The sequence below is a fragment of the Apodemus sylvaticus genome, chromosome 22, assembly GCF_947179515.1.
Source record: "Apodemus sylvaticus chromosome 22, mApoSyl1.1, whole genome shotgun sequence".
NCBI classification, from domain to species: Eukaryota; Metazoa; Chordata; class Mammalia; order Rodentia; family Muridae; genus Apodemus; species Apodemus sylvaticus.
Window position 1 is genome coordinate 700422 of NC_067493.1, and position 144179 is coordinate 844600.

The 144179-nt window shown below is 42.1% G+C and overlaps 1 protein-coding gene and 1 pseudogene across 1 annotated transcript; one reads left to right on the top strand and one right to left on the bottom strand.

The window, feature by feature from the left end:
- Positions 1 to 1682: 1682 nt before the first annotated feature.
- Positions 1683 to 24329, bottom strand: LOC127673363 (inositol monophosphatase 1-like; annotated as a pseudogene).
- Positions 24330 to 36137: 11808 nt separating this feature from the next.
- LOC127673186 (uncharacterized) lies at positions 36138 to 118690 on the top strand. The gene is made up of 7 exons (XM_052168796.1): positions 36138 to 36240; positions 50379 to 50766; positions 86087 to 86249; positions 114472 to 114598; positions 114813 to 114873; positions 115619 to 115839; positions 118623 to 118690. Exons 1-7 carry the CDS (start codon positions 36138 to 36140, stop codon positions 118688 to 118690), a joined length of 1131 nt encoding a protein of 376 aa, XP_052024756.1.
- The last annotated feature ends 25489 nt before the right edge of the window (positions 118691 to 144179 follow it).

Consider the following 144179-nt stretch of genomic DNA (forward strand, 5'->3'; position numbering starts at 1 on the left):
GGCACTGTGGTAGAAATATATTTCAGAAGGAAAATCAGAGACAGAAATTCAAAAGTAGGGCTTGCTCCTTCATAACTATTCCCATTTGAGGGAATTAAGTTCCATGAGAACATGTTTATCCCTTCCAAGCGTAGTGCCCCCCCCCTTTCCACTAGGTTTCACTTCTTAATGGCCACACCACCTCCTATCATATGAGTGCCGAAGCCACTAGCATGCAAACCTCTGGAGATACTTGGCATCCAGACCATTGCAATTGGCGGTGACTTTCTAGTACACATAGGTTCCATCAGCTGGAGAGGAGAGAGGCAAGACCTGATGGGATTTGGTTCATTTAGAACACTTTGCTTGATCTCAGCCTCCGACTGAGTCTGGCTATGGGCAAAGGTGGCCACCAACCAGGTGACCACGCCACAGAGCATGTTGAAGGTCTGTTGCCAAAGCGCCATGTAGGGAAGGGCACATTTCCATGACACCTGGCTATACCAGGACAAAAGGCCTATCAAGAGAAGTTTCTGGGTTAGGGCGGTTGGTTCAGGGGAAGAATAAATACCAGCTGCACGGCCCCCTCTCCTGGGAATATTAGCTTGTGATGAGTCCTTAATGTCATCCTCATTTAGAAGCAGCTTAGAAAATGTTTTCTTTTTTAAAGTTTGTGAAATTTAAAAGAACACATGACAGTGAAGAAAGAATCTGAATCCCAGGAACACCAAAATCAGGGCCAAGAAAAGCAAGGGTAAAAGGGTGTGGCCCCCACAGAACCCCTCTAGGTCAGTGTCCATATAGCCGGCCATGTGGAATGCTTGTTCTCTGAGCTCCACTATAATTCCCAGGTCATATTCCAGGGTGTCTCATGAGGACAGCCATGGAGGATGGTAGTGGCTGTGAATCTGTCTCCCTGTGATAGGCTCCTTGGTGTCTTCTTAGTCAGTTCATTGTTAGCACGTGTTTGTGATTCTGCGGATGTAACTAAAACAAATCTGTGGAGAGTGAGAGCTCTTTTCTGATGCCACATCTAGAGCCAGAGTAAGTGATGAATGCTGGGCTGCCCCTCAGGTTAGAGCTGCCATCTGAATCACCCAGTGGCTTCAGTTAGTATCCCTGTGGGGAGTCACTGACTGCCACCAAGGACTCAGTCAGTCAGTGCCAGGAGACCTGTGCTAGAAATGCAGAAGGACAGGGCTGGTTGGGGAAAGCAGGTCTCCGAAGTAGGAAGGAAACTGCTGATAAGGCAAGGAATGTAGGGTCGGGGGCACCTGGAATCTGGACAGCTGTAGCAGAATGCTGATACTGTGGAGGAGGAGGAAGCTCTGGCACCAGACTCACCCAGCCTACAGTTTTGCCCTAAGCCAGGCCTGTGTCAAGTTTCAAAAAGGAGCCTGTCAGCATATTAGAGAAGGACTGTGTGATACTTGCTGGCCTTCGGAGGCCCAGGTAGATGGGGCCTGAACCTTCCCCCTTCCTGTTACTTGCCATCAGCTGTGAGCATGATGACAGTTTCACATGCCCTCATGGAAGGATGTGGTAAGCTAAGGCAGAGCTGTAGGTAGGGCAACTTTATTTATTTTTTTTTTAGGCAAACGATGTAATTGCCTTCTTTTTTATTAGTTAATTTATTTACATTTCAAAAGGTATCCCCCTTCCCTGTTTCCCCTCTACAAATCCCCTATCCCTCCCCCCCTGCCTCTATGAGGGTGTTCCTCAACCTGCCCACCCACTCCTGCCTCAGAGTGCTAGCATTCCCCTATGCTATTCTTTACTACCCAGCCTAACATTTCTTATTTCTCTTAAGAGAAATTAAATCGTTCTTAGAAATGGGTTGAGATTTTTCCACAAAATAGCAAATATAAGGAGATATCTTTCAAAATGAGCAAAGATGCTTTGCACATTGAATAATAATATGAGAAAGCATGCTACATGCAAATGGAACAGTAATCCATCTCTTCACTCTCTTATGATTGGGAAAGAGGATATACTATGTACAGAATACACACACACACACACAGAGACACACGCGCACGCACGCATGCACGCATGCAGAATACCATCTACAGATACCAATCCCAGACACTATGTCTGGTAAACATATACATTCCCCTGTGTATCGAACTTTCACAAGACCAAGGGCCTTTCCTCCCATTGATACAAGATAAAACCATTTTCTGCTACACATGCTGCTGGAGCCATGGGTTTCCGCATGTGTACTCTGGTTGGTGATTTAGTCCCTGGGAGCCTTGGGGGGGTCTGGTTGGTTGACATTGTTGATCTCCCCATGGGGTTGCAAACCCCTTCAGCCCTAACTTCTTCATTGGGATCTCTGCACCACGTCCTATGGTTGGCTGCATGCATCCACATCTATATTGGTCAGGCTCTTGCAGAACCTCTTAGGAGACAGCAATACCAACGTCCTGTCAGCAAGTGCTTCTTGGAATCAGCAATAATGTCTGGGATTGGTATTTGCAGATATTATTCTGCATATATATACATATACACACACACACACACACACACACACACACACACACACACAACCCATCCACTCCTGCTTCTCTGTCTTGGCATTCCCTTATACTGGTGCATCGAGCCTTCTCAGGACCAAGGACCTCTCCTCCCTTTAATGTCCAACAAGGCCATCCTCTGCTACATAAGCAGTTGGAGCCATGGATCCCTCCATGTGTACTCTTTGGTTGGTGGTTTAGTGGTAGGGCAACTTTATGGAAAGACAGTTTCAGATGTGATACCTTCTTGGTAAAAACTTCAGTAGATGATCCTTTAGGACTTGCTCAAACCCCAAAGAGCCTTCTTGCATAGATTATTATTTACTTCATGATCTTCTTATTCAACCCTATTTAAAAAAGGAAGAGAGGAAACCATCTGTCAATGCCTGATACACACCCCACACACCCTCAAGTCAAGAAGCAGATTTTTTCTGCCTTCTTATTCTCTACAGTAGAACCTCCAGTCTCCCTGCTGGGGCTCTCCCTAACTCTACTCACTCTTAAAGACTTTCCCTCCAGGAAGGCTCCAGAAGCTAAAACAAAACAGAAATAACCCCACACAAAGTATGGAGTGGCCTACTTGAGCTTGGAGCCTAATGATCTCAATTCTCCCCTGTCTGCCTGCCTGCATGTATGCAGCTTTCTCCTATGAGAAATGAATAACATATATAATGAAGTAAAATGAGATTTAAAAAAATAGCATGACAGATTCACCAAGGTAACCTATTATGATTTAAAAAAAAAACAATCAAACATTGTGTGTGTGTGTGTGTGTGGTGTATAAATTTTGCTCGATATAACTGCACTCATTTATGGAATAGCATGTGATGTTTTAGTACAGATAAGGGTTATATATGGTAAACATATTATCCTAGTTTGGGTTTTATTGCTGTGAATAGATACCATGACCAAAGCAATTCTTAGAAAGGCAAACATTTAATTGAGATTGGCTTACAGTTTCAGAGTTTCAGTTCATTGTCATCATGAGAGGAAGCATGGCAAACTGTGGGCAGACATGGTGTTGGAGAACAATCTGAAAGTTCTACAGCTTGATCTGAAGGCAGACAGAAGATTGTCTTCCACAGGCAGCCAAGAGAGTCTCTTCCAGACTAACCAGACTTGAGAATACATATGAGACCGAAAATCTCTGCCTCTGCAGTGACACTTCCTTCTAACAAGGGTACACTTTCGCCAATAAAGCCACACATCTTAATGGTGCTACTTCTGTGGGCCAATAATATTCAAACCACTACATGTATCTCTCTCTCCCTTATACCCATCTCTTTGTGGAAAAAAAAACAAAAACCAAAAAACTATTCTCAGCCAGATTTTTCGGTGCAAACTTGGGAGATTAATGAGGGAGAATTAAAAGTTCTAAACTACAATGGGTGACTCAATGGGTACAAGTATTAAGATAAAGACTAAAAGGAGAGTAAAGTGTGTGGCTCAACAGTAAAGTACTTGCTTAGGATGTATGAGGCACTGGGATCAATCATTAACACTACACATATACATATTCTGCTTACTTCTTGAATATAAACAATACCTCGTGCTTACCTACTGGCACCTTATGGTGTAATAGAGCACTAGGATTTGTTTCTTCTTTCAGCTACAACTCCATAGTCATTAGTCAGTCTTTCCTATGCTTCTATCCCTGTTACTGGCCCCTGACAACTGTTCAGTCTCAACTTCTAGAAGGTCAGTGATGTCGGTAGACTCCACACAGAAGTAAATTTATGCTGAATTGTCTTTCTTACTTCACTTAAGAGAATAAAGTTTGATTTTGCTATTATAAATTATTTAGAATACAACTGTTAAAGATCACTAACCATCACAAACCCCTTACAAATAGTTGATGATTCCAGTCTCAGACAGATCTGTCTTCAATTCACCAATAAGGTCTGCTACAACCATATTGTTCCTTCGGTTCAAATCAAGATGACCCCTGGAATATTTAAAACAGTATACAGTTAGTCCAATGTGAAAGTCTAAAATACAATAACTGCCAGGTATTATAATTATACACCCCTTTAAATACAGCACTTGGGATACAGAGGCACGCGGATCTCTGTGAGTTTCAGGTCCATTTGATCAAGTTTCTCTGGAACACACTTGCAAGGCTGAGATGTAAAGCATTTCCACATCGTTTTAAAAAGTGCCTTTCCAGTCCTGTGTTTAGAGGTGAGGTTACCATCTTTGCTCCTGTGACTGAGCAGACAGATGCAGCCAGGTACTCAGGAAACACCAGACTGTAAGATCCGCTTGGGACACTGTGTTCCAGGGCACCACCTGCACCCAGGAGCTCGGCAGCCCACCACAGCCCTCTGTGCACCTAGTCTGCCAGGGGACATCTGCCCTGTAGGGAGTCCCTCGTTAAGAAGTGAGGCCACCATCTTCATTCCTGCAACTGAGCAGGCTGTTATAGCCAGGAAAGCAGAGAACAAGCAGAAAGTAAGATCATTTGGGACTTGGTCTGCCAGGGACCCACCTGCACCCAAGGGGTAGTGAGATAGGCTAGCAGGCACACAGGAGGGACAAGCATCAGCCAGTGACAGCAGGACCAACTAACAGCAGAGATAACATGATGGTAAAATGTTGTATTTCATAGCTGCCTGCAGCTATTACCAACAGGGTTGCTGTAACAGAAGCTGAGGGATGGATGATGAAGGGGCGAAAAGAAAGGAGGGCCAGGACAATGTTTCAGTGGTCAAGGCCAAAACTTTAATGGCAGTCAGACCTTTTAACAGTTTGGGCAAACCCTTCCCTCCAGACTCCAGGTTGAGTTCCGGTTGGAAGTAGTCTAGCTTCTCCTGGAGGTTCTTGTCTCAACTGCTCCAGCAGCTGGGTGGGTCACCTGCTTAATTCAGGAATTCCTAGATCTGGAGGAACAATGAGCTTAACCTTCACTGAGCTTCTCGACCCTAGGATAAAAATTCCTGCTTTAACCTACTTCCCTATTATGCCTTAAAGGCAGATTCCTGCCTGAAGCCAGGGATTGTCCTTGACCATTGTCAAAGCATGTGCTAGACTGCCTCAATAAGGCTCTGTACCATAAAATTCAAACATAGGAACTTTACTAACAGAAATCAAAGCAATATGGCACCATCCGAACCCAACTCTCCCACAACAGTAAGTCCTGGATAGCCCAACACACCAGAAAAGCAAGATTTGGATTTAAAAATCACAGCTCATGATGCTGTTAGAAGGCTTGACGAAGAACACAAATCACTCCTTTAAAGAAATACAGGAGAACACAAGTAAACAGGGAGAAGCCCATAAAGAACTATAGGAAAACATAATAAAAACACGTGAAGGAATTGAAGAAAACCATCCACGATCTAAAAATGGAGGTAGAAACAATAAATAAATCACAAAGAGAAACAACTCTGGATGTAGAAAACCTAGGAAAAAAGTCAGGAGTCATGGATCCAAGCATCAACAACAGAATACAAGAGATAGAAGAGAGAATCTCAGATGCAGAAGATACCATAGAAAGCATTGACACAACAATCAAAGAAAATGTAAAATGCAAAAAGCTCCTGACAAAAAACCTCCAGGAAATCCAAGACAAAATGAGAAGACCAAACCTAAGGATTATAGGTATAGAAGAGAGTGAAGATTTCCAACTTAAAGGGCCAGTAAATGCCTTCAACAAAATTATAGAAGCAAACTTCCATAACCCAAAGAAAGAGATATCCATGAGCATACAAGAAGCCTACAGAACTCCAAATAGATTTGACCAGAAAAGAAATTCCTCCCAGCACATAATAATTAAAATGTTAAATGTACTAAGCAAAGAAAGAATATTAAAAGCAGTAAAAGAAAAAGGTTAAGTAACTTATAAACGTAGTCCTATCAGAATTACACCAGACTTCTCTGCAGAGACTATGAAAGCCAGAAGAGCCTGGGCAGATGTCATGCAGACCCTAAGGAACACAAATGCCAACCCAGACTGCTATATCCAGCAAATCTCTCAATTACCATAGATGGAGAAAGCAAGATATTCCATTTCAAAAATAAATTTACAATTTCTTTTCACAAATGCAGCCCTTCAAAGGGTAATGAATGAAAAACACCAACAAAAGGTGTAGAAAAAACAAGAAATTAATCTTCTTTTAACAAACCCAAAAAAAGATAACCACACAAACATAAAAATTACCAGGAAGTAACAATCACAATACCTTAATATCTCTTAACATCAAGGGACTCAATTCCACAATAAAAAAAAAAATAGACTAATAGACTGTTCATAAACAAGACCCAACATTTTGCTGCATAGAGAAAAATGCAACTCAGAGTTAAAGACAAACACTACCTCAAAGTAAAAGGTTGGAAAACAGTTTTCCAAGCAAATGGTCCCAGAAAACAAGCTGGAGTAGACATTCTAATATCCAATGAAATAGACTTTCAACCTAAAGTCATCAAAAAAGACACAGAAGGACACTTTATACTCATCAAAGGAAAAAATCTATCAAGAAGAACTCTCAATCTAAACATCTATGCTCCAAATACAAGGGCACCCTCATTCATAAAAGAAACTTTACTAAAGCTTAAAGCACACATTGCACCACACACAATAATTGTGGGTGACTTCAACACCCCACTCCCCTCAATGGACAGATCAGGGAAACACAAATTAAAGAGACAACACTGTAAAACTAACAGAAGTTTTGAGCCAAAGGGATTCAATAGATATCTATAGAACATTTCATTATAAATCAAAAGAATATACCTTCTTCTCAACACCTCAATGTACCTTCTCCAAAACTGACCATATGATTGGCCACAAAACAGACCTCAACATTTTAAGAAGATTGAATTATTTCAATGCCTCCTATCAGATCACTATGGAGTAAGAGTGGTCTTCAATAGCAACAAAAACAACAGAAAGCCCACATACACATGGAAGCTGAACAATGCTCTACTCAGTGATACCTTGGTCAAAGAAGAAATAAGGAAAGAAATCAAAGACTTTTTAGAATTTAATGAAAATGAAGGTACAACATACCCAAATTTTTGGAGCACAATGAATGCAGTGCTCTGAGTGCCTCCAAAAAAAAAACAAACAAACAAACAAAAAAAGCTGGATAGAGCATACACTAGCAGTTAAGCAGCACACCTGAAAGCTTCAGAATAGAAAGAAATTAGAAGGCAAGAAATCATCAGACTCAGGGCTGAAATCAACCAAGTAGAAACAAAAAGAACTATATAAAGAATCGACAAAACCAGGAGATGGTTCTTTGAGAAATTCACCAAGATAGATAAACCTTTAGCCAGACTAACCAGTGGGCACAGAGTCAGTATCCAAATTAACAAAATCAGAAATGAAAGTGGAGAAATAATAACAGAAACTGAGGAAATTCAAAACTTACCATATCCTACTACAAAAGCCTATATTCAACACAACTGGAAAATCTGGATGAAATGGATAATTTCCTAAACAGATACCAAATACCAAAGTTAAATCAGTATCATATAGACTATCTAAATGGTCCCATAACCCCTAATGAAATAGAAGTGGTCATTGACAGTCTCCACCACCACCCCCCCCCCCCCAAAAAAAACCAGTACCAGATGGTTTTAGTGCAGAATTCTGTCAGACCTTCAAAGAAAACCTAACACCAATATGCTTCAAACTATTCCACAAAATAGAAACAGAAGGAACACTACCCAACTCGTTCTATGAAGCCACAATTTTGCGGATACCAAAACCACACAAAGATCCAACAAAGAAGAGAACATCAGACCAATGGTTATCGTTGCAAAAACACTCAATAAAATTCTTGCCAACCAAATCCAAGAACACATCAAAATGATCATTCACAATGATCAAGTAGGTCACAGGGATGCAGGGATGGTTCAATCCATCAATCCATCAATGTAATTCTTCTACATAAACAAACTCAAAGAAAAAAAGCACATGATCATTTCATTAGATGCTGAAAAAGCATTTGACAAAATTTAGGAGCCTTTCATGTTAAGAGTCTTGGAAAGAACAGGAATTCAAGGCCCATACCTAAACATAGTAAAAGCAATATACACCAAACCAGTATCCACTATCAAACTAAATGGAGAGGAACTTGAAGCAATCCCACTAAAATCAGGGACCAATCAAGGCTGCCCTCTCTCTCCATATTTATTCAATATAGTACTTGAAGTTCTAACTAGAGCAATTAGACAACAAAAGAAGGTCAAAAGGATACAAATTGGAAAGAAAGAAATCAAATTATCACTATTTGCAAATGATGTGATAGTATACTTAGACAACACAAAAACCTCCACTAGAGAACTACAGCTGATAAACAACTTCAGCAAAGTGACTGGTTATAAAATCAACCCAAGCAAATCAGTAGCCTTCCTATACTCAAAGGATAAGCAGGCTGAGAAAGAAATTAGGGAAATCACACCCTTGACAATAGCCACAAACAATATAAAGTATCTTGGTGTGACTCTAATCAAACAAGTGAAAGATCTGCATGATAAGAACTTCAGGTCTCAGAAGAAGGAAATTGAAGAAGGCCTCAGAAAATGGAAAAATCTTCCATGCTCTTGGATTGGCAGGATTAATATAGTTAAAATAGCCATCTTGCCAAAAGCAATATACAGATTCAATGCAATCCCCATCAAAATCCCAACTCAGTTCTTCATAGAGTTAGAAAAAGCAATTCTCAAATTCATCTGGTATAACAAAAAACCCAGGATAATGAAACTATTCTCAACAGTAAAAGAACTTCTTGGGGAATCAGTATCCCAGTCCTCAAGCAGTACTACAGAGCAATAGTGTTAAAAACTGCATGGTATTGGTACAATGACAGGCAAGTGGATCAATGAAATAGAATTGAAGACCCAGAATGAACCCACACACCTATGGTCACTTGACCTTTGACAAAGGAGTTATAACCATTCAGTGGAAAAAAGATAGCCTTTTCAACTAATGGTTCTGGTTCAACTGGAGGTCAGCATGCAGAAGAATGCAAATTGATCCATTCTTATCCCCTTGTACTAAACTCAAGTCCAAGTGGATCAATGACCTCCACATAAAACCAGACACACTGAAACTACTAGAAAAAATATTGGGGAAGAACCTTGATCACATGGGCATAAGGGAAAATTTCCTGAACAGAATACCAATAGCTTATGCTCTAAAATCAAGAACTGACAAAGGGAACCTCATAAAATTCCAATGTTTCTGTAAGGCAAAGGACATTGTCAAAAGGACAAAATGGCAACCAACAAATTGGGAAAAGATATTTACCAACTCTACATCTGACAGAGGGCTAATATCCAATATATACAAAGAATTCAAGAAGTTAGACTCCAGAGAGCCAAATAACCCTATTAAAAATGGGGTTCAGAAATAAAAAATTTTCACCTGAAGAATTTTCAATGGCTGAACGAAATTGTTCAACCTAAAGAAATGTTCAACATTCTTAGTCATCAGGGAAATGCAAATCAAAACAAATCTTGCCATTTCATTTCACACCAGTCAGAATGACTAAGATCAAAAACTCAGGAGACAGCAGGTGCTGGTGACAATGTGGAGAAAGAGGAACACTCCTCCACTGCTGGCGGGATTGCAAGCTGATAAAACCACTCTGGAAATCAGTCTGGTGGTTCCTCAGAAAACTGGGCATGATACTACTGCAGGACCCAGTTATACCAATCCTGGGCATATACCCAGAGGATTCCTCAGCATGTAATAAGGACTCATGCTCCACTATGATCATAGCAGCCATATTTATAATAGTCAGAAGCTGGAAAGAACCCACTAGTTCCTCAACAGAGGAATGGATACAGAAAATGTGGTATATTTACACTATGGAATACTACTCAGCTATTATGAACAACAAATTCATGACATTCTTAGGCAAATGGGTGGAACTGGAAAATATCATCCTAAGTGAGGTAACCCGATCACAAAAGAATACACATGGCATGCACTCACTGATATGTGGATATTAGCCCAGAAGCTTAGAAAATCCAAGATACAATTCACATATCAAAGATGCCCAAGAAGGGAGGAGAGGTCCTTGGTCCTGGAAAGGCTTGATGCAGCAATGTAGGGGAAAACCAGGACAGGGAAGCAGAAGGGGGTTGATTGTGGAACAGGGGGAAGTGGCAGGGCTTATGGGACTTTTGGGGAGGGGGGAATCAGAAAAGGGAAAATCATTTGAACTATAAATAAAATATATATAATAAAAAAATTTTTAAATGTACCTTTCCAAAAATAAATATATTTGTTTGTATATTGTATGTATTGATGCATGCATGCATTTAGTAAGCATGTGTGCACATACATGCCAAGCCTTACAAGCAGGGGTCAAATAACCCTTCAATATTATACTAACCCCCCTGCATCACACAGTGAAATGTATAGTGTCATATTGGAGGCTTATCTTTTCTTCAGGCAGCCTCTACACTTCTTATCTAGACATAGAACAGGAATAAATTATGAGAGAGGCATCATTAGTTAATAACATCATTGTGAGAGTATCCCTATTGTGGACCACAAATGTTTAGCCATGACTTTAATTGTAAATATTTGCTATAAAAGATTTCTTGAAATCTGTTTTTCTTCCAGGAAGAGTTGATTAAGTCAGAGAAAACCAAAAGTGGATCTCACCTCTTTCAGAATTTCACAGATAAAGGAGAAGTTCTGCGGACAAATCTAAATGGTTCCATATGCAACTGTAACAAAATAAAGATCCCCATTGTCTTCATGATAATCGGGTTTGCTTATCATCATCCCTGTACATGGACATCTCAAAGGGATTTTCTCTCTAAACTTATTTCATATCTTGAGAGTGACTTTATTAATTTCTAGTAGTGTGACCAAATGGCCTAAGGAGCAGAATCTGAGGCCCCATCTCACTCTTTCCTTAATATTTTGGATTTGGAAATTGGTCATGATTTAAAAATCTTTACAATAAAGGAAATTCTTCAGATAAAGTCTAATTCATCAAACAGAAAAGCATAGAACTTGTGAGTGAAGGGGAATAGAGGGGTGAGTGGTACTGGGCTTCCTGGGCTACTACTGCAACCCCCAAAAGTGTACATAAGTTTGACATCCGATGACTAGAGAAATCTTCCCATGATGCTTTGGAGGGAGCAAACAGGTAACATGGGAATGGTTCAACTTTGGGAAAAAAACCAATGACATGCTGTCTATTTTTATTCGATAGTTTTACAAAAAAATGTACACAGACATACAAAAGTACAGTACCAGTACTTTAAAGACTCTGTAGACACTCCAAAGGCAGAGCTCAGTTTCCATTGCCATTTGAAGGAAAGACTTTAATATAGCAGTGTGACAGTGGCCAGTAAGAGCTGTTGTTAAATTTCTAGGAATTTCCCAAGAACATTTTAACCACAGATTAAATTATATCACACACTTTACTATTCATTCAAAGTACTTAAAAACTTATGCCTGCACAAAAACCTGTGCATGGTGTTTATAGCAGCCTTCTTCATAGAAGACAAAACCTGGAAGCAATCAAAATGGCCTTGCAAGAGCAACTAATGGATAGCTAATGGAATTTAATACATCCAAAAATCAAGATATTATACAGTAGCAATGAGAAATTTTGTTATCAAGCCATTAAAATATAACTGACGAAATCTTAGCCACATCACTAAGTGAAAGACGCCAATAGGAAAAGGCTACAAACTCACAATTACATAGCACTCTGAAAAAAAAAAAGAAAGGAAAATTATAGAAGTAGTAGAATAAGTGGTTGCCAGGGGCAGAGAAGGGAAAGTGGGGAATAGTCAGAGCACAGGTGTCTTTTAGGATGTGAACATACTCTGATACTCAAATGGTACAAACACATCGCAACATCGTTATAAGACCTGTGTAAGTCCTAACATAAGCTATGCAGTGCGCAGTCTGGGTGCATCTTCCAAAGATCCAGTGTAAGCACAGTTTTCCCTCAATGCAGCATGTTGGAAGTGGAGGTTTACTGCAAGTTTTAGGGTCATAAGGTTGAGCCTACATGAATAATGGAATGGGTAAACTATCTGTCACAGGAGTTCAGCAACCTAGTTTCTGGCAATTTAGTGCCCTCTCCCATTTGAATTGCCCCAGCACAAGGCAACTGGGCACCCTCACCAGAAGCTGAGTTGATGCTGACCAGGGTTGTAGAATTTCACTTTCCAGATACATGAATCAAAATAAACCTATGATTAGACATTACCTGGGATCTGGTACTCTTGTTTCAAGAATAGAAAATAGGGAGCACCTGAGACGGAAGTTCCTGCTGAAATTTGCACCAGAGAGCCAGGAGACTCCACAGCTTTCTTCTGAATAGCCCACCATGAGGGAGTCATCTCCCAGCAGGCTTTCACTTCTGAGTGCAGACGTGAGATCTCCACTTTCTCTCTGGAGGGGGCCAAGCTAGGAGCACACAGGCCCTAAGATCAGTGGAGCAGCTGGGATGGAAGTCTTCTTGCCCACCACCATTTGCATCAGGAAACCTGGAAACTCCACAGTCTTCTGTGGGTAGCCTGCCAGGAGAGAGAGATCCCCAAGCAATGCTTTCACTTTTGAGCTCAGAGGAGTAAGGACACAGGCTTACAGGCCCACAGGAAGAACAAACTCCAGCCAGAGACAACAATACCAACTAGCACCAGATAGAAAAAGGCAAGCACAAGAACCATACCAACAGAAACCAAGACCTCATGGCAACATCAGAACCCAGTTCTCCCACCGCAGCAAGTCCCAGATATCCCAACACACTGGAAAAGCAAGAGTTGGATTTAAAATCGTATATCATGATGCTGATAGAGGGCTTCAAGAAAGACTTAAATAACTCCCTTAAAGAAACACAGGAGAACATTGGAAAACAGGTAAAAGCCCTTAAAGAGGAAACACAAAAATCCCTTAAAGAAATACAGGAGATCATGGGTCAACAGGCAGAAGCCCTTAAATAAGAAACACAAAAAAATCCTTTAAAAACTACAGGAAAACACAAACAATCAAGTGAAGGAACTGAACAAAACCACCCAGGATCTAAAAGCGGAAGTAGAAACAAAGAAATCACAAAGTGAGATATCTCTGGAGATAGAAAACCTTGAAAAGAATTCAGGAGTCATAGAAGGAAGCATCAACAACAGAATACAAGAGATAGACGAAAGAACCTCAGGTGTTCAAGATACCATAGAAAACATTGACTCAACAGTCAAAGAAAATGCAAAATGCATAAAGCTTGTAACCCAAAACATCCAGGAACTCCAGGACACAATGAGAAGACCAAACCTAAGGATTATAGGCATAGATGAGAGCAAGGATTTATATCTTAAAGGCCCAGTAAATATCTTCAACAAAATTGTAGAAGAAAACGTCCCTAACCTAGAGAAAGAGATGCCCATGAACATACAAGAAGCCTTCAGAAATCCAAACAGACTGGACCAGAACAGAAAATCCTCCCAGCACATAATAATCAAAACACCAAATTCACTAAATAAAGAACGAATATTAAAAGCAGTAAGGGGAAAAGCGCAAGTAACATATAAAGGAAGGTCTATCAGAATCATATCAGACTTCTCATCAAAGATGATGAAAGCTAGAAGATCCTGGACAGACCTCATACAGACCCTAAGAGAACACAAATGCCAGCCCAAGGTACTGTACCCAGCAAAACTCTCCATCTTCATAGTTGGAGAAGCCAAGATATTCCATGATAAAACCAAATTTACACAATATCTGTCTACAAATCCAGCCCTACAAAGGACAATTGATATAAAATACCAATACAAGAAGGGAAACTACACCCTAGAAAAAGCAAGAAAGTAATCTTCCAACAAACCCAAAAGAAGATACCCACACAAACATATAAATAACATCAAAAATAACAGGAAGCAACAACACTATTCCCTAATATCTCTTAACAACAATAGACTCAACTCCCCAATAAAAAGACATAGACAAAATATTTCTCATGGAAATCTTCAATCTTATCAGAAAATGTTTGTAATTCCCTTTTAATTAATTTAGTAATTCCTTTTATGTCTACCATTTTATCTGCATTATTTTTCATGATAATCTTCAGTTTTAATACATCTTTCTATATACTTCCTCTATTTTATTAGAAATGTTTTCAATGTAAATCTTTGATTTTATCACAAATGTTTCTAATTCCTCCTTCAATTAATTTTAAAAGAGTTTTAATATCAACCATTTTTATGTAAAATTTTCCATGAAATAGTAAAAAAAAAAAAAAATAGAAAACAGACAGTGACATGCATCCATTTTAACAGATATACCACATAATGTAGGGTGGTCAGTACACTGTGTAATGCATAACAAAGTGAAACGTGGGAACTCGGTATTTGCAGCCAAAGGGAACTCAAAACTTTTCTTAAAAGTGAGGCTTGTTGGAGCTGGAGAGGTGGCTTAGCAGTTAAGAGCCCTGTTCCTCTGAAGGTCCTGAGTTCAAATCCCAGCAACCACATGGTGGCTCACAACCATCTGTATGAGATCTGACACCCTCTTCTGGTGTGTCTGAAGGCAGCTACAGTGTACTTACATATAGTAATAAATAAATCATTGGGCTGGAGCAAGCAGATGTCCTAAGTTCAATTCCCAGTTACCACATGATGTCTCACAACCATCGTACAACAGCTACAGTGTACTCATATACATAAAATACATAAATAAATAAATCCTAAAAAAGTGAGGCTTGTTGAAAACTAAATGTATAACTCTAAGTTAAATAATCATAATAAAAGCAGAGGTTATTCATAGTCAAAATTTACCATCTCTTATTTCTACCTGTACTCTGTGCATTCATAAATAGGAATACAAGGAGTTGTGTTATGAACCTCAGTTTGGTAGCTGAAGTCACGTTATCTATGGAGGGAATGTTCTGCAAGCACCATGGCCCAGGATTTTGTTCCCACCAGAAAATGATTATCAGACATCTACAGTCCCTTCTATGTTAGGTAAAATTTTCTGCTCTGAGTGATATATCTGAGATAAACAGCTCACCAGATAAAGCCTTATTTTGGCTCATAAAGGTTTCAAGGCAAAGTTGCAAGTCTCTATCATTTACAAAATATGGTACAGCACATCAAGAGAGCAACATGTGGTAGAGGGGTATGTTTACTTCGTGGTGACCCCAAAATAAAATAGAGTGTAGAGGAAAGCTTCCTATATCCTCTCCAAGGGTGCAGTCTCTAGTATCTGACTTACTTCCACTAGGCCACACCTCTCAAAGAATTCACTACCTTCTGTTAGTGCCACAACACTGGCACTAAGCCTTTAGCATATAGTCTTTAGGAGATACTCCAGATCTCATGAAGACCACCAACAGGGAATATAGCTACTAAATTTAGAGTTTTGGATGTGACCAAGACTCGGAGTAAAGTATGGCTTCTGGGAAAAGAATACAGAAGCATGAATCTTCACACGTAGTCAAATTAACTCATCTCAAGACCTCATTACAATGGTTCCAAGCATTCTCTCTTCTGGAATCCAGGAACTTTCAAACAATTTAAAGAATTAGTTGTTCAATTTTTGAAGAGGAAAAGTTTGCTTCTAAAATAGCTCTCCTGCCATCAAATCTGTACACACTGTGTGTTTGGCAATAGATTTTAATTGTCAAACAGTTTTAATTAAAGCTATCACCACAGTTTTCTCCTGGTGGACATAAAGTTTAGTGTATTACAACATTGCACAAGGATGATTCTCATCTCTCTAAAACTGTAAGAGTTTTAGAACAAGTGTTCTCCTTAGAATGTACCTTCTCAAAGATGTAAAGGAACATAATCAATCAATAGTCCCACCAAGAGAGAAGCTGGTTGTTGAGCCTCGTGCCACTCAGACACTACTGTCTCCTGCTATATCGTCTCCTCAAGGAAGTATGAATGTATCAGAAAAGTGTCCACTTCTCACCAACTTTTGCTTCCAGCAATAAACTTCATAGGTTCCAGGGAGTCCGTGCCTCTTTCCTGTCAGGATTCTGGGCTTACCGAGTGATCTAGAGCTGGAGAGAGATGTTGACGTGGAGGCAATCTCACTTCTGCTTGGGGGCAGCTCATGTGCCTCCTTTCATCGCCATGTCTGTCAGCACTGCCTGTCTGGAGGGTGGCATTGCACAGAACAAGGAGGGCTCAGAAGATCAAATGCTCAGGCTGGATTCCAGAGATTCTGACTTAGTTGGTTTTAGGAGAGTAGGCAGTATTGCTAAGTTTTGAAAGCTTCACAGGTGATATACTACTGTACTGTTAAAATGAAGAATGTGCTCTTTCAATCCACAGAAAACCCACTTGATACAGTTAGTGTAAATGTGCTACTTGCCCATTTGAGATATGATCAAGTCAAAACAAATATCCTATATTGACCAGCCTCTCAGTGTTTACATGTCAAAACATTGTGTTTGTTCAGTAATTTCTGATGTCAAAAGGTTCATAAAGCCATTCCAGGTTTATTTGATGAGGGCCCATTTTATGTACATAAATAAGAAGGAAAAGGTAAGAGTAGCTCCTAGGCTGTTCCTGACTGTGTTTCGTGCTCTTTGGTCTCTCAGTACTACCTTGTGTCTAGCCTTAGCCTTGTGGCAAACCTCTGCACTCTATCCAGACTGCTCATTCCGTTAGCCTACATTGTCCTGAACTCTTTTTGTTCCTCACCAGGAAGATTTCTGTTTCCTTAAAAAAAAAATAAGACACTGGCAATAATGATTCACTTTCATTAACATTTTGGATCCTATGAACAACAGCAACAACAATAAAATTCAAGAAGAAAATTTTGGATGATGTTCTGCAAAAACAATGGTATTTTCAGGAAGAGGAAGACAGCAGAGGACACTTACTTACTGAGGATAGTAATCTTCAGGGAGAGCAGATATTCTCTGAGGGCATGCTGTCCAAAAGGCACTGGAATTTTAGTGGCAACCAAAGAATGACAATTTTAGAAAGTGTAACAATGTTCTAGTGAGTGTTCCTGTTGCTGTGATAAATAACTCTGACAAAAACAGCTTGGGGAGGAAAGGGTACATTTTATTTTACAGACTGTACTTCCTCACTGAAGGAAGCAGATTAAGATAGTCAAGGCAGTGGCTCAGAACAGACACTGTGAAGGAATGTTGCTTACTGGCTTGCTCTTGGCTTCAGATTCTTATATATATTTCTTATATAGCCCGAGCCCCTACCTAAGGATAGCACTGCCCTCAGTGAAGGGTACAAACTCATGAAGACTGAAAGATATGTATACCATTGAATGAAGAAAATCAGGAGGAAATTTTTTAAAATCTATAATCAAATGAAAAATGAAAACACAAGATACAAAGTCCTGCAGCTTATAATGAAAGGAATTACAAGAAGAAAGTTTATAGCTACAAATGTCTATGTTTAAAATATCAGAGAGAACTTAAATAAATAATGATGCACCTAAAAGTCTTAGATAAACAAGAGTAAGCCAAACCAAAAAAAATCAGTGGATGAATATAAGTAATGAAGATCAGGGCAGAAGGTAATTAAATTGAATGAAAAGAAGATAAGAATCAATGAAAGGGTTTGTTCTTTAAGACAATAAATGAGGTTAACAAACCTATAACCAAAAGAAGGTCAGAACTGACCAGAATTAACAAAAATTGGAGATGAATTCCTAACTATAAAACTCTGAGGATCATTAGTGCATACTTTGAAAAAATCTATATTCTAATAAATTTTTAAAAACTTAAAAGAAATTAGTAGATTTCTGCACATGTATGATCTATGAAATGAACAGATCTATTACAAGTAGTGATATTGGAGCAGTAATGAACTGTATCTCACATGTAAAATGCCCAGGGTCAGAGTGTGTTCTCTGATATATTTTCTATGACTGTTAAAGAAAAATTGTTCAGCTATCTTCAAACTAATTCTCCAGTGGAAATTGAAGAAAAGCTGAGGCACCTAATCTTGATTGACATCTTAGGATTTAGAATCTCCATGAAGCAAACCTTTGGACATATCTGTGAGGGAGTTTCTAGATTTGGTCACTTGAGCTGAAAGGACCCATCCTAAGTACGGGTGGCAATTTCCATGGCCAAAGTCCTAGCATAACGGAATAACTGATTATCATTGTTCATTACTCTCTGATGTAGCTATCAAGACAATGTGAACAACTGTCTCAATTTCTGCTCCAGGAAGGACTTTAAGTTCTTTTTTCAGATACTTTGTCATAGCAGTGAGACAAGTTAGTAATATACCTACCAAACTCATTTTACAAAAGCAGAATTTACTCCAATACAAATTCAGGATACAAACACAACAAAGAAACAAAATCACAGGACAATCTCCCTAATGACCATAATGCAAAAATGCACAATAAATAATTATATCAATAGATAATGCAATGGCCTTTAACAAAATTCAGCATCCCTTAAAAATGAAAACCTTGGATCTGCACCCGGTAGCTAAGGCTGTTCTACAGGCCTCTGTACACAAGTCCCTCCAGGAGAGAGCTGGTCTCCTAGGAGTGCTCTCATTCCATTTCATCTAGATTTTCCAGTTTTGTTTAGCATAGGCTTTTATTGTAGGATCTGATGCTTTTTTGAATTTCTTCCGTTTCTGTTGTTATGACTCCCTTTTTATTTCTGATTTTGCTAATTTGGATACTGCTTCTTGGCCCTTTAGTTAGTTGGGCTAGGAGTTTATCTTCTTGATTCTCTCAAAGAACCAGCTTCTGGTTTTGTTGATTCTTTGTATTGTTTTACAGTCGGAGCCACTGTATCCGCTTTAGACTCCTCCAGTAACAGTATTTAAACCTCTGGAAATAAGGCAGAGATTCACTCCCCTGAAAACATATTTGTCAAAAGTATAGGAAAACTAATGAATTGTATATTTTGTCCTTGTATCTAAAAAACAAAGACTGCACACCATCTTCCACAAAGCCAACTTTATAAAAGGAAAGGAGTGACACTATTCACTATTCACTTCTGAGCCAAGGTCACGCTCATTCCTCAGTCTACTTCTTTTCTCTCCGTTCAGGACTCCTCCACATACCCTCGGCTCCTCGTATCAACAACAGAACCCTTAACAATACAAGGGCGAGGTCAAGCTAGCACTATCTTCACTCCCCGCCCCCGCTGCCGCCCAAATAAAACATCTTTGATTGAGAGTGGGTTTTACAACTTGTATTTTTGTTTCTTATCAAATGTATGGAAGAGCTAGCAAGAACAGTCCATCGAATTAACTCCACAGGACAAGTCTTAGCTTATGAAGAAAGGTGTGGAGAGCAGGACAGTAATGCTCCAAATCCCAGAATTCAGCAGGCTCAGGCTACACAGTAAGACCCTGCCTGAAAGGAAGCAAACTGAAACCAAAACCCAAGAAGGGCCAGCTCCTGCCTCTTAGGCGGGATACAGGACGCGGGGTACTTGAGTGGTGGTCACTCAGAGCCCTTCAAATGGGCATCTCTACAGGGGAACTTCTGATGGCCACTGGGGAGCATCCAGAGCGCTGAGGCAGGGGGTCACCATCAGTAAGAGCTTGTTCTAGAAACAAACCCCAAAGGATTACTCAAAGCACGACTCTGCTAGCAAGCCATGAAGGCAGGGACCCGGATTCTGAACTGGATCTTCATCGGATCCCACCAGTGTCCAAGTGTCCCTGAGAGCGAGGGAAGCTTGCACTGCAGAAAAGACCTGGGTTTGCTCTCACGCTCAGCCGGATCCGGCTTTCTTCCTACTTTCCCACTGAAGAAAGGGCAGGGCTGCCTTACGTTAAACCACAATGAGTAGTAAAAAGTACCATGCTTATTATAAATCTGCTCTTTATGAGGTCTGTCCGATTTGAATTTACACAAAACTATAGACACTTAAGGAAAACATTATGAGACTACATGTGATTATTTTGTAACTTGGGTGTGCAGTTCTCAAGTATGAACCAAGAAGGTTCAATCTCAGAACGTTGGACATCTCTGCATTAATTCCCCGAAATTATGCAACTGGTTCATTATTATGACACCGCAAGCATGAGACAAAGTCAGTAATAATGAACCAGTTCTACAGCCATTTTACCGGCCATGGTTAAAGTCCAAACTTTAAGCAGTGCACTGCGACTGCAGCAGCAGCTTTTAAGAAGCGCCTTGCTCTTGCCTGGAGGTCATCATTCCTTGGGCCTCAGGAGCTCCGCGTTGTGGGAGGTTCAGCGACTGGTGACAGAACCTCCTGTCCACCTTACTCACTACTGTACAGACCACAGATTCACAAATCAGTTTGTGCCATGGTCAAGTGCTCTTGGTAGGGAAGTTAAATGTTAAAGGAAACATATCTGAGAAGAGGAAATCTCAGTTGAGGAATTGGCTTGTGGGAATGTCTGCAGGGCATTGTCTTAATTAGCAACTGAGGTAAGAAAGGCCAGCGCCCTCTGGGTGGTGCCGTCCAGGGCGGGCAGGCCTGGGCTGAGACCCGGAGCAGAGCGGAGCCAGCGGAAGGTGAGCCAGTGAGCCGGGCTCCACGGCTTGCGCATCAGCTCGGCCTGAGCTCCCGCCTCGGCCTCCCTCAGTGGCGAGCTGTGAAGACTGAGGTCGAATCAGCCCTCTCCGCCCAAGCTGCTTGTGCTCATCGTTTTATCACAGCCACCGAAAGAAACTAGAACATCTGGACCTCACACATTCTCTTAACCTTTATTTTCCTTCATGTGTATGCACTGTGCTCATGCAGTGTCTGTGGAGGTCAGAAGAGGGCGTTGCACCCGCTGGGCCTGGAGTTACAAACAGCTGTGAGAGGTCACATGTGTGCTGGGAATCGAACCTGGGTCCCGTGGAAGAGCAGCAGGTACTATTAACCCCTGAGCCAGCTCTCCAGCCCTGGCTGGCCATAGTATTTTCAAAACCGAGGCTTTGAAAGAGTAGCTTGTCCAGCATCACAAAGCCAATAAACAAGTTGTGGGATTCAAATCTCAGACCCTAATGCCCCACCCTTTTAGCACCCCTGTTTCTCTCTGAGAGTGAACTCACTGCACACAGAGAGGACCCCATCAGTGGACTTAGCAACTCCTTTACTGGTCTAAAGGGTCCATGCTACTCCGTCATTTCCAGAGTCTTCACAGGCCGAACAGCGGTGACCAGGCACGGCACAGCACAGGCCCACACTGTACCATTTGCTCCCTGGCTCACACCTTAGAAAAGCTCTGCAGAAACCCACCCATCTCAGCCACAGCGTCTTCAAATAAAGAAGCATCAATGACTTCTACGATTTCCTCAAGTCTGTGTCGCCTTGAAGAGTGAACACACAACGGCAAGTACACTAAAATTAAATGCATACCGATGCACAAAGTTAGTCGCTCCATCAATAGGGTCAATGATCCACGTGGGCTGCTCTGTCAAGACTGTCTTTTCCCCAGCTGCCACAGATTCTTCACCAATGAAACTGAGAGAAGGAAGGAAGGAAGGAAGGAGAGAGAGAGAGAGAGAGAGAGAGAGAGAGAGAGAGAGAGAGAGAGAGAGAGAGAAATAATATAATAAACATGGTGAAACAGTACAGAGTCCTAAATTCTAAATGGTATAAATACAGGGAAAGTATACACATCTGAAAAGGACATCCTTAACATGAGAAATTAAGAAAACACAGCAATCTTAAAAGTAAGTACGGGGCGGGTGTGGCAGTGCGCACCATGATCTCAGCACTCAGGAGGCACAGGGGACAACAGACAGGCCAGCCTAGGCGAGAGTGACACAGCCTCTCAAGTCAAGCAAACTGAACTGAGGGAGCTGGAGTTGCCAGCAACTACAGGTGTAACGGGTCCATCCGTCCTCCTGGGACTCAGACTTAACTCTCTCACGATAAAGCGAAAAAGCGGTAGAAGAAATACCCGTGATATGAGTACTTTTCCTTTATAGACGACATGAGCATTTTCTCAACTTTTTGGTCAATAACTGTCACCAGGTCGGCGGGAGAACTTTAATCATGACGTTCATCTCAGTTTTCAGAGCTTCACGAATCACCTAAAAAAGAACAAGTAAAAAAAGATGGAAATAATTTAAAACCAAACAAGAAAGTAAAGCACAAAAATAACTTCTAGCATTCAACCACTCTTAACATGTTCTTAAATGTTTTCTTTCAAACATGTCTATGAAACAAGACACTTTAGAGAAATATTATGTAATTTCATATCTTATTTTAGATTCATGACTGCTGCTGCAAAGGGTAACATCACAAAGTGAAAAATTCAGCTGGAAATGCCATGCCCATGATGCCTAACGTTAACCCAGGCCTAGGCTCCACCCCCAACCCACACCTCCCACAAAATCAATCAACTTTCACTGTATTTACAGTTTAGTGAAACTGCATGTGTAGACACCACTCAAAAAACATGCTTTGTTGAACAAGACCACACTGTAACATGGATACCCCACACACTCTGGCGTACATACTGTAGTGCATACCTCTCCAGCTTGTCTTGCGAGGACTACTGCATAATCCGTGCACTCCTGCCAAGGGTCTCCCATTATCTAAACATAGTCAACACAGGTCAGCACAAAACAGTTACAAACTGTGCAGGCACTCACTTACACAAGCATCTCAATTAGCAACACTTTGATTTACCCCTTCCCTGGTTTATAGTTCAATTTTCCTCCACAAATAGTCCCAGTAAACATCATTTTGAAATATTACATAGTTCAGCTCATAGTAAAAACATTTTGTTATTGGTGCTGTTTTGAGTCAATGTCTCACAGTCCAGGCTAGTCTTAGAGCGAAGGATGACACTGAACTCCGGATCCTCTGCCTGTGTTTTCCAAGTACTGTGATCACAGGCATGAGATATTATACCCACCTTAACAGAGGTATTATCAAAGCAAACGAGGTTCTATCAAGTCGTCTCCCAAGGGTCCACATTTTGGGTTGTAGCTGTACCATATCATATTGTGGGGGTGCTGGGGAACAGAGGAGGTCAACACAGACGTTAAGGGATATTATGTGTAGGAGTGGGTGGGGAATACGACAAAGAACACAGGGAAGGCTGAAATAGAAGCACTTTTAAAGACAAAGGAACAAAGGCTGTCTGTGTTACCTCAACTCTAGGGAGTTGAGTGCTTCACAGATGGAATTTTAAAAAGGCACTTTTTTAGCCTTGTTGCTGGTAGTTTACAAAATGTGCCCCAAGTCTTGGTCCTTTTCCTAGCTGGTATATATAAATTCCTCAATAAACCCTTTTATTTCAGAGACCTTTGCTTCAAGACTTGTCTACACGGGGGTTATATTCTACATTCCTGACTTTGGGAACAAAGTCATACAGACTTAAAACTTTCTATCCTGTACAGCCGAGCTACCCGCGTCACTTGTCCCCGCTCCTGATGCAGGGCATCCCCAACCCTGTGAATCCGTGAGCCTGGAACTTGCCGTGTAGAGCCCCTAGGGCTTGGGCAGAGCGGGGCTCATTCTGCTACTCACAACCTCCGAGACCAAGGACTTCTGCGCGAAGCCGCTCGGCTGCGGCGAGCACGGCCGGGAGGAGGGCCCGGCCGCCGCCCCGGCCCAGCATGGGGAGAGCTCGTCTGCGGCCCGCCGGGAGCCCATGCCTCGGCCACCGAATAACGCTGCGCAGGACGCAGGGACAGAACCGACTCACCTCGCACGAGCGCACCGCGATCGATGCTCAACCGCCAGCGTCCGAGGACTCGGTTCCTAGGCTCTTCCGGAGGTAACGGGGATTGCTCCGACAGGAAGTCCCGCCCCACTGAAACCTGAGAGCGAGGATGGACGTCTCGAAACCCCGCCTTCCCGTCGTTGCTCAGCTTGGTGCTGATGGCCTGGCCGAGCTTGTCCTTGCAAGGCTGGACGGTTGAAGTTACCGTGCTCGGGCGCTCTCTTGCATCCCCTTTCTCCTCTAAGAGTCCCCCGTTTGCAAATCTCCATGCAGAGTACTGCGCATGCGCGGAGTCCGGCGCGCGACGCGCATGCGCGGAGTCCGGCGCGCGACGCGCATGCGCGGAGTCCGGCGCGCGACGCGCATGCGCGGAGTCCGGCGCGCGACGCGCATGCGCGGAGTCCGGCGCGCGACGCGCATGCGCGGAGTCCGGCGCGCGACGCGCATGCGCGGAGTCCGGCGCGCGACGCGCATGCGCGGAGTCCGGCGCGCGACGCGCATGCGCGGAGTCCGGCGCGCGACGCGCATGCGCGGAGTCCGGCGCGCGACGCGCATGCGCGGAGTACGGCGCGCGACGCGCATGCGCGGAGTACGGCGCGCGACGCGCATGCGCGGAGTACGGCGCGCAACGCGCATGCGCGGAGTACGGCGCGCAACGCGCATGCGCGGAGTACGGCGCGCAACGCGCATGCGCGGAGTACGGCGCGCAACGCGCATGCGCGGAGTACGGCGCGCAACGCGCATGCGCGGAGTACGGCGCGCAACGCGCATGCGCGGAGTACGGCGCGCAACGCGCATGCGCGGAGTACGGCGCGCAACGCGCATGCTTGGACACCATTGAGGAGTAAATGTTATCAAGATACAAAAAAGATTACTTCTAAAAATAAGAAACTCAAACCTGATAAATTTCTATCATTCTCAATAAAAAAGTCTTAATTAATGATGGTGGATCTGAGGGTCATCTAAAGGGCAGCGGAACGCGGAGCATAGAGGAACATCGACTCATGGAGCAGCCCGGACTACACAAGAACCTATCTCAAACAAAGAGAAAACAATCCAACACCACAGTGGCCATAAGCGGGAACAGAATCAACATTCATCGATAGGAAAATGGCGAATAGTCACATGTTCCATGGAATATGATGCTTTAAAGGCTGTCAGCATTGCAGCACATGTGAGGTCTTTTCTACTAGGCAGCAGAACTTAAATCAGAGAGAGGAGATGGCATAGTCTATCTGAAACCCATCTCACTTCATTTGTAGCCCTTACCACTATACATTTATAAATATATATATATGGATGCACATACACATATATAATATAGGGAGAGCATATAACATATTGTGCTGGTTAATTTTTGTTGACTTTACATAAGCTAGAGACACCTGGAAAAAAAGCCTCAACTTGGGAATTGAACTGAAGAGCTACTTCCATTCTTTAAGATGCAAGTTTTCTTCAACACAGAAACCTTTATGGCCTCTAGTTGTAGCATACATTGGAAGGTGCTGTGTTTGAAATGGTCAGGTTTGTCGGCAATTACTTCTGAGATGAAGGTCAAAGTCATTGACAGTGAAAGACAAGTTCACAGTGCTACAGATTTCCAGATGTCACATCATTTCTCAGTTAAAGGGGAGTAATAAATGATAATATATCTGCATTGTGTTACCCATAAGCTCAAATTTATTAATTTATTTAGGCTTGATCATTCTCATATAGAATCTCTTACTATGCAGAATATAACATTTGTTTTCAATGCCTGTATTTTTTGCCTGTGTGACTTCCCACTAGTTCTATATTGTTCCAAATTGTTATATACTCACACACACTATCCATTGAGGTACAACTTTTATTTGACTACAAAGAACCTTCTCTGATCATTATATCAGTTTCCACAAAAAGTCTTGTTATCGCTACTTTTTGCTCTACTAGATGTATTTATTTTATTTTTCCAATTTATTAATATTTCCATTAGCATATTACCATGAAATCACCCAAATTAAATCACCAGAGTATCGAGGAGAGAATATTTACTTTTCATAGATGCATAAACAAAACTAAAACATGGAAAAAAAACTTCACCTGTCCTGTCAAAAAACATTAATCATTTATGTTTAATGTTCCTCTCTTTAAGACTTAGTGAGGCCACAACATCTGCCCTAACACCTGGAGTAACAGGGACCAGCAGGATCCAGGCACACAGGAACCCCCCACCTGGCCAATGGCACAGGTTCCTTCTGGTCTGAGCTAGTGCCCTGAGCAGACCTTAGGCACTAGCTCCGTACTCAGTTCTACAATACCCAGAGGAAGCTTGACTCTCAGGTGCTCTAAGGCCCAGGATCATAGGATCAAAGATGCTCTAACATGCCTAGGATTGCAGAATGTCAGGATCTTGGTCATAACAGGATTTCAGGATCCAAGAGGCAGCTTGACTCCTAGAAACTCTAACATGCCTAGGATCTCAGGATCCCAGGATCACAGAATCACAGAATCACAGGATCACAGAGACAGCTGGACTCTGAGGTGTTCTGACACAACCAGGATCACTGGAGGGACAGGCTCCAGTCAGATATAGTGAGGGCAGTTAGCAGTAGAGATAACCAGATAGCAAGAGACAAACAACAGAAACCAAGGTTACTTGGTACCCTCCCAATATGTTGTCATTTACTTCTTTCTAAAATCGTTGTCTATCTTTCTCAACTAAAATAGAACTTCCAATAGGGGATGAACAGTGTTTGCCTTGTTCACCCTTATATCCTCACCACCTCACAGATCTTGGAACATTAAAATTTTGTTGAATATAAATTTGTTGAATATAAAGACACACAAAAATAATATGATGCTGTAACAGTTCTAAGACTTATCTGAATCCTTATATATATCTTATAAATTCACATTTGATGAATCAGGTTGTTTGTAAACAGATAAGAACTTCTGCAAGTAAACACAGATAACAGGACTCTGCACTAAATATATAAAAATATATGTATCAATGTGTTAATATCTACCAATACCTGTCTCTATTTTAATTTATGCACTTGTTTGTCAACTTCACTAGAACATACATTCTATATGGGCATGGACTATCTAAGTTATCTATTGCTGGGTAATAAAGAAGTAAAGTGATTTAGTAAATTAAAACAAAAGACGTGGAGAAAAACTCTATATGTTTGCTAAATCAGTGTGAGGAAAATTAGAGGTGTCATTTCCCTCTGTACTGAAAATACTATCAAGAAAATAATAAGGATAGACAAAATTTGGAATATCCATCCCAAAGGTGATAATTTTTTTTTAAAGAGTAGAAAGTAAAGTTGTGAAGGTGATAATAGGCAAGCACTTACATCTGGAGTACAAGAGTCACTTCTGATGCTCTGTAGCTTAGCCGGGGAGTGATGGTGGATAACAATCAAGTATGTTTTTCAAAACACAAGAAAGGATTTGAGTACACCTGACAGACACCGGATTTGAATACACCTAACAGACACAAAGTAATGATCACTGTCTGCAGTGATGGATACGCCAGACATCCTTACCGCAGCATCATACACTGATTGAAATATTCACTCTACCTAGCGAATATCCACAATGGCTATGTTGCAGATAAAATAAGAATGATTTCCTTTTAAAAAACAAAGTTGTGTTTATCCTGAGATCCTGGGACTCAGATCTATCTCTAAAAAGAATTCTGGTGTAACTCACAGAGAACTGTGCCTTCTTGGTCCTGGGAGCAAGGAAGGGACACACAAGTGGGAACTCATTAAATACCCATACATGGGGTGACATGGCGGAGCTCATTAAATACCCATACATGGGATGACGTGGCCGCTGGGCTCTGAGCTTTGAAAGGGAACAGAAACATTTCCTGGACTAAGTTGGAAAAAGTTTGCATGTAACCTTGTGACCTTCTCTCCACGTTCAGTTCATCATGATTGTCTTTCATGTCTTTGGTGTGTGTGGACGTTCAGCTTTAGATGCCCTAAAGTCACTCCTTTTAGAATGGCTTGAGATATCATCTAATTTGACTGGCTTTCCTGGGGCAGGATAGTAATTAAACTCTCAGAGAAATGAGAATATAAGCTTTGTTTTAAAAAAAAATCTCTCAGAAAAGAATAGTTTATAAGGACTGATGGTGGTCTCACTTAAAGACCTATGAAGTTCTGAGAGGAATGAGACACAGGTGGGAAACAGCTAATGGGTAAGTTCTCCCCACCAAGTTCTCACTCACCACTCAGGAAGAGTCCCTGGCTGTATCTATCCCTTCCTCAGCTGATGGAATGATCCTCTCAGCTGTAGAGTCAGAAGACAAGCTCCAGACATAACATCTAACATTTACTCTTTCTGCATCCACAGCACCCACCCCCTCCTAAAGTATAAAAATTCCCAGTGCTACCCCATGGTCTATGGTTGACTCTGTCAGACTATTCCGGTGTTTTCTAGCACAGCTAGACCAACATGAGTGACTCTTATAGAAAGCTGAAGGAAAACCGAGCCAGGGTGTGGTCAAAGGATGGTTTCCCCACAGTCTTTCTCTTTCTTTACTAGCAACAAAAGATAAAAAACAAAACAAACAAACAAAAAAAAACCCAAAAGGTCTAGCCTCTGCTCAAAGCAGCCAATGATGTGCAGGGAGAGGCTCATGAATGAGTGGTGACTAGCCAATGAGGGTTGGGAGTAGGGTGTCCAAATAAGTTTGGTAAAAAAGAATATGCTTTCATTCACTTTAGACCTTGGAATTCTAGAGAATGGAAAGATCTACACACAGAATTTTAGATAATAAACATGATACCTAAATTTGGAGGGAAGATAATTTCCTTAGCATAGAAAAATCATCAAAGGAATCATTACATGAACACAAGCACTATCATGTAAAAGACAAGAAAAGACCAAAGTGAATTTAATAGAAAATGCTCAATGCATTTGTTACATCAGGGGGTCATATATACAATAATGTTATGACCCAAAATCTATGTGCAAAGAATCACAAATGGAATTATCCACGGACAGCATGTGCATTTGCTTTTTGCCCTGTGACAAATGCAGAGATCAACTTGAATGAAAAAAGCCTTGTAGGTGCTCCTGGCTTCAGAGCCTTCAGTCCATGGTCACTTAACACCATTACTTGGCTCAGAGGAGATGGTCCTAATGGTGGGGAACGCATGGCCAAGGAACTGCTTCCCTCATGCTGGCTGGGAAGTGGGATGGGATATTTAGATACAAACTAGAACAGGAATCTAATTCATAACAGGGTGTGGGAAAAGCCGGTCACTGACTTGTCATCAAACCAGAGAAATAAAAACAACATAGCAGTTTTCTATTTACATATTTGACTAAGGAATTTACCCATTACACAGCTCTACTCAGTCCCAAAGTCCAGTGAAACGAATACATCCATTTTATTTTAAAGTTAAAAGACACTTTTTTTATTTTTTATTTTTTATTTTTTTATTCGATATATTTTTTATCTACATTTCAAATGATTTCCCCTTTTCTAGCCCCCCACTCCCCGAAAGTCCCATAAGCCCCCTTCTCTCCCCCTGTCCTCCCACCCACCCCTTCCCACTTCCCCGTTCTGGTTTTGCCGAATACTGCTTCACTGAGTCTTTCCAGAACCAGGGGCCACTCCTCCTTTCTTCTTGTACCTCATTTGATGTGTGGATTATGTTTGGGGTATTCCAGTTTTCTAGGTTAATATCCACTTATTAGTGAGTGCATACCATGAGTCTTCTTTTGAGTCTGGGTTACCTCACTTAGTATGATATTCTCTAGCTCCATCCATTTGCCTAAGAATTTCATGAATTCATTGTTTCTAATGTGTTGAGGGATACCTGGGTTCTTTCCAGCATCTGGCAATTATAAATAGGGCTGCTATGAACATAGTAGAGCATGCATCCTTATTATATGGTGGGGAATCCTCTGGGTATATGCCCAGGAGTGGTATAGCAGGATCTTCTGGAAGTGAGGTGCCCAGTTTTCTGAGGAACCGCCAGACTGATTTCCAGAGTGGTTGTACCAATTTGCAACCCCACCAGCAGTGGAGGAGTGTTCCTTTTTCTCCACACCCTCTCCAACACCTGCTGTCTCCTGAATTTTTAATCTTAGCCATTCAGACTGGTGTAAGATGAAATCTCAGAGTTGTTTTGATTTGCATTTCCCTGATGACTAATGAAGTTGAACATTTTTTAAGATGCTTCTCCGCCATCCGAAGTTCTTCAGGTAAGAATTCTTTGTTTAACTCTGTACCCCATTTTTTAATAGGGTTGTTTGGTTTTCTGGAGTCTAACTTCTTGAGTTGTTTATATATATTGGATATTAGCCCTCTATCTGATGTAGGATTGGTGAAGATCTTTTCCCAATTTGTTGGTTGCCGATTTGTCCTTTTGATGGTGTCCTTTACCGTACAGAAACTTTGTAATTTTATGAGGTCCCATTTGTCAATTCTTGATCTTAGAGCATACGCTATTGGTGTTCTGTTCAGAAACTTTCTCCCTGTACCGATGTCCTCAAGGGTCTTCCCCAGTTTCTTTTCTATTAGCTTCAGAGTGTCTGGCTTTATGTGGAGGTCTTGATCCACTTGGATTTGAGCTTACAAGGAGACAAGGATGGATCAATTCACATTCTTCTGCATGCTGACCTCCAGTAAGACACTTTTATTAGGATTTAAAAAGAAAAGCTGCAGAGTGACAAGCTATAAACCTGTGCAGCAGCTCAGAGTAGAAGGAGGGAAAGAAGAACGCGGCTGAGTTAAGCCGGGGTGCAAGTCAGCCACAACTGCAGAGCAGACGCTTGGCAGGAAGAGGAGCTTCAGAGAGATAGGAAGGAAGCTCAGAGAGCCAGAGAGGGCATAGCTGGGCTCTAGCAGCGCCCAAGGGAAAGAGAAAAGTGGAAAAAAAAAGCAAAAGACCCAAGTTACACCTTTCCTGAGTCATGACAAGAAGCTCAGGCTCTGTAGCAACTGCTCTAGGGGTTGGGGATTCTGGGAACTAAATGTAAGTTATCTCACTAAGGGGATAATTAGCATTCTTATCTTTTTAGCATGGCCTAGGGTGAACTTGCCTTCCCTAAGGGCAGTTCCTTAACCCATTGATTGACTTGCCCAACTGGAATGTTAGGTCTATTCCCAGAACCTGGGCTATACTGTTTGGACTTTGGACTTCCACCAGTGAGAATTAGTTAGCTGATAAGTTAGCCAGCTGTGGTATTTTGCTATAGTTGCTCAGTTCACAAAATGAACTGACACATGTACTAATTTTGCTCAAGAGATCTTCACAACTTCATCACTTTTTAAAGGACACCTCTGAATGTCTGTTCTAGTTTGCTTTTCTATTGTTGGATAAAATACAGACCTAGCCATACACCTTTAATGCCAACACTCAGGGGGCAGAGTCAGGTAGATCTCTGTGAATTCCAGGTCAGCCAGAATTACATAAAATAACTAATCTGAACAAAAAGGAAAGGAAGAAAAAAACAAAGGAAGGAAAGAAGGAAGGAAGGAAGGAAGGAAGGAAGGAAGGAAGGAAGGAAGGAAGGAAGGAAGGAAAGAACTTAAGACAGTCTCAGAAACAGGGACCAGAAGAGAAACACTGCTTACTGGCTTGATCCCTCTGGTTTGCTCTGTCTGTTTTCTTATTCGGCCTTAGTAAATCTACCTGCCCAGAGATGGTACTGCCTACAGTGGATTGGGCTGCCTTTCAACTGTTAGAAGAACAATGCCCCACAAACATCCATGAACCAATCTGATAAGAGGTAGTTCCTCAGTTGAGGTTCTTTCTTCCCCTGTGTGTCAAGTTGACAATTGAAGTTAACAAGGACAATAGTTACAATAATTATGATTAGTTTTCAACATGTGACTTGTGGCATACACATTCAGACCACGGTGTGTCACCAAACACAAAAATTATTTGAGGGAAAATATAATAGAAGGGAAGGAATCTAGGATGGTAGTGATAGCTGAGCCAATCTGGGATCATTTCTTCAAAAAAATTTTAGTGTAAAGCATATAAACATAAAAATCAAATTGATGTAGTTAATTCCTTAGAAGATGGGACTTGGGAAATGTTTTTCCATCCAGTGGTAGTGTTTTGGACTGAAAGGGACCATCCACATTTGGTTGAAAGTGTCAAGGGATCCTAATCCATATCTTTGGTCCATTCCAGTTTTAGATTCTATTGCTTCATATGAGTCAAAAGATATCTTTATTGAGTTTCCTTGTATGTTACCCAAAAAGCTGTCAATTTTGTGTTTTCAAACAGTGTTGTATGTATCCTAACAGTTCTAAGAAAGGCCAAAAGTGGAAGAAAGTTTTACAGGGTTTAAAACCATCCTGTGTGGCTAGCTGTGATGGGATACACATTTAATCATAGCACTAAAGAGGCAGATTTCTGTGAGTTTGAGGCCAATCTGGTCTACTCAGACCAGTGCGTCTCAACTGGCCTAATGCTGAGACCCTTTAATACAGTTCCTGGTGTTGTGGTAATCCCAAACCATAAAATTACTTTTGTCTGCAATATCATAATTAGCATTTGCTACTGTTATAAATCATAATGTAAATATCTGTGTTTTCTGATTGTGTTAGGCAACCCCTGTGAAAGAGTTATGGGTCAATCGCCAAAAGGATTTTGACCCACAGGTTGAGAACCACTGACCTAAACAGTTCCAATCTAACAATGGCTCCTTAGAAAGACCCTGTCTTAAATAAAACAAAACAAACAAGAAAACCCAAACAAATAAATGAACAACATGATAACATTCTGTGAGTGAGCTAAGTTCTTTCTGCAGGCTTGAGAGGAGAGGTCATTCCTCTGGCTTTTCAGACATTTTTCCCAGCATCCCTTTGTCCCTGGTCTCTTCTTCCACCTTCTAGCCAGTTGATCACCCCAGCCCCACTCTTGGCTTCCTCTGTTTCCAAGGATCTCATGTCTTCTCTTCTGCCTGGGGTCAAATCTCCTCCTTTAAAGACACATGTGATCACACTTAGGGGTCATTTGGGTAATCCAAGATAATGCCCATCTCTAGACCCTAAATCATATGTGTTTGTTCTCCATGAAGTAAGAGTCACAGGTTCTAGGCAGAGTCTCATCACCCTGTTCTTCTCTGCTGTTTTATTGTGAATGTGATGTGACCAGCTGCTTAAACACTTTCTCCCTTAAGCTGTTTCTGTCAGGACATTTTATTATAGCAATGGGAAAAGAAACTAAGACATTTGTCTCCTTGCTGGGAAAAGGAAGCTATTCTAGAAAATTCTAGATATGTTGGAATTACCCAGAATTCCCTCCAATTTCTTTACTTTGCCCTGCGTGTTATCATTTTACCATCCTTCCCACTTGTTGTGAATATGGGATGCTCTGTCTTCCAGAATTTGGAGCATAAGGGAAGGACGGGGATTCTGGTTAGCACCCGTGTGCACATGCTTGCCCATGCCTCTTCCTATGCTATGGAACAGACCATCAACTGTAATACCCCTTGATCTCTCCTAGGGCTTTCTGTGGGAAGACCATCTTCATCATACTGAGTGGAGAATTTAGTAAAAGAGGCATTAGCTACAAATACATCATATACTGCAACTCAGGAATGAGTTTGATCATCAGAAGACAACACAAACTTAATTTTCTATTTTATCAGTACTAACAGAACTTTTATCACATTGAGTTAAGGGGAGTATAGTAAGCTCACTAAGTAAAAAAAAAAAAAAATACTTGTTATATTTTGTGGTTGAAAAACAGAACCAAGTTTCTCCTACATTCTACCTCTGATCTCAGTCCTTGCCATTGGATCTTCCAGACTACATTTGAAGTGGAATGATTCATCCCAGGAGCTTATAGAGGGAGACTAGGAAACCAGGTGTTGCCAGTATCCCGAAACCATTTGAGAAGTCAGGAAAAATACATGTGTAAGGAGCTCCTAGGAAAGGAAATCTCACATCTCTTTGGCTTCAAGGATCTGACTTCTGATTCACTGTTATCTGTTTGCAGAATAAACATCTATTTACTGTCTTTCAGAATTCGTCCTGTTCTGTGTCGAGTGTGATTTCTAAAGCCTGGGAGGGACTCCTCAGAAGGAAGGGAAGGACCCAGTATCTTACTCTGCTCTTCAGCCATGGGTTTAGCATAATAGAAGCTTGTACACTTGAGCTAAGAATAGTCTTGCTTTTTTACTTAATGTGCACAGCCTCAAAATAGCTTGGCAGAACTCCCCATCAGAATCCATGTGAGGAGAGACGGCAGCTCCAATCTCACTGTGAGTTGATTGCTCCTGCCACTCAATCACCAACATCTACTCAGGTCTCAGGAGAGCTGGCTGAAATCCCACTTTAACTTTTTTTGTGGGGGGGGGGGGAGGGGAGGGAGTAGGGCTTTCCTTTGTAATGCGTCTGAAACACATACATATTTCAAGTGATAATGTTCAGCATCTCTGTATGGGTAATTCTTAAAAGCCTCCCACCAACCCCATCCCCCAGAATTGTGACTGTTATTTCCTTCTATGCATTCTGCACACTGGGACCTATTCACACATGAGACTCACTTTTTCATGTCAATGAACATTTTGACACATGTATATCCAGTGCTTTGTTTGACTCCAGCCAGCAGCTGTTGTTTTAATTAGCAGTGATGACTGACAGGTGATCAAGCTTCACCCAAGTGGCTTTTCTTGAAGCTGTTGCTTATAGGTAAAGTGGAGACTTGGACCTTTCTGGTGGGCAGCTCAGTAGCAGCTGAGGTGACAGGTCTGGAAGCCAAGGCATAACAGTTAATCATCTTGGAAACAACCCAGGTGGTGAAGCCAGTGGGGAAAGGTCCAGGGAAAAATGACCTGCTATAGCTAACTTCAATATGGGGAAGACACTCTCTTGCCCTTCAAGATCATTTCATATGCAGTGTGACCTGGTAAGAAACTGATAGCCAAGGGCAAGAACTGATTATAGAAGAGTTCAGCAACTCTTGTATATTACACTGAGTAAATAGGGCTCATCATTTCCAGGTATGGTGAGGCACATTTTTAGCCTACCCCTAGACCCCAAGAAAGCACCAGACCCTCAGTCACTGCCATTGCTACCTATGCTTGACTTGAATGGCTACAAAATGCCAGCCAGCAAGACATTTCCTCTTTTCATTTTGGTAACAGGTAAGATCTATCATCCACTTTTGTGTTTTAATCTGTTTTCTGTTGTAGAGGTTTATTTATCTAATGATCTGGAGAAAAGAGGTCTGGCAGTAGCTCAACATCTAGTAAGGAACCACTGTTGGGTCATGGCATAGCAGAGAAGACAGAGTATGTCTTCCAGGAAGAGATGTTGTAATTATCCTCGTAATCCATCTATCTATCCATCAGGGCTGAATCCATGCACTAGTGCAGAACTCTCCTGGCCCAGTCTTCTCCCAAAGGCCCTGTCTGCTTCCATCTCAACATCATCAGCATGAATCTGGAAAGGTGTTGGGGTAAATAATTAACAAAGAGTACTACCCCACCACGCATGCCTCTGCACCAAGTCCCGGTGGGTCTCGCTCAGGTCAGCTCTCACTGTCACCGCCAAGCCAATCTTTCCCAGCTGCATTTCCTTTCCACCATAGACTCTGTAAACAGTGGGAGTCCCATGCTTTTGCCCAGCATCCACTCCTTCCAAGTATCAGGTGAAGCATGACTCTTAAACTTGAATAGTTAACCAAATATATTTATGTATATAAAACTCCCAATTACATAATGCCAATTTACAGTGATAAAGTCTTATCCCAATATTTCTAACCTCTCCAAAACACCAGAAATCCGTCTGAAGCCATCTGGATATCCGTGTCTCCCTTCCCCTCCTCTGGACTCGTCCACTAAGCCTATTTCTCTGCCTCTCTCTCCGCCCCTCACTTCTCTTAGCTCCTTCTCCCCTCCAATCACTGGCCTCTCACTGCCTCGATGTAAATGAATAGGAAATATCTTGCAACAGAAAGGAACTAACAAACTATAGCAGCCTACTGTTTGAGTCAATGTCTTGCTATCTGCTGGATAGAAAGTTATATAGATCAGGAAAATTTGGATTATAGAAGCATGAGTGTTCTTTATAAAAAGCTCCAGTAAGCAGTTTCCCTGATGACGTCAGTGACCCACATCCTCCAGGATCAAGGCCCCTTACTTGAGATCCTTCTCCTGATCAGGAGTTATAACTTGTATCTGCAAACAGAATACGGGAAAGGTAAGTTATAGAAAATGTTTGCTTTAGTCTGAAATCATTTAACTTACCCATGTAAAGGAACACTTAAGAGGAACACAGAGGAACACTTGCATGAGAGGCTTTTCCAGAGAAGATGCAACCCCCACCCTGCCATGACAGACAAAGTATGAATAACACCAAAATCCAATTTGGTGAACCAGTGTGGTTTATTTGAGGTTACTTACAGGAGTATGTGTGAGGGGCTACTTACAAAAGCATAAATGACTCAAAGACAGCTGTCACCAAAGCCCACCTCAGCATGCGTGACAGCTCACAAAGGCTGGGAAACTGAAGAACGTCTCTCAGCCTGCAGGTGGCTTGGCAGGCTGGAGAGTGGCCTTTCCTAGTGGCTCAGTTCATTTTTGCCTCTTCCTGGCATCTGGCCTTTTCAGAGAGTCTCTGAAGCTTGCCTAGTTTGAGAGTGGCCTCAGAGGTCTTTAGTGTTTATTCTTGGAGAGGGAGAGGCCTAGTGAATCTGGTTAGTTGCAGGAACTTCCTAAAATTATCGACTTGTTGGTTTCCTGTCTCAGCTTTTCTAGCACATGAAATGTTTCAACATGATTGGAAACAGTTAAACAATAGTAATCTGTAACAAACAGCTAATCATCAGTCCACCAGCCCAAGTGAGCCCCAGTCCTGCAAACAAGTTCATGCTAATCACAGAGCTGGTCTCAAAAACCTATGAGGTTCTTTGGTCATTCCCTTTACCGTGGATCCATGAACACAGATATACACTCATGGAGATCTGTGTCCAGAGGCCCCTGCGAGACTGTGCTTGGCATTAAGGTCATGCATGTATCTTGCTTTCAGAACGAAATTCTGGGGTCATTTATTACATAGCAATTTGTGCAAATGTGAGGGTATAATATTATGATCAGGAATATAGAAAATTTAAAGTGTATGAAATAAGGATTCTTCAGAATATTTTTATCTTGCAGATACTTTCATATAGCACCAGAAAAGACTAAAATATTATTTTGGCAATAATTCTAAATGTTTACTTCACTAAAAACATTTCGGTGGATGTTCTAATTAGCTTTAACTTTCAACTAAACACATTAAAGATTTTGGAGAAGAGATTTCCATTTAATGGAAATGTATTTTCACTATGCCTTTCAGGATGGTCCTGAACTTGCTTCATGATTCACAGTGGCCTCAAACTCCCAATCCTCCTGTCTCAGATTCTTCGGTGCTGAGACTACAAGTATATACCACTGTACATAGACTAACTAAAAAACTTGATACAAAAAGAGGAAAACACGTTTTATTTGACAATATCATAATGAACATCAAGCTTTAGCGGATGACTGCTAAATACCTTAGTTTTAATTACCACCGGGAAGGAGATACTTTCCAAACAATATGAAATATGTTTGAACAATATGAAATATTGAACAATATGAAATATAAGAGCCATTACCTTTTAACAATCAGATAGGGTAATGTGCAGTGTGTGGCCAGAGCATGTGATGTTTTGACACAGTCTGGCTTCCTTGGCTTTGCATGCTGACAGCAGACCTTCTGTTGCTTAGCTGACATTTCAGTGGTAGCTTTAATCCGAGTCACACCGGAAACTTACATTGCCAAGCTTAGTTCTTCAAAACTGTCTCTAAGACATGAAAACAGTGTAGCCTTGCTGAATTTGTGAGTTTTTCTAAAAATTATTCTACCACACAATAATAATTTCATCTTGTCTAAAGTAGCAATGTGGATTGTGACCTCAGTGTAACCACCTTCACTTTTAAAAGTACAGTCTGCAATTCACATTTTCTGTGAACGGCTGAAGTCTCACAATATGAAGAAGGCTCTTATAAAGTTAGTTTGCATGACATCATCCGACATTTTAAAAACATTTGTGGTTTTTGTTTTTGGTATGGTAGCTCTTGGTTATCATGCAAATGTGTTGCTTGTGCACATGCTGGCTATCAACTTTATGGGAATGGTGGTTATGTCTTTTTTTTAAAAGTCCACATCTGTCATTCACTGTATAGACAGTGTTCCATTTCAGGACAATGGTTTGTGATGTTGTATTCCAAACACTGAATTTTCCTGCTTCTAATAGGTCTATGGTGAGTACTTTGTACAGTGATGCACATCTTATATTCCCCTAGGACTTATATAAAGGCAGAAGTAGGGTGTGGTGGGGCTGTAATCCTAACACTTGGGGGCCCAAGGCAGTTAAAGGTTAAACTGGATTCATAGAAGCTCTGTCAAGCTGGGTGGTGGTAGTACACGCCTTTAATCCCAGCATTTGGGAGGCAGGGGCAGGTGGATTTCTGAGTTCAAGGCCAGCCTTGTCTACAGAGTGAGTTCCAGGGCAGCCAGGACTACACAGAGAAACCCTGTCTCAAAAAAAAAAAAAGAAAGAAAGAAAGAAAGAAAGAAAGAAAGAAAGAAAGAAAGAAAGGAAGAAAGAAAGAAAGAAAGAAAAGAAAAGAAAAGAAAAAAGGAAACTGTCAAAAGAGAGGAGGGGGAGAAGAAATAAGAAATAATAACAAACAAAAATAAGCAGTCCCTAGATCCTTTTCTGTTTAAAATATGAACATTTGACTAATCTCAAGGTTCATAGCTTGGATCTGGGTCTTTAAAGTCTACTATAGTTCATGTCCCTGTTCAGTAGAAAACACTGTACAGTGAGTGTCCTCTCATTTTATTTGTAATACCAATGACACGACATCCAATACATTTTCCCAGTATTAAATACCAACATCTCACCTGGTTTGTGAGCTACAAAGAGAACTTCAACGATTCCATGCATTTTGTGTGTGTGTGGGGGGGGACACAACATGATACAGCCTTTAGGGCTCACAGTGAGAGTCACGTTGGCTTTAGTTTTTGGCCATCTGGCCTCCTGAGTCCCATAGGTAATACAGAATGACCCAGGTAGATTTCATGCACCCAGAGTCTCCATGCCCACAGAGGAATTCAGAGTTCAGGGAACTTGATTATTACTGTGGGCTGAAGCAAATAAGCTTGGGCAACTATTGTACTGGAAAGAGTCCTCATCATCATTACATTAGACAGTAAATAAAGCCTCCTTGGTCCTCTGGGAAACTCTCTTAAGTGTTGTCCAAGACTCTGCTGAACAGCATTTTTAGAAGGCAGCTAAAGAAGTAAGGGTGCCAGTGCCTTTACTCATAAAATATGCAGGATGAGAGTGTTCTGTGGAGAACCATATAACAGGAACAGCGCCTTCTCCATTGCCCATAGCCTCACAATGTAAATGAGATTATAAACATCTTCTCCTTTTCACAGCACAGATTTGTTTGGAGAATCCACAGGGATACTGTATCATGAAAATTTGCTTTAACACAAACCTTTCTCATACAATAGAGCAGTGGTTCTCAATCTTCTTTAAGGCTGTGATCCTTTAATATAGTTCCTTGTGCTGTGGTCACCCTTAACCATTAAATTATTTTCATTGCTACTTCAAACTGTAAATTTGCTACTATTATGAATCATAATGCAAATTTCTGTGGTTTTGGATGGTCTTAGATAACCAGTGTCAAGGGTTGTTTGACACTCAAAGGTGGTCACAGCCCACAGGTTGGGAACTACTGAAATAGAGGCACAAAGGAGTGACCTGTCTGAGCTATCTCAGTGTCAACTGCAAGCCATGGAATTACAAATTTAAGAGGTCCTGTACAATTGCTAAACTGTCCTTTCCAATTCAGATGCTTTTAGTCTTCTTAGAGCGTCTTCATGTGGGTTCCTCCATAAGCACCACACAAAGCTTAGAGTGTAAGTCCATTTGAGAAAGGGATCCCAGGAAGCATGGGCAGTGGGCGAGAGGAGAGAAAGGAAGAACATGGGTGGCAATCAAAGGTATGTTATCAAGCAGGTTACTGCAGGCAACACCTGGACTGTAACACACTGGAGAAATCTGGAGTGCCTGGAAGGTGAATGGAGCTGGACTATTCATCAAACATTGAGCCTCATCGTCCCTAGCTTAAGGCAATTCTGAGAACCGCTTGAGTCCTACCCTTGTGCCTGGGGGGTCACAGGGAGGTAAACATGTGGGGAATTCTGCTATGTGAAGGGTTGAGTAGCAGCTGCATTTGCCCACGCACTGGACCCTATGTCAAGGATCAGCACTCCTTTGAATTTGTAGACTCTTAGACACCTTTGCATCAAGGGGAGTCCTGCAAGGCTGCGGGGGATGCACACAATGTATTTAGTTTATATACAATGTATATAATGTCGTTTAAATGGTTTTGTTTTTGTTTATTTTGGTATAGTTTAGTTGGGTTTCTTTTGTGTGAGTGTGGTGTATGTATACAGGTATTTTCACATATTCAGAGGCCAGAGGAGGACTGCAGACACTCTGATCTCTAACCCTCAGCTTTCTTCCCTTGAGTTTCTGACTGAACCTACACCAAGGCTAGTAGCCAGCAAGCTCCAGAGATCCTCATGTATCCTATCCCCCAACACACATACACACACACACACACACACACACACACACATCACAGTTCTCTGATTATAGGTTACAGGCATGCATATGACCACATCCAGAATTTTATATGCTGCTAGTATCTGAACCCAAGTTCTTATGTTTATACACAAGGGCTTTTCCCAACTAAGACATTTCTCCAGCTCCTCAGATTTTTTTAAAAAATGAAGCAACATTACAAAAACAGGGTAAAGAATCCAGCAAGAGGTAATGAAGAAGCTGAGTCAGAGAAAACCTTCCTGAATAGAATAAAAAAACACTGGCTGAAGAAAAGAGCAGAACAGAAAAAAGACAGCAGGGAGACAGCTGAACTAAAGGAGCCGTGGGCAGCGGGGTTCACCAAAGGAAGTCATCAGGCCTCACAGGAGAGAGATTGCAGTTTCTGTGAGGAGGTCAAAGGAGCCTAAACTGAGGTAGATGTGGCTCTTGGCTAAAGCATAGAACAGTGACTTCAAAGCCTTCGCATAAACAATGGGTTTTGTAGCTCCTTTAGTGGCTGTAGTTCAAATGTCTTCTGATTTAAAACAAATGGCTACAATGCATTCAGCCCAGCAAGATGAAATTTTTGTTTTAGTCACCACTATGACATTGCACACATGTCTCCTAATTTTCAACAACAGAACTTTAGGCACATAAAAAAATGTTGATTTGCTCCAGCTTGGGAGTTGGGAAGTGCACTGGTGTGGGGCCAGCATGAGGGCAGAGATGCTCACATGGAAGGGACCTGAGAGCATTCCTGTGAACTGCTTTAAACACAGTCCACGAAAACACGACAGGAGGCTTCTCAGAGGCCCTTGGGTGATCTGATCGTCTCTTGAATTTCCCCCTACGATTCAAGGAGTCTCACACCCAACTAGCTGCTTTTGAGTAGAGCAGAGGTATTAGAGAGGCAGAAAAAAGGGGACATAGAGAAAGTGAGGTGCTGCCTCCCTTCCTTTCTTTAAGGAGAAAGCGCTATCTCTTTCACAGCTATATTCTTACATGGTGTTATTTGAGACTGCCCAGACTGTGACTTGGCAGGTGCAGCAGTGCTTTGGGGTGTGCAAAATCCCTGCTCTGCAAAACCAGGTGAGTGTGAATGTGTATGTGTGAATGTTATCTCTGTATTAACTTTGGATTTTGGTGTAGCTGTCTTCATTTGAGTTCTAATGCTGAGGAAGGCGTGACAGGGGTGGGGGTGGTCCATCCAGGACTGTGAGCAAGGCTGGATCCTGTAGCCTGGGTTGTTCACATTTTGGCAAGTGAGGAAGCAGCTCTGGCAGGAAAAGGTATCACCCTCAAGGTCCAAGCCATCACTCTAGTTCATAGTTCTTGACGTCCTGTAACTTCCCAAACTAGCTCTGCTGGCCAAAGATTAAAGCTCACACATGTGGTTCTCTGGGAAGTACTTTATATTCAGTCGCACACCTGATCAGATAGATGAGCTTCTTGGAGCACTAACCTCTGGTGTGACCGCGGTTGGAGACAGAGCACGTTAAAGAGGTGACAAGCATGCAATGATGGCCTTGAAGACAGAACTCTACTCCAATGGGACTGATGTACAAAGACAAAGAGATTCCGGGAGTGTGTGTTTGGAGGAAGAGCCGTATTAGGGCACAGTGGGAAGGACAGAGGCCTTGAATAGAGCAAGCCTAAGGATACCTTGACCTTGGACTTGTAGCCACCAGAATGACACAGCAATATGTTGCCAATCTCTCTGACCTGTTCTATATTGACTATCAAGTACATAAGGGAAGAGTAATAGTAAAGAAAGAAAGGCATACAACCAAGAGGGCCCAGCAAGGGGCAACTGAGATTCAGTCCTGCTGGAGAACCTTGAGAGATATAGAACATCCTATAGAATGTTCTATACACAGAGCATGAAAAGGCTGAGGCAGCTGTCTATAGGTATGCTTTTAGGTTCATGGGGACTTAACTCCCTAGTGCCACTGTCCTGCTTTCTGGGGGTCAGATACCTTCTTTGTTTTGTTTTGTTTTGTTTTTAACATTAAAGCATGGGTTTTTAATCTATTTGAAACTGAAATGAGAAACTTATAAAGCAGTAACATCCAAAGCCTTTGAATAAAATTTGAGATTAAAGTAACTAAATTCAAAACAAAAAGACACTATGCATCATATAATTAAAAGGGAAGATGCAAATATGTATAATACATCCATTATACACATATATACTAAATTAATACTATAACAAGGTTCTTAGGACACATAACATTAACGACATAATTCATATTTAGAGTAGAAAAAGCACCTAAGAATGAGCCTGGAGAGATGACTCTGCAATTAAGGGCACTGGCTGTTCTTCTAGAAGACTCCAGTTTTATTCCAATTATGTAAATGGTGTTTTACAACTATCTAAAATGCCAATCCCAGGGGATTCGATGCTGTCTTCCAGCTCCTGTGGGTACCAGACACTTGAGTGGTGCTCAGACATATATGCAGGCACAGTGCTCATGTATATAAAATAATTTTTAAAATAGATGATAACAGCATAAAATAGCTTTTAGATGGTATTTCAGTTTACTTTTTTATTGGATTTTTTTATTTACATTTCAAATGTTTTCCCCCTTTCCAGGTTTCCCCTCTGAAAACACCCTATCCCATCCCCTTCTCCCCCTGCTCACTAACCCACCCAGTTCCCCTTCCGTGTCCTGGTATTCCCCTATACTGGGGCATGAAGCCTTCTCAGGACCAAGGGCTTCTCCTCCCTTTGATGTCCTTCTTATAGAGAAGAGAAGCCACAACAGTGGCGAGCAAGGCTTGGGAAGCAGGACTATGGCATATAAGGAAATGAGCAGCCTAGCTAATGTCACCGGCTGAGAACCCATAGGGAGAGCCTGAGAGCTGCTCACAGATCCCACAGGAATCTGAATTAAAGAGCAACACTGTCTTCTTTGAAGCTACTCTGATGTTTATAAATTAGCACAGGTTTTAGACCAGAAATTCATCAACAGCATCACATTTGTGCCCTCTGCTCATATTGACTGGATGAGAACTGGTATGTTCCCTGCTAGTTTGTGTTATTTTGGGAATCCCTCTATAATAACATAGGCATCTGGAAGTTTCAGGGTTTAAGTCATATCACAGCCTGTATGTGTGTGAAGCAGGTTTTTATGAAGCCAAGGGTTGCTTTGAAGAGAAATTGTACAGGGCTATGCATAGAGACATCATGGCAGGCCTGATGAAGGTCACACAATGACCTTCATCACAGTGAAGGGCCTGAGGGCCCTGGCCTCAAGGTGCCTCAGCAGCACCCTAAGCTTTGATATTAGTCTCCAGTAACTTCTGGTTTTCAGTGTCTCTCTGTTGAGTGTTGGCAGCTGAGGTCACTCAGACATGGTGTGAGTACCCAGGTGGTTCCAGGGCAGCAGCTTCAGATGTCCCCTACACGCCACCTTTCCCAAGATCACTATATCTCTTGTCAATAATTCTTACTACTCATATGTTTGTCTCCAGATTTGACGGTTGACATTGTGCTGTTTCCCCGAGTGGAAGAGGAATTGATTTTTTTTTCTCTTCTGACTCAACATAGGGTGTTTCTAGACATATGTATAGCCCAATGAGAACAATGGGGGAAATACAAGAAAGAAAGCAACAAACAAAGACAAAAAACAACCCCACCAGAGCTTCTGTCTGCAGGATAAGCACCCTGATGTGGCTCATCTGTGGTCTAAGTTTGTCTTCTCAGGTTACTGTATTTAAATTAAATCTCCAGTTTTAGGATTGGAGAACTAATCTGATCATGGTATTCAGAGGCAAGGCTATTGGACATTAATTAACGTTGGATAATCAGAGTAGAGCCATCAGTGAATGCTATATGGCTTTATTATAATCGGCAGAGACCAGAAGACACAGCATATCCTCTATCTTTTTTGCCATGTAATATTTTATGACACCTTAAGATTCTGCCAGCAAGAATGTTAATGTCACCATGGCCCCTCAACAGTGAACCAAAGCTACAAGCCAAAATAAACCTCATTACTCAGCCTTCTTTAGAAATAGCAATAAAAATAGACTACTATACATCTTTATAGCCAAAGCCATTGTCTGGAGTCTCAAAAGTCTTTAAAACTACATCATCTTCCTGTACCCCTTTGGAGAGAGCACTTTGGAAAGAGTTCTTTGTTTTGGTTATGATGGATACTTTACTGTCGTCTGTATTTCCTATAATTTTGTGGTTATGGCCCAAATATCTTTTTAATTGTGTCACTTCTTTTGTTAGAAATCCATGGGCCTACTTGACCTCCTCCAAGAGGTTCTGGGATTGAAGGTTTAATCCATCGATGGAAATGGGCTTCTTCTAAATTATGAAGGAAAGTGTCCTCTCTTGCCCTAGCTCATGATGCGATGGGGGACGGCGCTGCAGCAAGTACCCCACTAAGGCATCTTGTTTCCCTTCATATTCCTAAGCCAGCACACCTCACCTTCTTCCTCTCACCGTGCCACGGGGCATCCTCGTTTTACCTCAGCCCCTCTCAGAAGTTTCTGCAACGTTAGCCTGCCCCATGAGGAATGTTCTAATCATAACCCCTCAAAGAGTACCCCTCCCTTAATTTCAGGAACTTGTGACTGTGTTACACTTTGCAAAAGGACTTTACAGGAGTGAGTTAGAAACAAGCCTTGAGAAGGAAAATGATGATGAATTCTCCAGAGGCCCCCGCTATAATTATATGAGTCCTGAGGGAGGATGACTGTCCAATTTATTATTCTATTGCTGTGAAGGGATCCCATGACCAAGGCAGCTTATAAAAGAAAGCATTTAATTGGGGGCTTGCTTAAAGTTTCAGAGGGTTAGTCCATAATCATCATGCCAAGACAGGAAGCATGGAAGTAGGCAAGTAGGTATGGTACTGGATTTAATAGTGGAGAGTTCCAATCTAATCCCCAAATTGCAGATGTTTATCAGGGAACTGGCCTGATCGTGGGTATTTGAATCCTCAAAGCCTCCTTCCTACCTGGGAACCAAGCCTTCAAGAATAGGAGCTTATGGGGCTATTCTCATTCAAAGGATTGAAGTCACCTTTCCTGGCTGGAGGAAGGGAAACTATCAGAAACAACAACCTTTTGCTGACTTTGAAGAAGGTGGAGTCACTTTGCCAAGGAATGTTCCTCAACTTTGGGCTTCCAGATCAGTGATGATCTAATTAGTTCATATGTAAACATGTGGGTGCTTAAATTTAACATTTTTATTGAGTGTATGGTACATGCCCATAACCCAGACACTCAGGCAGCTGAGGAAGAGGATAAGTTTGAGGTCAATCTAGGCTACATAGCAATGTCTTTTGTTTTTCATTTGTTGTTAATTTTTAAAGGGCAACAACAGTAAACAGGGAAGAAAAAACTATTTCTAGTTGTCCTTTGTTCCTGTCAATGAGACACTTCAGTGATCCAAGGAGATCATCTTTACCTCTTTAATCAGTTCATGGTGTTAGAATATCATACAGAGCATGTATAGCCTAGACAGCAAGGCAATATTAGCTACATGACCACATGTAGGTTCATAGAGTAAGGGAAACCCCAAAGAAAGATAGCTCTTTGCATCTTGGACAGTGCTATCTAGTCAGAGGGCCCAGACCATCAGTTATTAAATTACACAGGCTTGTTCTTCAAACACGACTCATCTGTAGTGTGAAGACTTTCAACAGACTTGACATTGTTACTCTGAGCAGTGTCCTGGAAACAGCAAAGTCTAGGCTGGTACTCTTAAAGCAAACTTCCCAAGGACTTACTTGCTTTTTAATGAAGAGTGGGATTAAAAAGGCACAGGGTGGCCAGTGCTTTGACTGAAATCTTATATTTTAAAAATCTTTCTTGTTAAAATATATATACAAGTGAGGGCTAAACAGACTTTGGTTAATTAGAACTCTCATTCAATGGAAATCTCTCTCAACACGTTTGGGTAAAATGCAGAAAAATGTGACTACTGTTAATTTGTTTTTTTGATTTTGCAGAAAGGGTTTTACTATGTGACCTAGGATGGCCTTGTAGTCTAGTCTGACCTGGAGATCACAATGCTCCTGCCTCAGCCTTCCAAATGCTGAGGTCACAGACGTGAGCCACCATTCCTGGATAGTTTCATTATTCCTTTTAAAAAGCATTTTTAGCAGATAGCTTTGATTTCACAAACATCCCGCTTACTCTGCTACCCACTCAGCATTGCAGAATGTGGGTGCATGTTGGAATGGTGACTCTGAGGGGCAGAGGACCCCAGTATCAGGGAAGGACCTGTCTCCTTACTATACTGTGCTTTCTAAGGTGATTTATCAGCTTGCAGTGTATCCATTTTATAGATTTCAACTTACATTCCTTACATTCCTACTTAATCTTCAACTAACATGGAAATACAATTTTGCAGAATAGCCCTTTCTAGGATGTTCTGATTAATTGAGGACTGATTGTAGCTAACAGAAATGTCACACATGTGATGATCACTTGAAGGTGGAATTCTAAGTGGAGATCTTAGCTTTCCCTCTTCAAATTGCTCTTATCCAAAATGAATTCTGCCCTGCTGCTAACGATTCCAAACAATGTGAAGTCTAAGCATTTTTATGTTTTGGAGCAAGCTAGCCTTCGAGGTTTAAATTTTCTTTGTAGTATTACCACTATTCTGAATGGCTTTTTTTTTTTTTTCAAAATGCACACTAGTGTGCTGAGCTCACTTAGTCTTAAGTTATATTCAACTCTGCATGGCTGCCTTGTCTCCACCTGTAATTTAAACTGTTAGATGTTTCCAGAAGCCCAGATCACATTTCATTTAGAAGTAGGAGAGCCATATTGCTCCTGTATAGGTGAGGTCTCATATGAGCATGACCTTGTTTGAATTTAATGTTTTATAGCAGTGTTATTTGTTTTTAGTGTTATGGGTAAAACCTGGACCTCATGCATGCTAGACAAAAGCTCTCCCACTGAAACGAAGTTCTACACTCCATCCAAGAGATTGACTTTCACAATGTTCATTCTGCCAGTCACTGAGAACGTGTCAGGCCTTTAACATTGTTTGTTCCATTTTGAGTCTGAAGAGGAAATGAGACAGAGCATGTTGGGTAAGAAATCAGCACATAATCTTAAGAGCCATCAACTGTCCTTTTATACATGCCCAGAAAATCTTTTGGCCCATTATACTGCTCCTTGCCAATAGTTGCAACCTTTGCTCTCTTTGACAATCTCTTAGTAATGTGGGACTTCCATCTGTCAGGACAAACAAACTGTCTGGTCTGGGGTTGTGCAGGAAAACCAGTCTCCATCATTGCCCTCGGGGTGTTTGGATTCATCCAAGATGGATGGCACAATTAAAGAGGAACAAGGCTCATTACTTTAGATGACTATTTAAGGCAGCAAGAGATAATTTTCTAGCTAAAAAGTCACTTGAGGGCAGGAACAGTCACTTGATCACTTGTAAGCCTCCTGGAGAGTCCTTGCTTTCAGTAAGTTGGCCGTAAATTAAATTCATTAAATTGAACAGGATATATAGATAGATATAGACAAACATGAACATAGACAGACATAACCATAGCTGTAGCCATAGCCATAGCCAAAGACACAGACACAGACACAGTCAGAGACACAGACACAGACACAGTCACAGTCAGAGACACAGACACAGATGCAGACACAGACACAGACACAGTCAGAGACACAGACACAGACAGAGACACAGACACAGTCAGAGACACAGACACAGTCACAGTCAGAGACACAGATGCAGACACAGACACAGACACAGTCAGAGACACAGACACAGACACAGACACAGACATACATAGACAGACACAGACACAGACGCAGACACAGACACAGACACAGACATACATAGACACAGACACAGACACAGACACAGTCATGCATAGACAAACACAGATAGTTATAGATATAATGTGAGATAATACAAAGCACAGTTTTTTCTTTCCACACTCTGATGTTCATAATGTCCTCAAAGTCTCCAGAGAACACCCCTTTCTTACCTCTTCTGGCTGCTCATGGCTCTAACATTCTTTTACATGCCTCACAATGCCAACTCTCTACTTTGAATACCGGTATCATCAGCCGTAGAGTGAGCTACCTCTGGCTACTCAGGTGAGGTTTGATGCCTATTCATGTTTTCTTTGAGCACTCACATCCAAATAGCTGCCGGAATCTCTAGAGCCCTTCCTCTCAATTCTCTTAAATAATTTCCCCATTAATGTCCTATACTCTATTGGAGCTGTTACCTCTCTGAGTGATGGTAATTTATGCCCATTCTAACAAGTCACTCTTGGGTATATATGCCAAAGAAGTTTGCTGATATTCGCTTTTGACTGCATCATCTCCTGACCTCACCTTGGGATCCTCATCCAGTATTCTTTACTTCCCTGGGGCAAGAAGACCATTCATACTCCTCCCACTACCCTACATCCTTACATAAAATCCTCCTCTCAGTTGAGTCCTAAAGTCCTCCCATGAGTCCTCCCTGTGTTCACCCTTCAAAATCCTACAGTTAATGCTACTCAGGGATGTCAGTTGTAAGAGGAGAAAGTGGCTCTAACCACCATGAGCAGGATAAGCAAATTTTTTAGAAGGATCCCAAGTAGTATTAAGTAAGACAAGACTCAGAACCAAGCAGGTTAGCAGCTGCTGGAGGGAACTTTCCACCTTGCCTTTCCCTTTCCTAAGGGCACTGTTTACCACAGCAACTATTTACACAACATGTATATGGTATCAGGAAGTGCACCTCATTTACTGATTATTCAAAGGCAGTAAAAGACTGTGTGGAGGCTACATGAGAACTCCATGCCATTTGGTATAGGATACATGAGAATCTGTGGGTTTTGGTACCCCAGTGTGTGAAGAGGTCATGGAAGTAATGATCCATAAATATGTGGGGCAATTATGCTGTGTCCCACAGAATGTCAGTGACCTCAAGTTACAGGCCTGTCAGCAGACCCTGAGGCTCTGAAATCTGACTGGAGGGACATCTACAACGTTACCTTACCAAGGTGGAGGTTGGAGCTAGGTTAGAATCTCATTAACATAAATGTGAGTTGCCAGACCTGAAAACTGAATTCATTTGAATATCAGGGCTTCCTTTGGGGAAAAATGAGTGAAGGACCTTGGAGAAGAAACATCTGGATTCCGGACTTCCCATCGATCTAGAGTTCTAGCTTTCTAAGTTTGCTTACAGGTTGGCTGCTACTCAAAAGCTGGGAGAGCAAGGTTTCCTTTTAAAGCTTTCTCAGCCTTCTGTACTAAAGAATTCCTGGGCTCTAATAAGCTGCCCGGGGCGCTGAGGAGGCACGGAGGAGGTCGGGTTTCCTCTCCTCCCCCACTAGGAAGTGGTCCCGCCTGGGGGTGGGGGGTGGAGTAAAAAAGTGTCTGGATGGGAAAGTAAATAAATGCTAGGCAAATAAATAAAGAAAATGCCCACAAGCAATTACTGGGAGGAAGTGACATTTTCATGTAAGTCACTTTTCTGACAGAAACCAGGCCTGTTTGGCTGAGAGTGCTGTGGGAAAGCTTGGGGGCGGGGTAGGGAGGTCGCTGTAAGAATCCAATGCACAGCGGGGTGAGGAGACTGCCCGGTCGGTCTCGAGGGCTGGAAGTGGCACCTCATTCTCCCTCGCAGCCCCTCCCATATGCCCCCAACTCTAATTTAGAGCGGTTCTGGCTTGAAGCCCACGGGCAGGGCTTTCCCTAGGCCTGGCCGGGACTCCCAGGTGTGTCCCCGGCCCCGCCTGCGCCGGGCTGGGCCAGCCCCTGGGCGGCGCCAGGGCAGTCGGGGAGGAGCGCGGGCGGGGAGCGCGCGGAGGCGGGCGCTGCGCTGGAGGGTCGCTGCCGCGGAACGCAGGCCGGTGCGCGCGGCCGAGCGGGCGGCGGCTGCGGCCACGGTGGTGGTGGGGAGGGCTCGGCTGCAGGCAGGCTCGGGGCTCCCGGGCCGGCGGGGTCCGCCGGCTCCAATTGCGTCCGCTTGGTGGCGGGAGGAGGGAGCGGTGCAGACAAAGAGCGGCATCTGGTGGGCGCAGCTCGGCCGCAGCCCCGGGACTTGCGCTGCTGCCCTCCGGCCTCGGCGTGCACTGTGCAGCGAGGTAAGGCGATGGCGGGGGCTGCAAACTTGGGCTGGTCCGTAGAGTTGGAAGAGAGGGGCGGGCGGGTCGCGGCTGCCCGGGGAGGGCCAGGGAGCGCGTACCCCTGCGCACCCGACTGGTGCCCTCGGCCCCGCCGCGGCCTGGCGTCCCCGGGCACCAGCACCTCGGATACACACCTTCCTGTGAGCCGTCGCCAGGTTCAGCCTCCGGCTGGCGTGGGGGGTGGGGCGCCCTCCGCGGGCGGACACCGGGGACCAAGGACCGACAGCCCTGGAGAACGCTAGCAGCCCTGGCTTGCGAGCGGGCGTGGGACCGAACCGCGGCCAGGTCGCTGGGCCGGCGTGCCTAGGAAGAATAGCTTGGGATCTGAAGGCCACAGCGCTAGGAAGCGGGAGGCTGCGATGGCCGGGAAGAACTTCCAGTATTTAGAACTATTTGTGATCCGGCACAAAGCTGCTGTCACGTTCCATAAAGGAGGTCCTTGCCTCGGCGGCGCCGGGCGCTTTTGTGCCTCGTTCTAGTTGCTGCACCTGGTCTCGCATTTCCAGGACTTAAGCCTCCTCAGCCAAAGTTTTCCCCAGTTGCTCTGCCCCCTCAGTTTATTCAGGGTGATTTAAGCATGTGGTTCTGCAAGAATTTGCTGTGTGACTTTTAATGCCCCGATGGCACCTCCCTTTTGAGCACTGTTAGCTTGGCATTGTGTGGAGAGGTTTGGTTTGCAAAACGCTGATATTTATACACAACAACGACTTTCCCAGAAGGTGTGCGCGGGTGGTGGTTAATGGATTGCAGACGTGACGAACAGTAGTATTGCGAACAGCTTGGGGACACAGCTGGGCGCCAAGTGGAGTGGGCCCTGATACCCTAGCACATTCAGGCCGGCAGTTTCCTCCTTAGTTGGCTTTTCTTATTTTGCTAACAGGTTTAAGGCCAACCAGGCCAAGTTTGCGTCTGTGTGTGGGATGAACCTGTCCGAGTTTGGGCTGGAGGTGCACAGGCCTGATCCTTGGTTGACCCAAAAATAAACAGCTCATTGGTCAGTGGTCATTTATTTAGTTCACCTTCTGTCTTTTATATGGTGTTATTTTAACTAAGCATATTTTATATGTGTTAGAAACGAAAGCATACTTTAAGTTTCTGGTTGCAAGATAAATATAGAAGAGTAATTATTATAGACTGTTTGAATAACCTTTAAAGTGAAAATTTCAATATTAAGGTCTTTGCTTTTTAGATACTACATTTACTTGGGTCCTAAGAGTTATAAATATTCAGATTTTCTCATATGCCCGTTTCCTCATAACTTTTGTACATGGAAACCTTCATAATGGAACCAAATGAAATACACCTTCCCTTTTCTTTCAATTAGTACGTATTAACTATTCAGAATGGTGGGTTTTTGCTTTTTGTTTTGTTTTGTTTTGTTTTGTTTTTTAAGACAGGGTTTCTCTGTGTAGCCCTGGCTATCCTGGAACTTGCTCTGTAGACCAGGCTGGCCTTGAACTCTGAGATCTATCTGCTTCTGCCTCCCCAGTACTGGGATTAACATCTTGTGTCCTGTGCCTGTCTTAGAATGGTAGGTTTTATTGTGACAGTTTCAAAAATGCTGTTTTACTTTGGAGTTTGGATTTAAGTTTTGACGTTTATCCTCATTCTTCATGGCCTCTGTCATGTTGAAATGGATGTTGAATAATATGAATTCCATAGTTTCTGTGCCTGAAAGCCATTGACTATGGAGAAAAACTGTTGCCAGGTAGTGTGATCACTGTGTGGCTGAGAGTTTGTCTCTGCAGTCCAGATGTTGGGAGTCTAGTTGCAGGGTGATGGTGTTAGAGGAGAACCTTTAGGAGTTGTTTAGAGTTTGAGTGTGGAGTCCCAGCAAATGGATTTATTCTCTCACGCCTTTGTCCGTTGTGTTATATAATACAGAGAGAGGATGCTGGTTTGTGAACTAGGATGTGGCCACCAGACATGGACTTGTCTTGTGCTTTCAGCCTCTGAACTGAGAAACAACCCAGTCTGCCAGATGGACAGAAAAGGCAGTGGTGAACCTCTGATCATCAGTGGCTCTGGTGCTGATGGTGGTGGCAGGGTTGTAGTTTTGGAAATGATGCCTTGTGGAGACTTGCAAGCAAGTTAGAGACTTACAGAAAATGACAGCTCTGCAGTATGGTTACCACAGCCTCCTGAGGTCCCCTTGCTCTCTGTCTCTCTGCCTAAACTGCTGGCTAAGCAAACAGGTTCATGTCCTGGGTGTGCTTAGAACCAGCTCCTCCACGATGGGGGGCAGGGTGTCTTTAGTGTAATAAGTAATGGTTTGTGGCAATGGAAGGAAATGGTAATAAAGTCACTGTGACTGTTGTGGTCTGCCTTCCAGGCACACCCAGAGCAGTTAAGTGAGGATCATTTCTCTTGGCTTTCTTTCTCTCTTATGTTTGAAAGTTAAAGTTGTGCTAGTCTAGGAAACTGGATGACATCTCCCACAGACCTGAGTTAGCAGTTGAGTTGACGCCTGTTCCTCATAATGTCTTTAGAAATGTTGATGTCAACCTTAGCGATTATTACCTGGTGGGACTGTCTTAGTCTGATTTCCATTATAACAATGGGATATCCAAGGCTAGATGCTTTATTAAGAATTAAAGGTCTTTCTTACCTTAAGTCAGGAGGCTGAAAGTCCGAAGTTGGTTGGCTAGCCATTGTAACTAAACACCATGCTAGTGATAGCATGTCAGGTGCTGCCATGTGACTGGGAAGTTACAACGAAAGCCAGGATTGGGAGGAGCCAGGCTTATTGAAAACAACTCAGTGTTGCAGAGCTGATCTCAGACTTCATGAGAATAGTGTGATTCCTTCTGATGAAAGCACCTCCAATCTCTTTGACCTTTCACTAAAACTACCTTCTAGGCATCCCACTGTCTCCCAACATCTGTTTGAGGACTAGGCTTTTCACATACCAAACCTTTCAATTTATTCAGGCATACTGAATCCAGATGATAGTAAAGACTCTTAGCTGCTTTGAAACCAGAATCCCAGCACTTGGGAGGCAGAGGCAGGTGGATTTCTGAGTTCGAGTCCAGCCTAGTCTACAAAGTGAGTTCCAGGACAGCCCGAACTACACAGAGAAACCCTGTCTTGAAAAACCAAAACCAACCAAACAAACAAACAAAAAACCAGAATCAAATGGTGATTTAATGTAGCAGCCATGTGCTCGATGCTTGTCTGCTGACTGAAGAAGAGGGTGAGCGTTGATGATAAGATATAGTATGGATTATTCTTGCCAGAGCATGGAGTAGCATGTGGTGGTGTATGCAGGGCTGTCATTGCCAGTTAAGGCTGTTAGTGATTCCTGACAGTTAGCTTGTGATGAGTGTGCCTACCCCTAGCCAATTTTGAATAGTGCTTGTAACTTCTCAGCTGCTCTGCATGTTATATATTCCTGTGTGTCTGTTGTATATATAAAATAATATATATTAGTAATTTTTACTGGTGCTGATGTTATTCTGACACCATCAGTATTGATACCTATATTTTGATTTTATATGTTTATATATTATGCATGCATATGTATATGTGTGCAGAGGCCAGAAGAGGGCACAAAGATCCCTCTTCTTTTGTTCTTCATCTTATTCCCTTGAGACAGAATATCTCCCTGAACCTTGAATTTACATTTTCAGCTAGACTGATAGCCAGCAGGTCTTAGTTATTTTCCTGTCAATGCCCCCCACAGCACTGGAGTTACAGGTGTATTGGTTCTTACACAGGTGCTGAGATCCTAACTTGCGTCCTCACAGTTGTGCAGAAAGTACTAATTTTACTGAAAAGCTGCTGTCTTAGGGTTCTCTATTGCTGGGTAAAAACACCATGACAAAAAAAAAAAAAAAAAAAGGCAGTTTGGGAAGAAAGGGTTTATTTGTCATTGAGGGAAGTCAAGATAGGAACTCAAGGCAGAAACCTGGAAGCAGGAACTGAAGCAGAGGCTGTGGAGGAACATTTTCATCCTGCTTTCCTATACAACACAAGGCCATCTGCCCAGGGGTGGTATTTACTTTAGCAGCAGCTTTAATTCTAAAACCCCATGGAAATGAGAGTGGGTGATTGAATCTTAGAGGCTAGTCCCTTTTGTAATAAAATTCAAGGAGATCAGGGGACCTTCAGGGTTTTTGCCCCTCTGCGTCCTGTAGACACTCTTTGATTCACTTTCCCTGTGTTTTTCTGGTCGTCTCTGGCCTTTGGCTTGTATGGAACATTTCATGTCTGTGCTAAACATAACCATCCTTTGACGGACACATCATACTGGACTATGGCCCGACCAGTGTGCTTTGGCTGTGACGGAATGCCATTTCTCAAGTCTGTCAGTGATGATGGTTTTCCTGCTGGTTGCTGGTCTGTCTGCGTCTGCTCTGTGGCAGGTAAACATGAAGGAGATCCTCACTGTGCCGATCGACTTTCAGGTTGAATGTGGGGTCATTGTGAAGAAGGTCAGTCTATCTGCTAGAAGAAAAACATTAGACACCTTTATGAATCTGTTGCTGTACCAGTATAGATGAATTCTTTTACTGGAAATAAAAATACCTCTTCTAAACGGCTTGTCTTGTTTTGCTGATGTGGAATGGGAGTTGGCCGAGTCTCCTTCACTCACAGCCTTGGCCATGGCACCCCGAGACCCGTGGGCTCTAGACACTTCTGCCAACCTGTTACTTAAATGCCCAACATTATAAGCTGTGTTTGGTCTTTAACAAGCAACAGGAGTACACGTTCTTGCCCATGCCTGAACTCCTTACTTAGAGTTTTTGAGAAGAGCAATTATGAACCTGGTACTTTGGGAATCGATGGGTTGAAACGGGCCGTGAATCTTAGGGAAAACACACCTTTCTCAGACATCTTGGGTGATGTCAGAACTGAATGCCAAGGGCCTGGATCAGGAATGCTTAAGGCCTATTTAGTAGCTAAAGGATACCTTGGGGCTCACTTAGGGCTTGTTTGTTTTTCCATTTTCTGTCAGTGAGGCTTATGTTTTAATTATAAAAGTCACCTAGGTCCAGACCATTAGACAGATCATCTTGTGGTAGACTGAATGATTGCTGGCCAGGCTGTTTTCATGCTAGTCCCAGCTTCTTTTGCTTGTGTCGTCTGCTTACTACCTACCTTCTTTCTCCCGGCCTGGCTTGGCCGAGCTTGTGCTCTCTCTGAAGGCATTCCCTGGTCTTTAGCTGACCTGTATTTAGCATTGGGTGTGCCATGCACCCTCCACTTCTCCATCTGCTCTGCCTGGGCATGAAAAGGAGGTACACTTGCATATTTATCCTCACAGGGTCTCCTTAAGGAATATTAGCTTCTCCATGCATTGCTTTCCTCTCTTTCTCGGCCTTCAGTGTTCTTTGGTGGCCTGAGGCACATGCAGCTTGTCTGGGATTGTTCATAGCTTAACTTCAACTCTTATTCATTTATTTATTATTCATTCATTCATTCATTCATTTTTGGGGGGAGGGTTGTTTTTTTGGATTTGGTTTTTCAAGACAGGGTTTCTCTGTGTAGCCCTGGCTGTCCTGGAACTCACTCTGTAGACCAGGCTGGCCTCTAACTCAGAAATCTGCCTGCCTCTGCCTCCCAGAGTGCTGGGATTACAGGTGTGTGCCACCACCGCCCTGCTCCATTCGCTTTTTTATCTGAGGGGCGTCAGTATGTCTGTTCTTAATCCCTTGGCCACCACCTGCTTCCTCCTCATCTTACTGTTTTCCTCCCATACTGGGGATTGAACCTCAGTCTTTACATAAGCCAGGCAAGCACTCTAACACTGAGCTATCCCTGACCTTCTCTTCACTTTTTATGTTGAAACAGTGCCTCACTTTGACTGGGATACCCTTGGATCTAGGTGCTTGTCCCCGAGATCTTGAGTAGCTGTCTTACAGGTGTATTCCACCAGCCTTGTCTCTCAACCCTTCACTTTCTTGAGACTGAGCAGGCACGAACGCTGGGGTCAATCTGCTTCTCTCCAGGGGCTCTAAGGTCACAGTGTTAGTAATAAAGGCCTCAGTGGGATGGTCGCCTCACTGCTTAGTGCCTGATTCCATGTAGCAGTGACACACTGTGACCCTCAATGCTACCCTCTTTTCACAGGCAAGACATGAAGTTTTGGGGATTCTTATTAACAGTTGAATAGGGAACTTGGTATCTCTTAGGGCTAGTTACAGGACAACCTGTCTCACCTTTGACTGTGGCTTGCCTTCTTGGTCCTGCTGGGCTTGAGACTTTTAGGATGGGTGGAGTCACAGAGGTGGGAGCCACTGGGGGTCATAGTGATAAGTGCTCTGAGGGCCTGTGTGTGGCTCTCAGGGAGGGAGGGAACAGGTCTGGCAGCCCCTTGCTACGGGCAGGGAAACCTTGAACTATATAGTCTATAGATACAAGATCTTTGCACATTATAGCCATGATAAACTTGAACAGGTAGTTTATTTTTGTCATCTTCTAAACTATAGTAAAATAACTGTTGCATTTACATTGTGTTAGGTTTAAGTCTCTTAGAGCTCATTAAATGTTTTTGTGAGAGGACATGGGTGAGTTTTAAATAAGGGACTGGAGTGTGTGGGTTTTGGAACCTTTGGGGAAGAAATTAATTCCTTAAGTCAGTTGCTCATGGATGAAGGGTGAAAGAATTTGCCTTTTATGGACCGTAGAGACTTGCTGTTCACATTATGTAGACACTGCCCCTCTCATGGTGTGTTTAGCTTCGGACACTGGCTGAGCTGGGCAATACTTGATGTGGGATCTGTGATAGTAGAAGTTCTCAGGAGAGCAGATTTGTGTCCAGCCAGGAGTTGGGTACGGTCTGAGAATGTCATTTAGAGTTTTGAGGAACTAGATGGATGCTTATCTTTCTGGGGACTGAACTCATGGCCCAGATTGCCCCCCTGGGCAGTTCTCACACTTTGAGAAATCCTCACACTATGCCAAACCCAGTTTTCTCATTAAGAAAATGGATGAGCATCTCTGAGGAGGAACAAGTTAAGGGCCATGCTGTGCAGGCCCAGGGCAGCGGCGCCCGCTCTCATTTTGGGGGCGTGGGCTTTAGTGTCTTCACCTTGTTCCTAAATTGACATCTGAAACTGGGAACAAGGTGAAGACACTAAAGCTATTTTAACAGTAGAGCAAGATGCTATTGCCATGTGTTGGACTAGAAGGGAGGCCCAAATCTTCAGGCTAGGAAGCAGAGCTGGCAGGCCGAGCCTCTGTGCCACTGTGTCCCTGTGAGATGTCACAGCTGCTATACTGGAGGGAGATGTGCTTGACTGCAGTTTGTGTGAAAGGAGAAAGCAGAGCTAGGCCTGAGTGAAACCCTTGAGTTCACACAGAGCGTGCTTGGTGTGCAGCGTGAAGAGGGCACAGGGCAGCCGTTTCCATCCTGGGATTGAATTCAAGTCTTTAAAACTTTTGCAGCAGTTGCTTTTACCCACTGGATCATCTTTTCAATTCCTAATGCATATTTACTTAGAGCAAGAGTAGCTGGAACTGCCCTTGGCTAAGTAACCCTTCTGCCACCCGCATCCCCTGTGGGGCAGACTGTCCACTGTAGTCTGTACTGATGTGTAGTAGTTCCCTCAGTGGGCGCAGCACTGGCGGGCAGCCTTTACGGGTAAACAATGGCGACTTTTATTCAGCTTGTTCCTCTGAGGATTATGAAATATGCAGGCAGGAGGAAACCCAGCTAATGCACTGTGTAATAGCCCTGCATGCATGTGCTCAGATTTTCTCATGATCCCTCCATCCCTAGGAAAAGGCTATAAATTAAATCCTCATGTTTGATTTTTTTTTTTTAAAGGGAAACAGCAGGGTAGCCTGTTCCAGCTTATCCATCATGTCCTGTGACTCAAAGGGAATTCACCAGTGGAATTTTCCAGAAAGTCAAGTCTTTTTTCCCCTGCCTGAATATTGCTGCCTTGTAACAGAAATGTAGACAGATTGGGGGTTTGCAGGATAACACAAAACTCCTTTTCCTGCTGCACTCAGAGAACAGTAGTTTGGGTCTGAATTAGTCAGCATTCTCTCGAGTCACTTATGGAATGTCTCTCTATATTGAGGGAATTTATTGTGATGACTTACAGTATGTAGTCCAACTAACCCAACAATGGTTAGCTGTTAATGGGAACTCCAAGAATCTAGTAGTTGCTCAGTCCCACGAGGCTAGTTGATTCAGCTGGTCTTCTGTAGAAGGAGGTTCCTACAGATGTGCTGGCAAGTAAATGCAAGCAGGTGAAGAGTGAGTCTTCTTCTTCTTATGTCCAATGTAGGTCTTCAGCAGAAGGTGTGGCCAAGATTAAAGGTGTGCAGCATACACCTTGACCTGGGCCTTACTTTGTCCCAGGATGACCTTGAACTCAGGGCGCAGTCTTCTGGGATTAAAGGCGTGTACTACCTTTCCTGGGGCTAAGCTTTTAATGACCACTATGCCTCAAGATCTCCATGCCAAGATCCAGGTCAGAAATTTGTGTCTTCCAACCTCAAGATCTGGATTACAGCTGAGCCTTCCAATTCTGGATTGTAGTTCATTCCAGATATAGTCAGGTTGACAACCAGGAATAGCCATTACAGGGCCATTTTGTTACTGTCATCTGAGCCTTATGTTAGCTTGGGGGCTGTTTTCTTCTGTGACCTGTGCCATGCTACTGATGCTCTAAAACTCAGTGATGTAAGTCATGTTGAGTAAGGAAAACCTTGACTTCATTAGTTCTAATAGAAGTTTGCCATCCTGTGTCCCGTGACAGCAGTATTCCTGAGAGTAGAGTTTCAACCTGTCCAGTGGCTATGTCTGGGTTAACCAGGGAGGAGAAGCTACTTGTGTATCTCTCACAGTTTGAAGCAGCCTCTCTAGGCTAATTCTGTTAGTGCTGGCTTTGTGTAAGGAAAGGGGCATGCATGTTCAATTCCAATGTATGTGTTTCTACTGGGTACTCAAAGCAATGAGAAAAATGCCAGACATTCCTGCTTGCCTTTTCTAGTACTATGGTGTAGGGTTAAGGAGTATGCTGATGAACTAGTTTTCAGGTCTTTAGAATGTAGATGAGTGTCTTTCTCTTGTACCATTATATACTCTGATAATCACTATCATTTAAGTCAAATATGTTTATAGATCCCACAGTTCTGATTGCTTCCCACAACAGAGTCTGGCATTTCAAAAGAATGGAAAAAAAGTTTGTTCTTTTGGGGGAACTGTGTGTCTGCTTGCTCAGGCCTGCTGTTCAGCTGCTATCTCAGGTCCTGAGTGTTTGCAAGTCTCTGGTGATTTTGGTGTTTGCCATTTTAACATTTTTACAATGTGCAGAAATCATGCAATCTAAATTTCAGCCCCAGGACACATGGGTGAGGCTAGGAGCTTGTGGATGCCACCAGTGCCTCAGGATGTCTTTTGAAGCAGGCAGTAATTGTATGTAGTGCTACTTGGCTCCTGGAGTGGCGGTAGTCTTTGAATCCATTTGGAAAAAGGCGGAGTTGGATAATGAACCTCAGTGGGAGATATTGTTTCTTGAGATTTCTGTGGACACAAGAGAAAGTAATCCTGGTGTTTGTCATGTAGGTAAGCATGAAAGAAATCACTGCCATTCAAAAGGATAGAGTTGAAACTGTCTCATCCAGAAGACAGCCATGAAAAAAAGTCATAGTTACGTGTTTCCTTGTGAGTTCTCAGAACCCAGATGTGCCCACATGCTGGCCTAGACTCCAGATGAGCCCACAGGCTGATTTAGAACCCAGATGTGCTCACAGGCTAGGTTAGAATCCAGATGTGCCCAGAGGCTAGGTTAGAACCCAGATGTGCCCACATGCTGGCTTAGACTCCAGATGAGCCCACAGGCTGATTTAGAACCCAGATGTGCTCATAGGCTAGGTTAGAATCCAGATGTGCCCAGAGGCTGGAGTTCCTCATACACACAGGAGAGCAGCTACTTCTTCTGGTGAGTGGAAACCGTGTTACTTGTGTCTACGCAGGTGCCTGTGAGTCCTGCGCTACTCTCCATGTGGGCATGTTTGCTTTTGTCCTTTGTAAGGCTAGTCTAGGAGAGCTCTACTGCACACAAATGTCACTCTCCATCTTAGCTGGAGGCTGGATGCCAGATCCATAATTCTTAGTAAGTGCTATGTCTGTTTTTGGTTCAGATGAATTCTTAAACTGGGCTATCCTTATCCTTCCTACATTTGTCTATAGGCATACATATATATACTTGAGACCTGCAAATGTGTGTCCACTCATGCCTGTTTTCCTATTCTTCCTCATTTGTCTTCTGCCTTGCTTTCCTCTTCGAATGTCCCCTCTAGTGCATTTCTCTCTGTTGTTAGTTAATCCATTCACCCAGCCAGCCCTTTATTGATTTCTTCTTGTTTGGGGCACTGTGATTGGTGTTGTAGACAGAACAGTCCATTATTAGCACCCAGCGCAGAAATAATGACAAATGTAAGACAGGTGCCACTTGTTGGAGTCTGCAGGACCTGAGCACTAGTGTGAATGGTTTTCTAAATACAGGCCCCTTTGTTTGGGCACAGTCAGTGCCAAAACAGGATAGGTCTCTGTTGGAGCCTTTGCCTCAGCCTTAGACTTGGCCCTGGTCTTCTCTTGGGTCCTTGTCTGTTCCTCCCTGTGTGTGATCTATCAAGCCAGCCCCCAGCTTAGCCTTGCCCATATATTCATGAACAAGAATGAAGACAAACCACAGGCCATGGGAATTTGACCTAAAATCTTTTGGTAAAATGTTGAGAGGTGTCAGTTCATGGAGACTTGGCAATGCTCCATGTCTGCCTGTGGTGGCTGTGGCCTGATTTCCCTCCTGTTTGGTTTGGAGTTCTGGTTCCTATCTATCATTGCTATGTTCATGGCTCTTTCTTTTGTGGACTTGGCCTCCCTCACACCATGCTCCTGGATTCCTTCCTTTCTTCCTGCTGCGGCCCAGATGCCTCTGACCATTTTCACCTCCATCCTCAAGGTATTGCCTGGCCTTGAGCATATCTTACATCTCTGCCATCTGTGGTTCAGTCCCTTGTTTCTATTATTGGGAATGCCAATACCATCCTTTAAAATTGTGAAGTGTTGATGCATGACCAGCCTCAGCAGCTCAGAGACTCGTGGTAGGAAGGTGTTTTATCTGAACTCCTCCGTGGTCCTGCTCTGGGCTGATGCAGCAGGGACACAAGGCAGCTGTTCTCTGCCCTTATGCTCAGCCCCGAGTTACTTGATTCTCTCTCATCTTGGATGATTTTTTTCCTTGTCAAACTGAACAAAACTAGCTTACCAGAGCGTAAAGCACAGACCCAGTTCTATTGAGCTTGCATTTAGAGCCTCTGCAGAATCCTTTACCAGTGAATGCAGTGGACCAAAATGTTAGAGTCCTCAAAACTCACCACATGGAGGAGGTGAGTGGCTATATATGTAGATGGGGCCTTTTTGGCAAAAGTTAAATAGTGAAGCTCAGATATTGAGATTAGAGCCTTTCAGAAGTCATACTAACTAGGCATGGTGGTGCAAGCCTGTAATCCTGGCACTTTTGGAACTAAGGCTGGTAGATTTTTGAGTTCTAGGCTAGTTAGAGCTATATAGTGAGAGCCTGCCTTAAATAAAACATTGTGGAGTAGAGTGTTGATCTTTGCTGCTGTACCATGTAAGGATACTGGAAAAGGCCACCATGAACCAGGATGAGAAAAAAAAAAAAAACAAAAACAAAAACAAAAACAAAAAAAAAAAAAAAAAAAAACCACCAGGAGCTGCCTGCAGCCTGACCCTGGACTTGCAGACTCTATACAAACCTGAGCTAGGAATGCCTTTTGTTTAAGGTCTGTCACTTTTTATAGAGCCTTAGATGTGTAAAGCATTGAGCCCTGCTTGAGTTTTGCTGTGGTGAAGATGTCATTTTAGGAGTTGCTGGGGTACTAGTAAGTTTACCCACAAAGGTGTCCCTATGGGCTAGACTTCTTCATGCCAGGGAGCAAAACTCTGCTCCCTTTCCCAGATGTTATCGAGGAGGTTGGATTGGAAGGCTAATAAGGCCATCGGTTTTGTTTTAATTTTGATCTGCGTTGATGTTGTTAGCTGAACTCATTCTAATGAAATCATACATGCAGACCCCTGATATACACCATTCCAGGGTCTGTTGGAACAAATGTACCTGGGTTTTTCTGCTGGTTCTTTATTCTCCCACTTTTCCTGTCCTCTATCTGCCACTAGGCCTGACACAGCTGGGACGCACTCTTTTCTGAGGCTCTTCTTGCTTCTAGGATGAAGAAGTGATGACTGGAGCTTTGGAAGTTTCTAAAGTTATCTGAATTACTGGAAAGGGCGGGGCGGGCGGAAGAGTGAGGCAGTTCTTCATAATGTGTGTCTTTTAATTGGTTATGCAAATTGGAAACAAAAGCTAGAAAATGTAGACACTGTCGCTGTCATTGGTTGATTTAAAGGACACCCACCACCCCAAAACTCACCCATAAAACATTCTTTGGTGGGACAAAGCCCACTGTGAAAAGTAAGGCCAAAGGTCATGGAAGGGGAGTGTATCAGTCACAGTTGAAACTCCTCTGGGTTGATTACAGATGCTTTTCGATTTATGGTGTTGCTTCTCAGTCAGCCCATCCTAAGTTGAAGTTGAGAGACTATGTAAGTTAAAATTTACTTAACACATCTGCCATACTGAATATCTTAGCGTACATTTTCTTAAATGAGCTAATAACTCTTGCACTATTGGACCGACCTGTCTAACAGAAAGCTAGTTTTATTGTGTTATACATCTCATGGAATTTATTAAATTTATATTTTAAATTATAATTTAACTGGCATGTCTGAAATAATTCTGGCAATAGTGTCCTAGTTTGGGGGTTTCCCTAGGTGATGACCATTGTCCATCCTCCCCAGGGTCCTATTGCATATTGCTAGTTTAGGGAAAGCTCTATATCTGAAGTTTGGTTTCTATTCAGTGCATATTGCTTTTCTTACAGGAGTTGTTACATCGCAGAGGAACCCTGGTAACCCTAAGTGGCTGGGGTCAGACACCATCCTTAGTAGGCCACTTGGACACATTAGAAGTAGTAAAAAAAGCAGAGAAAGAGTTATTCAGTGGCCACATTGGTAAAAGGAACACATAAAGAGAGATGGAAATCCCCGAGTCTATCTTGAGGGCCTGATACAAGAAGGTTTAGATAGGAATACACTTCAAGAGGTATGTGTAGTTAAGCAGTCTTCACCAAGGCACAGTTTTGCCCACCATTGCCAGGGCTCCTGGTTTGTCTTATAAAGTTGTCAGAACAATGAAACCTCCTGGGACAGGAGTTCTCTCCTGGATGGTTGGCAGGGAGCTTCACTGCCCACTTCCTGGAGAAATTCCAGTTTCTTGGAATCTGTGGTGTCAATAGTTTATAGCTAAAAGACTAACTTTAATTTCTCTCTTTAATGTATCATACCTCCTGTCAGTACTGTCACTTTTACCACATCCAAAGGTCAAAGTCATTATGCTGAGCTGGAATTGTTGGTGCTTGTAATTATTACAGGGACAGATTTTGCTGGGTTTACTGTTATCTTCAATCCCCTTTGACAAGTTGTGTAAGCACTAGAGATCTTAAAGAATGTCCTACATGTCTGCATCTGGGTGCCGTGCCAACATGGCACCATGCCTTACAGCTACTGGATGCTGCAGTTGGCCTGTAGAGCTTACTGGTCTCCCTCAAGTGCTTCCTCCTGGGGTTTTCTGTTTCATTGTTTGTTTTCTTTCAATGCTATTTATCCACTTCTAGTTTCACTCCCTGTCTTTATTCTTAAATTAACTTGGCCACCAGCCACTGTAATTGAGTGCTCTGGGCTTTAAATTGAAAGCCATCTGTACTAATTCTGTTGTTTATGACGAGATTATCATGGGCAGGAAAGGAAATCTTTGATTTTCTCGTTCATGCCAGTGAGTGTTTGTTTATTCCAGTTACACTCATTGTTTTAGAATTCTAAATGGATACAGACCCTTTGTTATTAGAATATGTTATGAATTATTATTACAATAATATCTCAGGTGACTAAGAAGGACTTTAGCTCTGGCTTCTTCTACCTCTGGACAGTGAGAGGCCAGGTGTCTCCCAAACATTCATGTAAGGAGAAAGCCTTGTTTCTTTGGGTAAGGGAGTTCTTTTCATCTGAGAAAATATCGAGTCTTAATGGTGGCAATGATTTTCTTGCAAGATGAAGTCCTAACAGGAGCAGTAAGATGTGGTGAGAGTCAACTAGTGGCATGAAACATGAGATAAGGGTCGCAGTTTGCCTGTGAGGACTCACCTTGTAGTTTGAGATTCTCTCTCTCTTTTTTTTTTTAATTAATTTTTTTTATTGAGTATCTTCTTCATTTACATTGCCAATGGTAAAACCTTTCTCAATTTTCCCCCTCCCAAAAGCCCAAAGATTCCCTACCCCTCCTCCCACCCCCTGCCTCCATGTATATGCCTCTCTACCCGACACACTCCCACCTCTCCACCCCCCAGTCCGTTTCCTTTGTTGGGGCTTCTATTGAGTCTTTACCTGACCAAAGACCACTCTTCCCACTGATGCCCAACAAGGCCTTCTTCTGCCGCATTTTTGGCTGGAACCATGTATACCCCTTGGTTGATGGTTCAGTCCCTGAGAGTCTTGGGCTGTCTGAAGTCATTCTTCTTCCCATGGGGCTGTAAACCCCTTCAGCTCCTCCAGACCACCCTCCAGATCCTCCATTGGAGACCCCAAGCCCAGTCCAATAGTTGGTTGCTAGTTTCTGCCTCTGTATTTGTAGGGCTCTGGCAGGTCCCCTCTGGAGGCAGCCATGGCATGCTCCTTTTGGTACACGCTTCTTGTCGTAGTGTTGGGGTTTGGTGACTGTTTATAGGATGAATCCCCAGGTAGGGCAGTCTGGGTGGCCTTTACTTGGGATTCTCAAAGATGGTTTTCTCTAAATCATACCCATCCACCTACCTTCCTTCCTTCTTTCCTTCCTTCCTTCTTTCCTTCTTTCCTTCTTTCCTTGTTTCCTTGTTTCTTTCTTTCCTTCTTTCCTTCTTTCCTTCTTTCCTTCCTTCTTTCCTTCTTTCCTTCCTTCCTTCTTTCCTTCTTTCCTTCTTTCCTTCTTTCCTTCTTTCCTTCTTTCCTTCTTTCCTTCTTTCCTTCCTTCCTTCCTTCCTTCCTTCCTTCCTTCCTTCCTTCCTTCCTTCCTTCCTTCCTTCCTTCCTTCCTTCCTTCCTTCCCATTGTCATCTTCCTTCTTCTTGTTCTCTTCCTCCTTTTAACATATACTTCTCAGTTTATTTTGTGTGTGTATGTGTGTCCGTGTGCTGTGTTGTGCACAGGACGGTTTGAGGACAGACAACTTGCAGCTGTCAGTTCTCTCTTTACACCACATAGGTTCCGGGTCCTGGGGTCTTAGGTCTGGTGGCAGCACGTTTGCCCATGAGCCCACCTCACCAGCCTGTACAGAAGGTCTACTACAAACACTGTCTGCTGACCGCGTACTTACATTTAGTGTTGGGAGTGGTCCCTGGTAATTTGTATTTTTGAAATCTCCCTAGGTGATAGAGGAGCTGAAATGCCAAAACACTGCTTTCCTCTCATACACAGACTTGCAGAGTGCAGGCACAGTCCTTAACAGAAGTCTACAGTGAGCGTGAGCCATGCCTTCGCCTTGGAGGAGAGGAGGGCATGAATGAGGGAAGGACCGTGATGGTCTTGCATTTCTTCTGCTAGGGAGCAGAGTCTACTTCTTTTTCACATTCTAACATTCTGACTGCCTCCCTTGCTAGACTGCTGATTCTTTTTTTGTAGGACAGGAAGGATTAAACGTTGATTTGTGAGTCCCAGATACAGTAAACCATTTCTTCTTTCTTAAAGCTCATTGTAGACATGAGCATGTGGGCCTGACAGTGACATTTAAGGAACTGTTTTTGAGAGAGACTTTGGAACACACACACACACACACACACACACACACACACACACACACACACACAGAGCCCTAAGCCCTACACTCAATGTCTCAAATTCCTCCCCTCAGGGCTCAGAGAGCCTTGTTGAAGAGGCAGCTAATCCTAACCCTAAACTTGAGTATAAGAGCCAGACAGCATGGAAGACCACAAGGCCCTCTAAATCAACAGGATCAGCACACATGCACTCACAGAGACCAAGGCAGCATGCACCGGGCGGACTTGCATGGGTGTTCCTCAGATGGAGTCTTAGGGCTGAAAGGAGAAGTAGATTCAAGCTCCTCTTCTTAACCCAGCAGCTATCTCCAGCAGTTAGCAAAATAGATTCCCAAAGAAAATTTGGTTTTCTCAAAGGGAATCTCACTGGGGAAACAAATTATTCTTAATTATAGGGTGGATACCCAGCAGTAGACGCCAACAGAAAACAAAAGGACCTCAGCGGCACATTGGGAGGTTCCCCATCGCATAGTGCACTGTTAGGGCTTTTTTTTTTTTTTTTTTTTTTTTTAAATCTTACTTTTCTGATGTCTTGCTTTTTGTTTTCTCTTATTTTATGTTATTGTTATCCCTTAGAACAGTGGCTCTTAACCTTTCTCATGCTGCAACTCTTTACTACAGTTCGTCAGGCTGTGGTGATCCCCTAACCATAAAATTATTTTTTGTTGCTACTTCATAACTGTAATTTTGCTACTTCTATGAATCATAATGTAAACATCTGATATTCAGGATGGTCTCAGGCAACTATGAAAGGGTCGTCAGCACCCCCTGGAGTCTCAGCCCACAGCTTGAGAACCACTGCCTTCAAAGCTTGTTTTCTAATTTTCTTTTTTTAAACATATATTTATTATTATTATTATCATTATTATTATTATATGTAAGTACATTGTAGCTGTCTTTAGACAAACCAGAAGAGGGTGTCAGATCTCATTATAGATGGTTGTAAGCCACCATGTGGTTGCTGGGATTTGAACTCAGGACCTTCGAAGAGCAGTCAGTGCTCTAAACCACTGAGTCATCTTGAAGGGGATCCAAGTAGGAGGCAGGAAGGGAGGAACTAGAAGGAAGAGGGAGGGGAACTATCATCAAGATATGTCATGTAGAAGAAAGAAAATATTTTCAATAAAAGGAAAAGAATAGGAATTTAGGCAATAAAACCATTAAGGAAGGAAGGAAAAGGAAAGGAAAGGGAAGGAAAGGGAAGGAAAGGAGTTGGTTGTCCATGCTGTAGAATTCCTTGCCTGGATGGCTGTGCTGGGCCTTCTGAACTTCTGCAGCTTGTATAATTGCTCTCTACATATTTTTAGGTCACCTTGCATGACTGATTCAGAGCAGGGGCTGGTGAGTATCACATACTCAGTATCACAGGCTGGCAGGGTTAGGCCTTGGCACTGTGAGAGCTAGAGAGCCTCTGCTTCCCTCCATGTTCCTGAGGGGAACCACAAACATAGTCTCTGTTTTCCTGAGAAATAAGACAGGTTGTGCTCCTCAGCTGATCAAGCCATTCATTCATAGGACATGCGAGTGACTCCTTATCTGTCTTCGTCTCAGGGCGAACTATACAACACCTGGGCTCCAGACTCTGCTCTCAGCACACCCAGGGAGAAATGCAGAGGATGCAGTGGATGCTGGGCTCTGCCTCCTCCTTGAAGGCCAGCAGATGCCCAGAAGAAACACCTGATTGGAGTGTTGACTTCTGAGGTGTGTCAGAAGAAGGTGTGGGCTAGTCAGCTAGTGCCCCACATGGCTGCCCACTTGTTCCTGTGACCACAGGACTGGATTTTAAAAGTCACCTCATTTCAGTCTCTTTTTATCAACCCTAGATAGAACCCTCTCAGGCCATGCTTTTGGCATTTGAACTTGGTAAGAATTAGATAGTAAGAGTTTGTGGTACTTGAGGGTTTTTCTAGCCACAGCTCAGGAAGCTTTGGGGCTCTGGAATTATAAGTGGATGTATATTGGCTAATGTGACTGAAAGAGCAGTTAGTGTACAGGGGAGCCACCCTGACTGGAGTGGCCTGGGCTCCACCACTTCTGCACCTTCATTTTCTTTTCCCTTTTCTTCTTCTTCTTTTTCTTTCTTAAAGGCTGTTGCTGTCTAGAGACACCAGAAGAGGGCATCAGATCTCATTACAGATGGTTGTGAACCACCATGTGGTTGCTGGGAATTGAACTCTGGACTTCTGGAAAAACAGTCAGTGCTCCTAACTGCTGAGCCATCTCTCCAGCCCCTTCATTTTCTTGTTTGTTAAATGAAGACCTTGGAGCTGAAGCTCTTTAATCCTTCCCTTCAGGGTTCAAACTCAGGAAGTGACGTCATTGAAATGGGTCGTTCTTCTCCTACCCCAAAGGTTGTCAGCTCATGGTTTCTACTTACTTGAAAGAAGGCCTGTCCTGAGTGAAGCTTCTGCTTGGTCTTATGGGCAGGCAGGAGCAAAGGGTAGATAGTGCTTAAAAACAGTCCAGAGAATGCCCCTGTCCTAGCACATCTGTACCAGCTGTGGTCCCGTGGCTGGTCCTTGCTTCTGGTCCTTGGGCTGTCCTTAATATTTCTTTATTCCTGCACACAGAAGCTTGTTGTATGTTCCTACTGTGCACTGACAGGTTTCCTAAAGCAACCTTTTCTACAGTAAGGAACTTTCTGGTTGACCTGTTGTAATACAATTGATTGGGGTAACTGATCTGATTTGGGCTTTAATTTTCCCATTCCGTAATTTAGGCAAAACTGAATTGAACTGGCATCATTCTTCTTACAACCTTTGAACTATGGGTGTCCTTTGATCCTTATAAAACATGACTGGGTTGTTACTGATAGTGTGCTTTTCTGGGACACTAAATGATTGTGTATCAGCTATGTATACTATGAGAATAAAGTCTCAGGACTCATTGTTCTATCTTTAGTGAGGGGAGTTTAGATTATGAGGCCTTGAGAAGCCTTCATGTCTTGTCCTTATCCTGGTAAACTGACTCTACAAAGCCAGAGAAGGCACAATGTGCTATGGCTTTGCACAGACTCACCTGAGACCTTCCCTAGTGTCTTCCCAGGCCCAGTCATACCTTAGGCCTTTACAGCTACAGGTGGCTGAGATCGTGGAAGCTCTAGGTTCCTGGTTTAACCTCACCATCAGCTGTGACTCTGCTCTAGGTTGGTTTTGTTCTGCTGGTCTTTGGTTGTAGAAAGTGGTTTGCAGCCTGGTGAAGTTTTTGTTTGGTTGGTTTTGGTTTTTTTAAGCCCTTTAGGCTGTCACAATATATGGTGACTTTGACTCTTGACATTTCTGGCTTATTAGTATCTCATCTAGCATTAGTTTTGAAAGTTGAATCATGGAACAAATCTCCCAGTGTCAGCAATTACCAGTTATGGCTAGCATTACTTAGTTTTCTTTCTTTTGTAATCTCTGCATGTAATTTTTAAAGGGAATTCAGATGCCAATTCATGTCATCTGTAAATATTTTGGTATTTCAGTAATAATTTTCTCTACCGTCTTCAAAGATGTATGTATAGTTCAAATCAAGATGCAAATAGAAGCCATTGATTTTAATTGAATGTCCCATTGATTTTTCCAGTACAATTTTCCTGGCAGGGCTCATTGATTTATTTTGAGAAATTTATTCTTTGGCTTTCCCATAGGCTGGCATTTGCTAACTGGTTTTTCTTAGAAACTGTTGACCAGATCTAAAGCTCATCTAAGCTGATCTGAGTGGTTATCAATCATGACTATATCTTCCAGTGTGTGAGGAGTGTATGTGTGTGTGGTCTGTGCCTATGTAAGTGGCCCCTATAGATAGCCTGGGTGACAGGGCCTGCATTCATGGTGATGTGGTCCTTCCATATTTGCTACTCAGAATTGGAGGATAATGAACATACAGATACCCAGGAAAGTCTTGTACTTGGCTTAAAAAATTTCAGTTTATGATTGTGGCTTTACAGTGCCTCCTGTCATGTCTGCTTTTTGGAGGACAGTCTTCCAGATAGTATTGGACTGACTCTTGGCTTTAGGGTAGTGCAAAAGTGACACACAGTCAGGAGAAACTGTACTTTGACTACTGAATGTGAACTCTTGTGGGACTTTTTGTGGAGACCCTGGCATGCATTGTGTTGAGGTGCTAGGTGGGGTGTGCTGTGGTGGTATGGTGATTACATTTTTAACTTGAAGTATGTGTATTATATAGGGGGCTTATTTGCAGTATAACCTCAAATAAAAAGAGAATCAGAAATTATGAATTGATACTTCTGAAGTATTTTCATCCATTGAGGTTGACCCCTGGTCAGAGTGCCCCAGTTTTGGCCAGTGAGAGCTGCAAGGTAGCAATGGCTCTAAAGTTACCTTAGTCGCAGGTAAGTGGGCCTGAGGCCTGCAGATGGAGCCCACCTCAGACAGAGGCTGCAGTCCTCAAAAGAGCAATGGTGGGGTAGAATTATAAACTAGAATTTGGAACCACATTGGGAATTGAGGCTCTTGTTGCCCCTGTTTGGCCATTGTGGCCTTTTCAGCTGACAAAGGACTTTTAAAAACTTGTTGTTTGTTTTGAAATATATTATAAATTCATTTGACATTTCTAATTCAAAATTAAAATTATAAATTCTTAGTTTTATATTTGTATGTGCTTCCTCTTGGAGATAGTAACTAGGTATGTTTACATGATTACTTCTTGGGTTGATAATTACATTTCATTTATACATACTACATATTAATGTTTCAAGTAGCTATCAATGTTACTGCTAACAAGTGAGTACCAAAAATAGCTGAAAATACTTTTGTCTTTATGATTTATCTCACTAGGGAGCATAGCCAGATTATTGTCTTCCAAGTTATTCAGAATGATTTCTCTGTATTTATGCTACCAACTCAACATATAATTTACTTATTTCATTCTGCTTTTAGATTTCAGACATTCACCCAGTCATTATGTTCACTGTGTGGTTCCAAAGCCAAACAAGGTGTTTTCAGAGAGCTTTCATGTACTATAGCAAACAGCCATCTTTATCGGTGGGCTCTTTATCGGTGCATGTGTGTGTGTGTGTGTGTGCACATTTTCTGCTGATGTGTACGCAGTTGGGTGTATAGTGTTAACCTATACTCACTCAAGACTTTTGTGTGATTCTCTAGGCATTGTATTTTAACAGCTGTACACACGTGCGCGCATGCGCACACACACACACACACACACACACACACACACACACAAATTAACTCTTAAGTTAGAAGGAAGTTAAACTAGAATCTAGGAAGATGTGCATAGGACACATCCATAGCTCTTTTTTTTGTAAGGGACCTGAGCCGCTCTGTCCTCTCTCCTAGAACCAATGCTGAGGTGGCTCATTGTTGTGAAGATGTTGAACCTACACAGATGCACCTCACCAACCCAGGAACCAAGTCTACTTTGAGGCTCACTTTCTGTGTGGCACATTTCATGTATTTGGACATTTTGTTTTCTAGAAAATAATATATATTATCCTAATTTAAGTCTTTATTTCCTAATTGTATATTTCCTAAATATATAGTGGTAATATACAATATTCCTAAATATAAATATATATTTCCTAAATTTTTAAAAAAAAGTATACTAACATTCATTGGCAAAGTATGCCCAATCTAGAATTGCAAGACATGCTCCTAACTCTGGATATTGTAATTGACTTAATCCTGATATTGAGTCACTGAACGTGCTACTTATTCAGTTATTTTAGAAGGGATAATTACAGTGACATCTGTCTAAATACTTTAATCATATGCCAAGATAGTTAGAAACTACATGAATATCCCTGTCTGCTTATTTCTGTTTCTGTAATTTACATGTCATCTGGTTCAGTACTCACTGGGATGATTTTAAGACCCAAAGGATAGTTGGCAACATCTGGGACATTTTTGGTTGCCCACACTCAAAGGAGGGTGGAAATTCCTGTTAAGTTCCCTATAATGCTAGGACAGCCTCTAACACAATACCACTTGTTCCCAAGTGAGGGTATGCTGACGCTGAGCAAACCTGTCAAGTTCCAGCAGGCATTTGAGGGCTTGTGTTTCTCCCTCCAGACCTACCCCTCACCCTACTTCCTTCCTGTCTTCCTTCCTCTTCCCTTTGCTGCTTTTTCAGCAAAACCAGATGTTTACAGCTAAGACTGTTCAAAGATACCAGTCATTTGAAATGGAAAGTCATGAGAAAATCAATGGTCTTCTCTGCCCAGGTTCATAAACAGAAGTATAATTATCACACGAGTTGTGCTGGTTTCTTTTGAGATAAGCCATGTATGCAAACAAGCGGTTTTGGAAAGCTAATTTCAGTTGATACCAGCCTCACAGAAGCAGGCTAAGCTGGGTGCATACATCAGGTGAGGGGAGGCTCGCTGTGTCATCAGTGGCAGCACTGTAGGGTCTGTGGCTTCGGGCTGATTCTGAGGCATTCTCCCCTGGAATTCATTCAGAGTCGCAGTACATGTGACCTGCACTTGTGAGTGCCTGGGGAACTCTGGTTGAGGTATGCATTTTCTCTCTCTCTCCCTCTCTCCCCCTCCCTGTCTACCTCTCTCCCTCTCTCTCCCTCTCCTGCTCCCCGGCTTTTACTATCAGTAAGAAGCCACATACGTGATTGTGGACCCATTTATTGGGTTACATTACCTAGGTGGTAGGCATTTCACTTGGTGAGGAAATCACCTCATATGATATTTCTTAGATCCTGTCCCCACTGTTTAGTGATTCTACTCTGTACCATTTAAACGGAGTCAGTAGTTTAATCATGTATATAAGCATGGATGGAAGGCCTGCTGGGAACAGTGGCAATTCAGTTTGGTTGCACAGATCATGTCTGGGCATGGTAGACATGAGCCGAGTGCACGTGTCAGGGCTGATCTGTTGGCCATCCCTTGGGAGCTTGATGGCTTCCCTGTGATGTCTCCCCTGGGTGTAGGAATGACGAGGAGTGTTTGGTTCCTTTAATGCTATTTGAGAAGTTTGCTTTCCTCATCCTGTTCTATCTAGACAGATGACTGGAGAGAGGAGCAGACGAAGCAAATCCTACCTGGTCAGCATTTCTCTTCGACAAAAGCAGGTGCAATACGACTTATGTATGCAGAAGGGCCTATGTGACTAGTGAACGTGACACTCAGTTGTGTATGCAGAAGGGTCTATGTGAATAGAGAGAGAACGTGACACTCAGTTGTGTATGCAGAAGGGCCTATGTGACTAGAGAACGTGACACTCAGTTGTGTATGCAGAAGGGCCTATGTGACTAGAGAACGTCACACTCAGTTGTGTATGCAGAAGGGCCTATGTGACTAGAGAACGTGACACTCAGTTGTGTATGCAGAAGGGCCTATGTGACTAGAGAACGTGACACTCAGTTGTGTATGCAGAAGGGCCTATGTGACTAGAGAACGTGACACTCAGTTGTGTATGCAGAAGGGTCTATGTGAATAGAGAGAGAACGTGACACTCAGTTGTGTATGCAGAAGGGCCTATGTGACTAGAGAACGTGACACTCAGTTGTGTATGCAGAAGGGTCTATGTGAATAGAGAGAGAACGTGACACTCAGTTGTGTATGCAGAAGGACCTATGTGAATAGAGAACGTGACACGGACAAATGAAAGACCTTTTCAGGGCTTTTGGTGGACTGTGTGAGGGAGCCAGGTAGCCATGCTTTCTTTGTGTGGCTTCTGGTGATGCCTTTAGGAGAGGGCTGTCCTAGCATGGAAGCTACAAGTCCTTGAATTTGTAAGACTGCAAGACAGACTGCTTCATTGTGATTCCCAGCAGTGAGGCAAACAGATGCCCAATCTTTCCGAGCCACAAACGGATGAGACAAAGTGTCCGCATGTCAGCCTCCTGTCTGCCTTTGTTTTTCTGTAGAAACAACATGCTCTTTCAACAAGAAGAAGCCACTTGTGAATCTGCTACTCAGAAATTTGGTGGTTTGGTGTGATTATTAATTTGTCATTGATTTTTTTTTGTTTCACGAGTTTCCTAAGCTGGCAGAACTTGCAGGTTTAAGCAGTGTAACCATCTGAACAGGGCTACAGGGACAGTGGTGTTAATCTGATTCAATCTGTTTCCTAGAACACAATTAAAACAAATTCATTTATGGGTGCTTTGTCTTTTTCAGCGTCATTTGGCCTCCAGGAGAACTGTGAACACAGATGTCCTTAGGACATCAAAGGGAGTTTGAAGGGTTTATTCTCTTCTGCCTAAGGTGGATATTTTGCTGAAAAACATTTTATTTGAAAGAATAATGTATTAATAGAAGGTCCACTTTGAACTTCCTGTTCCTGGCACCAGAGGCCAAGTTCACTATTTCTTATATACAACTCTCTGATCTCTTTTTATAAAGACTTTTGTACACCAGAGTTTATTTTTTTTTATACACACACACACACACACACACACACACACATACACATATATATAAATAAATAAATAAGATTATGGAATTGTACACTCTTTTATTTTTTTACACTTGATCTTAGCCAAAAGGCCGAGAAACGATTCTTTTATTTTTTTAAAGACAGGGTCTGACTGTGTAGCCCTGGTTGTCCTGAATTTGATCCATAAGTCCAGGTTGGTCTTGAATTCAAAGATGTGCCTGCCTCTGCCTCTGCCTCCTGAGTACCAAGATTAAAGGGATACACCACCATGCCCTGCTCCTTTTTCAAATAACATTTTTAATGCTATGTGAAGTACACTTCAAGTCAATAAAATGTAACTTCAAAATTTGAAGACCAATTTAGGAGAGTAAATAAAGTCTATTTCGAGGCTCCCAAGAGATCTGTCCATTTTAGTTTTAAAAATTATGTTTTCATGTATTGCCTAGATAGGAAGCCTGGAGTGAGCCCATTAACACTACAGTAATTAAGTGCTCGTGGATTAATGAATCTGGATGAGGAAACGATGGGAACACAGTGATGTTGCTCAAGCAACGCGTGCAGCGCTAGCTACGTTTTCCTGGGCAGATTTGTTAGAGGAAAGCAAGAGCAATTAGCCTGCCTTCGGGAAGCCTCCTGCTTAGCAACCGGGACACTTTTAGGGTGGGTAGTGTACCAGCATACCAGTGCTGCCACCTGCTAACAGGCATCCTGCTACTTCTGCTCCAGTCTCTCTCATATCTCAGCCTGTGACTGCCCCTGGCCTGTCTGCTCTGCTGATATCCCACAAATGAGACTGGTCTCTCCAGCCTGAGCACCATAACATTCTTGTGCCTGAAGCATTTTTCCTTATATTTACTTTTTATTTTATTTATTTTATGTTTTTCTTTTGAAATAAGTTTATATATTAAAAAAAAAAAAACATTGCTGGAATACATGAGAGAATTCCTAACTATTCCCTTCCTGCTTTGTTAAATATCAGCACTTGCCCTAACAAAGCTCGTCTGGAGGGGGTGCAGGCCATGGCCATTGTGCCTCATCTTTGTCAGCTTGACAGGCGAGAGCTGATACCTCTTTTCATTAGTTTATTCTTTGAAAGTTTGTTCATGCATATAATACATTCTGGTTCCATTTACCACTCCTGCCCTTTTTAATCCCTGTATACCAATCTTCCATTTTCTCACCAAGTCTTCCTACTATCTTGTCTTTTGGGGCTTGTTCTTTTGTTTGTTTGTTTTGTTTTGTTGCTTTTGAAACAGTGTCTTGTTATGTAGCCCTGGGCCCTGAACTTGCTAAATAAACCAGGTTGGCCTTGAACTCAGAGATCTGCACACCTGTTACCCAAGTGCTCAAATTAAAGGCATATGCCACCAACCAGACTTTTTTTTCTTTGTTTTGTGACTCACTGAAGCATAGGTAACAATGACAGCCCCCACCTCTGCCTCCTCCTTGGGGAGTGGTTGGGGCTCCCATGAGCCCCTCTGTTATCTGTGATTGAATGTTGGTAGATCCATTCTTGTTCAGCAGCCATGTCATGCCCAGAAAACCTCAAGGTCCTCCTTGCCATCCTCCTATGGGTGTTCTGTTGATGGCTGGACAGAGAATCTTGGTGACCCTTGACATGATGTCTCTGTTGTGAGGCTAGCCTTCTTCTCTCGGTTGTGCAGCCGTGTGTTTTGTTTCATCTGCCATTGTTTTCTTGATTTCCTCACTATATTACCATTGCAACCAACCTCAGATTGATGTAAAATATTTGGATCAAAAAACGGAATCTACTGAACACATGTCCTCTCATTTCCATAAATAGTTTCATTACTTATGTAGTACCATTAAATACATGACTTAAGTCTATGTATGGAGAATGTATGTATGTTACATGTAAATATGACACTATATTTTACCCATCTTGTAAAATTTCAATATGTCATAGTTTTGATAGACAAGAGCTTCTGAAAACAGCCTTCCGTGAACACTAAGGGCCAGCTGTACCCTGATGACCTGTGAGAAAACAAGATAATAGCAGCCTGAAGGCTACTGAGTCAGTTAGCATCGGAAAGGGAACAGATGGCTCTCTTCTGGTCCAGTCTACCAGGCTACGCACATTCACCTCTGGAAGCCATTGGTCTCTACCCGTACGCATCCTTGCGTACTTCTCCGATATTCTTAGCTGTAGAAGACCTTAAGGATACCTGGGAGAAATGTGATTAGAAACTTCAAATGGCATTTTAAAAAACAGAAGCTAAAAGCCAAGCCAGACACATTGTACAAAGGCTGTACGAATCCCTGCTGTTCCTATGCAGAGTTTGGCAGCGGGCACAAGAGGGTCTCATTTGGGAACACTGCAAGATGTTGTTAGATGTGTCTCTGCACCAGTGTTTGTGGGGCTCCTTTTTGTGATTCCTCCTCTGATACACTCTGTGACTGGAGGAGTTAGCATGGTGGCCATCTATGTGATCTGTCCCATTTTATCTAGAGGTTTACACCAGGGCTGTGAACATAGTTAAAGGTCACAGACTGTGAAGTCACCTGTTTCTGTTAGCCCTGTGCAATTATCTAAGTTCTGTGCTGTGAATGGGTGTAATGAGGTGTCACATGGCTGTTAGGATTGAATGTAGTAATATATGTCCATGGTACCCCAGGCATGTCCAGTAAGTGACTGTCAGCATCAAGGTCTATTTCTTCTATTTAGACTGTGGACCCTGAGGCACATAATTCCCAAGATTGAACTCCAGTGCCAAATGGCAAGGAGAACATCTGCTTTGTCTTCAGCAGATATTTTCTAAGAAACCCAGCTCGCATCTGAAACTGGCTAGTACCAAACACTATGTATACTATGTTTTTTTTCCCTGCATGTATGCATCATACAATAAGAGTTAACTTACAAATTATTCACAGTAAGAGATTAATAGCAGTAGCTAATAAGATAGAACCTTTATAACCTCATTCTATAATAAAACTGGTTTCTCTTGAGTCAAGACAATATTTTTACACTGTGGTTAATTGGAAGTGACTTAAACTACAGGACGTGAATCCTTGGATAATGGGCACCAGTGCACTTAGAGTTATGTATGAGAGACCCCAGTACCACAAACCAGGACATATATGTATGTGATTAACATGCAGAAGGTTGAAAATGAGCTCAGGTCTGAGAGGAAGTTCTGTCTGCCGTTGATCTGTGCTACTTGAAGTGATAGAGCCTTTTAGAGTAAAACCTTAGAGTGTTAGAACCTTCTAGAGGAAGTAAGTTAAGTTATTGGGGCATACCCTTGGAGAGGACAGGGGGACACAAACTCCAAACTCTTCCATTTTCTTTTTAGTTTTCTGATTCCATGGTGTGAGTGGCCTTGTCTCACCTCCGTTCTCGTTGTGGTGTTCTGTCCTGGATAGTTTATGTCAACTTGACACAAACTACAATTGTGAAATTTCTCAATTTCTCAATTGAGAAAATGCCTCCATAAGATCCTGCTGTGGAGCATTTTAATTAGTTACTGATGGGGAAAGGCCTGGTCCACTCTGGGTGGGTCCAGCCAGGGTGGTGCCATCCCTGGGCTTGTGGTCCTGGATTTTTTAGGCAAGTAGGCTGAGCAAGCCAGTAGACAGCACTCCAGCATGGCCTCTGAATCAGGCCTTGGCTCTAGGTCTGGACCTTGGTGGATTTCCCATCTGACTTCCTTCAGTGATGACTACAATGAGGAAGGAAGCCCAATAAACCCTTTCCTCTCCAGCTAGCCTTTGGTCATGGTGTTTCAACATAGTGATTGTAGCCCTAACTATGACATGCTGTATCATGCGAAAGCAACTCACCAAGGCCTGAGCTCTGACGGTGAACCAGAATAAACCTTTGCTTCTTTGACATTCCTTTTCTCAGATATTTTAACACAGTAACAGAAAGCAGACTTACACCATCTGCTGCTGCAGGAGTGTGGCAAATCATCTGGATTTTTGTTGTCTGTGGGTAGGAGTGATCTTCACATCAGAGTATGAAGAAGGAATAGAAATTCAAGGGGGAGGGGGTTGTGTTTGTGTTCTTCAGGGGCAGGGTGGCATCCTTTTGGTGGTGTTTGAGGGACCTTGGAGAAGAGTGCCTGGAGAATAGAGCCTTGTAAATGTTCTCTTTTGCTCAGTTAAAAAAAAAAGACAGAATCAGATAAGAGACTGGAGAGCATTTTCTAACAGTTCAATCTGGCAAATTATTGAACTTCTGTTTTTCCTCCCCAAATTTCTCTTGGTGATAGTGTTGTGTTGCAGCAATAGAGCCCCTATATACATGGTATTTACTGGGCTCATTCTACGCTATTTAATGTTTACAAAAAAGCAAGACAATCCTTTCTCTTCATTCTCCATATCACATGAGAAAAGTTTACTTTCTAGCTGAGTTTTAAACTTACATGACTGATGAAGTCTCAGTCAGTATCAGTTAGCAGCCTCGTCCTTCTGCATCTGTGCACGTGAAGGTTGATAGCATCCAGTCTCTGGTATTTGTTCCATAATGCTTGTTGAATGGAAGACTAGTGTTAGCATGATGACACTTGGGAAGCCTCATTTTCACTTGTTAGGAAAGTTAGGAAAGTTTTTCTCTGAGAAGCTCTAGGAAATGTCATGGACATCTTTTGTTTTAGATGTTAGTCTCTGCAAAGGAAGATTAGATACACTTTCATGGATTTTTATGTTAAATAACCAATATTTAATATAAAATAAAGTTACTGGGGTTGTCTTCATAGGATGTTTACTGTAGTTTGTATAACACAGAGCAGTTTTAGAAGCAACCTAAAAGTTTAGTTTGTTTTTTCTAGTAGACAAATTTTCTTATAGCAAATAAAATTGAGAAGTTAGGCTGTGTGTTCCTGTAATCCACTTTGACCCCCCACTCCTGGGCTTATTTCAGAAGGGTGGGGCAGTGTCTGGGATGTGCCTTTTCTGCAGTGTTTTCGCTTGGCAGGCATGCAGTACTTTTCCCTTAATAAGTAAGACTTCTCATGTAGTTCTGCCAACAAGGTGACTAACCTGGCTTTCTACTTAAGTAGTAGCCTCCCAATGATATATACCTGCAGGCTGTACACCAGGGTTTGCTTCCAGTGTGGAACCGTTTGAGTCCTCCACATCCCATGCCTCACACAGGCCAGTCATTCTGTTCATAGTTTGAGGTGTCTCTAGTTGGCTTCTGTCTATTTCCTCTTCTTTGCCCTAGCCACTGGTGAACACTGGGACCTTTAGTCAGCAGCATGTGTTTATTCTAATTCTGTAGGTCTCAGGTAGGATTTGCTTGGGATAAAGATGGCTGCAAGTGGAATGTTGCTGCCTTTTGAATGCCTGCTTCCAGCACTCTTCTTCCTCCTTCTGTAACTCTGCTTTGCCAGTTCTAAGTTGGATGGCAAAGCAAAGGGGTAATTTAATTCATTATTGGACCCTTTCCCAAATCTGTGCCCCAGGTTTTTCTGGTTTTGATTTTGTTGGGGTTTTCTTTGTTTCTTTGTTTTTTGTTTTTTGGCTTTTTTTGTTGTTGTTGTTGTTTTTTGTTTTTTGGCTTTGCTCGAATATTTTCTTGTGAGACTAATTTCAAGGATATACTTCATAAGGTTGATGAATAAAATTATGATTTCAGAGAGAGTTCAAAATCTATTCTTGACTGTTTCTCCAGCACACCACGTTGCTGTGTGGAGTTGACATTGATCATTACAGAATGTGTAAATAAATGTATGGATTCACATGGGATGAGGATTATCTGGATGGCCAAGGATGGGATTTGGTCCTGTGCCAGATGGATTTTGACATGCCTGTTGGTCCTTTGTGTCTGCTAAAAGGCTCACCATGTTGATCTCTGTGTTCTTGTCTGATTTCCATTTCAAAAGTGCTGACACAGCTAATCTGGGTATTTATGCCTATTACCACTTGAAACTCAGAGGATGTCTCTTTGGGGATATTCACACAGAAATGGCTTAATTGGATTTCAGCCCAGACACAGTATCTGAATGGTTCTTTATGAACCATTAATTGGGCTACTGCCATAGGAAATCCTCCCCCACCCCATGCTCCCCTCTCTTTCTCTCTCTCTCTCTCTCTCTCTCTCTCTCTCTCTCACACACACACACACACACACACACACACACACACTCACACACACACTCACACACACACACGGAGGGAGAGAGGAACAGAGAGAGAGAGACATAGACGTGCTATGATTCCATCCTTTTCAGTGGCTTGTTGCTAATTTCTATAATAAATGAAATATTCTAGGATGTGGGAGCTCATCTGTGTAGGGAAACTGCGGCCAAACAATTGCTGTGCATTTGACACCACTCTGAGCTGCAGAGTGAATTCCAGGCATACTAGAGAACAATAAATAGGCCAGCATCTATTTGTTGTGCATATCTTAATCCCAGCATCAGAAGGCAGGTAGATCTGAGTTTGGGATTAGCTTAGTACATAGTGAATTCCAGGACAGCCATAAGCACTTAGTGAGACCATGTCTCAAAGTGGGAAGAGAGATGAAGAGAATGAGAACCTTGTTCAAGAGTATAGTCTGTATGGGACTGAACCTTTGAAAGAAAAAGATTTAGGGCCTGAAGTGACACTACCATTTGGATATTAACAGTGGATGTAATTGAGAAATGGTAGTTCTCTGAGTATAGTGACTCATGCTTGTAAGGCCCAGCAGCACTGGAGTGGTTGATGTAGGACTGAGTTTGAAGTCAGCCTAAGCCATATAGTAAGTTCTGGGATAGCCTGGACTAAAGTAAGACCCTGTCTCCAAAGCAAACACAACAAGAACAGGCAGACAACAAACAATATCCCCCCTCCCAACCAGCACGCCCCCAAAAAAACCCCAAACAACAGCACTCCCCCTTAAAAACAAAACCAAAAACCTGAAAGTTTATTAACTGGTGAGCATGCTGTGAGGTTCTGTCTGGATCCACGTGAGCAGGAGGAGTTAGTTCTCCTCATGGTGACTTTTCCTCCCTGGACAGTTGTGTAAATGTTACGCATTTGTGGTCTATGAATTTTTAATGGGAATTGAAGGTGATCTTCCAGAAGAGCCTCTTGGAATTTGTGCCTCAACAAGTGGGTTTGGTTGGACGGTGATGTTGGGAACTGAAGACAGAGATGTTTCCAAGAGAGAGAAAACACTGCAGACACTGAGAGGTTTGGTGTGGAAAAGAGAATGTGGGCCCTCATGCTCGGCCAATATCCGGAATATTTTAAAACAGCTAAATATAAGCACAATGTATTAACTTTTAATTCAGTTATAATAATTAGAAACCTCCATGTTAAATTTTTATACCCATTAGCCTTTTAAAACTTCATTTAAATTAGAGCTATGGAACTTATTTTTACTAAAGTTACCTGTTGGCACAAATCCCTGTCCAGACTTCCTGGGCAGCCAGCTTCCTGCTGTTCTGTGCACTGAGACTGCAGTGCTTGGCTTCCTGCACCTGGGACTTTCACTAGGCATGAAGCCCTCCAAGGTACCCACGTGGTAGCACGTGGAGATAGCCCTCCCTTTGCCCAGCTAAGTGATGTTACAGTGTGCACCTACCTCATGCCTCACTGTACACTCATGTCTCAGTGGACACCATTTTCTTATTTTTATTAGTCTTGAGGTTTTTAAAGGTTCTATTTCTACTTGGTAGTGCAAACTTGAAGGCAAGCTTTTGACACAGAGGCCTGATCTAGACCATAGCAGCTCACATAGCAGTGTGATGTAGGAAAAGGGTAGAGGCCTAGCAGCACTTCCTAGCCCCTTTACCTGGAGGCTCGGGGCCTTACTCCCAAGTTAATGAGGCTCCAGGTCCTGACCAGCATAGGGCTCTGGATCTCTCCATCCTGGGGTGCACAGATGTGTGGCTGGCGGGTTTCACAGGCTCACTGTTTGCCTGGCTAAATTAATACATGCTCTCAAATAACATGCAGGTGCATGTACTGAAAAGGTTTGTGAGGTTTCTGGTTTAACTGTAGGCTATAGGGAAACTCTTGGGTTTATATAAGACAATACAATATTCCCTGTGTGGAAAAAAAAAAAGTATTTGATTTTTCATTCATAGAAAAGCCGCAGAGAATGCAAGGCACAGTGGTGTACCTCTAACCCTTGAACTAGGGTGTCCGAATCAGGGTCGTGAGTTTGGGGCCAGTCTTTATTGCATAGTGAGCTCAAGGCAAACCTGAGCCATTTGGGGAGGCTGTCTTTTAAGAATAAGAGGAAAGGGAAGGCAGTAATTTTGCAGCGTACAGATAATTCCAGCATATAATTTGGTATAAACGGTCTTGTGTTTCTTAGTAAGGTCATTTGGAGACATAAAATCCTGCTTTTCTAAGGTAGTGTGCATTTTCTGTAGGCATCTCCCTCATTCATGGAATCACTCTCTAGTTCTCCAGCCTCTGCAGAGGCTCATTGGCCCCTTGGTATGGCTAAAAACAGAAAAAACCTGACTTTGTCGATGTTTCAGGTATTTGTAATTTTTAGCTTTTGACCTCATGTGCCTTTACCCAGCCAGAAAAATATACACACTTACTTTTTTCTCGAAGGACTCTAATCCAAGAGGGAAGAAAGAACAGAGATTTGGCCCACAGGGAAGTCTTCAATAAGGGTAGAGGGGCAGGGCTAGGGTAGGGCTAGGGAAGGGTGGATTGCTCCCACTTGCTAAAGCACCAAATAAACAGGCAATTCTCTATGTCTAGCTCTGGGAGCCAAGCGTTTTCCCTCAAGATAATCTCTCCCATCTAAGAGGTCTTTAGGCATAACTGCTAACCTACTAGAATGTCAGGGATTTGTCACTGTGTGGAAAACACCAGCCTGAATCTATGGGTGCAGAATGCCCTACCTCTGTAGGATGGACAGCTTAGAGACCGTAGCGCCATCATTTCAATGAAATAGAGTTAAAGTAGCCTTAGGCGGCAGATCAGAAATTGTAGTTTGTACTTTGTAAACATGACTTGCACCCTTATTGTAATGAATTAGCTATAAAAGCACTGTTACACACATTGCAGGTGGGAAATTTATATCAAAGAACTAATAGTCACTTTGATGTGCTAATAGAGTTGTACGTGGTTGTCTTGGGGTGTGCCGAGTTGTCTAGGCCAATGAGGTTGTACGTGTGTCTGGCTTTACTCTCACCTGGAGAGGGCTGTATATGAGCCTGTGATTGCTGAGTCTGGGTGACAGTGCATACGTGGTGGACATATATTGTGTCTACTGATGCATGTGTTTAAACATGGTTGTGATATGGCAGTGTTGGAGGATGACACCAATACTTACATTACAGTTCATAACAGTAGCAAAATTATACTTATGGAGTAGCAACAAGATTTAATAGTTGGGGTTACCACAACATGAGGAACTGTTTTAAAGGGCTGCAGCATTAGGAAAGGTGAGAACTACTGGTTTCCAAGAAGGAAGTTAGGTCCCCTTGCCTGATATCTGGAAGGGATATTGGAACCCAGGCTGCTTTCTCTCTCTTTCACTTTCTATCCGCTGTGAGGTTAGCAAACATTGTTATATCATGTATTCCTTCCATGGTGTTCTGTCTTGCCATAGGCCCCAAAACAATGGAGCCAGCCTCCTATGGACTAAATGCTCTAAAATGCTGAGCCATAATAAATCATTCCTCTATCTAAGTCAATTATTTTCCTTGGGTATTTTGTTATAGCAATAGAAAGCTGACTTACACACTCCCCAAGTGAATTAATGCTTTGTAAAAGCAGTCATTCATGTATGCCCTCGAAAATTGTTAGATCCAGTAGCCGTACAAGTATTCTTTAGAAAGCCTGAGGTGAGACAAGTTCTCTATTAATTAAAATCTTTAAAAATCTAACTTTCTTCTAGCACAAATCTGGAACTTAGAAATGTAGAGGTGGTTGGTAGGGTCATGGCCAAAGTCACATAGGTAATAAAGAGTATGGTTTCAGCAGGAGAAATAAGAACTTGAGTTTAGATACCAGCACTTTGTTTTATCTTACAGTAAACACCTACAGAAAGACATTAAGTATTCTCATTGTATTTGCTTGTAGGTTTTTCCTTATAATAATTCAAATTGTTAAAACCATCCGACTCTTGAGATAGAGAATGCATACAGAGGGATTCATTTTTAAATCAAAATTTATGGACTTGCCTTGTAACATTTCACGATAGTCCTGCTTGAATTATCACTTCCTATTTGAGTAAAATAGAATTAATTTTTCTGTGAGGCTTTTAACATTTTGAGGACATAATCATCCTAGGAATGAATTAATAGATCTCCTCCAATCGAACTGTCAGGACAGATCCCCTCTGGGCTTGAAATGATTAAAGATGCCAGTGAACTCTCTTGGGAATCTGCAGAGCACACCAGAATCCTCTTGAAAATGCCAGAGGAAACGACAAGTGTTTGCCCAAGTATGTGCACAGAGAATGCACTGCCAGTTCCACAAGCAGGACGGAGGATGGGCACCTGTGTTAGCTGCTTGCCTCTTAACTACCATGTAAATTTGAGTGCTCGTCTCAGATTCCCTGGTATAGACAGGGGATGCTTTGAGCCTTCGTGCTGGGGACTCAGTGGATGATACCTGGACAAATGGCAGTGCAAGAGCCTGTCAGTTGTAAATAGGGCTCTGTGTGCCCCTCTTCCTATGGCCTGGCCTCTGTTGCCTCTGGAGGCTTTCCTTCTGTTTGTGGCGGTATGTAGGAATAGAGAAGAGGACTGGAGATACTTGAGAGCCTTTCTTCCATTGTGATTTCCTTATCTGCTGCTCATGCAGTGTCAGTGTGCCTGTGTGTGTGTGTGTGTGTGTGTGTACACACACACGTGTGTGCTTGCGGGCTTCTGCCTGTGTAAAACAGGTATCTAGGACCAGAAGAGGATATTGAATCAACTAGGAGTTGCAGTTACAAGCAGTTGGTGCTGGGAAACAAACTCAGGTCCTCAGCAAGAGTTGTAAACACTTTTAACTGCTGAGCTCCAGTGTCTTTTTTCTTTTTTCTTTGAAATGGACAATTGAACTCAAATAAACAAGCACACCTAATACCTGTTCCTTTTCATTTCTCTACAGATCCCACAAGTTCTACTCCTATAGTGTCATCCCAGCTGGCTTAAGAGCTTGGAGGATCACTGTAGCTCTGTCACATTTAAGGTGTCCTCAGACAGCAGAAAACATCATCTTTTTGAAGAGTGCTACAATTTTTCCAGTCACCTCTTATAACTGCATGCCAAAGGTAAGCATATATACATTTCTGCATAAAAGAGACTTGGCTGGGTTTTTGTTTCTTTGATTACTTGTTTTTTGTTTTGGTTTTCTTGCTTTAAATACTTAATTTGCCTAGTAGTTTTTTTAAAAAAATATTAAGCTTTTTCTTTTTTTTTTGTTTGTTTGTTTTTTTTTTCCCGAGATAGGGTTTCTCTGTATAGCCCTGGCTGTCCTGGAACAAACTCTGTAGACCAGGCTGGCCTCAAACTCAGAAATCTGCCTGCCTTTTCCTCCCAGAGTGCTGGGATTACTGGCGTGCGCCACCACCGCCTAGTTGCTTTTTAACTTTTGTGTATGATTGTTTTGCCTGTATGTATATGAATGAATATGTACCATGCATATGCTCTAATGCGCTAATGTTTTGGAGGTAAAAAGTGTCAGATGCCCTGGAACTGGAGTTATGGGTGGTTGTGAGTCATAGTGTGGGTGCTGGGAACCAAACGCAGTTCTGTTGCAAGAGTAGTACCTGTTCTTAGCCAATAAGCCATCTCTCCAGCCCCTGCATAGTAGTTATTAAATTAGTAATAATGGCAGTAGGAATGTCCCTGATTTACTGAAGTCCATTAAATTTAAGCTCTTAAGGGACACAGTTCAAACACCAGGTTATCACTGTTCCAACCTGAGAATAGGTGGTTGAGAATATTTAGACAGAAGTAAGTATGCAGACCAGTAGACAGCTCCCTTCTATGGAGTGACGTTCTGGAACCTGTTCTGAGCTGAGGTTGCCTATGTGTTGGGGACCAAACGCTTACAGCAGGGAGAAAAGAGTGGTCTTTAGGCTGGTCAAGTTCAAGTCCAGCTTAGTGCTGAGAAGATAAGTTCTCATGAGAAGGAAATTCAGATAAATAAAGATTCCTAGGACAGTTTCACAAGTTTGTATGAGAGATATGTTTGAGCTATAATAGAAGGAAATTCTGACCTTGTGCAGCTGGAGTCCCCAAAGTGATATTGGTGGTCAAAGATGTGGTTGTATAACAGTAATGTATTAGAGAGAGAGAGAGAGAGAGAGAGAGAGAGAGACAGACACACACACACACACAGAGGCAGCGCGCGCGCGCGCGTGTGTGTGTGTGTGTGTGTGTGTGTGTGTGTGTGTGTGTGTGTGTGGTGGTGGTGGTGGTGGTGGTGGTGGTGGTGGTGGTGGGAAAGATACATGAAAGATGGGGAGTCCATACCTGAACTATATCCCCAACTCACAAATATATCTCACTCATGACTGATAGCTTGTGACCTTTGACTTCGGGTGTGGCGGCTTATCCAGTGTTCCCTCTGGCTAACAGTGAGAAACACCTTGTGGAATGTGTATTGTCATCTGTAGAGTACCACCTCAGAATTGAAGGAGTTACACCTACCCACCATCCTTCCCTTTCCCACAAGTCTCATATTATTTCTGTCATTTCGATTGTCTTAAGATAGTCTTGAATCTATTATTTGGTCTGTGGAGATTGGAATAATGATTTCTGTGAATGTACTTTTTTTATGTGAGTTAGAATTCTCTTTCATTTGGTCTAAAGTGATCACTGAAACACAGGAATCTTTTGGCACTGTCTTATAGTAGCTTCAAAAACATAAAATATGGTTCCAGGCGTCTTGGCTGGCTAGGGCTGGTACTCTTGTAGGACCAGTTAGACTATAAAGGGTTGTACTCTGTCTATAGCCAGTCTGTCTGGGGCATGGAGGAAGCTCTGCCCTTTGGAAAGCAGTCTAGGAAGGCCCTGGGGATGTTACACTGCAACCAATTTGAAGGAATGAAAGGACACATGGGTAGAGACTTAATAGTCTACTTGACACAACGCAGGTCTGGTAGCCTGATTGGGTCTGAGTGCTAGAGGGAGTGGTGTCTGGGGCTAGCCATGTGCTTTCTGGTCAGCGATCTTTTGAAGTACCAGTAGGAAATGCAGTGACTGGACAACATCATCCAGAGGGACACCAGTGCAATGCTGTCTAGAGGAGTGGTGATTGGGATGGTGGTTTTGGGTGTGTTCCCTCGTTACTGGGTACCTAAGGAATATACCAAGTTGCTAGGCCTACATATGGACTGGGTTGAGGAGCAGTTAGAGGGTAGTGGGGTCTCAGAGCTCTTTTCTAGGGCTTTGTTTTCCTGGCCAATGGTCTTATTTCATTAAAGTAAAGGCACAAAATTTTGGAGACCTCTGGCCTGCCCACTAGGAGAATGGAGAGCATGGAGATAGGATGCTCGCATACCCTTTCACACTCTCATGATCACTCTCAGCATTTTACTTGAAAACTGAAATTTCATGTTGATTGCTTAGTGGGGTAGGTGCTGAGAGGCTTTCCTCTGCTATACTGAAGGGAGAGATACCTTCACTGGGTTTCACCAGCTTCTAGTGGCTGCTAGGATTATATTGAGCTTTAACATTTTCCTCGACTTTAATGTGTATCAGTCTGTTTTATATTGTTGCAACAAAATTCCAGAGGCTGTGATGACCTTGCTGTCAGAGTCCAAGGCTGTGCACACTATCACATGGGGCATGTAAGAGACAGTATGTCTGTTAAAAGCCAGCAGCGTTCATGCGTAGATCTGTACTTCAATGATGATGTCTTATCCCAATCAGTCCTCCTAAGTGTCACAGATTAAACTGACGCCTCTTAGTGCCTCACAACAGGGATTTCAGCACATGAACCCTAGAGGAGCCTCAGCCCACATCCAAAGAGCCTTGGATTGGTTTGTTCCTTATTTTTAGCATGGGCCCACATTTGTTGTTTTGGAGGTTTCTATTAAGTGTCTTTGCCCAGCGCCCAGGGTTTACGCAGAAAAGCTCTTTGCAAATGAAGTTGGTTGATGGATACTTAAGTTTTTAGGGTTCCACCTGCTGCTTCAGGGAGATAACTGGTGGTCTCTCTCTGGCTGGAGGTCTCTGCATATCTGGAAATAACTCCTTGAGTGTCTGCAGAAACAGAAGAGACTCTAGGCCAGTCTCTTCAGCTTGGACCAATTTCTTCCTGTCTAGGGTGATTTCTAGGGCCAAGGAAGGACAACAGCATTTGATACCTTAGGTCTTACAGTCAATAGATCTGTAATAATTGATTAAATGCAGTCATGGTAAACATTTAGAGCTGTATAAAAAGCCCTATGGCATTGCCTTCTCTTATAGTTACCATAATGGAATGGTTGTGGAATCCTGGTGGGGTTGGTATGGGGTTTGCCCTCTCTGGTGTGTCTCTGGCTTTCACTGCAGATGAATTACCTCATTTGCTAGATGATAGGTCTGCAGTTAGCATTGGGACCAAGGTCTGCTGTTTAAAAACTGGATTTCCTTCCTCTCCTGATGTTACATTACCTTTCCCATGTCTTGGAGATGACAGTGACAACTGTGTACTTTCCTTGAACATGGCTTTGAGAGATAAAAAAACATAGGGAGCTCAGGAGACAGGTAGTGTCCTCCCTTACCCCCAAACCTTTCATTTTTACATCAACTTTGACTTTTCCCCCTCATCCCTACCTTCATAGCAAAATCTCTAGCCAGTAAGTAAGAGTTGAAGAGTCCTTTCAGAGACTGAAGGAAAGTAGTGTGAAGGGAGGGAAGAAAGGGGGGAAGAAAGGAGGGATAGACAGTGGGAGGGAGGCAACAATGGCAGATCTGAGTTGGGCCAAGGTAATTGTAAAGGCTGCTTAAGCCCATAGGCCTAGGTGCTCAGGGTTCTCTTAGACCAGTGATTCCAACTTACAGTCAGACATGCCCTGGCAAAGATTACCCACAGAAGCAACAAAGGCTTTGGTGTTCAGTAGCCACTTGTATGCTAGTACTGCCCCTGGTCCCTTTTGAGGAGTATAGCTTTTCACATTAAAAGCACAGCTTTTTAACCTGTGAAACCAGCTTTTTCTGTATGGTCAGGAAAATGATCATTTTCTTATGCTTATCTTCACTGACATACTACAGCTTCCTAGAAAACTAGAGAAACATATTTTTTAAAAATCAAGTCTTCCCATATCCATCTTCTTTTCATAAGTGATTGCAAAATGTGTTTCATCCGGGGTTGTTTATAATTGCTCCCTTTTGTCAGTGTGTAAGCGGCAGACCCTACCCCTTCTACTGATCCTAGGAGGAATGCTTAGTGCACAGAAGCCCTCTTTTCATGGGCAGTAGCCTCCTAGCAGATGGGACATGCTCATAGACCTCCACTTGAACACCTGGATAGCATTGCAACTCATAAATATCCCTGTATGTGAAAACAAGGGTTGTTTCTGTTTTTGTTTTGTTTTGTTTTTTAATAAATTCCAATTGGGACCTTTTCCTAGGCCACCACAGAGCACTGAGTATGAAAAATTGTTCTGACCTTACTAAGGGCAGTAACCACTGGTGGGCTGAATAAGAATGCTTCCCATAGGTTCATATATTTGAAGTCATGGATTAGGAAGTATGGCATTGGTGGGGTGGAGTGGGGTGGGGTGGGGGGTGCTTTGTACTGATGATCTCTCTCTCTCCCCCCTTTCTTCCCTCCATCCCTCTTTCTCCTCCCTCCTTTCCTCTCTTCCCTCGCTCCCTCTCGTCTCTCTCCCTCCTTCCTTGCCTCTGACCCTCTTTCCTCTCCCTCCTTCTCCTTCTTTCCTCCTCCCTCTCCCTTTATCTTTGCTCCAGTACCATCTGTGCAGCCTGGTTCCCTGCCATGATAATGGACCAAACCTCTGAAACTGTAAGCAAACCCCCAGTCACATGCTTTCTTTTATAAGAGTTACCTTGGTCACAGTGTCTCTTCACAGCAACAGAACAGTGACACAGACACCTCATGGCTGTCAGATATGTCATTTTCTCAAGACAGTAGAAAATGATCTGACCAGACCCTGCTGCCTTCAGGATTGCAGTTCTTATGTCACTGTGCCCTGGTGATTAGAATTGGAACTCCAAGTTCTATGAGAGCCTGCTGGAACTTTGGAGAACCCAAAAACTCTTTAGCAGGCTGATTCTGTGTCCTGTCTCCTCAAGAGTTTTGCTTAACAGTTTGGATATTGCTTGTGAAGAGACATGTTATTTTGACTGTGGATACAGAATACTTTATCAATCAGGTGTTTTCTATTTAAAAAATAAAACTAATAACCTTCATGTACCCACATTAGATCCAAGTTTTGGTAGATTGCATGATAAAGGGCCTGGCTTAGAACTTCTAGATCCTCATATTTGAGCTGATCCTCATTAGTCCCACAGGACTACTATCCATCAAAGGAAGTCCTGGGCACTGTCTGTTCCTCCGAAATCATTCTTCTCCTTCTTTCTTATCTTGGCACATTGTAGAGTCATTGTATAAGTATATATGTATACAAATTTATGCATATATGTTGCATATGGAATGATGGTTTAAGTGCTGATCAAAATAAAGCAAGGGAGGAGTTACATTAATGTTCTCTAGGAAATGTCCCCATAGGCTCATTTGTTAGCTCTGTCCCTAGTTGCTACCACTGTTGGGGGTGGTGGAAACTTAGAAGTTAGAGTCTGGTGTGACTTGTCCTCTGCTGCCTGTCTGCCATGCGATAAGGAGCCTCCTCTATTCTGTATTCTGGCTATTGTGAAACTGCTTTGCATAGGTTCATAGAGGTCAAGCAAGCACACCACAGATGAGTGTGACCGTGAGCATGTATAAGAGAAAGGTCTCTTGATAGATGGTGGCCACAAGAAGCTATCTACATAGTGAACTGACAGAGCTGCTTATACAGTCTTGCTATTAGTGTCTTTAGCTAGGTCACATTTAACCCTTGGGAGGAATAGGTGCTGGGTACAAATAATTCTGAACCGTCCTCAGATTTTCCTGGGCATCTTCACTTACTACAGATTGGAAGTTTAAAAGTTGCAGAGAAAAAGGCCATTTCATTTTCCCTTATTTCAGGAGCCAATAGTTTGGATACTTAAGAATGTTCAGTTTACGTGACTAAGTGACTCACAGAACAGAGGAAATAAGGCTGGGTTAGGGTGGGGCTCATCTCACAATTGCTGCTCATAGTTGTAATCTACCATAAAACTAATGTTGATCAAGTAAGTAAAATGTAGGCCATGTGTACTGACTATAAAATAACTTCAAGGCCCAGTCAACACACCCATCCAATGTAGAATGATGCAGTGTTTACTCTCAGTTTTGACTGGTAAGTCTAATAAGTCTAACAAACAAGGCTATACACAGTGGCTTTGCAGATTGTGCCACTATTGCAAATGAGGTCCTTCTTTTTAAAGATCTACAGACTCTGGATCAGGAGACCCAGGCTGTGGGCTCACAGGGATTTTGATTGGCTGTGACATCTTGAGCAGGTCACTGGCTCACATAGTTTCAATCTCCTTGTTTGTAGATTAGATCTGACACAGCCCAAGGGGCTGAGTTCTAGGCACCCAGTGAGCTTGAGGTAGATCCTGTTCTGTGGGAACAGCCTGCTCCTATTGGCCGCATCCTTGGGGAAGTCATGGTCAGTGAAGTGACATTTTGATAGACATCCGGTTGTGACTTCATACACTCCTCAGCACAGTGAAAGCGTCTTTTCAGAATGTTGTGGGTGTGGAAACTTGCAGTCATGCACGTGTAGCTCCGTAGAGTCATTCTGAGATGTTTTTTTTTTTTCTTTTTTTTTAAGGAGCATATCCTATTTATTCACTAGCAGAGCACGTGGACTCACTTCCACTAGCAGCCTTTTCTGGTTCCCCCGCTGGTGTTAAGTGGACTCTTACTGTGGTCTTAGGAGATGGATAGTTTGAATGATCTTTATGGGTGTTCACCATCTGTGCTGTCTCTCTGCAGTGACTGTGTTTTGCCTGTCTTTTCTTTTGTCTTGGTCTCTTTCTCTGCTTTGTAGGGTTTCCATTATTCTAGACACCAACCATTTGTTATTAATCACCTGTTTGCAACCATTGGTAAGCGAGTATATTCAATCCTTTGATCTCTATAACCATAATTCCTATGTACAAATATATTGTGGCTTTACCAGGTTTGTTCAGCCTGTGGCATGATGATGGATTTGCTTTAGGAGTGTTATAGATGTGGCCCAAGATAAGCTTTTAAAGAGCATGTGAGGCTGGGGGGCAACTCAGCTGCTCTTCAGAGGACCACAGTTTGGCTTACAGCCACCTGTAATTTCCAGCTCCAGGGTATTAAAGACCCTTTTATGGCCTCTGTCGGTACTACTACACACAAACTACATGCATACATAGACAAAAACACATATATATACACACATACAACTTTTTAAAAGAAATTTTCAATTTAAAAAAAAACTTTTCTTTCTTTTTTTTCTTTTTCTTTTTTTGGATTGTACCCTTCTGAATCTTGAGCTTCTTGGTTGACAGCATTGTGTCATGTTGTCAGAAGGTTAGATTCTTATGCTAGACCCTCCACTTAACTAGAATAGTCTTTGATCTTTTCCTGAACCAACTGGGGTGGGGGGACGGCTACTCTGTAAACATCAGCATTTTTATGTTAGAAGATCCTGTGTGCTAATGGTTCTGCCAAAGGCTGAGCACCTTTATTATTGTTTCATTGTTCCATGGGCTATCTATAGATTGTTTTTTTTTTTTTAAATCAGGTAGACACCGAGTCTCAGTCTGTGCCTTGAACATTTATTTACCTTTAATCTTTTTTAAAAAATCTGTTCCACGATAATCACAATCATTTGCTGGAGAACCTTGGGAACAGCCTGTGAATTATAGGAGAGGTAGAAATGGAATTATGGGAACTATGTAGGGCCAGGAGAGGTGCAGCAGATCTGCAGGGCTGGGTAGTAGAGGAAGAGAAATGTCCTTGGATTTGAGGCCCAGTTTCAAGGCCAGCCTGCCTGCAGGGTTTGCTAGTACAGTGGCTTGGAAGATAAGGAGTCTGAGTTAGGAGTCTCACATTTTTGGTCTGACACTGGGTGAGTGGTTCATGCCATTTCATTTGCCAGGATGGGAATTCCTGTGCAAACAACACTAGGGTTTTTGTGTTTTATTGTATTGATTTTCTTTTGTTTGAGTGAAAGAATCTGAATGTTTTTATACATCCTAGATTTAAAGTGTGCATTGCACATCCACATGGAGATTCTCTAGGCAGCTAAATGTAAGAAGTCTAGCAGTAGGCATATAGAGCTGGAAAACAGCATGCGACGGTATAAAGTTAAGAGTGTGGATGGAGGAAAGGCTTCCCCTAGGACAGAAATACAGGTGATTAAGAAGAAATAGTAAGGAGAAAAGCCTGCAGGGCATCCCAGTGTGAGAGGAGGCGTTACAGAAGGCCTGATCATAGTGACCTCTGTAATGAAGACCATTGGATAAGAGTGAGGAATTGTGGAAGGGATAAAAGCCTTTAGTAGCCTTAAAGTGCAGGTAGAGTTGGCAGAGTAAATGGCTTTTGAAAATATGTTGTGGTTGTGTTACTGTATAGAAAGGAGATGCTGTGGACATGGTTTGGGGTCGAAGATACTATTTTGTGCAATATGGGATGGTTCAGAAAGATACTTTGGCCAAGGGAGCTAAGACAAGTAGCTTCCATTTAGGAGGTGGACTGCTTCATCGGGGCACAGGCAGCTTATCCTACTAGCAAAAGAGACTCCAGTGTTCTCAGACACAACAATGATCATGTATTCTGATGTTTCCTCACCCATTACATCAGAATACAGAAAGACAGTAGATGAGAAGAAACGTTTAGAGTTCTGGGCACTTGAGTCAAGCTCACGGCACAGTCCTTTACTATCTACAGGGCCGTGACCCATGAGCTGGCCGGAAGTAGCACACAAGTCTGAAAGTATTTTTGCCTTATTGTCACCAAAAGAGGAATCTTTAATATGTCAAGAATGTGTGTATAATAGTAGGAATCGACAGTGCCGGGTAGGATGGGATCAACTACACAGATTCTGTTACTGCAGTGGAAAGTGTCATGAGCTTAGAGCTGCTTGCATTGCGCATAGAAAGCAAAACAAAGCAAATACACACAGACTCAAAATGATGGGATGCTCTGGTAGGCAGAAGGACTGCCTTCCAGAGCTCCTGGCAGCCACAGGTAGCAAGTGCTTAAGGTTCAGACCACCAGCCATTTTTGTGTTGATCCTGTGTGCACGGCACACTGTGAGCAAGAGGGGTGCTTTTCTTCCTAGCTCACCACCCAGGGCTCAAAAGGAGAAAAAATATTGTGGAAGTTCTAATGGAAGGTCATTCTACAGAGTTCCTGACTGGCACTCCTCAAAGCATGAAGTCTGGGCAGTGTCCCAGTCAGGAGGCCCCTAAGAAACCACAAAGCATAATCTAGTATCCTGGATAGGATGCAAAGACAGAAATAGGACACTGGGGAGGAACTGCCAATCTCAATAGTATGGATGTGGGTTCATTACTTGTAGTAATTACATTTTACTGTCAGATATTAATTAGAAAGAAAACTATAATTTAAATTAGCATTTAAGTCTTTCTGTAGCTGTGACAAGATACCTGAGGAGACATATTTTCTAAAATGTTTATTTTACAGTTTTAGGTTTTCAACCAATAGCTGTTTCTAGGACTGTGTGAGACTGCACATCAGTGATAGAACTCTACATTCTCTTATAAAGAAAGCTTCTCCCCAGCCCGTTATATTGTGGGCCCTTGTGATCCATCCCAAGTTACCTCTGAATACTGCTGCAGTGAGGCCAGGTCTTTAATATCTAAGCATCTGGGGACTTTGACCATCCAGGGCATAAGAGAATAATATCCTTTTAAATGACACATGCAGTTGCAAGTCTCCAGAGTTATTTGTAGATGTGTGCAAGTCAGCTATGGTAGTTCATGTCTCCTCAACTGTACTGGCAGTTGTGGGTTTTGTTGACTGAGTTTAGTCTCAGGAATGCACATGTAGCAAGCATTTCAGACCCACAAGTTAAGGTAGTTTTCATATTTACTGTTTCATCTTGTAGGGGAGGGGAGCATGATCCTGACGGTAGAGGTGGATTAGTGAATGAAATTCACTTAAAACTAAAATGATGAGGGAGGAAGTTGCAACCAGAACTGTTACTGTCTATATAATTTTTCTTTTGATTGAGATAATTATGTGTTAATAATTCTTGTGTGAATGCAGTGAAAGGGGCTTGGACATGTCTCAGCATTTAAGAATACTAACATCTTTTCCAGAGGACCCAGGTCCAATTGATAGCACCTAGCACCTGCCTGGCATCTCACAACTGACTGAAACTCCAGTTCAGGGGATCTGATGCCCTCACAGAGAGACATAAGTGCAGGCAAACATCAATGTACATAAAATACATTTTTTAAATAAAAGAATACAGATAGAAGACTCATAAGTGATTTTCTGAGTGCCTCATACCCAGTAGGATGGATACTATTAAACATAAATGTTGGCAAGAATGAGAAGATATTGAACCTTTGTAAGTCATGGAAACAGGCATAAGAATGTAAACCCATCACCAGTTGGAAGGGCTCATGGGCTTCTGAAGGATGGAGGACAGTGGAGACACTGGGTGTATTTGGAGAAGCTGAATATGCTCAGCTCTCTCAGGTGCTAAGTGCCTGTGGTTGTATTTTAACTTTCTGGTTTTAATAGTAACTTACAGTTCTTTGTGAAATATATACTGGTTAAGTGCTCTAGGTAATTGTAAATTTCCTAGATAGAAGCTTGTCACCATTTGTTAGCCATGGTGGCAGCACTGGGTGAAGGGAGCTGAAGAACCTGAATTTGGAACCCTAGTACTTGTGCATTTGCTGGGTGCACGTGTCTGCAACCCCAGTGGAGACTAACAGATCCCAGCAGCTCAGCACCCAGTGTAGCTGAGATGGACAGCTCCAGATTCAGTGAGCTGAGCACTTTAGGTTTCAAAAAACTAGGTGAAGACAGGGTGACTGAGGAAGATAACCCTCCTGGCTCGCTCAAGCCATACAAGGGAGAGTGAGCCTGCACATGAGCACACATGCACATAAATGCATGAACCATGTACAGGAAACTGAGGAGATGAGGAGATCTGAGGAGGAAAAAGAAAAAAAAGTCGCAGTCGGTCATCAACCACCTTCCCACAAAAGCCGCCCAACCTGGTGGTCCAGGCTGGCTTTCAAACCCTGACTTTCTCTACCAGAGAAAGATAACTTAGAAGGCATCATGCTGGTTACTATGAAACGAACTGTTCACCACCTCACAGGCCATCATCGCCAACAATGCCAGAAAACAAGTCACAGAAAGAATCCCTCTGTGATAACCCACTGAGGCAAGCTGGCTTCTGCTTTGCAATATCCAGTCTGAGTCTCTCTCTCAGGAGACTTTGCCTCTCTCTAATGAAATATTAAAAACACAAATCCTGTCCCAAGTCATCCTCTGGTGTTTCTCCCTAAGTAATACCACCTGTTTGTTTGTCAAAAGTAAATTGGATTTGGCTTTTTTTTTTTTTTCATCAACATCCATCTTCCCCCTAGGATTTATTTTTTTAGAACACCAGCAAAACTCTGCTTCCAAGTGAAGAATAGTAAATGAAGCCATGGGTTTGTGGAAAGCGCCTTCTGGTGAATTTGCACCCCAGATCCTCTGCTTTCTAACTTGTGAACTTAGGTGAGTCACTGAACACCTCCAGTGCCCTTTCATCATTTCTAAATGCACCTGTAGATAACATCTACTTCAAAAGGTTCTTGTGAACATTTGATGTGCTCATCCTTATGAAGCACTATGACATGGGTCTCAGTTGACTGTCACCATGCGCTCCTTGACCATGCAGATGGTGCTGGGTTCTCACCTCTTGCAGCTGCACATGGAAAGGGCTGTTATGTGTGTTCTCTTTTATGTGTGGTGTGTTTTTCTGTTTTAGGAAGGTGGTGAGATCTTGCCTATTGCCACAACTTAATTAATTTTGTGAGAGATGGAACAACCACTAGATTCCATATTATATCCTAGTTAGGATTAAAGTGTATTTACTGTAATTAGTAACGGTGCTGCAAAAAGCCACCAACTGGCCTTTCTGTTCCCCCACAGGAGATCAGGGTCCTGCCAAGTGCTGTCACATGCTTTGACATCTGACAGGTCTATCTACACACATCTTGAAGTTAAACAAGAATTTTAGTTGGTTCTAAAATCCATTCATGAGTCAGTCTCTGTAATGCAAATGGACTTTTGTAAATCATGAATCAAGGACCATGCATACAGCAATAAAAAGAGAATATAGAATGCTCCTGTTTCCAAAGAAAAACTCTTCACTGAGATCAGCTTCCTGTTGCTGCAGGAGCAAATTCCCACAGTGCAAATGCCCCCAAACAGTGACCACCTACTTCACTTGTGGTTCTAAGTTCAAAGTCCTCACAAGTCCCACTAGGGGACATCACTTGGTGTCACCAAAAGCTACACTGCTGGAGGCTCTAGGAGAACTCTCTTTTCTAGTTCTGGAGACATCTCTTGGCTACAGCATAGCATCATTAATTCTCTCTCTAATTTTCTTCCCTTTGATTAGCAAGGATGTTTGTAGCTATCCAGAGTCTGCTGGACCATCCAGGATTATGTCCTCAGAGCAGGGGGAGCAGTTAGTGACCGTGTTGGTCTTGTAATCCAACAAATCTGTAGGTGCTCTTTATAGAATGCAGACACATGCTTGCCACATCTTGCAAAGCCTGTATTGAGTGAGTTTTTCTGACTGATCAGTTGCACTCTTCCACCACTCAAGTCATGATATGTTACATAGAAAAAAACATTCTAGAGACCCTCTGTGAAGTTGTTACATAATCTGAATAATTCAGTTTTTGTTGATAATTGGCATTGGGGTGAAACCTGTCCCCATTTGGTCTCAGTTTGCATCCTCCACCCTCTTTTCTCTGTCTTACTCACAGACACACATTCTGGTATGGCTGTAGACACATGCACATAGATGCATTTTTTGCCAATAAAAGTGGTAGGCTTGCTTTTCCTTCCTGCTTGTCTGTGTGAATATTTTTAATTTTGTTTGTGAAATTCTATGTCTTCCTTCTCACATTTAGATTGACAGTCCTCCATTAGTTAATCTTTATTAAGACCTTTATTAATCATTAAAACAAACTAAATCAATGTTATTATTTTTTTAATTATTTTTTCTTTCAGATTTTCATATATGTTCAGAATATAGTCACTCCCACCCCAGCAACCCTTTCCATCCTCCAGTCCTTTCTCATGTAACTTCCAGCTTTCTTCCTCCTTCTTCTCCTCCTCCTCTTCTTCCTTCTCTCCCCCTTCTTCCTTCTTCTCTTTTGTCCTCTTCTTCCTCCTCCTCTTCCTGCTCCTCTTTACCCATGGATTTCAATTTGTTTTGCTTGACAAATATGGGAATCATAGTCCTGGTGAAGATCCTGGCTCTGTAGCTACACATACCACTCTCCCTGATTCTCAGTCTCCTAAAAGATGCTTCCCAGAATGGTGTCTGTTCTCTGTGTTAAATGATGGCATCATGTGCCCATCCCATATCAGAATTTAGTTCTCATACCAAGGCTTCTAAACATGTCCATTTATAGCCTCCTGCCCTGGAGAGTAAGTCTGCATACTGATGAGATAAGCTCCTTTGTTTCTCATGAATTAAATCTCTACTTAGTGTTTGTTTCTACATGATAAAGATCATCCTTTGATAAAGAACATTTTTCAAAGTTGATATTTTTGTTTTATAATCATCAGTGCTGAGCTCCCTGCTTGACATACATTGTACAAAATAGCAGAAGGGTATGTAGGGCCATGTCTGAAATTGCTTGAGATTCTGTTGGGATTACGAAGTCTGAGTTTTTAACACTTCTATGAAACTCATATTTGTACTAATTTGGAACTTCGTGGAGAGAGAAAACCAACTGCAGGAAACTGTTAAGGCTTCTGCCCCATAATTATTCCATTCTATTACTTTAAAGGCAGAAGATTTTGTATAGACAGGAGGATCCAAGTCTAGTCTGGAATCTGAGCTGAGGTGTTTGGGTTTGTATAGTATGTTGCACATACAGTTTCCTGCAGGGAGCTGTGAGTCATTGGGGGTGAGGACTTACTTGATTCTGAATTACTCTTTGCTTACACATTCATAAATCTTTTATTGTTGCCAGATGGGTCATGACCTTCATACTTTATGCAGTCTCTCTTATGTTTCCAACTGATAGTTTTAAAACTTGGGTCCTAGATAGAAGATTTTTGCTTTGGTTTTTGCTGTGTTCACAGATTTGAACCGGGTGGGAGCACCAGAGAAGATAAGAGTGGTCCTGGGACCTGGCCCTTTCCTGGAGGTTCTGATATGATTGGTAGAGGATGTGCTCCCAAGCAGTGCCAATGCCCATAAAGGAAGAAAGGATTTGTTTGACCTTGTAGTTCAGAAGAAGGTGGTTCACCATGGCAGGGAAGGAAGGGCACTGGAAGCAACTTGGTTTATGGCCAGACCAGGAAGGAAGAAGGGGAATACTGGGGTTTAGCTACCTTACTCCTTTTTTTTCTCTGTATTTAGTCCAGGATGCTAGCCCATAGAGTGGTGCTACCCATATTTAAGATAAATTGTTCCTCAACTAAACCTCTCTGGAAGCACCCGCATAAATATACCCACTACATTCTTGTGTCTCATTAATGCCCTGAGGGTTTTTTTATTCCAGTCAGGTTGACAAACACCACAAGACACCCAAACACAGCACTTGAACTGTAACATTTTACCCCTGGTCCCCAGAGGGTTGTGGCCACCTCTTAATGCAAATTGCATTCATTATAACTTTGAAAGATTTCTTACTCTTTATCTCAAGAGTGTTAGAAGTCCAAAGTCTTTTCCAAGACCTGAGGCAAATCTTAGGGCATAACAAGGAAAGATCCCACTAAAACAAGACTGATTCCTAGCCAGAAAAACACCAAGTCTTGCACCTCCATATCCTGCATCTGGGGTATCTGGTTCCTCTGCCCCCAGTCTGGCTACCTGCAGTGCATGTGGCTTTTTCTTGGCCAGATGCACTTGGTGCCTGCTGCATCCCTTAGCTGCACACTGTGGCCTCTCCAACACCCTGCTCTGTGGCTTAGCAGGAAGCTGTGTTTTTGTAAGCCTTATGCTTTCAGCGTGCACTGTAATAAATGCATCCAAGTCCTCTCATAACTGTTGTTGATGCAGAAGGAAATTCAGTAGAGAGCTTTGGTTGGCTGGATATCAACTGATTTAAATGATGATCTGATCCTATTTAAATTCATTTTGGAAATTATATAATTCGGCAGCAGGCATGGAATTTAAATGGAATCCCCTCTGAACCTCATTTTTATTACTACTTTCGTTCCTCTCCCTGACTTTAAAAGAGATGCCTATCTCGTTGCTTTTTGGGTCTAATCTGGTAGAGAAATCAGGTGTCTGAGCTACAAGCTGTGGCCTTCTGACGGCAGTTAGCTATCGTCTCTGGCTTTGAGAAGACCTTTGTGTAAACTCTACCTTCGTGGATATTATGTGCATTATGTGTACAATTTACAAGCATATTCTTTTTCCCAAATGATTTTTATCTAATGTGGTAACTCATAAGTGAGAAGACATGTATTATTCTTTATTTATGTGCCCAAATACAGTAGAACATGTTATATTCGTGCCTCCATGGGTCAGATGCATGGGTTTCCTGTGACTCTGAACTCATGAAGTAAGATCATAAGAACTCTGTCAAGAGGAGTTTGGGTCAAGTATCTTGTCATCACTCCTTTTATAACTGAGGGGGCATATCCAGTCAGTAGAGGGGCTGGGTATGATTTTTGCACTTCAAGAACACTTGTGCATTTTGTACCTGAGAAGGGTACAGTTGCTGAAATAGGTGAACCTGTGTGTTTTGTGTTCTTTCCTATCTAGTACGTCCCAGATTGACTTCATCAGATTTGTGCCATTTGTTTTAATAAGCTGTATTTTGGAGTAGTTTTATTATGTATTTTGGTCTACACAACACGTCTTGATATATATTTGCAATTACACGTGCTCACCATCTCTCTGCATTGCGTGCTTCTCCCCCTCCTCTCTGTCCACTGGTCCTGTGTCTCCATAGATCTTTGCCTTTCTTAGCATGTCATATAATGAAATTGCTATTCAAGAGCTAGTTAGGAGACAGCAAGGCAGACTGGTCCTACAACAGAATTCTACAATCAGGAATACAGAGTTCAGCTCCCCATGTGAGGATAAGCGGGAGTTCACAGCCAGAGGAGAGGAGGACCATGCTGTAGAGGATCCTGGGTGAGCCCACCTAACAGGGTTCTCGCTGGAGGAGGCCAGGCGGCCAGCCATCACGTGCAGCATGGTGAGATTCCTGGAGCCTGGGCAGGTGTCAGGGCGGATGATTCTTGCTAACACTGAGTGACCCAGTGTGACCCAGTGATGGGCACAAAAGCTACAGAGAACGGGGCTGCAGGATGTCAGTAAAGGTTGCTCCCAGGAGACCCCCATGTCCAAATCCACATGCCTAGCCTTTGTAGCCTTGCTGTCTGCCTTCAATCATAGGAAGCATCTTCATTTCCTCCTACTCTGTCCCTAACACTTAAATATTCCACTGTCAGGTACACAGTTGGTTTATCAGTTCACCTACTGAAGAATATCTTTGTTTATTTTCCAGTTTGGGGAATTATGAATGATGTGGTAAATATCTAAGTATTGCTTTGTTTTCAACAGTAATTTTATATTTACAGGAAAGCTGTAGTTATTTGTGCAGAAAATTAGCCCTTAGCTAATTTCTCCAGTGTTGTCATATTACATTGAATTGTCAGAACTAATTGACAGGGCACATTGCTGTTGCCTAGGCTTTGTTTACATTTCAACAGTGTCGTCACAAATTTCCTTTGTGTAGTTTACGGTCCAACTCAGGATACCACTGTGCATTAGTAGTACACTAATTGAATTTGAGCTTATGGGAGTAGTTTGGGTATGTTATATTTATTAAATATCTTCAAAATCCTCAGCATATGCTGAGAATAGTAGTGTAAACTTGTCAGCTATAAGGGGATGGTGTCACTTGTCAAAAGATCACTCTAGTTATGAGATTGTTATTTTGAATGTTCCCCCCCCCCCCAAGTTTACATCTAGCCTCCGTAAAATGTGCAGTGTGTTTAGTGCACTGAGAGGGGCTGCAGGCTTTGATTACAAGATGTTGTTTCTCAGCAGCATTAGAGCTTACACGTAGGTCATTTTAAGGGCAAGTGTTTCAAGAGGCTGGAAGGAAACTGGTGGCAATAGGAGCTGTCATTGACAATTTTTCAAATCTGTCAGAGGAGAGGTGTTCAGGTAGCTAATGAGCATCTTCAAATGTTTTGCTGGCAGAAGGACTCCATGAAAGATGACAGAAGAAGTCATTGTCATAGCCAAGTGGGACTATACTGCCCAGCAGGACCAGGAGCTCGACATCAGGAAGAATGAGCGGTTGTGGCTGCTGGATGACTCCAAGACTTGGTGGCGGGTGAGAAATGCAGCCAACAGGACAGGCTATGTGCCTTCCAACTACATGGAGCGTAAGAACAGCCTGAAGAAGGGCTCCCTGGTGAAGAATCTCAAGGACACGCTAGGTGAGTGTCCATACCTGACCTGAAACAGGAGATCACGCCACAGGAACAGCCAGGGGGTAACACTGCTGCTTCAGCTTCTGTGTGTGTGTGTGTTTACGCATGCTGTGTGTATATATGTATATGGTGTGTGTGTGTGTAGTGTGCATTTTGGGGCCAGGGGTTGATGTTGATAGCCTCCTACTTGGGTTTTACATTGAGATCGAGATAAAGTCTCTCCTCCTTTTCTGGATAAGATATACAGTTTGGGATCTGGGGTAAATCAACTCTTCTGTGTGCTAGGGACCCATACACAGTTGTCTGTCTCCTTGTGTCCAAACTGTAGAGGACCCTGACTTAGAATTATGACAAGCTCGGTAGCCTTTCCTGTCAGTGTACCAGCCTTTTATCTTACAAACTCCCATGCACTGACCTCTGTGTACACAGAAGCAGAAAGCATTTTTCCCTTCCTCTTAGGTGATAGGATATTTTATTCCACAATTTCAGACAGTAAATGTATACTTGGGGTGATTATCAACATGACATCAGAAGCCTCTCAAATGGACAACTCCATCAGCTCTGTTTGGTTATCTCGTTCTTCACAGATGTGCCTCTTTTCTTCCTCTGTCATATTAGTTCATTTCCTGTCACTGTAACAAACTGCTTGAGGTTTGGTTACTTTATAAAGATTAAGACTTAATTTGGTTTACACTCATGGCCCAAAGTTAAGTGACTGTATGCATATTTGCCTTCTTGGCTGATTTTCAATGTGGTGTAAGTACCATATGGCAAGAGCCTAGGGGAGATAGAGAATTTCGAGTATTGTATGTGTGTGTTTTCTGATACGTTTCCCTCTATAAACACCAGTATTTATGCAACTTCTATCACCCAAAGGCCCCACCTCTAACCACTGTGCTAGGAACCAATTTTTTTTTCTTGTTCCTGCCTCTGTGGGGATTAAATTCATCGCAAGGTAAGGAAATGCATTCAGCTACATTAATCCATAGCACCTGGTCAGACAGGAGATAATTGCCACCACAGTGATGGGCAACCATACCTGAGTGTGTGCATATTGTGCTCACCAACATGGTTACTACTTCAGATTATCTAGGAATATAATTGGGAGGTCTCTGTGGAAGGAAAACTGAACTGAGCTGATAATTTACAATTGTTGCCTCCTTAGGTAAGTATAAAGTTGTATATAGGCAACAATACCAGCTTGCCACTTAGGGTCTGTCATGGAAATGAGCCAGTACACTTAGCCCATACACCTGGGCTAAGTGTATGTAGGCTTTTTTGTGTGTTACTGGGAGAGGATTCCTTTCATTGGAGGGGGCAGGGTGAGGGAAATAGTGAAAACTGAAAAGAAAATCACATTCTTTGGGTAATAGGGATTCTATTGATTCAGTGAAACCATCAAGAATAATGATGGCCACATTAACCCTAAACCTGAGCCTAATCCTGGGACTTATCCTAAATCTCTAATCCTATATTAATTCCTTAATTTCCTAAGCATCTCAACCCTAACAACCCTTGTCCTGATTCTTGCCATAACACTCTAATCCCCTAACCCTAACTCTAACCCTGTTTAGTGTGGGGAATATTTCTTAATTATACCTTTGGGAGTAAAAGCCCTTTCTTAATCTTGATCTTTTGAGATGTTGAGATCCACCTTTGATCTAGACTGTAGATGCTTTTTGCAACTTACATGTAGAAAAGCCATTTTTGTTTTTTTCTATTTGTACTACTTTATTTTACAAAACAAAGGTGATTTGTTTTATTATTTTATTTTAAAACTCACATTGGAAGTACTTATTTCTTAAGTATTCTGGTATATACTGAAGATCAGCTATAATATCCTGCAACATGAAATAAAAAAGATCTGATATTTCTAGCTTTCCTTCGCTGACAGACTTTATTGGGACATTCTATTAACGACCCTTTTTATATACATAGAAAGACTCACTTTCTCTATGATTTGATATAGGCTTATCTCTAAAATCTGTTCTAATCCAACTGTGTTCTTTCTTTCCTTTGTCATGGATGAAAATGTGCTGACTAGTAATAGTGCTCAAAAGAGATCCCCTTATGTTTCTTGCTTTTCTCCTGTGGTTGTTGGCTACCTATCCTCTGTTGAAGGAAGCTTCAGTTTTCCTGATCTCAGCATTTAGCCATAAACAAAACTCTTCAATTGTTTTTTGTTTCTTTCTTATTTCTTGGTTTTTTTGTAGAGACAGGTTTTCTCTGTATGGCCCTTGCTTTCCTGGATGTCACTCTGTATACCAGGATGGCTTGGAACTCAGAAATTCACCTGCCTCTGCTTGTCAAGAGCTAGGATTATAGGCATGTACCACCACTGCCTGGGTAAAACTCTTGTCATTACAACTCCATCTTTAATGTTAATACCCTGGGTCAAGCATTGGGTCATCCATTAGTCGGTCAGAGAGATACCACCATTGCATATTGAGTAATAGTCATTGCCAGCTATTCTTCTTGAATATGGGAAGAAGACAACTGCTTTGAGAAAAGCTCAGGCAATGTCAGAAGTCAGGTCCTGGTAACATCTTGGTTCACAGAGGGAAAGAACTGGCAGCTAATTGGCCAGAGCTGGAATGGTGTGTCCTACCACAGGACTGGGTAGGGTAAGATTTGTCTTGGAATCTTCTTTCAGTTGCTAATGGAGTGTAATCCACTCCTGAAATCTGGAAAAGGGCAGGCCTAGACCAGAAGCACACTTTAACCTGAGGAGGGGTAAGACTCCCTGGCCAATCAAGTCTGCTGGCAGAGTCAGACAAAGAGGTGAGATCTTCCGGGAGGCTTTCTGTGTCTTCACTGTGGCTGTGCAGCTTGAACTGTTCTCCGCATCCTGCTTTGAGCTCTACTGTTGGGTGCTGTGAGGGGACCTCAGGGAAGCTCTGAAATCAAGACCTCATGAGCACAGGATATCTGCCCAAAATCGGGAGGAGCACACTGCTGAGCTGTATGCACTGCGTTGGTGGGTCCTCTATGGAGTTGGATGGGAAACATCAGCGAGATGTGACCACATGTGAGGTTTCTAGATGTGCTTCTTACTTGTTAGTTCAGACAATGACCTCTTAATAACTTCAGTATCATTGCTGATTGTAATTCTGTCCAAAACATCTGGACCAGTTGCTTTGTTGTAAGTGCATGGGTGGTTTCTGGGACTATGCAGCGCCTGTGCCCATATCTGTGTGTCTTTTATAATATACATTAATATGGCAGGAATAGGCCTTGACAGACAGCTCACAGGTTAAGAACTCTGGCTGTTCTTACACAGGTCATGAGAGTTCAATTCTTAGCAATCACATGGTGGCTCACATCTATATGTAATGTGATCTGGTGCCCTCTTCTGGTCTGTAGGAATACCTGCAGGGAAAACATTGTATAAGTAATTAATTGATTCCTTAAAAAAAGAAGGCAGTTTTGAATCTAATAGTTCTGATTTCATACATTACAACTTTTAGTTTAGTTTATTTAATATTTTTCTGCTGTAGTTTTTTTTATATTTCTTTAATACATATGTGTAGTGTGTTGAGTATTATGTGGCAAAGGGACTCTTTCCCCATCTGTTTTGTATTTTTGATGCTTGTTGTTCACTAACACGCACCTTCTTTATTTTTTTTAATTCGATATATTTTTTATTTACATTTCAAATGATTTCCCATTTTCTAGACCCCCACTTCCCCAAAGTCCCATCAGCCCCCTTCCCCCCCCCCCCTGTTTTCCCACCTAACCCTTCCCACTTCCCTGTTCTGGTTTTGCCCTATACTGCTTCACTGAGTCTTTCCAGAACAAGGGGCCACTCCTCCGTTCTTCTTGTACATCATTTGATGTGTGGATTATGTTTTGGGTATTCCAATTTTCTAGGTTAATATCCACTTATTAGTGAGTGCATACCATGATTCACCTTTTGAGTCTGGGTTACCTCACTCAGTATAATGTTCTCCATCTCCAGCCATTTGCCTAAGAATTTCATGAATTCATTGTTTCTAATGGCTGAATAGTACGCCATTGTGTAGATATACCACATTTTTTGCATCCACTCTTCTGTTGAGTGATACCTGGGTTCTTTCCAGGTTTTGGCAATTATAAATAGGTCTGCTATGAACATAGTGGAACATGTATCCTTATTACATGCTTTGGGATCTTCTGGGTATATGTCCAGGAGTGGTATAGCATTATCTTCTGGAAATGAGGTGTCCAGTTTTTGGAAGAACCGCCAGACTGATTTCCAGAGTGGTTGAACCAATTTGCAACCCGACCAGCAGTGTAGGAGTGTTCCTCTTTCTCCACATCCTTGCCAACATCTGCTGTCTCCTGAATTTTTAATCTTAGCCATTCTGATTGGTGTAATGTGAAATCTCAGGGTTGTTTTGATTTGCATTTCCCTAATGACTAATGAAGTTGAGCATTTTTAAAGATGCTTCTCCGCCATCCGAACTTCTTCAGGTGAAAATTCTTTGTTTAACTCTGTACTCCTTTTTTTTAATAGGGTTATTTGGTTTTCTGGAGTCTAACTTCTTGAGTTCTTTATATATATTGGATATTAGCCCTCTATCTGATGTAAGGTTGGTGAAGACCTTTTCCCAATTTGTTGGTTACCGATTTGTCCTTTTTTTGGTGTCCTTTCCTTACAGAAACTTTGTAATTTTATGATGTCCCATTTGTCAATTCTTGATCTTAGAGCATAAGCTATTGGTGTTCTGTTCAGGAACTTTCCCCCTGTACTGATGTCCTCAAGGGTCTTCCCCAGTTTCAATCACAATAGATGGAGAAAGGAAGACATTCCATGACAAAACCAAATTTACACCTTCTTTAGTTTGGGAAAGTTTTCATTTATGGTTTCCTTTGAAATATTTTCTAGACCTTTATGCGGATTGATCATCTTGTTCTTCTTCTTCTTCCTCCTCCTCCTCTTCCTCCTTTTCCTCCTCGTCCTCTTCCTCTTCCTCCTCCTCCTCCTCCTCTTCGTCCTTCTCCTACTCCTCTTCTTCTTCTATCTACTTGTCTAACATTTCCTAAGAAGTGACTTATTTTCCTGGATGATATTCCTTATCTTTCTATGCTGGTGTCTAGGCATCAGTGTTTGTGGTGAGTATAGTTCTAAGTACAGGTTTCTCAGTTTGTCTTGTTTGGCTTAGTGTTTATTCCTGGGTTATTGTTTGCTGACTAGATTTTCAGAGAGTGTTGACTGAGTGATGCCCTTTTGCTGACCTGTTTGGTATTTATATTCAAGACGGAATGCTAGCTAATTTTGAAAGCTAAGAGAGGAGATGGGCAGTAAGAGATAATCTTAGCAAACCACAATGAGAAATAATAAGGAATGAGGTGAATCAGCCAACATTTCAACATTTCAGAGCTACAGTTATTTGAAGGATACTCTGTTGAGGGTGTGCTCTCATCAGAATGGCTGGTTGCTATGTCTGTGTGATATAGTGTTCAAGATTGTTGTGGGAAGGCTCTTCCACTGAGGGTGACAATATTCATAAGCAAATGGGCCTGGGCTGGATGAGAGAGCTACCTGAGCATAGGACACTGACCAAGCAGGAGAGCAAGCCAGGAGACAATGTTGCCCATGCTTTTACCTTCAGTTTGCAGCTTCAGTTTCTACTCTAAGTTTTCATAGTGATGAACTGTGACATGTCTGAAGAATCATTCACAGAAAATGATTATTACTTGAGATGTTTTTGCTCAGAGGATTCCATCTCAGCAGCAGAGTAACAACTTAGAGCAACAACCAGATAAAGAGAAAATGCACAAAAGAATTATCAACTTGGGATTTTGCTACTACACAGAATCTGTGTTCTCTTTTGAAGGAATGTTTAGATTATCAGAAATTGAGATGGCAAAATTTCTAGAAAGCTGTTCATGGATCTTAAACAGTTGTTCTCATAGGACTTAGGAGAATGGAGTGTTGACAGAACACAGACAGAGGAAATTGAAATCATTGCATTTCAGAGGAAAATGGACAGTGTAAATTTTAGTGAGAGGCCGATTCTATGAAATTTTGGCAAAAAAAAAACTCTTCTCCTTTGCTTACACCCTGAATTATTGAGTGGAGTAAAATTTAAAAATACTGATCTTCCTTCTATATTTTTGTTCTATTTATATGTATTTGTTCATTTTCCCCACTTATTTATCACTTATTTATTTAATTTAAATTCCACGTTCTCCCATGTTTCCTTTCCACCTTACAGAGCCCTTCATTCGTAACTCCTACTATCTGTCCAAGGAGCTTGGAAACCACTGGAGTACCCATCAAACATGGCACTTCAAGTCTCTGCATGTTTAGGCATATGTCTCTTACTGAGATAAAGATAGGAAGTCAAGGTAGGGGAACATTTTTGACAGACAGTCCACAGCATAAAAAATATCTCCCACTCCATTTGTTGGGGGAAGCACATGAAGACTAAGTAGCTCACATAGTACATATATGGTAGGGGACTCAGACCATCCTGAACAGTCTCTTTAGATGGTGACTCAGTCTCTGAGAGTCTTGTAGTGTCCATGTTAGTTGAGACTGTGGGTCTTCTTATGAACTTCCTGTTCCTTCAGATCCCTCAGTCCTTTCCCCAATGCTTCAAAAAACTCCGTGAACTCTGTCCTATGTTAGAATGTGGGTGTCTGCATCTGCTTCAGTTACATGCTGGATGGAGACTATCAGAGGACATATGCTAAGCTACTCTCTGGAAGTATAACAAAGTATATCCTCAGTAATATCAGGGATTGGTGCTTGCCCACAGGATGTGTCACCAGTTGGGCCTGGTATTATTTGGCCATTCCCTCATTCTCTGTTCCATCTTTTTGCCTGCATTTCTTTTATACAGTATAAATTTTGGGTGGAAATGTTGTTGGTTCTGTTTGTGTCCTTAACTCTCCACAGGGGGGACTGTGTGGCTGCAGGATTTGGCCTCCTCAGGGTCCATATCTCACTGCTATGCATCTCAGCTAAGATCACAACCATAGACTCCTGGTTTCCCTCCCATTCCTGGTCTGTAGCACATCCTAAAGGTGCCTGCAACTATCTCCCTGACAGCTGCAGAATTCAATTCATTTTCCTCACCCTCTGACCCTTTCTTTTCTCTCACCACACCTGCTCCTTACCTCTCTTCCCCTTTCTTAACTACCTGTCCTTCCAGTTGTCTGTCATTCATCTACCTTCTATGACTGGTTTATTTTCACTTCTGAGTGAGATTCAGCCATGGTCATTTTAGCCTTCCTTGTTCTTTTTAAAGATGTATTTATTTATTATATATAAGCACACTGTAGGTGTCTTCAGACACAGCAGAAGAGGGTTTCAAATTTACTTATGGGAGGTGGTGAGCCACCATGTGCTTGCTGGGATTTGAACTCAGGACCTTCATGAGAGCAGTTAGTGCTCTTACCAGCTGAGCTATCTATACAGCTCCTTTGCCTTCCTTCTTGTTCAGTTTCTTCATGGCCAAGAAATGTAGTGTGGATATCCTCTACCTTATGGTTATTATCCATTTGTAAGTGAGTACATACATCTATGTCCTTTTGGTTATGGGATACCTAACACTGGATGATAGTATCTAGACGTCTCCATTTGCCTGGAAAATTCCTAATGTCCTTGTTTTTATAGACTAAATATTATTCCATTTTGTAAGGGATCCACCGATTCTGTATACAAATTTTGGTTGAGGGACATCTTGATATTTTTCGGTTTCTAGCTGTTATAAATAAAACAGATATGAACTTAGTGAAGCACATGCTCTAGTGGGTAGATGTCCTAAGTGTACACTAAGTATAACACTTCCTCCTGATGGATCATAAATTAATGGAAGGAGTAGGCAAAGTGTTTCCTAGTTCCAAAAAGGAACTATGAATAAAACCTGCTGCAACTATGATACAAGTGAGGCAGAGTCCATCACCTAAGAAGCCAAACATAGGAGGATCATTAATACGGTGCTGCTTCTGAAAATTGATAGATTAATAATTTAAGGTCATGGTTTCTTCCTCTATGGTTTCAGTTTGGCTTGAGTCAGTCTTTTGGCAGAGTCAGAGCCCCAGGGAAGCCTCTGTGAGAGTTCATTGCAGTGAAGTTATGAGAATGATGCTTGAGTAGCATTTTGTGACCACAACTTGGTTAGATGCCTGAGGCATTGAGAAATCTCCTATGGAGAGATGCATACAGGGAGAGGAAGTACCCGAACTGAGAAATGTATGAGATGTTACAGAAATAGGGCCATCTAAGCCTTTAGAAAGTGAGGTCCAATGTGTCTCAGACAAAGCAATAGGATTTGATGTTTACCCCACTCTGTTTCTTGCCTGGACTAATATTCTCTCTACCTATGTGCACATCCCTATATATTGGAGTGGGAAGGAGTATTCTGTGCCATTGTAAGTTAAAAAGATATAACTTGTAGTCTGACATTACAAGATGTGACTTTCAAGATTTGGCCTGAGTGTCAAAAGAGACTTTAGACATCTGAACAGTGAAGGAGCTCCTACAAACTATTGGGATCACTGTAGACTGAATGCATTTTCATCACAGGATTAGCATGAGATTTTCATGTCAAGGTTCAGGATGCAGTTGATTGAATCAAAACTTTCTAGATAAGATGATGTTTTGGGCCACTTATCTGTCCTGTCTAATTCTCTTTGTGGTGATTGTGGAAGATCATGTAGGAGGAGCCTTTCCAGAAAGCTTTTAGAGAAGAGGATAGTGTTTATAGACTGAAACTTTTTATTTTTATTTTTCTCTTTTATTTTTGTTTCTCCAATAAATTATACATTCATTATCACCCTGAACACTGTCACTATTTTAGATCCCTTGCTATCACAGAGTCTCCTTTGTTTCTTTTTGAGAAGTTTTTTTGGCCCCCATGTATCCCCCCAAAATAGTGCATCTAGTCTCTTATGAGTTAAATGCATCCTCCCCCACTGAGTCCAGATGTGGCAGCCCAGTTAGGAGAACAGACTCCAAAAATAGTCCGCTGGCAGCTATAGGGAAAGCTACTTCAGTTGTTGAATGACCTTCATCAAGAGTGAGCTGAGTATCTGCTTCTAATGTGCCAGGGGCCTTAGTCCAGCCTGTGTATTGTATCTGGTTTGTTGCTCAGTCCCTGAGTGTCCACAAGGGTCCTTGTTAGTTGAGCCTGTTGTTCTTCCTATGGAGTATCTATCCTCTTCAGGGATTTCAGTCACCCCACCAGCTCTTCCTTAAGAGTCCCCAAAATCCATGCAAGGCTTGACTCTGGATCTCTGCAGCTTTTTTCAGTCAGACTTTGTGGAGCCTCTCCATGGACTCAAGACTTCCTTGTGGGAGCATAACACGGTATTATTAGTAATGTCATGGATTGGAGTTTGTCCATAGGATGGCACTCATGTTGGGAAACTTTCATTGGCTGTTTCCTCAGTCGCTACTCCATATTTACTCCTGCATTTCTTTTAGAGTGGAAACATCGTATTCTTGGTGTCTACTGTTTTGTGGTTGAAACTGACCTTTCAGCTTTCTTCTCATGCTCCCATACATTCACTACAATCTCTTTCCTTAAATCATATAAAATACAATAGATACATTTGCTAGTCAATAATAAACTATTGTAAAAGACTTGTGGCTTTATATTTTTCAATTTATTTTATTTTTGCTTTTCTTTTCCAAACCAAATTTCTCTGTGAAGCTTTGTCTGTCCTTAAAGTAGGTAGAGGAACCAAAAAAGACACGTGTCTTGTATTTGTAATATAAGCATATTTTTGTGCTGTTTTTCATCCATATCTTTAATATTGAAATTTGGCCAAATATATAAACTATATTCTATTTCTCAGGATGGCATATGTTTATGACATCAATATTATCTGAGGTTTCAGGATCCTTGGGTTTCAGATGTATGACATTCAGTCTTGGTCTTGTGTTTGTTCTGAAATGTTTGAATGAATAGAAATAGTTTGTTTGTGTGCATGAATATGAATATCATGTGTGCTTCATCTTTACTGTTGTCAGAAGATGGCCTCAGAACTCCTGATCTTGAAGTTATGAGTTGTTGTTGGTCCCCAAGTCTTTGCGAGAAATTGTCCACCATTATATGGAAGACCAGCAAGAGTTTTTCAATGCTGAGCTCTCTCTCTCTTGCCCTAAATTGCTTATTTATGATCAACATTCATATTACTATTATTTTCGTCTGTCCATTTGTAGCTATTTAATCATGTATTCCCTTTTAGTAAAATTTTATTAATGCTGCAGTTTTTACTCTTTGACTTCATGTTTCTACAAGATGAATAAAGAACTGCAATGCATGTATAATTCTTTGTAGGAACTTTAGTAAAGACCAGTGAGTTCTCTATCATTTTTGTTTCCTTGGTTGATTTCCTCAGGGGATTGAGGGTTTTAATCCCTTCTGCTCTCCTGGACCGCATTACATAGATCATGCTGGTGTCCGGCTCAATGACATACACCTGCTGGAACTCCTGTGATTAAAGACATGAGGAAATACACCCAGCTTGCCGAGCATTTTTATAGTTAGTAATTGTTTGTACAACTTTTCAGATGTGGGTTCAGTTCTGTAGATCTGCTTCTCCCGCATCTCCCTCTTCATTGGCATTTCTCTTGCAAGAAGAAGTTCAAAGTGTAAAGTGTTCAGAAGCAACATTAGTGAATCTTTCAATTCAAGTTCCTTCTAAAATGACATGGTAATTAGATTATAACTTCTGAATCAGAAAATGAGTGAAGGAAGTACCAGAAATGTATGAGTATAGAGTAAATGAAGTATACATTTACTTTACATTGATTTCAGTATCATGCTTTGGGTTGTACACTGCTTTAGGGAGCAGTGACTTTTGATGATGTGCAAGTGAACTTCACTGAGGAAGAGTGGGAATCGTTGGATCCATCCCAGAAGAATCTCTACAAAAATGTGATGTTGGAGACCTTCCTGAACCTCAACGCTCTAGGTAAGACTATGAATTTTTTCAAGTAAGGAAAAAATATTTCTTGGTTATTGAAGATCTTCTGTTATTTTAATTGAGAACATTGAGGAATGAGCTAAATAAATCAGATTCATTGAATTTCCACTGTAGCTTTCATAGAGCTGTGAAAATTCACAATATCTTGAATTGTGCCTGTTTTCCAATTGTATATCATTAATTTTCTGGTACTGTGTTTTAGGCTCTAATTGGGAAGACCATGATATTGAAGAACATTTTGAAAATTCTAGAAGATTTAAAAGGTAATTTTCTTGTGCCAGCTGATACAAATATATCTCTGAGGAAATTTTAATGTGTTCTTAAAACTCTAAAGAAAAGCAAGAGGGTAAAATATCTGTCCTTTAAGTGTAGCTATGATTAAAATTTTCTAACAAAACCATGGACCTCAAAATCAGATATCAGAGTTGTGTATCCATTTGCTGTGTAGCTCCATTAGAGCTATGCTGTGGAACTGCTACTCTGTACAGTCTCAAATTACTTAGATATCATATTGACATTGAATAGTAATAAATATATATAAAAAACCTTCTAATAAGCAAAAAGTCCATGATAAAGTTGGTGATGCTAATATTCTTGTAGGGGCATTTTTAAATTTGTTGAGAGCGCAGTTTATGAGACTCAAGAATGTTGTTTTGGATAAATATTAGTCTATATACTACATGTTATAAGAAATAAAAATTCAAAAAGAGTGAATGCAGTTGTGGAAATCTTTCTTCTGTTATTTTTTATTATGTATATTATATGTCACAATGGATAAAAGCCAAGTGAACATAGGAATATTTAAAAAAGCAACATACATCTTTCTCTTTCAAAACAATGAAAAGATATGTCATATTCCCCCTTTGATAGACTTTCTGAATATCATAGAAGATTGCAATTAATTTGTTTTGTCATTTTCCTGGGAATAACCCAAACTCTTACTGTAGAACACCTTTATGGGTACTAGGAATTCAGAAATTCTAGGCTTCTTATCTCTGTCCTCCTCAGTCATCACAATTCTAGTTCTGACAAGCCTGTGAGTAGAGGGAAGAATACCACTTCTGCTCAAAGGGACCCCGACAGAGCACTCAGTTCGCAAGAACTGAGCAGCAGCCTGGGACATGATCCTTTTATTCTCTGCCTGCATCCAGAACTGATCCTATGCCACAGTGCTCCACATCCAAATTCTGTGTGGAGAGAGTTGATCTCCCAGAAATTCCATCACACCTGTAAGCTCCACTTCTGCTCAAATCCCCGGACCATGAGAGAGCCATACAGTGATATCAGAACCCTGGAACCAAGGGACAGCTGGGGACAGGATCCTTCTGGATTCTGTCTGCACCTTGGAGGTAGTAGATTATGTGCCAATTATTTCCATACAAAAATTTCTCCTGGAGAGAACTGTTCTCTCAGGAGTACTGACACACACACAGACTCACAGGGGAGACAAGCCTCAATCAGAGACAGATCAGCTAACATTAGAGATAACCAGAGAGCAGGACACAAGGGCAAGATCATAAGCGACAGAACCCATGGCAAGTTGGTATCATCAACATCTAGTTCTTTCACCAGAGCAAGCCCTGGATGCCCTAACACATAAGAAAAGGAAGTCTCTGATTTAAAATCATATCTCATGATGACGAGAGAGGACTTTAAGAAGAGCATAAATAACTCTCTTAAAGAAATACAGAACATAGGAAAACATCCAGTATCCCTTAATGAGGGCAAACAAAAATCCCTAAATGGTTTTCAGAAAAAGGCAAATAAAAAGGGGAAGGAATTGAACAAAACCATTCGGGATCTAAAAATGGAAATAGATACAATAAAGAATTCATAAATGGAGACAACCCTGGAGATAGAATACCTAGGAAAGAGATCGGGAGTCGTAGATGCAAACATCAATAAAATGCAAGAAAGAGAAGAAAGAATCTCAGGTGTAGAAGATGCCGTAGAAAATACTGAGACAGAAAAGTCAAAGAAAATGTAAATGCAAAAATTTCTTAACCAAAAATATCCAGGAAATCCAGGACAAAATGAGAAGGCCAAATCTAAGGTAATAGATCGCAAAGAGAGTGAAAATTCCCAACCTAAAGGGCTGGTAAATATCTTCAACAAAATTACAGAGGAAAACTTCCCTAACCTTAAGAAAGAGATGCCCATGAATATACCAGATGACTAAAGAACTCCAAATAGACTGGAATAGAAAAGAAATTTCTACTCTCACATAATCAATGCACCAAATGCACAATTCAAAGAAAGAATATTTAAAGCAGTAAGGGAAAATGGTCAAGTAACATATAAACATAGGTCTATCAGAATTTCACCAGACTTCATATCAGAAAATATGAAAGCCAGAAGATCCTGGGCAGGTGTCATATAGACCCTAACTGACCACAAATTCCAGCCCAGGCTACTATACCCAGCAAAACTCAACGTCAACATAAATGGAGAAACAACATATTCCATGACAAAAACAAATGTATACAATATACTTCCACAAAATCAGCCCTAAAATGTATAATAAATGGGAAATGCCAGCACAAGGAGGGAAACTCCACCCTAGAAAAAGCAATAAAGTAGTCTTTCACAAAGCCCAAAATAAGATAGATAACCATGCAAACATAAAAATAACAGGAAGCAGCAATCACTATTCCTTAATAACTATTAATATCAATGGCCGATAAACAGACAGACAAATGGACTGGATATGCAAACAAGACCCAGCATTTTGCTGCATACTGGAAACACACCTCAGTGACAAAGACAGACACTACCTTAGAGTAAAAGGTTGAGCCCAGTGTCCTTTGACTTTACAGTGTGCACATTGATATTTTTCTACGTGTGGTTTATCTCTTCTGGGTCTCCTTGTCCCCTGCCATTTTCTGTCTCCCAGGTCCCCTGACTGCCAAATCCTGTCTCTTTTATCTCTGTCTACTACTGCGGCCAGTATTCTAGTCAAAGTCTTTTCTTGCTTTGTCTTTTCTCCTCTCCCTCTTTTCTCTTTCTTGTTTCTCTTCCTCTGTCTCCCTCTTGTGGTACACTTTCTCAGCCTCTCTAACCACATCCCTTACAGTACAATCTTGCAATCCCTCAATCTGCTGCAATTTCTTTCTGATGTCAGGAGCTGACTGCCCAATAAAGGCAATAATCACAGAGGCTCGCTGCCCTACAGACATGGGGTCAAAAGGGGTGTACCTTCTGTAAGCCTCCATGAGCCTCTCCAGAAAGACTGAAGGGGGTTCAGTCAGCGCCTGCAGGACTTCTCTCACCTTAGCCAGATTTGTGGGCCCTTGTGCGGCACCCCTGAGACCCACCTCTAGAGCCTAACGGTAATTGGAAAGCTGTTCCCTACCTTGTGCCATGTTATAGTCCCATTGAGGACACATCAAGGGGAATCCTTCATCTATCCCAGCCGGAGTCTGGACAGGACATCCGGCATTGTCCCAGGCATTCTTCTGAGCTTCCAGGAGAATTCTTTCTTTCCCCTCGGTGGTGAACAAGGTTTGTAAAAGTTGTTGACAGTCATCCCAGGTAGGCTGATGTGAAAACATCAGGGACTCTATTAGACCTGTAAGCCCTGCAGGGTTTTCTGAAAAGGTAGGGGGATTAACTTTCCAGTTATAAAAATCAGAGGAAGAGAAGGGCCAGTAATGTAAAAGTTGTCAACCATCCTGGTCAACTGGATTTGGAGGTGGTCCAACAGCTCTAAGGGGAAGCGCCACGCCCAGGGACGCTACAGTGGAGTTGACCAGTCCTTCGGAGGTGGCTCCCCATCGACTTCTTGTCCTTGCAGCGGGACCCCTTCCTCTGGCCCCAGGGACTGGAGCTAGAAGGGGGGCCAGCGGAGCTGAGGTTTGGGGTTCTGGTAGTGGGGCTGCAACGTAAAGTGGGGGTGGGGGAGCAGGCCACTCAGGGTGTTCTTCTATTTCAGGGTAGATCTTAGGAACAGGTGTTAGTGGAGTGCTGCGCTTGCTCCCCTCCTTAGGCTTCAGTTTCATTTTCTTATCTGCAGCATCTCCTCTGGCAGCCAGGATCCTGGAGCCGGAACGACAGGGTGGGAGGAATGGTTGGGCCCACTGAGGTGGGGATCACGCCAAGTCCTCCCATACCGTGATGTACGGCTGTTGGTCTGGATGTGATCCCGGTCCTTCGTGAAAAACAACGGCCTTCACGGCCCTAATGGTAGGCAAACCAAAAGTTCCTATGGGCGGCCATCCTACCCCAAAATCAGGCCATTCCGAGGCACAAAAAGTCTGCCCCTGTTTCTTCTTAAGTTCTACTTATAAATTCCGTCCTCTTGCCCTAATTTCCATCCAATGGTCCTTAGTCAAAGACAAAGGGGTTGTCACTGTCTGCCCCATGACCAAAACAAACAAACAAAAAAAAAAAGGTACAAGAACAAAATACAAACAATAAACACCAGCACGTCCAAGCACACTCGTCCGTGTCTGGACTTAAACAGCCAAACGCAACTTCTGACAAGGTGGAATTCTGCTTCCACTCTTATCTGTTAACAAACTGAAACCAAAACACATATACAGAGGTGCCGCACTCAGACACTCAGGACATTTAGAACAAAAACATTGCCAGCACACACACACACAAGCATACCTCCAAGGAGGTCTTTGAGGTTCCTGGGTACCACCTATATCCCCGTACGGGCCACCAAATGAATGACCTCCTTTTTGGGGAGTCCCCTACTCCGTTCTCGGGATAGTGTACACCCAAGGAAACATGAGAGACCAACTTGATGGAAACACACGAGGCAGTTTAGTATCAGAGCTCCAGGCCGACATGTATCTCACACAGGACACAGAGGAGTCGACCCTGAGGCTGAAAAGTTAGGGGTTTATATAGGAAAAGTCAAGGGGTTTTGGCGTGGTTACACATGATTTGCTGATCCAAACATTGACGGGGGATTCTGGTGCACAGAGGGGGCTTTTTGGCATACATACAGCTTGGGCCATCAGCAATGTAGGAGGGCGATTTATTTTGTTAGCAGGAGGTCACTTCGACGTTAGTAAACTGCATCCAAGAGACAGGAGACAGGAGACTCCAGTCCAGATGGTGTATGACCCATAGGAGTTTTCCCAGGCACGCCCCTTATCTTTTATGGCCAGTCTGTTTGTGGAATGACTCAATCACAACCTTGCTTCAAGCTTGTCCAGTGTGCCCAGGCTCTAATTCTGCCTGCTGCCTCAACTATGGATTCTGAGAAATCCTAGCTCCCTTCAATGTCTACCATTTATCTGTATTATTTTTCAATTAAAACCTTCACTATTTCAAGTTCTACTTAATTTTTTCACAAATATTTTCAGTAAATGTTTCTACTACCTTTTTCAATTAGTTTAGAAATATTTTATATGTCTAATATTTTATCTGTATTATCTTTTCTGATATCTTAAATTATAATACATTTCCTGTATATTACTTCAATTGTATTAGAAATATTTTACATCAAAATCTTCAATTTTATTAAAATTGTTTCTAGGTTCTTGGACATTCTAGGTATATTTTCTATGTTTACTATTTTACTATTATTATTTTCCAACTAATTCTTCAATTTTAACACATATTTATATATATATTTCTTCAATATTACTTGAATATTAGCTAAGATAAACTTTAATTTTATCGGAAAATATTTCTATTTATTTTTTTAATTATTTAGAGATGTTTTTATGTACACAATACTATCTGAATAATTTCCCATGAAAAATCTTTAACACTACTTTTCTATACATTGCTTCAATATTATCAGAAATATTTTCCATGAAAATCATTAATTTAATAAGAAAATGTTTGTAAGTGCTTGATTTAGTAAAGATGTTTTATCTTTTACCATTATTATTTTCCAACAGATTTTTCAATTTTAACACATTATTTTTCAATTTACTCCTAAAATTGAATTTGCCTACACATTTAGTTCTCTTTGTCAACTTTTTATGTCTATTTATTTTCAATGCCAAATCCCAATTTTAAATAAATTTTCTGTATATTTCTTCAATTTTATAAGAAGTATTTTTCCATGAAACACATCAATTTGATTAGAATTTTTTACATGGTTTGTCAATCAGTTTTGATGTATTATCTATGTGTACACTTTCATGTGTATTATTGTACATTAAATTCTTCAATTTTAACACACATATTTATATATTTCTTCAAATTCAGTGAAAATGTCACATTGGCATCACTGTCAGTCACTCAGAGACTGCTGGCCCTGCGCCTGACATCACACCAACCCCGCCCCTCGCCCATCTATCTCACCGCCGGGCGGGAGCCATGTTGGATTCCCACCCAGCAACCGCTGGCCGCACCCCCTGACGTCCCCGGAGCTCTGCCCCCTCCCCGTGACTGTGCATCTCAGCCCCTGGCGGGCGCCATGTTGTCGTCCCTTTCCATCACCCGGCAACCGCTGGACACGCCCCCTGACATTCCCTGAGCCCCGACCCTGCCCTGTGACCATTCACCTCAGCCCCTGGCTGGCGCCACTTTGGCCTCCCTGTCAGTCACCCAGCAACCGCTGTCCCCACCCCTGACGTCACCGCAGCGCCCGCCTTGCATCCAGCCTCCTGGAATGTCGTCATTTCCTGTCCTTAATTTTTATGAATGAAAGTGGGCTGGGAGTTTGAATGTGCGTGTTTGTCAGAGGTCTGGCAGAGGCGGGAAGGAGGTGAGCGCGCGCATTTACAGCTACTGGAATTGCTTAGCTTCCAGGGTTCTGAGCAGCCCCGCCTGGAATTTTGGAACGGGACCGCATTGGCATGCGCATCCGGATGAAGATAGTGCTCCGTGCTGTGGGTGTGTGTGAGCTCTCAAGTCACACTGCACTATCCTCCTGTCGTCTCCACAGAAGCAGTCTGTAAGTTTGGAGAGACCGGGCAAGACGCGGGCTTCCCGCTCTGTAAAGTTTACAGTGGGGCGGTGTCCAAACCCTCTCTGTGCTCTGGGCAGGGACAGTGGACGGGCAAGGCGCGGGCTTCCCGCTCTGGAAAGTTTGCAGCGGGGCAGAGTGGAAACTCTCTCTGTGCTCCAGGTGTGGATAGTGTACGGGCAAGGCGCGGGCTTCCCGCTGTGTAAAGTTTGCAGCGGTGCAGAGTGCAAACCCTCTCTGTGCTCTGGGCGGGGACAGTGGATGGGCATGACACGGGCTTCCTGCTCTGGAAAGTTTGCAGCTGGGCGGAGTGCAAACCCTCTCTGTGCTCCCCTGGGCAGGGACAATGGCCTGGCAAGGCGCGGGCTTCCCGCTATGGAAAGTTTGCAGGGGGGCAGAGTGCAAACCCTCTCTGTGATCCTCCAGGAAGGCACAGTGGCCTCCTAGCACGACCCTCCTGTGGGAATGGAAGGCCGAGCCTGGCCGCCCTGGATCTCTGGGCTGTGCGCCCGGCCCTGGCTTCTGGCTGTGAGCTGGTGAGACAGGTAGGGAATTTACAGGCCAATAAACTGCATCCTCATCCTTAATAACACAGGCTGGGCTGTGAAACGACAAAGACCTGGTAGAGTTCTGGGCTGGCGCTTTCCCAAGGAACATTAATGATCAAGTTGCAGCTGGCTGGGGTGAAGGGCTGTGGGATGGACGGGGCTAGGACCCAGGGTAACTTGATTTTTGTTTGTTTGTTTGTTTGTTTGTTTTTTGTTTGTTAGTTTTTTTAATTTCTGTAGTAGTTTTTTTTTTTTATTGCTTTACTTTAGATGCTTAGTGTTTCAATTATTGTGCAGTAAAGGGACTTTTCCCCAATCTCTTTGGTATTTTGCATGCTTTTACATTAACTCTGGCTATATATTTATAATAACTCTGGCTATTCTTACACAGGCACCTTCTTTAGTTTAGGAAATTTTCATTTAGGATTTTATTGGAAATGTTTTCTAGACATTTATGCTGATTGATCTTCTTCACTCTCACCCTCACCTTCTCCTTCTGAGGTGTTCCCTGTGGGTGTGCAGCTTGAATGATTCTCTGCGTCCTGCTCTGAGCTCTGCTGTTGTGTGCTGTGAGGGGACCTCAGGGAAGCTCTGAAATAAAGACATGGTGAGCAGAGGATCACTGCCCACAATGGGGAGGAACATGCAGCTGAGCTGTGTGCATAGAGGTGGGACCTCTATGGGGTTAGATCAGAGGCATCAGCCAGATGTGACTTCCTGTGAGGTTTCTAGTGGTTCTTCTTACTTCATAGTTCAGGCCATGATCTCTGAATTACTTCAGTATCATGGCTGATTGTAATTCTGTCCAGAACATCTGGACCAGTTGCTTCCTAGTAGAAGCATGGGTGGTTTCTGTGACTATGCATCACCTGTGTCAAAACCTTTTTGTATTTTATAATATACACTAATAAGGCAGGAATAGGACTGGAGAGATGGCTCAGAGGTTAACAGCTCTGGCTGTTCCAACACAGGTCAGGAGTTCAATTCTTAGCAACAACGTGGTGGCTCATAACCATAGGAAATGGAATCTTTTGCCCTCTACTGCTCGGCAGGAATACATGCAGAGGTAATATTGTATAAGTAATGAATTAATTCCTTAAAAATAAGACAATAGGTATGAATCTAATAATTCTGATATGTTTAGTGTTTTGATTATTACATGGCAAAGGAACTTTTTCTCTCTCTGTTTGGTATTTTTGATGCTTCTTGTACATTACCAGGCACCTTCTTTAGTTTAAGCAATTTTCATTTATGATTTTATTGGAAATGTTTTCCAGACCTTTATCATCATCAACTTCTTCTTCTTCTCCTTCTTCTTCTTCTCCTTCTTCTTCTTCTCCTTCTTCTTCTTCTCCTTCTTCTTCTTCTCCTTCTTCTTCTTCTCCTTCTTCTTCTTCTCCTTCTTCTCCTTCTTCTTCTTCTCCTTCTTCTTCTTCTCCTTCTTCTTCTTCTTCTTCTTCTTCTTCTTCTTCTTCTTCTTCTTCTTCTTCTTCTTCTTCTTCTTCTTCTTCTTCTTCTTCTTCTTCTTCTTCTTCTTCTTCTTCTTCTTCTTCTTCTTCTTCTTCTTCTTCTTCTTCTTCTTCTCCTCCTTCTCCTCCTTCTCCTCCTCCTCCTCTTCCTCCTTCTTTTCCTTCTCCTCCTCTTTCTCCTCCTCCTCCTCCTTCCTTTTTCCAATCGTTTGTGTTTTTGCCTTCTCCTAAGTTGCAGAACTCTTTGTGGGTTAATACTAGGAAAGTTTATAATACAGATTTTTTGACCACTGTATCTAATTTTTTTCTTTTTTAATTAGATATATTCTTTATTTACATTTCAAACTTTGTCTGCTGTCCTCGAGCCCCCCTCTCCTGAAAATCCATTAAGCCATCTCACTTCCCCAATCAACCCTCCCCCGCCCTCTGTCCTGGTAATCCTCTACACTGTAGCATCAAATCTTTCCAGGGCCAAGGGCCTCTCCTCCCTTTGGTGTCTCTAACAAGACCGTCCTCTGTTGCCGATGTGTCTGGAGCCATGAGTAATTCCATGTGTACTCTTTGGTTGATGATTTTGTCCTTGGGAGCTCTGGGAGTACTGGGTGACTTATTGCTGTTCCTTCTGTGGCACTGCAAAGCCCTTCAGCTCCGTGGGTCCTTTCTCTAGCTACCCCATTGCGGACAAATATCTCACAGTTATTAATAGGAGCTATACATAATAGTCCGTCCAACTCTAGTGCTTTAAATCTTATTATAAACACCAAGTCTTTTGTGTCTTTTACTTGGAATACTTATAATTCAATTGTGGTAAAAATATAATAATAATATTTACCACAAAAAGGTGGCTTTAATTATTGTTACTGTCCAATGATTGGGATGAAAAATAAGATGGCCAATGATACTCTGTAGCCTTGGCTCTTTTTCTTTCTAGAAAATGTGCTTTAAGAAATCTTTTTAAGAAGATAAAAGGATGGCCTTGAACTACAACTATATAGGATCAGAGTAGAAGACATAGAAGTCTCTCTATATAAATACTTCTTTTTTAAGATCATTAAATGTTAACAAAAAAAGTTAAAGTAGTTTTAACAAATAAATCCACAATTTATTGTCAGAACATTAATTCAGGAGTGGGGAATAAATTATTTTTATTCCCCTTTTCTAAGTTTCAATGATACCACATTTTAAACGTATCATAGTTTATCAAAGGATTAAAAGTAAAATTATTGTTTTTCCTTGAAGAAAATTGACCAAGCATTTCTTTAAAAAAGATTTATTTATTTATTTAATATATGGGAGCATACAGAAGAAGAGGGTAGAGGATCCCATGACAGATCTTAGTGATCCACCTTGTGGTTGCTGGGAATTGAACTCAGAACCTCTGGAAGAGCAGCCAGTGCTCGTAAATGCTGAGCCTTCTCTCCAGCCCTGAAATACATTCTATACATCAAAAATAATTTACTCAGTATGTCTTTAGATAAATTCACATTACTAACTAGTTATTCCTTCTACAAGTTATACAAATACTGGCCACCCATATCCTCTCATAGAGTTTTAATAACATTTAAAAAGGCCTACTGTGATTATATTAATTCAAAGGAGTTGACGGTATGAAAATGGTTGTTGTTTAATTTAGACAATAAGTCACAAGCCCTGTGCTGATCTTTCTATCTTAGTATATTTATTGGTATGTAATGAGGCCTTTTGAGATATAAATATTGTTTGAATTATTAAAGTGTTTATGTCTATATAAACATTTACACATGTATATTTCATTTTCAAGGCACACAAGTATCTTTCTTACATTGAGTGAAGACAATGTCCAATATGAATATCAAATCCAGATCTAGGAAAACAAAAATCTTTACAACTAATTTAGAACCCTAAGGGAGAGTGACATTATGTTATACTAGAATTGGGATAGGGTTCATAGAGATATCACTGTGACCAGATCTGTATGTTTACATATATAATGTCCTTAAAAGTAGACATTACAATTTAAATATATATCCTCGTTTTACCTATTCCAAATACAGATTCAGATACATAATATCATTTCATATTTATTTTGCCTGTGGACATTTATTGATTAAATATACCTTTGTCTATTCATATTATTTTTTAAGTTTTATTTATTAAGAATAAAATTAATTTAGTCAAAGTTAACCAGTTTACTTTACTTGTAATCTATTTGGTATTAAAAAAATTTAAAGAATAAACAATGATTCCATGTGAATATTCTATACATAAGTAATAATAGACAAATTTCATTAAGCCATGAATTTATGTTTATTGCTTGTCTGAGACTCTTTTTCCATAATTTTGATTGATTATCTTGTGAAAACTTCACATAGAGATCTTTAGTGAGCATATTTTTAGTTTGGACAGAAAATAAACCATACATATCTAGAGCAGAATAGTATTGAAGAGAATTTTATTTCAGAGGAAAATTAGCTGACAAAAAATTTAACTAACAGTAAGACCCAGCATAGGGTTGCACAATTATTCTTTGCTGGCAACAATCTGTCTGGCCCTTGGCAACTTATCCCTTGATTATCTGTTTGATTTTCTGAATATAAAAGTCATCACTTCCTTTGTTAGTATGCTAGTTTTGACATAGTATGGATAAACTTTTAGGTTCTTTAGATAAACGATTGAATGAATAAGGTAGAAGATATCAAAATAAGAACAAAACAAAACATTAAGATATAAAATAAATAACTTAGAGGTCTGATATTTTGTGTAACAGGGATCCTATTGATTCAGTAAGTCCACCAAGAATAATGATGGAGACCATTTTGTCTTGTACCATTTGGTTATATTTACTAAAGCTGTGGTGAATAAATATGGCCCATGCAATATTTATGATATCATTACCAAAGAGGGGCACGGAGTCCCATGATTTTGTCCATCTTATGAAATTGAGAACAAAAAATCGTTCTATTGTTTTCTTTTGTATGTAAACTGGGACCCATAATAATGTAAAGTTATTTCCCTTCTGGGGGAAATATTTTGATCTTATGAAAAAGAGGTCTAGGAAGGCAAATGAGCAAAAAGATAGAAACTGAGTTCACAGAACACAACAAGCAAATCTTTGACCTAATCCTGAGACTGACCATAACCCTAACCCTGACATTTCTTCTTTAGGTAGTAGGGATACTATTGATTCAGGGGATCATCAAGAATAAAGGTGACCACATTAACTCTACCCCTGAGCCTAACCCTGGGACTTATCCTAAATCTCTAATCCTATCTTAACTCCTTAATTTCCTAAGCATCCTAACCCTAACAACCCTTATCCTGATACTAACCATAATCCTCTAATCCCCTAACCCTATCTCTAATCCTGCTTATTCTGGGGGATGTTTCTTAATTATACATTTTCAACTGAGAAACCCTTTCTTAATCTTGATCTTTTGAGATGTTCTGATACACCTTTGACCTAGGCTATATGTGCTTTTTGCAACGTACCTATAGAAGTGTCATGAAAAGTTAGTTCTTTTGTTTTGGTACTTGTACTATTTTATTTTATAAAACAAAGATGATTTATTTGTTTTTTAAACTAGCATTAGGAAGTATTTATTTCTTAATTATTTTGGTATATAAAGACCAGTTGTAATATCCTGCAACATGAAATCAAAAAGTCCTGATTTTTCTAATTTTCATTGGCTGACAGCCTTTATTGGGACATTCTGTTAACTACCCTTTCTATATACATAGAAAGATTCATTTTCCCTATGATTTGAGATAGGCTTATCTAGATAATCTATTCTAATCCAATTGTGCTTTTTCTCTACTTTGCCACTGATGAAAATGTGCTGACTAGTAATAAAGCTCAACAGTGATTCCCTTATGTTTCTGACTTTTCTCCTGGGGTTGTTTTATATCTATCATCTGTTGTAGTGAGCTTCAGTTTTCCTGAGCCAAGCATTTATCCATAAACAAAACTCTTGGTTTATTTCTGTCTGTTGAGTTTTGTTGACAGGGTTTTCTCTGTATAGCACTGGCTCTTCTGGAAATCATTCTGTATATCAGGCTGGACTCAAACTCAGAAATCCACCTGCGTCTGGCTCCCCAGGACTGGGATTACAGGCATGCACCATCACTGCCTGGCTAAAGTATTTGTTAGCAACAATCCATCTTTAATGTTAATAGCGTAGGTCATGCATTGGGTCATCCATTCCTGGGTCACATGTGTACCTCCAAATCATCTTGCGTAATAGTCTATGCAAGCTATTTGTCTTCATTATGTGAGGAAGATAAGTGCTTTGAGAAAATCTCAGGCAAGTTCAGAAGTCAGGTCCGGGTAATCATACGGTCATGGTTCTTAGAGGGGAAGAACAGACTAGACAGAGCTGGAATGGTGCGTCCTCCTCCAGGACTGGGTGGGGTGAGATTCATCTTGGAATCTGCTTTGAATTGCTAATGGCGTGCAAACCACACCTGATATGTGAAAAAGGTCTGACCCTAGACATGAAGCACACTTTAACCTGAGGAGGGCTAAGACTCACTGGCCAATCAAGGGATCCAGGCAAACCTGCCAGTCAGACAAAGAGGCAGGATTTTCCGGGTGTTTTTCTATGTGTTAATTGGGGCTGCTCAGCTTGAATGGTTCTCTGTGTCCTACTCTGAAATCTGCTGTTGGGTGCTGTGAGGGGACCTCAGGGAAACTCTGAAATCCAGACATGGTGAGCACAGGATAACTGCCCACAATGGGGAGGAACATGCAGCTGAACTGTGGGACCAGGGGTGGTGGGTCCTCTATGGGGTTGGATCAGGAGCATCAGCCAGATGTGACCTCCTGTGAGGTTTGTAGTGGTGCTTCTTACATGCTAGTTCATGACCTCTGAATAACTTCATTACCATGGCTGATTGTAAATCTGTCCAAAATATCTGAACCAGTTGCTTTCTTATAGAAGCATGGATGGTTTCTGTGAATCTGTAGCACCTCTGTCCAAGCCATCTTTTTTTTTTTTATAATATACATTAAGAAGGTAGGGTTAAGCCAGGTGGTGGTGGTGCACGCCTATAATCCCAGCACTTGGGACGCAGAGGCAGGCTCATTTCGGAATTAGATGCCAGGCTCGACTAAAAGTGTGAGTTCCAGGACAGCCAGGGCTACACAGAGAAACCCTGTCTCAAAAAAAAAAAAAAAAAAAAAGTTGGGTTAGGCCTAGAGAGATGGGTCAGAGGTTAAGAGCTCTGTTCCCACACAGGTCATGAGTTCAGTTCTTAGCCACACAACTATTTATAATGGAATCTGGTGCCCTCTTCTGGCTTGTAGGAAAATATGCAGGGAGAACATTATATAAGTAATGAATTTATTCCTTAAAATAAAGTAGATGGATATGAATCTAATAGTTTTTATTTCATTCATTTCTACTTTTTGTTTTGTTTAGTTTGTTAATTTTTCCTATTTTTCTTGCTGTAGGTTTTTTTTTTTTTATTTCTTAAACGGTTTATATTTCTTTTAAATGTTTAGTGTTATGACTATTATGTGGCAAAGGGACTCTTTTCCAACCTGTTTGGTATTTTTGATGCTTCTTGTACATTAACAGACACCTTCTTTAGTTTAGGAAAAATTTTCATTTATGATTTTATTTGAAATATTTTCTAGACTTTTATGTTGATTGATCTTCTTCTTCTTCTTCTTCTTCTTCTTCTTCTTCTTCTTCTTCTTCTTCTTCTTCTTCTTCTTCTTCTTCTTCTTCTTTTCTTCTTCTTCTTCTTGCTCCTCTTCTTCTTTTTCAGTTTCTCCTCCTCTTCCTCCTCTTCTTCCATCTCCTACTTCCCTTCCTCTACAATATCCTAATGGACGATGTCTGATGCAAAAATGGATATATGGGGCAAGGGAGAGGAACAAGAACCTGAGGAGGTATATTCTCTTATATTTCCATAGAATGTTCTCTAAATATCAGATGGATTCATATTCATTCTGTCAGTTACAGAAGACACTCCTCTAAACAAAACAAAAGCACAGAATAGCCCTCATACACTTATACTCAGTGATTTCAATACCCCTCTCTCACCAATGGACAAATTCTCCAGAACAAAACTAAACAGAAATATTCCAGCTAAAAAAAAATCAAAGCATCTAATTATAATTTTTAATGATGAAGACACCATGGAGAATAGAAATAAGAGATTACAGCACTGACACTAGTATTACATATCTTTCTATGCTGGTCCTAGGTATTTGCATTTTTGGTGATTATTGGTCTAGGTACTACTTTCTCAGTTTGTCTTGTTTTTGTGGGAGTGTTATTCCTGTGCTACAGTTTTCTTTGTAGATTTTTAAAGTGTTGGCTGAGTGCTGGCTCTTTTACTGACCTGTTTGTTATGTTCAAGAGAGATTGCTTGTTGATGTTGGAAGCTAGGAGAGGAGGTGGGCCGGGTAAGAATATCCTAGCAATCCATAAGGAAACATAATCAGGAGAGAGGTGAAGTTGATAACATTTCAACCTTTCAGAGCTACAGTCATCTGAAGGATGGCTGGTGGCTCAGTCTCTGAGAGTTTCCTAGTGCCCAGGTTAGTTGACACTGAGGGACTTCTTATGGGTTTCTTTTTCTTTGGAGACCCTCATTTCTTTCCCCAACTCTTCCAAAGATCCCCTGTGTTCTGTGCAATATTAGGCTGTGGGCTCTGCATCTGTTTCAGTCAGGTGCTGGATGGAGACTCTCAGAGAACAATTATGCTAAGCTACTCGCAGGAAGTACAACAAAGTATATCTTCAGTATAGTCAGGGATTGGTGATTGCCCATGGGTTGGTTCTCAATTTGAGCAGGGTATAGTTTGGTGAGTCCCTCATTCTCTGCTCCATATTTTTGCCTGTATTTCTTGTAGACAAGATAAATTTTGGTTGGGAAGGTTTTTGTTTGGTTGACATAGTTAACTTTCCACTGGGAGTTCTGCCTGTCTTTAGGGTGTGACCCTCTTCAGTGTCCAAATCTCACTGCTATGTATTTCAGCTATTATATCCCCCATAGACTGCCTGTTGCCTTCCCTTTCACGGTCTGTAAAGATCCTAACGATGCCTCAGCTCTTAGATCCCTGTCAGCTGGAGATTTCAATTCATTTTCCTTGTCCTATTGCCCTTCCTTTTCTCTCACCACAGCTGTTCCTTACCTCCCCTTCCCCTTTCTGAATTACTGGACCTTCCAGTTCTCTCACTCTTTCATCTGCCTCCTTTGACTGTTTTATTTCCACTTCAAAGTGTGATTCAACCATGCTCATTTTAGCCTTCTTTCTTTTTAAAAAAAAATTTTTATATGTAAGGACCCTGTATTTGTTTTCAGACACAGCAGAGGAGGACATCAGATCTCATTACTGGTGTTTGTGAGCCACCATGTGGTTGTTGGGATATGAACTCAGGACCTTCACAAGAGCAGTCAGTGCTCTTACCAGCTGAGCCATCTATTCAGCCCCTTAGGCTTCCTTCTTGTTTAGCTTCTTCAGGACGAAGAAATATCATGCAGATATCCTGTACTTTATGGTTATTATTCATTAGTACGTGAGTACATACATCCATGTCCTTTTGGGTCTGGGATAGTTCACTTAGGATGATAATATCTAGTTGTATCCATTTGCCTGAAAGATTCATAATGTTCTTGTTTTTACTAGCTGAATCGAATTCTGTTTTGTAAATGAACCACATAGTCTTTATCCAAATTTTGGTTGAAGGACATCTTGATTTTTTTCAGTTTCTAGCTGTTATAAGTGGACCAAGTGAGGCAGAGTCCATCACATTAGAAGCCAAACTTAAGAGGATCTTTCATATGGTGTGGCTACTGAAAACTGATAGATGATAAATTCGAGTTCCTTGATTCTTCCTGTATGGTTTCAATTTGGCCCGATTCCAGCCATCTTTTGGCAGAGTCAGAGCCGTGGGAAGACTCCATGAGAGTTCATTGCAGTGAAATTTTGAGGATGATTCTTGAGTTGCATTTTGTGACCACAGCTTGTTGAGATAACTAAAGCATTGGGGAAGTGCTCATGGGTCAATAAACCCAAGATGTGGACCCCAGGGACCAAACACTGACCAAAATGATTGGTATCTGAGTATGAGTGTGCAGGAGATGTCAGCCGAGTGAGGTAAAGTCAGTCCTTGATTGCAAACAACATAGTTGATTTTGTTTCTATGTGCTTTACTCTTCAAATGGAACTAGACTTTGCTAGGGAGGCTGTAGTGAGATCCTTTCTAAACCCATTTTCAGAAGGTGTGGAGGAAACCCTGAATGAAATTTTTGTTCAGGTCCTCTCTGTTTGCTATCATTTCTAAGTATCTCTGGGGTGTGTTGAATCTCAACACTCTTGGAACAGTTGCCATTCATGTTGACTCAGCAGAGGGGTTTCTCAAAGTTCTCAAGGTTGCTTCCTGTGTGGTAGCCTTCTTATGGCCCAGCACACATGAGAACCATATTTCCAAGCACACATGAGAACCATATTTCTCAAGGTTGCTTCCTGTGTGGTAGCCTTCTTATGGCCCAGCACACATGAGAACCATATTTCCAGCACACATGAGAACCATATTTCTCAAGGTTGCTTCCTGTGTGGTAACCTTCTTATGGCCCAGCACACATGAGAACCATATTTCCTGAGACTGCCTGAAAACTTCTTTAAAAAAAACAGCATTTAGTTCACTGACCTAGACTCAAACCACAAAAGAAGCAGGAAAAAATGGAGTGAAGCTTCTTAAAATAAGATCCTATCACTCTGGGTGCAATTGTCTAGACTTAACCATTATAGGCAATTGATGAGACAGGAAAGTGCACATGGGCCAGCAAATCTACTTGGGGAGCCTACTTTAAAGAGTAAATGATCACACAGAATGATCTCTCAATCACTCTATCATTCCTGAAAGGGGATATATTAGAATGACTTACAGGATGCAGTCTGCCTTATTCCACAACAGCTGTATAGGAAGCAAAGTCCAAGAATCTGGAAGTTCTCAGTCCCTGAGGCTGGAAGTATCTGCTGGTCTTCAGTAGAAGATGGAATAATAGTCAAGCAAGCTCTAAGCTAGCAAAGTAATAAGCCTTGCTATCTAGGAGTGAGCAAGTAGGCAATGTGAAAGCTTTCTTTCTCTGTGTTCTTGTGTAGGCTTCAGGATGAAGGTGTGGCCCAAATTAAAGGTGTGTGTTCCAGATTCAATCTCTGGATTAAAGCTGAGTGTCTTCTGCTGGGTGTGGTGACACATGCCTTTAATCCAAGCACTGTGGGAGTGAATCATGCAGATGTATCTCTGTGAGTAGCCTGGTCTACAAACTGTGTTCCAGTACAGTCAGTGGTACTACAGACAAACCCTGTTTTGTGATAACAACAACAATCACAATAACAAATTTCTCTGGTGTTCTTGCTCCATATCCAGATTAAAGCCCATGTCTTTCAAGCTCAGAAATATCTGCATTAAAGTCCAGTCTTCCAACTTCAAAGACACTCATTACTTTCTACATATTAAACACAAATCCCTTGGAGTTGTGTCCTCGTTTTGGATTTTGGTTAATTAGAGATTTAACCAAGTTGACAACAAAGAATAGCAATCACGGAGAGGGTTTCTCTGTCTAACCCTGGCTGTTCTGAAAACCATTTTGTTGACCAAGATGACCACCAAGTCAAAGATTCCTCTGCCTCTGACTCCTTCATTCTGAGATTAAAGGCACGTGTCACAGTGTCCTGCTTGGAAATCCTGTTAAGAGTCCTTTACTTAGCTGGAGTCCTGAGCAGATGCTAATCCTGTGTTCCCAGCAGAGAGATGGTTACAGGGAACAGCTAAGTGTAGAGATGAACATTCAGGACACAGAATCTCCTCTCTACCTGCACACTCCCCAGCTCCTGTCTCTGTCTAATATTTCATGTCCTGCCTTTGAGATGAACACACATAACTTATCCATCCTCTAGTCTCTGTGTCTACACAGAAAGCAGGCAGGGATCTGCTGGGATAGCTGGGCTCCAGGCTGCCCTGGAAAGGAGTCATATTCCCAGGGAAGCAGACAGCAGGTCTGGAAAGCAGTTTCTTGAGGGACTGTCAAACCACAGGTCTTCTAAGTCAGTGATATGAAGGGAAGAAATCCATGGCTCTAGGTCTGCTGATGGCAGGACTGGAGGAAGTCAGAAGCTACTGGTGCAGAATGCCAAGACAGATTCTTCACACACTAGAACCCAAAAGCCAGCTATCCTGGTCTAGGTCCAGGCACTCAAGGACAATCAACAGTGTATTCCCTGGGATGGATGACACTGAGCCTTCTGCACTCAGTCTGTCGATGGTGTTCACAATCCTGAAAGAGGCATGGGAGGCAATCAAAGAACCCCAAATCTTGGTGTTTACAAATTCACAGTATAGAAAATAAGTGGCATAGGCCAATGTTGATTTTAGAGTATATAAAACAAGGAGTTAAGTGGAGAGAAAAGAACAGACCAAAGCCACACTGCAGTGTGCAAGTCTCCAGGACAGGGTCCTCCTGCTAGATTCTGTGGGAATCTCTGAGTGAATCTTGACATCTCACCCTGACTCTGGGATGCCCTCCTGTCAGTCCAGCATCCTGCTGGCAGGGAGCTGGGTGGTCAGTTAGTGGTGCTCCCTTCAGAGCCTGTCTAATAGAAATAGTAGCAGTCTCAAAAGTAATATATTTATAAAGTTTCCTTCCCTGCCACCTTTGTCAGTGGGGAAGACATGCATCGAATCACTTAAAATATGGCTTCCTTGAAGCAAACCAGATTTGCTGGGCCAGGTTAATCCCCTGCATTAATGAGTGCCTTTGTTAGGATCCCTGGATCAGGTTCTGCTGACTAAGATTCCCTGCAGAGTCGATATCCTTTGCTTGGTCCCTGGATAGGTATGACTAACCTTTAAGTCCCATGGAATTACAGTCAGGCAGCATTGAAAGATACCTGTAGTTAAAACCATTTCACAGCCAGAGGAACAGCCAGAGAAACCTGCACTCTAGGAACCTGGGAAGATACTGCAGAAGAAGTGAAGATGTAGCCCAGGTACTGCTCCAGACTGCCCCACCATAGGGTGGATGTTCACAACCCTGCGACCTGTGGCAGAAATTCCTCAGGGAACTCCAGCAACTGGCCACCAGAGACCAGGATAGACTCAGGGCTATGTCAGGGCTCCTGGGGCGCAATCACTGCTTCCTTAGCTGCATGATCTATGGCTGTTGCCCTCTGGGCTTTGGCAGCAGGGAGGTTTACAGAGCAGTAGGTGCCTTTCTGGCTATTTAGAGCAAGGTCTGAGCCAAACAGGATCTGTCCCTAAACTTCTCTGGTCCCAGAAGCAAACTATCTTTGGGGCAGCCCCCCTGCTTCCAAAATAAAACACAGGATTTGTATTCGATGCTCCATGCCATTTCTTAGTCTCTTAACAGATAATTTCAAAGGGAATATTCTGGGTAGTGCTGGCCCATTTCTGAAACCACCGATTGCAGCTGGGATCACATATTTCTAAGATTCATGGAAACGGCAGAGATGGGGCACCCATAATTCAACCTCAAATGGGAAGGCAGGTCTGCCTTTAAGCTTTGGCGATTGAGGGAAGGTGTTGTCTTAGGCACTAAAGTGAAGCCCTGTCTGCTGGCCTCTCCTAGCCATCTTTTCTGAGTAGGCCTTCCTGTTATCCACTGGCATGGACTTGTTCAGTGGGCAAGCAGCCAAAGATAGTGGCCTGATGGTGCCTCATTGGCACCGTCTGGGTTTGAGCCCAGCATTGACTTCCTGGAGAAATCCCTGGTCAGTGTGTATGTACACTTTTCCACATTGGTAATGGGCTCACTGGGAGCAGGAACCAAGGAAGGAATTCTAGCCAGAAGGGAAAAGTGTCCATTTACAAACTGTCAACTCGGCTTGGGAGCTGCAGGCATTGATGGCTCCTTTACGCCATAGTTGCAGCGGCACCAGTGTTAGGATTGGTAGAGATTAATGATTGTGAGCTCTGGAATTTTAAGTTTTCTGGACCATGCTCCCTAGTAGCTGCTAGTTCAGCTTGGCTCTTAGTAATGTGGAGCTTATATCTGAGGGTGATTTCAAATCTTGTATGTCATTTTATTTCATTATTTAGTACTTGATTATGCTTTTTTTGTTTGTTTTTTGTTTGTTTTAGTTTTTGCCAAGGGCACTGGACTCTGCCTATCCAGCTGCAGAGAAAAACTGTGCGAACCCAAAGTTTCTGGAGAGAGTACAGGGGAGAGACACTGTGATCGCCTGGGTTTCGGTTTGTTTCTTGGGCATAATGGCTTCTGTGTGTTTCTAAAAGCTGAAAAATCATCCAAGTTCTTTCTGTAGGCGGATTCCGTACTGTAAGCCCTGAAATAGTTATATTTTCTGACTGGGACCTGTTCAAAGAGGTGAGTAAAGGACCCTAGAAAGATGACAAATTTGGTGAGAACACAAACCCCCAATGCAGTTGTTTCCATTTCCATCTGCCTACTCTTTGGACCAGGGCTCCAGTGCCATTCTTTATTGTAGCCCGGGCTGGCTTCGAACACGTGATCCTACTGGCTCTGCCTCACTCAGCAAATCCTACTGGTGTAGGCCACAACTGGAAAGTGCCATTCTTACTTGGCTCGCACTTTCCACTTCAGCATCCCTTTCCCACTCACCAAGGCAGTTGTCCAGCAGACAAAAGGAAGGAGGAAGCCATCTGTCAGTTTCTCTCTGGCATTCCCAGCACAGTGGGATAGAATCTGATACTGGGGAAGTGGGTAGTTAACAAGCCTGCTCAATTATTCACACTGATTGGGGCCACATCTGGAGCTGGCGCCCAGGCAGAATTCCAAGCCAGTAGACAAAATGCTTTGCAGATCTGAGTTCTGCCTCAAGCCATTTCTTCCAAGCAATTGTTGCTGTCACTCTTTGCCCATGGCTAATTTCCAAAGGTCGTTCCCTTTACTTGGGGTAGCCCCCTGAGACAAGATTCAGTTCTGTGCTCAGTAGACTATAGATGAAATCCGACTCTAATTTCAATGTGCCTACCTGATTTTGTTTCTCTCTTTCCAACCATCCACCCTATGCATCTGTCTCAGCTATCCTTCAAATACGAAGCTAATTTGTTCACTAATTGCTATCACATGCATATTTTTATGTATAGATATTAATAATGATAACCTCCTTAATGTTTTTAACTTTATATTGGTTTGTTGTGGATTGTAAATTTACAACCCCATCCCATTCACCTTCCCATCCCTTTCCCTCTATATCCCCTCTCTGCCCTAGAAATCCCCTGCAAGAGAAACCAAATATAAAAGTAAATAAATTAATACAAACCATCTCTCTGTGACAGCTGAGGTCTATCATGGTAGTCACACAATATACTCTTTTGTCTAAACAGCTTTAGCTGAAACTACTGTTCATTGCAATGAGCCATTATTCTGGTTTGAAGCCTCTGGCTTCTCCTTCTGTAGCACTACAGGACCCTCTGTGAGATTCCCCTCATACCACTGTAGACACTTCCTATGTGCTGTTACATTTTTAAACTGTATTCCTGGTATGGTACTGTAGCAGGCCTCTATGAACATTAATAGTTTTTAATGTTATAACTCAAATATGACACATCTAATTGCTAATGCATTTACCAGGTTTGGTTTGGTGCTATTGTTGGTTAGGGTTTGATTTTACCTCTCTAGGTGTTAAGCCTCCATAGAAGCCTGAACAACCTTTCCATACCCAATGTTCTTGGAGCCCAGAGAATCTCCACACCCCAGAGATACATAAATATTGAAGCCTCTTCCAGCCCTGTAGAAATTCTAAGTTTGAAATGAAATAAAAGTTTACATTATACTGGTGAAAGACTGAATGAAGAGGGTGTGGGGATCAGATGGGCCAGTATTATATTCCTTCCCAAGAAGAGTGAAGTATCCTCTGCAGAAAGATGCTGATTGTACCTGGAGACAATCAAAACCAATGGATGACAGAGTCTCAGGATGACAGATGTCTATTGTCTCCCATTTGTAGGCCCAAGGCTTGCTAGATACATGAAATCATATTTTCTTCTTGACATATGAGACTAGATGGGTCATATTTGTGGAGAAAAGTTGAGTAAAAAGCTCAAGTATGATTGAGAGGTTGGATGGGAAATAATCAGGAAAAGAAGACATAGTTCCATGAAATTAATGACACAGAACCTCTCATAAATGGAAAAAATTGTAAATATGTCTGATACTTTTCTATGATTTGTATTGAACAACATAATCAAATCAAAATCAAAGCTCCTTATGAAAGAAGTGGCTAGTTTGGTTTATAGTTTCAGAGAGATAGAGTCCATGAGGTCAGAGAACAGGAATGGCTAAGACTGCTGACATCTTGATTCACCACTAGAAGGGAGGAATGGAGGGAGGGAAGGGGGAGGAAGGGAGGGAGGGAGGAAGGAATTGAAGAGGGAGGGAGGACTGGAGGGAGGGAGAGGGAAAGAGAGAGAGAGAGGAGAGAGAGAGAGAGAGAGAGAGAGAGAGAGAGAGAGAGAGAGAGAGAGAGAAAACAGACTGAGAACACACTCTTACTGACACTTCCTTTCAAAAAGAACATACCTCCTCATCTTTCCAAAAGAGTTCAACCAACTATGAACCAAACTTAATATCAGCCTGTTAGGACGACCTTCCTTTAAACCAGCACAGAATGAATGGATGAAAAATGGATGAATTGGTGAATGAATGGATGAAAGAATGAATGAAACAATATATTTATAAAGGATGACAAAGCTTCTATGCCAATACACTATCACTTAAAGTCAGGGTGCATACACTTGGAGGTGCAGTAGGTTCTCCACCACATCTGGGTGTCAAGATCTTCCCTGTAGCACTCTGAAGACTGAAACACCAGTAAGCTCTCAGGTTATCACTAGTTCCATGCCTAGAGAAAAGCAGAGCCAATGTCAAGCATTATTGGTCATTTTGTTTTTAAGTTCTATAAAAGATCTTTATTTTGTCATCAGTCTGCACCCCTAAGGTAAGAAAGTTTTCTTTTGGGTGAGAGAGGTCACAGGGATGAAGTCCATCGCAGCAGGGTAGGCACATCAGGAAGAGGCCAGTTGTTCTCACTACACGAGCACTTAAGAAATACAAGAAGTGGGCTCAGACTTTCAAACCTCTAATCCAGTTTGAATCTCAGGGGATGGGCTCTAGCATCACAGACAGAAGGCATTGCAGCATGAGAAGAAGCATTATAGTCACATGGCTCAATGTTCTTTCATGTGTTATGTGACAGGAAGCAGACCATTGATTTTGCAGCCCAGAGATGTTTTCACATGAGGCTCATTGGCTGACAATTGAGCTCACCTTCCTTCCTCTAGAACTGGGAGTTCTGTTCAAGATTTTCTTCTGAATGGCCTGCTACTGAAACTCTGTTCTTATCCTCCTTCTTTCCTAAAAGTTTCTTTGGTCTCTACTTCAATGGAGGATATTCTTGTGAAGTCAAATTCTCCATGTGAGGTCATTAATGTCCCTTGGGATCTGCTCTTGCACAGGTGGTCTGCAGTCTGACTTGCTGACCCTCCCATACCTCTTTACTCCTGAGTGAGCTCAGAGCATCTTGCTCCCTAAGTTATCATACTCAGGAACACAATAGATCTTAGGACATCCCAATACTAGAGGAAAATATCCTGCTTTGATTTTCTGTAAGGCACATTTTCTCCTCCACAGCTCATTTGGGAGACAGGAGACTTAAGAATGACCATTGAATAAATCAACACATTGAAAAAATTAACAGAATGAATCAAATTAAACAATAATACTATCCTTGGTAATTTTTATATAGTGAAGACTTGTTCTTAGTTAGGGACACATGAAGCAAATTTCACAAAACTATACTGATCTGAAAATGGAGACATCTAGGTCTGAAAAAATGTAGTGGTCCTTCCTACAGCCTGCACTTTCTTCGCCATCGTGATCTAAATGAGAAGTTACTGCTTTACAGAAAAGTTACATTTTTCATAATATCAGACTTTCAAGTTCAAGACTGTTCTGTGAATAAATGATAAATCTGCAAGAACCAATCAGTCATGCTCATGAAAAGTCAATTGCTTCAATGTAGTCTGAAAATCTAAGGTCTCAGCACCGTATCCTGATTCAATTTCATTTGCCCAGACAGTTTTCAGCCCTCTACCCCACCCTCCAAAGTCCACACTTTGGGGATTTCCTTGGGTTTCACCATGGTCTAGATGAAGCCACCAAAATAATTAAAATCACCTAAATCAACAAGAAATATATAGGTTTAAATCTAACTGACAATGTTATGTTTATGAAAGTTTCAAGATTTCCTTGACCATGTTACAGCATTGACAACAATCTGTGGTCCAGCCTTTAATTTTTTTGTGCCGTTGAGCTTGGTTTTCATAGACTTTTCAGTAAGAGTCATAAGACTGTTCTTTATCTGACCATTAATAAAAAGGTCTTAAGATTTTTTGCTGGCTTCATTCACATGGTTACCAACCACTAATTTCTGGAATTCTTATTAATTAAACCCTTAAATAAATATTCAACTAGTTTTAAAAAGCTTCTTCATTTGAATTAAATATCAATCTACTTAATGGAATCTGGAACCAGTATCTGTGTAAAGCATATCCACAGGCAAAGTAGCCCATGACTTTAATCCTAGGAGACTGAGTCAATCAGATCTCTGAGTTCAAAGTCAACCTGGGACAAAGCAAATTCCAGATCCAGGCCTAGTGGGACACACCCTTAATCTGAGCCACACCTCCTGCTGAAGGCCTATATGATGATAGTGGGAGAAGGAGGATTCACTCTGCCTGCTTGCACTGACTTGCCAGCACATCTGTTGGAACCTAGCTCTTCGGTATTCCAGCTTGTACAGGGGACCAGCTGAAATTAATAGACTATTGGACTTCCCATTCACAGTTGCCCACTGTTGGTTTGTTTGGACTGCAGACTGTAAGTAATTAAATTAATTTCATTACTGTATAGAGACATTGTATAAGTTAAGTGGCTCTAGAGAACCCTAACTAATATGGCTTTTACTTTGCTGATATGAGAACTTTCTACTTTCTTTATGGAGGCACTGTACTATGAACTTTCCTCTTAGGACTCTTTCACTGTATCTCATGAATGTGCCTTCATTTCCATTGAGTTCTAGAGTCTTTGATTTCTTCCTTTATATCTTCCCTGACCCATAGTTCACTGAGCAGAGAGTTGTGTAGACTTTCTTGTGTTTATATTGTTATTGAAAGGCAGCTTTAACCCATGGTGGACTGACAAGGTACAAGGTGTTATTTCAATTTTCTTGTATCTGTTGATTTGGGATCTAGGATATGGTCAGGTTGGAGAAGGATCCCTGAGGTGATGAGAAGAAGGTCTATTCCTCTGTGTTTACCATGGAGCTACATCCACAGTCACTAACATGGCATTCTGTCTTTGAATAGAGGCAAAACACAGAAAGCAGCTATCATAAAACAGTTATCAGTTGAAACTATTTAATGTATTTACCTCTACATGTTTAGCACCTGCACCAGTTTATACACATCATAAATAAACTATATCTGTTACCACTCCTTGGGTAAATATATTAAATACATATTAAAATGGGAAATGAACATATAAAATTATATATATATATATATATATATATATACACATATACATATGTATATATATACATATGTATATATATACATATATATAATATATATGCATATATATTTTTTTCTTTTCCATTTCTCTCAGATTACAGCATAATTCAGAAACATCACATTCTAAACTCTGCTATTTGGTCAGGCTTTGGTTGCATCACACTTGGAAGAGCCACCTGGAAGGAAGGACTACCCAGATACCCACATGCCTTCAGACATGACCCGAGAACAGGCATGAGCCTTGGAAATGGATAATTTTGAGGCCCTGAAGCATTCCTCCTCCCAGAACCCCTAATGCTGTGGACCTGGAAAACCCCGTATAGCCACATTGCTGGGTGTAGCTGCATTTGGAGATGAGAAGGGACAGAAATACTGTAGAGAGCCACATGGAGAGGAGCCAATGGCTAAGAGTTTAGAGAGACTTTGGTGTTCTCAAGAAGTAGGAGCCACATCCAGGAGAAGGGTTCAGTTGGCTCTGAACCAGCCAGTAGATGAGAGCTCTGACAGCAGAGAAAACATGCTTGCCCAAGGTGAATCATGAAGCCAAGGGGGATCCCAGAAATGACTAAAAGCAGAGGCTTAAGTGAGAGAGTAACCGGGAAAGGAAAGATACCCAAGCATTGTGGAGAGCATACACCTTGAATCCTTCAATATATTCACTGGGAGGAGCCAGAGCAAAACTGAGCAAGGGCCTCATGCTGCTTCTGTGGACTTCTGAGCTGGAACTATGCCCTACATGCCCAGGAGCCTTGAAGTCTCTTTATTTTGTCCTTCTGACTGTTCAATTGATATGTTGAGGAATTTTTTCCTTAAATCTATGTAGAATCATTGCATTCTGATAGAAAATGTAAATAATTAAAAAGTTTCTCTCAACCACATGTGTAATTGTATTACAGTGTCAAAATCAGGATTCAAATTAGTGGTAGGAAGTGTTCACTAACCAAGTCAGAGAAATTTCTCTGTGTGGAGTTTCATTAGGGTTGGGATGTGAAAAAATACAGGCTTGGTAGGGACAAAAGAGTGGCCCACCCACTAGAATTTCTTATTTTGTTTTCCAGAAGAGACAGCGTGGAAATTTGGGTAAAAGCAGATGGGCGGGGGTGGAGGGGTAGGAAGTGTTGTAAGTGACCTGCAGCTTATAATGACAAGAAAGGAACAATCTGATAGTAGATCTTCCAAACTGCCAACCACGAGGTGACAGATGATCAGGTCCAGGCAAGCACAGAACACTTCCCTTTAATCCATGCCTTGAATGTGTAAGGTTGACTGCCACCTCCATCAAATAGAGCTCAAGGATGAGGTCTGAGGACCAGCAAAGGCATTTAAGGCTTTTAATCAAATAACAAAGACTTGCAGAGGCTGGCACAGTTGTGCATACATTTAATCCTAGCACACTAGAAGTAAACAGGTTTCTAGGTTTTTTTGTAGTTATTTTTTTTAAATATTCCAAGCACTTGCTCCGCAATATGGGGGAGTCTGTGATGATAGGCAGCAACTGTCAGGACAAGGAAATGAATCTTTATGCTCATAGACTTACAGGAAAGGTCTCTGAGCTGGTCAGATCAGCGACGGAATCAGACACTATGCAAAGCAAAAACTGAGACAGCTAATCATCCTGTCTCACTCTAGGATGCCCCTGAGTTCCACATGCATAGGTGCTGGGAGTCGAGACATGCTGTGCCCTAGAGGTGGTGCTGACTTCCGCCTTCCCAATGGCGAGCGCTCCCTGAGAAAAATACCTCCTTATTTGGATTAGCTTGCTGAGTTTCGCGCCTTCTGCATAACAATGACCTATCCACACCACCCACGCGGCAAAGATTGATTAGTTTGGGGTTAGTATATAGGGGCTGCCCCAGCTCTCCACGGGGTCTTCGGCCATTAGCTACAAGCCTGTAAAGGTCTCCTGAATAAACTGCTTGAAGAAGATCCTCGGTGTTGAGTCCTTCCTTGCTGGCGAGGGTGGTCGCGACACATAGGAGTGTAACAGCTTAGAGTAGTTGTCAGAAAGGATGTAGACATAGCCAAATCTGTCAACAACAGCAGCCTATAGGGTTTGGCGGTTCAGAGATGCCTGACTTAGAAGGTGTATTGGCTGTATTTGTCAACTTGACACATGCTGGAGTTAACACAGAGGAAGGAGCTTCAGCTGGGAAAGTGCCTCTATGAGATCCAACTGTGGAGCATTTTCTCAATTAGTGATGGGGAGGGGGTGCCTTGTGGGTGGTACTAACTCTGGGCTAGTATTCTTAGGTTCCATAAGAGAGCAAGCTGTGCAAACCAGGGGAAGATGTCAGTAAAGGACATCCCTACATGGCGTCTGCAACAGCTCCTGTTTTCTGACCTGCTTGAGCTCCAGTCCTGACTTCCTTTGGTGATAAACAACAATTTGGAAGTGTAAGCTGAATAAACCATTTCCTCCCCAACTTGCTTCTTGGTTACGATGTTTGTGCTGGAGTAAAAACCCTAAGTCAGGAAGGGTCAGGAAAACCAAGGACCATGGTGACTCAGCTGAGATCTGCATACCTGAGATCTATAGTAAGGTAAAATTTCTTTTGTTTTTGTTTGTGATTTTTCTGTGTCTCCTTGATTGTCCTGGCTGATTTCCTCGAGAACAGTTTTTCAGAATAAAATCTACTGGCAGGAACCAGAACTATCTTTTAAATGGACAACAGCTTGCTTCCCTGAACGTCCATCGAAATGTCTATAAAAATCCTGTCTGTTTTTCTCTCTTTCTTTGATGGATATATTTCTACAAGAAGTCTGAAGGCTGAATTCTTTTTCTGAGTGGTAAAACCCTTCCTGTGCTCCTAAGTTGGAAAGGAATGGGGGATGTTACTTAAGTGTCCTCCTCAACCTTACAGCTGAATGATCACTCTCTAGCCTGGAACCTGAATTACTTCACAGCTTAGGACTTTCTAGTTGGAGGGGGGAAGAAGATGACTTAAAATTCCTGGGATTACTGACAAGATGAAACTGAAACCCACAGTCAATGAAAGTATAAAACCACTATCTTGGAGAGGGTCCTGATCCTGGAAAGGCTCGATCTAGCATTGGAAGGGAATATAAGGACAGAGAAAAGGAGGGAGGTGATTGGAGAAGGGATGG

Excerpts from the sequence above, each read along its gene's own strand:
- LOC127673186 (XM_052168796.1), top strand. The coding sequence starts at position 36,138 with ATGACGTCAGTGACCCACATCCTCCAGGATCAAGGCCCCTTACTTGAG. Across the intron at positions 86,250-114,471 it reads CTTATAACTGCATGCCAAAG|GGAGCAGTGACTTTTGATGA; the intron begins GTAAGCATATAT and ends ACACTGCTTTAG. Across the intron at positions 114,874-115,618 it reads AATTCTAGAAGATTTAAAAG|TCATCACAATTCTAGTTCTG; the intron begins GTAATTTTCTTG and ends TGTCCTCCTCAG.